The sequence below is a fragment of the Delphinus delphis genome, chromosome 3 (genome assembly GCF_949987515.2).
Source record: "Delphinus delphis chromosome 3, mDelDel1.2, whole genome shotgun sequence".
NCBI classification, from domain to species: Eukaryota; Metazoa; Chordata; class Mammalia; order Artiodactyla; family Delphinidae; genus Delphinus; species Delphinus delphis.
The window spans coordinates 599,741-743,919 of NC_082685.1; positions in this window are offsets into that span (position 1 = coordinate 599,741).

Consider the following 144,179-nt stretch of genomic DNA (forward strand, 5'->3'; position numbering starts at 1 on the left):
AGGTCACAAGAAAGCGAGTTGAAGAAAGGAGCTCAGGGGCACTGTAATTCACAAACCTGCAGAGTTATAAATGACAGCTATCGTCCAAAAATATACTGAAGTAAGGCTGCCAAGAGGACTTGAAAGCGGGGCAGAATTGCAGGAAACCGATTTCAGGAGGTAGACTGGAATTGCATTGAAAGCATAGGAAAAGAGGCAGAACGTCCACAATGATGCACTTGGCCAAAAAGGGCGTATGCGTTTTTTCCTGAATATATTCAGGAAAAAACGCATACGCCCTTTTTGGCCAACCAAGCAAGCTTGCAAAGGAAATCTGCACTACAATGAAGTCTCACTTCCCCCCGGTCAAAAGGGCCATCTGAAAAAAGTGTAAAATCCAGAAAGGCAGGACAGGCCATGGAGAACTGGGAGCCTTGTTATGCTGATGGGCGAGATGTAAATTGCCAACAACCACTCGGGAGAAGTGTATGGTGTTTCCTGAAACATCTAAAAAACAAAGCAACAGAACCTAGGGCACTTCCACTTATGGTCCTATAGCTTAGGGAAATTAAAATCAAAAAGACACAGCCACCCCAAAGTTTGGAACGGCTCTGTTTACAAGAACCTCATTTACAGTACAAGTTCAACATCGCAGAAAGTGAAAAATGGATAAAGAAGTTGTGGTATTTACTTACAAAGCAATATCACTCAGCAATGAAATCTGTGTCATCAGGCCCTTAGCAGCACAATGAGTGGATTCAGGTATGATGATTCTAACTGAAATAAGTCACACAGAAAAAGAAAAATCATAAGATATCAGTAATACACAGAATGTAAACTTGGCTACACAGGAACTGAATTACAGAACAGAACAGGGTCTCAAATTTAGAAAACCAACTTATGCTTGCTAAAGGGGAAAGGTGAGTTGGGGTGCTGCATAAAACCAGAGATTGAAATGAGCACAGATAAAGTTCCTTAAGCCAAATATGGAATAGACAAGAGCTACTTCTTGCTCAACGAAATGGACTCAACACCCCATATTAAACGCCTAAGAATGTACCTGACTAGTAAGTATCTTAAAACCTATGGATTGCTATGTCTCCGAAAGAGAATCAAGCATGTGTACAGGGGCATAAACGCAGCAGTGATAGGATTGGAGAGGTTCGGTGAGCAAATGAAGACCCTTTGAAGTCATATTGCATGGTACCCATTCCACGGGTTTCAACTACCCAGGTTTTAGGTATTCTTCCTTCAGCTAAAACATGCATGTGGAACCCAGAGTATGATCAACCATGTGATTGGGAGACGTGTTCAAATATGTCTCAGTTTTCCTCCCCTGGTACTCGGGTGCAACATTCCAGACGCTTTACTAACACTCTCCCGACTTGGAGAGTCAGTCCCTTTAACCTCCTGTTTGGCCCAGTTTGCAATTTCTGCGGAAGATGAACAGGAATAGCGAGAACCAATGAGAGACTAGCTGGAGGTGTCTGGACGGGCAAATTTAACTCTCATTTCCCACCAGGAAGAGGAATTAACCAAAGGCTCAGCGTGCCGTGCCGGAACCAGATTAGGGCCTGAAGCCATCCTGCGGTGTTGCGGCCAGCTCACAAGAAAGCGAGTTGTAGAAAGGAGCTCAGGGGCACTGTAATTCACAAACCTGCAGAGTTATAAATGACAGCTATCGTCCAAAAATAGACTGAAGTAAGGCTGCCAAGAGGACTTGAAAGCGGGGCAGAATTGCAGGAAACCGATTTCAGGAGGTAGACTGGAATTGCATTGAAAGCATAGGAAAAGAGGCAGAACGTCCACAATGATGCACTTGGCCAAAAAGGGCGTATGCGTTTTTTCCTGAATATATTCAGGAAAAAACGCATACGCCCTTTTTGGCCAACCAAGCAAGCTTGCAAAGGAAATCTGCACTACAATGAAGTCTCACTTCCCCCCGGTCAAAAGGGCCATCTGAAAAAAGTGTAAAATCCAGAAAGGCAGGACAGGCCATGGAGAACTGGGAGCCTTGTTATGCTGATGGGCGGGATGTAAATTGCCAACAACCACTCGGGAGAAGTGTATGGTGTCTCCTGAAACATCTAAAAAACAAAGCAACAGAACCTAGGACACTTCCACTTATGGTCCTAGAGCTTAGGGAAATTAAAATCAAAAAGACACAGCCACCCCAAAGTTTGGAACGGCTCTGTTTACAAGAACCTCGTTTACAGTACAAGTTCAACATCGCAGAAAGTGAAAAATGGATAAAGAAGTTGTGGTATTCACTTACAAAACAATATCACTCAGCAATGAAATCTATGTCATCAGGCCCTTAGCAGCACAATGAGTGGATTCAGGTATGATGATTCAAACTGAAGTAAGTCACACAGAAAAAGAAACATCATAAGATATCAGTAATACACGGAATGTAAACTTGGCTACAAAGGAAATGAATTACAGAACAGAACAGGGTCTCAAATTTAGAAAACCAACTTATGCTTGCTTAAGGGTAAAGGTGAGTTGGGGTGCTGCATAAAACCAGAGATTGAAATGAGCACAGATAAAGTTCCTTAAGTCAAATATGGAATAGACAAGAGCTACTCCTTGCTCAACGAAATGGACTCAACATCGCATATTAAACGCCTAAGAATGTACCTGACTAGTAAGTATCTTAAAACCTATGGATTGCTATGTCTCCGAAAGAGAATCAAGCATGTGTACAGGGGCATAAACGCAGCAGTGATAGGATTGGAGAGGTTCGGTGAGCAAATGAAGACCCTTTGAAGTCATATTGCATGGTACCCATTACACGGGTCTTAACTCTCCAGGGTTAAGGTATTCTTCCTTCAGCTAAAACATGCATGTGGAACCCAAGTATGATCAACCATGTGAACGGGAGACGTGTTCAAATATGTCTCAGTTTTCCTCCCCTGGTACTCGGGTGCAACATTCCAGACGCTTTACTAACACTCTCCCCACTTGGAGAGTCAGCGCCTTTAACCTCCTGTTTGGCCCAGTTTGCAATTTCTGCGGAAGATGAACAGGAATAGCGAGAACCAATGAGAGACTAGCTGGAGGTGTCTGGACGGGCAAATTTAACTCTCATTTCCCACCAGGAAGAGGAATTAACCAAAGGCTCAGCGTGCCGTGCCGGAACCAGATTAGGGCCTGAAGCCATCCTGCGGTGTTGCGGCCAGCTCACAAGAAAGCGAGTTGTAGAAAGGAGCTCAGGGGCACTGTAATTCACAAACCTGCAGAGTTATAAATGACAGCTATCGTCCAAAAATAGACTGAAGTAAGGCTGCCAAGAGGACTTGAAAGCGGGGCAGAATTGCAGGAAACCGATTTCAGGAGGTAGACTGGAATTGCATTGAAAGCATAGGAAAAGAGGCAGAACGTCCACAATGATGCACTTGGCCAAAAAGGGCGTATGCGTTTTTTCCTGAATATATTCAGGAAAAAACGCATACGCCCTTTTTGGCCAACCAAGCAAGCTTGCAAAGGAAATCTGCACTACAATGAAGTCTCACTTCCCCCCGGTCAAAAGGGCCATCTGAAAAAAGTGTAAAATCCAGAAAGGCAGGACAGGCCATGGAGAACTGGGAGCCTTGTTATGCTGATGGGCGGGATGTAAATTGCCAACAACCACTCGGGAGAAGTGTATGGTGTCTCCTGAAACATCTAAAAAACAAAGCAACAGAACCTAGGACACTTCCACTTATGGTCCTAGAGCTTAGGGAAATTAAAATCAAAAAGACACAGCCACCCCAAAGTTTGGAACGGCTCTGTTTACAAGAACCTCGTTTACAGTACAAGTTCAACATCGCAGAAAGTGAAAAATGGATAAAGAAGTTGTGGTATTCACTTACAAAACAATATCACTCAGCAATGAAATCTATGTCATCAGGCCCTTAGCAGCACAATGAGTGGATTCAGGTATGATGATTCAAACTGAAGTAAGTCACACAGAAAAAGAAACATCATAAGATATCAGTAATACACGGAATGTAAACTTGGCTACAAAGGAAATGAATTACAGAACAGAACAGGGTCTCAAATTTAGAAAACCAACTTATGCTTGCTTAAGGGTAAAGGTGAGTTGGGGTGCTGCATAAAACCAGAGATTGAAATGAGCACAGATAAAGTTCCTTAAGTCAAATATGGAATAGACAAGAGCTACTCCTTGCTCAACGAAATGGAGTCAACATCGCATATTAAACGCCTAAGAATGTACCTGACTAGTAAGTATCTTAAAACCTATGGATTGCTATGTCTCCGAAAGAGAATCAAGCATGTGTACAGGGGCATAAACGCAGCAGTGATAGGATTGGAGAGGTTCGGTGAGCAAATGAAGACCCTTTGAAGTCATATTGCATGGTACCCATTACACGGGTCTTAACTCTCCAGGGTTAAGGTATTCTTCCTTCAGCTAAAACATGCATGTGGAACCCAAGTATGATCAACCATGTGAACGGGAGACGTGTTCAAATATGTCTCAGTTTTCCTCCCCTGGTACTCGGGTGCAACATTCCAGACGCTTTACTAACACTCTCCCCACTTGGAGAGTCAGCGCCTTTAACCTCCTGTTTGGCCCAGTTTGCAATCTCTGCGGAAGATGAACAGGAATAGCGAGAATCAATGAGAGACTACCTGGAGGTGTCTGGATGGGCAAATTTAACTCTCATTTCCCACCAGGAAGAGGAATTAACCAAAGGCACAGCGTGCCGTGCCAGAACCAGATTAGGGCCTAAAGACATCCTGCGGTGTTGCGGCCAGCTCACAAGAAAGCGAGTTGAAGAAAGGAGCTCAGGGGCACTGTAATTCACAAACCTGCAGAGTTATAAATGACAGCTATCGTCCAAAAATAGACTGAAGTAAGGCTGCCAAGAGGACTTGAAAGCGGGGCAGAATTGCAGGAAACCGATTTCAGGAGGTAGACTGGAATTGCATTGAAAGCATAGGAAAAGAGGCAGAACGTCCACAATGATGCACTTGGCCAAAAAGGGCGTATGCGTTTTTTCCTGAATATATTCAGGAAAAAACGCATACGCCCTTTTTGGCCAACCAAGCAAGCTTGCAAAGGAAATCTGCACTACAATGAAGTCTCACTTCCCCCCGGTCAAAAGGGCCATCTGAAAAAAGTGTAAAATCCAGAAAGGCAGGACAGGCCATGGACAACTGGGAGCCTTGTTATGCTGATGGGCGGGATGTAAATTGCCAACAGACACTCCGGAGAAGTGTATGGTGTTTCCTGAAACATCTAAAAAACAAAGCAACAGAGCCTAGGGCACTTCCACTTATGGTCCTATAGCTTAGGGAAATTAAAATCAAAAAGACACAGCCACCCCAAAGTTTGGGACGCCTCCGTTTACAAGAACCTCGTTTACCGTACAAGTTCAATATCACAGAAAGTGAAAAATGGATAAAGAACTTGTGGTACTTACGTACAATGCAGTATCACTCAGCAATGAAATCTATGTCATCAGGCCCGTAGCAGCATAATGAGTGGATTCAGGGACGATGATTCTAACTGAAATAAGTCACACAGAAAAAGAAACATCATAAGATATCACTAATACACGGAATGTTAACTTGGCTACACAGGAACTGCATTCCAAAACAGAAAAGGGTCTCAAATTTAGAAAACCAACTTATGCTTGCTTAAGGGAAAAGGTGAGTTGGGGTGCTGCATAAAACCAGAGATTGAAATGAGCACAGATAAAGTTCCTTAAGCCAAATATGGAATAGACAAGAGCTACTCCTTGCTCAACGAAATGGACTCAACACCCCATATTAAACGCCAAAGAATGTACCTGACTAGTAAGTATCTTAAAACCTATGGATTGCTATGTCTCCGAAAGAGAATCAAGCATGTGTACAGGGGCATAAACGCAGCAGTGATAGGATTGGAGAGGTTCGGTGAGCAAATGAAGACCCTTTGAAGTCATATTGCATGGTACCCATTCCACGGGTTTCAACTACCCAGGTTTAAGGTATTCTTCCTTCAGCTAAAACATGCATGTGGAACCCAGAGTATGATCAACCATGTGATCGGGAGACGTGTTCAAATATGTCTCAGTTTTCGTACCCAGGTACTCGGGTGCAACATTCCAGACGCTTTACTAACACTCTCCCGACTTGGAGAGTCAGTCCCTTTAACCTCCTGTTTGGCCCAGTTTGCAATTTCTGCGGAAGATGAACAGGAATAGCGAGAACCAATGAGAGACTAGCTGGAGGTGTCTGGACGGGCAAATTTAACTCTCATTTCCCTCCAGGAAGAGGAATTAACCAAAGGCTCAGCGTGCCGTGCCAGAACCAGATTAGGGCCTGAAGCCATGCTGCGGTGTTGCGGCCAGGTCACAAGAAAGCGAGTTGAAGAAAGGAGCTCAGGGGCACTGTATTTCACAAACCTGCAGAGTTATAAATGACAGCTATCGTCCAAAAATAGACTGAAGTAAGGCTGCCAAGAGGACTTGAAAGCGGGGCAGAATTGCAGGAAACCGATTTCAGGAGGTAGACTGGAATTGCATTGAAAACATAGGAAAAGAGGCAGAACGTCCACAATGATGCACTTGGCCAAAAAGGGCGTATGCGTTTTTTCCTGAATATATTCAGGAAAAAACGCATACGCCCTTTTTGGCCAACCAAGCAAGCTTGCAAAGGAAATCTGCACTACAATGAAGTCTCACTTCCCCCCGGTCAAAAGGGCCATCTGAAAAAAGTGTAAAATCCAGAAAGACAGGACAGGCCATGGAGAACTGGGAGCCTTGTTATGCTGATGGGCGGGATGTAAATTGCCAACAACCACTCGGGAGAAGTGTATGGTGTTTCCTGAAACATCGAAAAAACAAAGCAACAGAGCCTAGGGCACTTCCAGTTATGGTCCTATAGCTTAGGGAATTTAAAATCAAAAAGACACAGCCACCCCAAAGTTTGGAACGGCTCTGTTTACAAGAACCTCGTTTACAGTACAAGTTCAACATCGCAGAAAGTGAAAAATGGATAAAGAAGTTGTGGTATTTACTTACAAAGCAATATCACTCAGCAATGAAATCTGTGTCATCAGGCCCTTAGCAGCACAATGAGTGGATTCAGGTATGATGATTCTAACTGAAATAAGTCACACAGAAAATGAAACATCATAAGATATCAGTAATACATGGAATGTAAACTTCGCTACACAGGAACTGAATTATAGAATAGAACAGGGTCTCAAATTTAGAAAACCAACTTATGCTTGCTTAAGGGGAAAGGTGAGTTGGGGTGCTGCATAAAACCAGAGATTGAAATGAGCACAGATAAAGTTCCTTAAGCCAAATATGGAATAGACAAGAGCTACTCCTTGCTCAACGAAATGGACTCAACACCCCATATTAAACGCCAAAGAATGTACCTGACTAGTAAGTATCTTAAAACCTATGGATTGCTATGTCTCCGAAAGAGAATCAAGCATGTGTACAGGGGCATAAACGCAGCAGTGATAGGATTGGAGAGGTTCGGTGAGCAAATGAAGACCCTTTGAAGTCATATTGCATGGTACCCATTCCACGGGTTTCAACTACCCAGGTTTAAGGTATTCTTCCTTCAGCTAAAACATGCATGTGGAACCCAGAGTATGATCAACCATGTGATCGGGAGACGTGTTCAAATATGCCTCAGTTTTCGTACCCAGGTACTCGGGTGCAACATTCCAGACGCTTTACTAACACTCTCCCGACTTGGAGAGTCAGTCCCTTTAACCTCCTGTTTGGCCCAGTTTGCAATTTCTGCGGAAGATGAACAGGAATAGCGAGAACCAATGAGAGACTAGCTGGAGGTGTCTGGACGGGCAAATTTAACTCTCATTTCCCACCAGGAAGAGGAATTAACCAAAGGCTCAGCGTGCCGTGCCAGAACCAGATTAGGGCCTGAAGCCATGCTGCGGTGTTGCGGCCAGGTCACAAGAAAGCGAGTTGAAGAAAGGAGCTCAGGGGCACTGTATTTCACAAACCTGCAGAGTTATAAATGACAGCTATCGTCCAAAAATAGACTGAAGTAAGGCTGCCAAGAGGACTTGAAAGCGGGGCAGCATTGCAGGAAACCGATTTCAGGAGGTAGACTGGAATTGCATTGAAAACATAGGAAAAGAGGCAGAACGTCCACAATGATGCACTTGGCCAAAAAGGGCGTATGCGTTTTTTCCTGAATATATTCAGGAAAAAACGCATACGCCCTTTTTGGCCAACCAAGCAAGCTTGCAAAGGAAATCTGCACTACAATGAAGTCTCACTTCCCCCCGGTCAAAAGGGCCATCTGAAAAAAGTGTAAAATCCAGAAAGACAGGACAGGCCATGGAGAACTGGGAGCCTTGTTATGCTGATGGGCGGGATGTAAATTGCCAACAACCACTTGGGAGAAGTGTATGGTGTTTCCTGAAACATCTAAAAAACAAAGCAACAGAACCTAGGGCACTTCCACTTATGGTCCTATAGCTTAGGGAAATTAAAATCAAAAAGACACAGCCACCCCAAAGTTTGGGACGCCTCTGTTTACAAGAACCTCGTTTACAGTACAAGTTCAACATCGCAGAAAGTGAAAAATGGATAAAGAACTTGTGGTATTTACTTACAAAGCAATATCACTCAGCAATGAAATCTGTGTCATCAGGCCCTTAGCAGCACAATGAGTGGATTCAGGTATGATGATTCTAACTGAAATAAGTCACACAGAAAAAGAAACATCATAAGATATCAGTAATACACGGAATGTAAACTTGGCTACACAGGAACTGAATTACAGAACAGAACAGGGTCTCAAATTTAGAAAACCAACTTATTCTTGCTTAAGAGTAAAGGTGAGTTGGGGTTCTGCATAAAACCAGAGATTGAAATGAGCACAGATAAAGTTCCTTAAGCCAAATATGGAATAGACAAGAGCTACTCCTTGCTCAACGAAATGGACTCAACACCGCATATTAAACGCCTAAGAATGTACCTGTCTACTAAGTATCTTAAAACCTATGGATTGCTATGTCTCCGAAAGAGAATCAAGCATGTGTACAGGGGCAGAAACGCAGCAGTGATAGGATTGGAGAGGTTCGTGAGCAAATGAAGACCCTTTGAAGTCATATTGCATGGTACCCATTCCACGGGTTTCATCTACCCAGGTTTTAGGTATTCTTCCTTCAGCTAAAACATGCATGTGGAACCCAGAGTATGATCAACCATGTGATCGGGAGACGTGTTCAAATATGTCTCAGTTTTCGTACCCTGGTACTCGGGTGCAACATTCCAGACGCTTTACTAACACTCTCCCGACTTGGAGAGTCAGTCCCTTTAACCTCCTGTTTGGCCCAGTTTGCAATTTCTGTGGAAGATGAACAGGAATAGCGAGAACCAATGAGAGGCTAGCTGGAGGTGTCTGGACGGGCAAATTTAACTCTCATTTCCCACCAGGAAGAGGAATTAACCAAAGGCTCAGCGTGCCGTGCCGGAACAAGATTAGGGCCTGAAGCCATCCTGCGGTGTTGCGGCCAGCTCACAAGAAATCGAGTTGTAGAAAGGAGCTCAGGGTCACTGTAATTCACAAACCTGCAGAGTTATAAATGACAGCTATCGTCCAAAAATAGACTGAAGTAAGGCTGCCAAGAGGACTTGAAAGCGGGGCAGAATTGCAGGAAACCGATTTCAGGAGGTAGACTGAAATTGCATTGAAAGCATAGGAAAAGAGGCAGAACGTCCACAATGATGCACTTGGCCAAAAAGGGCGTATGCGTTTTTTCCTGAATATATTCAGGAAAAAACGCATACGCCCTTTTTGGCCAACCAAGCAAGCTTGCAAAGGAAATCTGCACTACAATGAAGTCTCACTTCTCCCTGGTCAAAAGGGCCATCTGAAAAAAGTGTAAAATCCAGAAAGGCAGGACAGGCCATGGACAACTGGGAGCCTTGTTATGCTGATGGGCGGGATGTAAATTGCCAACAGACACTCGGGAGAAGTGTATGGTGTTTCCTGAAACATCTAAAAAACAAAGCAACAGAACCTAGGGCACTTCCACTTATGGTCCTATAGCTTAGGGAAATTAAAATCAAAAAGACACAGCCACCCCAAAGTTTGGAACGGCTCTGTTTACAAGAACCTCGTTTACAGTACAAGTTCAACATCGCAGAAAGTGAAAAATGGATAAAGAAGTTGTGGTATTTACTTACAAAGCAATATCACTCAGCAATGAAATCTGTGTCATCAGGCCCTTAGCAGCACAATGAGTGGATTCAGGTATGATGATTCTAACTGAAATAAGTCACACAGAAAAAGAAACATCATAAGATATCAGTAATACACGGAATGTAAACTTGGCTACACAGGAACTGAATTACAGAACAGAACAGGGTCTCAAATTTAGAAAACCAACTTATGCTTGCTTAAGGGGAAAGGTGAGTTGGGGTGCTGCATAAAACCAGAGATTGAAATGAGCACAGATAAAGTTCCTTAAGTCAAATATTGTATAGACAAGAGCTACTCCTTGCTCAACGAAATGGACTCAACACCGCATATTAAACGCCTAAGAATGTACCTGACAAGTAAGTATCTTAAAACCTATGGATTGCTATGTCTCCGAAAGAGAATCAAGCATGTGTACAGTGGCATAAAAGCAGCAGTGATAGGATTGGAGAGGTTCGGTGAGCAATTGAAGACACTTTGAAGTCATATTGCATGGTACCCATTACACGGGTCTTAACTCTCCAGGTTTAAGGTATTCTTCCTTCAGCTAAAACATGCATGTGGAACCCAAGTATGATCAACCATGTGAACGGCAGACGTGTTCAAATATGTCTCAGTTTTCCTCCCCTGGTACTCGGGTGCAACATTCCAGATACTTTAATAACACTCTCCCCACTTGGAGAGTCAGCGCCTTTAACCTCCTGTTTGGTCCAGTTTGCAATTTCTGCGGAAGATGAACAGGAATAGCGAGAACCAATGAGAGACTAGCTGGAGGTGTCTGGACGGGCAAATTTAACTCTCATTTCCCACAAGGAAGAGGAAATAACCAAAGGTTCAGCGTGCCGTGCCAGATCCAGATTAGGGCCTGAAGCCATCCTGCGGTGTTGCGGCCAGGTCACAAGAAAGCGAGTTGAAGAAAGGAGCTCAGGGGCACTGTAATTCACAAACCTGCAGAGTTATAAATGACAGCTATCGTCCAAAAATAGACTGAAGTAAGGCTGCCAAGAGGACTTGAAAGCGGGGCAGAATTGCAGGAAACCGATTTCAGGAGGTAGACTGGAATTGCATTGAAAGCATAGGAAAAGAGGCAGAACGTCCACAATGATGCACTTGGCCAAAAAGGGCGTATGCATTTTTTCCTGAATATATTCAGGAAAAAACGCATACGCCCTTTTTGGCCAACCAAGCAAGCTTGCAAAGGAAATCTGCACTACAATGAAGTCTCACTTCCCCCCGGTCAAAAGGGCCATCTGAAAAAAGTGTAAAATCCAGAAAGGCAGGTCAGGCCATGGAGAACTGGGAGCCTTGTTATGCTGATGGGCGGGATGTAAATTGCCAACAACCACTCGGGAGAAGTGTATGGTGTTTCCTGAAACATCTAAAAAACAAAGCAACAGAACCTAGGGCACTTCCACTTATGGTCCTATAGCTTAGAGAAATTAAAATCAAAAAGACACAGCCACCCCAAAGTTTGGAACGGCTCTGTTTACAAGTACCTCGTTTACAGTACAAGTTCAACATCGCAGAAAGTGAAAAGTGGATAAAGAAGTTGTGGTATTTACTTACAAAGCAATATCACTCAGCAATGAAATCTGTGTCATCAGGCCCTTAGCAGCACAATGAGTGGATTCAGGTATGATGATTCTAACTGAAATAAGTCACACAGAAAAAGAAACATCATAAGATATCAGTAATACACGGAATGGAAACTTGGCTACACAGGAACTGAATTACAGAACAGAACAGGGTCTCAAATTTAGAAAACCAACTTATGCTTGCTTAAGGGGAAAGGTGAGTTGGGGTGCTGCATAAAACCAGAGATTGAAATGAGCACAGATAAAGTTCCTTAAGCCAAATATGGAATAGACAAGAGCTACTCCTTGCTCAACGAAATGGACTCAACACCCCATATTAAACGCCTAAGAATGTACCTGACTAGTAAGTATCTTAAAACCTAGGGATTGCTATGTCTCCGAAAGAGAATCAAGCATGTGTACAGGGGCATAAACGCAGCAGTGATAGGATTGGAGAGGTTCGGTGAGCAAATGAAGACCCTTTGAAGTCATATTGCATGGTACCCATTACACGGGTCTCAACTCTCCAGGTTTAAGGTATTCTTCCTTCAGCTAAAACATACATGTGGAACCTAGAGTATGATCAACCATGTGATCGGGAGACGTGTTCAAATATGTCTCAGTTTTCGTACCCTGGTACTCGGGTGCAAGATTCCAGATACTTTACTAACAGTCTCCCCACTTGGAGAGTCAGCGCCTTTAACCTCCTGTTTGGCCCAGTTTGCAATTTCTGCGGAAGATGAACAGGAATAGCGAGAACCAATGAGAGACTAGCTGGAGGTGTCTGGACGGGCAAATTTAACTCTCATTTCCCACAAGGAAGAGGAAATAACCAAAGGTTCAGCGTGCCGTGCCAGATCCAGATTAGGGCCTGAAGCCATCCTGCGGTGTTGCGGCCAGGTCACAAGAAAGCGAGTTGAAGAAAGGAACTCAGGGGCACTGCAATTCACAAACCTGCAGAGTTATAAATGACAGCTATCGTCCAAAAATAGACTGAAGTAAGGTTGCCAAGAGGACTTGAAAGCGGGGCAGAATTGCAGGAAACCGATTTCAGGAGGTAGACTGGAATTGCATTGAAAGCATAGGAAAAGAGGCAGAACGTCCACAATGATGCACTTGGCCAAAAAGGGCGTATGCGTTTTTTCCTGAATATATTCAGGAAAAAACGCATACGCCCTTTTTGGCCAACCAAGCAAGCTTGCAAAGGAAATCTGCACTACAATGAAGTCTCACTTCCCCCCGGTCAAAAGGGCCATCTGAAAAAAGTGTAAAATCCAGAAAGACAGGACAGGCCATGGAGAACTGGGAGCCTTGTTATGCTGATGGGCGGGATGTAAATTGCCAACAACCACTTGGGAGAAGTGTATGGTGTTTCCTGAAACATCTAAAAAACAAAGCAACAGAACCTAGGGCACTTCCACTTATGGTCCTATAGCTTAGGGAAATTAAAATCAAAAAGACACAGCCACCCCAAAGTTTGGGACGCCTCTGTTTACAAGAACCTCGTTTACAGTACAAGTTCAACATCGCAGAAAGTGAAAAATGGATAAAAAAGTTGTGGTATTTACTTACAAAGCAATATCACTCAGCAATGAAATCTGTGTCATCAGGCACTTAGCAGCACAATGAGTGGATTCAGGTATGATGATTCTAACTGAAATAAGTCACACAGAAAAAGAAACATCATAAGATATCAGTAATACACGGAATGTAAACTTGGCTACACAGGAACTGAATTACAGAACAGAACAGGGTCTCAAATTTAGAAAACCAACTTATTCTTGCTTAAGAGTAAAGGTGAGTTGGGGTTCTGCATAAAACCAGAGATTGAAATGAGCACAGATAAAGTTCCTTAAGCCAAATATGGAATAGACAAGAGCTACTCCTTGCTCAACGAAATGGACTCAACACCGCATATTAAACGCCTAAGAATGTACCTGTCTAGTAAGTATCTTAAAACCTATGGATTGCTATGTCTCCGAAAGAGAATCAAGCATGTGTACAGGGGCAGAAACGCAGCAGTGATAGGATTGGAGAGGTTCGTGAGCAAATGAAGACCCTTTGAAGTCATATTGCATGGTACCCATTCCACGGGTTTCAACTACCCAGGTTTTAGGTATTCTTCCTTCAGCTAAAACATGCATGTGGAACCCAGAGTATGATCAACCATGTGATCGGGAGACGTGTTCAAATATGTCTCAGTTTTCGTACCCTGGTACTCGGGTGCAACATTCCAGACGCTTTACTAACACTCTCCCGACTTGGAGAGTCAGTCCCTTTAACCTCCTGTTTGGCCCAGTTTGCAATTTCTGTGGAAGATGAACAGGAATAGCGAGAACCAATGAGAGACTAGCTGGAGGTGTCTGAACGGGCAAATTTACTCTCATTTCCCACCAGGAAGAGGAATTAACCAAAGGCTCAGCGTGCCGTGCCGGAACCAGATTAGGGCCTGAAGCCATCCTGCGGTGTTGCGGCCAGCTCAAAAGAAAGCGAGTTGAAGAAAGGAGCTCAGGGGCACTGGAATTCACAAACCTGCAGAGTTATAAATGACAGCTATCGTCCAAAAATAGACTGAAGTAAGGCTGCCAAGAGGACTTGAAAGCGGGGCAGAATTGCAGGAAACCGATTTCAGGAGGTAGACTGGAATTGCATTGAAAGCATAGGAAAAGAGGCAGAACGTCCACAATGATGCACTTGGCCAAAAAGGGCGTATGCGTTTTTTCCTGAATATATTCAGGAAAAACCGCATACGCCCTTTTTGGCCAACCAAGCAAGCTTGCAAAGGAAATCTGCACTACAATGAAGTCTCACTTCCCCCCGGTCAAAAGGGCCATCTGAAAAAAGTGTAAAATCCAGAAAGGCAGGACAGGCCATGGAGAACTGGGAGCCTTGTTATGCTGATGGGCGGGATGTAAATTGCCAACAACCACTCGGGAGAAGTGTATGGTGTTTCCTGAAACATCGAAAAAACAAAGCAACAGAACCTAGGGCACTTCCACTTATGGTCCTATAGCTTAGGGAAATTAAAATCAAAAAGACACAGCCACCCCAAAGTTTGGAACGGCTCTGTTTACAAGAACCTCGTTTACAGTACAAGTTCAACATCGCAGAAAGTGAAAAATGGATAAAGAAGTTGTGGTATTTACTTACAAAGCAATATCACTCAGCAATGAAATCTGTGTCATAAGGCCCTTAGCAGCACAATGAGTGGATTCAGGTATGATGATTCTAACTGAAATAAGTCACACAGAAAAAGAAACATCATAAGATATCAGTAATACACGGAATGTAAACTCGGCTACACAGCAACTGAATTACAGAACAGAACAGGGTCTCAAATTTAGAAAACCAACTTATTCTTGCTTAAGGGTAAAGGTGAGTTGGGGTGCTGCATAAAACCAGAGATTGAAATGAGCACAGATAAAGTTCCTTAAGCCAAATATGGAATAGACAAGAGCTACTCCTTGCTCAATGAAATGGACACAACACCGCATATTAAACGCCTAAGAATGTACCTGACTAGTAAGTATCTTAAAACCTATGGATTGCTATGTCTCCGAAAGAGAATCAAGCATGTGTACAGGGGCATAAACGCAGCAGTGATAGGATTGGAGAGGTTCGGTGAGCAAATGAAGACCCTTTGAAGTCATATTGCATGGTACCCATTACACGGGTCTCAACTCTCCAGGTTTAAGGTATTCTTCCTTCAGCTAAAACATGCATGTGGAACCTAGAGTATGATCAACCATGTGATCGGGAGACGTGTTCAAATATGTCTCAGTTTTCCTCCCCTGGTACTCGGGTGCAACATTCCAGACGCTTTACTAACACTCTCCCGACTTGGAGAGTCAGTCCCTTTAACCTCCTGTTTGGCCCAGTTTGCAATTCCTGCGGAAGATGAACAGGAATAGCGAGAACCAATGAGGCTAGTTGGAGGTGTCTGGACGGGCAAATTTAACTCTCATTTCCCACCAGGAAGAGGAATTAACCAAAGGCTCAGCGTGCCGTGCCGGAACCAGATTAGGGCCTGAAGCCATCCTGCGGTGTTGCGGCCAGCTCAAAAGAAAGCGAGTTGAAGAAAGGAGCTCAGGGGCACTGGAATTCACAAACCTGCAGAGTTATAAATGACAGCTATCGTCCAAAAATAGACTGAAGTAAGGCTGCCAAGAGGACTTGAAAGCGGGGCAGAATTGCAGGAAACCGATTTCAGGAGGTAGACTGGAATTGCATTGAAAGCATAGGAAAAGAGGCAGAACGTCCACAATGATGCACTTGGCCAAAAAGGGCGTATGCATTTTTTCCTGAATATATTCAGGAAAAAACGCATACGCCCTTTTTGGCCAACCAAGCAAGCTTGCAAAGGAAATCTGCACTACAATGAAGTCTCACTTCCCCCCGGTCAAAAGGGCCATCTGAAAAAAGTGTAAAATCCAGAAAGGCAGGTCAGGCCATGGAGAACTGGGAGCCTTGTTATGCTGATGGGCGGGATGTAAATTGCCAACAACCACTCGGGAGAAGTGTATGGTGTTTCCTGAAACATCTAAAAAACAAAGCAACAGAACCTAGGGCACTTCCACTTATGGTCCTATAGCTTAGAGAAATTAAAATCAAAAAGACACAGCCACCCCAAAGTTTGGAACGGCTCTGTTTACAAGTACCTCGTTTACAGTACAAGTTCAACATCGCAGAAAGTGAAAAGTGGATAAAGAAGTTGTGGTATTTACTTACAAAGCAATATCACTCAGCAATGAAATCTGTGTCATCAGGCCCTTAGCAGCACAATGAGTGGATTCAGGTATGATGATTCAAACTGAAGTAAGTCACACAGAAAAAGAAACATCATAAGATATCAGTAATACACGGAATGTAAACTTGGCTACAAAGGAAATGAATTACAGAACAGAACAGGGTCTCAAATTTAGAAAACCAACTTATGCTTGCTTAAGGGTAAAGGTGAGTTGGGGTGCTGCATAAAACCAGAGATTGAAATGAGCACAGATAAAGTTCCTTAAGTCAAATATGGAATAGACAAGAGCTACTCCTTGCTCAACGAAATGGAGTCAACATCGCATATTAAACGCCTAAGAATGTACCTGACTAGTAAGTATCTTAAAACCTATGGATTGCTATGTCTCCGAAAGAGAATCAAGCATGTGTACAGGGGCATAAACGCAGCAGTGATAGGATTGGAGAGGTTCGGTGAGCAAATGAAGACCCTTTGAAGTCATATTGCATGGTACCCATTACACGGGTCTTAACTCTCCAGGGTTAAGGTATTCTTCCTTCAGCTAAAACATGCATGTGGAACCCAAGTATGATCAACCATGTGAACGGGAGACGTGTTCAAATATGTCTCAGTTTTCCTCCCCTGGTACTCGGGTGCAACATTCCAGACGCTTTACTAACACTCTCCCCACTTGGAGAGTCAGCGCCTTTAACCTCCTGTTTGGCCCAGTTTGCAATCTCTGCGGAAGATGAACAGGAATAGCGAGAATCAATGAGAGACTACCTGGAGGTGTCTGGATGGGCAAATTTAACTCTCATTTCCCACCAGGAAGAGGAATTAACCAAAGGCACAGCGTGCCGTGCCAGAACCAGATTAGGGCCTAAAGACATCCTGCGGTGTTGCGGCCAGCTCACAAGAAAGCGAGTTGAAGAAAGGAGCTCAGGGGCACTGTAATTCACAAACCTGCAGAGTTATAAATGACAGCTATCGTCCAAAAATAGACTGAAGTAAGGCTGCCAAGAGGACTTGAAAGCGGGGCAGAATTGCAGGAAACCGATTTCAGGAGGTAGACTGGAATTGCATTGAAAGCATAGGAAAAGAGGCAGAACGTCCACAATGATGCACTTGGCCAAAAAGGGCGTATGCGTTTTTTCCTGAATATATTCAGGAAAAAACGCATACGCCCTTTTTGGCCAACCAAGCAAGCTTGCAAAGGAAATCTGCACTACAATGAAGTCTCACTTCCCCCCGGTCAAAAGGGCCATCTGAAAAAAGTGTAAAATCCAGAAAGGCAGGACAGGCCATGGACAACTGGGAGCCTTGTTATGCTGATGGGCGGGATGTAAATTGCCAACAGACACTCCGGAGAAGTGTATGGTGTTTCCTGAAACATCTAAAAAACAAAGCAACAGAGCCTAGGGCACTTCCACTTATGGTCCTATAGCTTAGGGAAATTAAAATCAAAAAGACACAGCCACCCCAAAGTTTGGGACGCCTCCGTTTACAAGAACCTCGTTTACCGTACAAGTTCAATATCACAGAAAGTGAAAAATGGATAAAGAACTTGTGGTACTTACGTACAATGCAGTATCACTCAGCAATGAAATCTATGTCATCAGGCCCGTAGCAGCATAATGAGTGGATTCAGGGACGATGATTCTAACTGAAATAAGTCACACAGAAAAAGAAACATCATAAGATATCACTAATACACGGAATGTTAACTTGGCTACACAGGAACTGCATTCCAAAACAGAAAAGGGTCTCAAATTTAGAAAACCAACTTATGCTTGCTTAAGGGAAAAGGTGAGTTGGGGTGCTGCATAAAACCAGAGATTGAAATGAGCACAGATAAAGTTCCTTAAGCCAAATATGGAATAGACAAGAGCTACTCCTTGCTCAACGAAATGGACTCAACACCCCATATTAAACGCCAAAGAATGTACCTGACTAGTAAGTATCTTAAAACCTATGGATTGCTATGTCTCCGAAAGAGAATCAAGCATGTGTACAGGGGCATAAACGCAGCAGTGATAGGATTGGAGAGGTTCGGTGAGCAAATGAAGACCCTTTGAAGTCATATTGCATGGTACCCATTCCACGGGTTTCAACTACCCAGGTTTAAGGTATTCTTCCTTCAGCTAAAACATGCATGTGGAACCCAGAGTATGATCAACCATGTGATCGGGAGACGTGTTCAAATATGTCTCAGTTTTCGTACCCAGGTACTCGGGTGCAACATTCCAGACGCTTTACTAACACTCTCCCGACTTGGAGAGTCAGTCCCTTTAACCTCCTGTTTGGCCCAGTTTGCAATTTCTGCGGAAGATGAACAGGAATAGCGAGAACCAATGAGAGACTAGCTGGAGGTGTCTGGACGGGCAAATTTAACTCTCATTTCCCTCCAGGAAGAGGAATTAACCAAAGGCTCAGCGTGCCGTGCCAGAACCAGATTAGGGCCTGAAGCCATGCTGCGGTGTTGCGGCCAGGTCACAAGAAAGCGAGTTGAAGAAAGGAGCTCAGGGGCACTGTATTTCACAAACCTGCAGAGTTATAAATGACAGCTATCGTCCAAAAATAGACTGAAGTAAGGCTGCCAAGAGGACTTGAAAGCGGGGCAGAATTGCAGGAAACCGATTTCAGGAGGTAGACTGGAATTGCATTGAAAACATAGGAAAAGAGGCAGAACGTCCACAATGATGCACTTGGCCAAAAAGGGCGTATGCGTTTTTTCCTGAATATATTCAGGAAAAAACGCATACGCCCTTTTTGGCCAACCAAGCAAGCTTGCAAAGGAAATCTGCACTACAATGAAGTCTCACTTCCCCCCGGTCAAAAGGGCCATCTGAAAAAAGTGTAAAATCCAGAAAGACAGGACAGGCCATGGAGAACTGGGAGCCTTGTTATGCTGATGGGCGGGATGTAAATTGCCAACAACCACTCGGGAGAAGTGTATGGTGTTTCCTGAAACATCGAAAAAACAAAGCAACAGAGCCTAGGGCACTTCCAGTTATGGTCCTATAGCTTAGGGAATTTAAAATCAAAAAGACACAGCCACCCCAAAGTTTGGAACGGCTCTGTTTACAAGAACCTCGTTTACAGTACAAGTTCAACATCGCAGAAAGTGAAAAATGGATAAAGAAGTTGTGGTATTTACTTACAAAGCAATATCACTCAGCAATGAAATCTGTGTCATCAGGCCCTTAGCAGCACAATGAGTGGATTCAGGTATGATGATTCTAACTGAAATAAGTCACACAGAAAATGAAACATCATAAGATATCAGTAATACATGGAATGTAAACTTCGCTACACAGGAACTGAATTATAGAATAGAACAGGGTCTCAAATTTAGAAAACCAACTTATGCTTGCTTAAGGGGAAAGGTGAGTTGGGGTGCTGCATAAAACCAGAGATTGAAATGAGCACAGATAAAGTTCCTTAAGCCAAATATGGAATAGACAAGAGCTACTCCTTGCTCAACGAAATGGACTCAACACCCCATATTAAACGCCAAAGAATGTACCTGACTAGTAAGTATCTTAAAACCTATGGATTGCTATGTCTCCGAAAGAGAATCAAGCATGTGTACAGGGGCATAAACGCAGCAGTGATAGGATTGGAGAGGTTCGGTGAGCAAATGAAGACCCTTTGAAGTCATATTGCATGGTACCCATTCCACGGGTTTCAACTACCCAGGTTTAAGGTATTCTTCCTTCAGCTAAAACATGCATGTGGAACCCAGAGTATGATCAACCATGTGATCGGGAGACGTGTTCAAATATGCCTCAGTTTTCGTACCCAGGTACTCGGGTGCAACATTCCAGACGCTTTACTAACACTCTCCCGACTTGGAGAGTCAGTCCCTTTAACCTCCTGTTTGGCCCAGTTTGCAATTTCTGCGGAAGATGAACAGGAATAGCGAGAACCAATGAGAGACTAGCTGGAGGTGTCTGGACGGGCAAATTTAACTCTCATTTCCCACCAGGAAGAGGAATTAACCAAAGGCTCAGCGTGCCGTGCCAGAACCAGATTAGGGCCTGAAGCCATGCTGCGGTGTTGCGGCCAGGTCACAAGAAAGCGAGTTGAAGAAAGGAGCTCAGGGGCACTGTATTTCACAAACCTGCAGAGTTATAAATGACAGCTATCGTCCAAAAATAGACTGAAGTAAGGCTGCCAAGAGGACTTGAAAGCGGGGCAGCATTGCAGGAAACCGATTTCAGGAGGTAGACTGGAATTGCATTGAAAACATAGGAAAAGAGGCAGAACGTCCACAATGATGCACTTGGCCAAAAAGGGCGTATGCGTTTTTTCCTGAATATATTCAGGAAAAAACGCATACGCCCTTTTTGGCCAACCAAGCAAGCTTGCAAAGGAAATCTGCACTACAATGAAGTCTCACTTCCCCCCGGTCAAAAGGGCCATCTGAAAAAAGTGTAAAATCCAGAAAGACAGGACAGGCCATGGAGAACTGGGAGCCTTGTTATGCTGATGGGCGGGATGTAAATTGCCAACAACCACTTGGGAGAAGTGTATGGTGTTTCCTGAAACATCTAAAAAACAAAGCAACAGAACCTAGGGCACTTCCACTTATGGTCCTATAGCTTAGGGAAATTAAAATCAAAAAGACACAGCCACCCCAAAGTTTGGGACGCCTCTGTTTACAAGAACCTCGTTTACAGTACAAGTTCAACATCGCAGAAAGTGAAAAATGGATAAAGAACTTGTGGTATTTACTTACAAAGCAATATCACTCAGCAATGAAATCTGTGTCATCAGGCCCTTAGCAGCACAATGAGTGGATTCAGGTATGATGATTCTAACTGAAATAAGTCACACAGAAAAAGAAACATCATAAGATATCAGTAATACACGGAATGTAAACTTGGCTACACAGGAACTGAATTACAGAACAGAACAGGGTCTCAAATTTAGAAAACCAACTTATTCTTGCTTAAGAGTAAAGGTGAGTTGGGGTTCTGCATAAAACCAGAGATTGAAATGAGCACAGATAAAGTTCCTTAAGCCAAATATGGAATAGACAAGAGCTACTCCTTGCTCAACGAAATGGACTCAACACCGCATATTAAACGCCTAAGAATGTACCTGTCTACTAAGTATCTTAAAACCTATGGATTGCTATGTCTCCGAAAGAGAATCAAGCATGTGTACAGGGGCAGAAACGCAGCAGTGATAGGATTGGAGAGGTTCGTGAGCAAATGAAGACCCTTTGAAGTCATATTGCATGGTACCCATTCCACGGGTTTCATCTACCCAGGTTTTAGGTATTCTTCCTTCAGCTAAAACATGCATGTGGAACCCAGAGTATGATCAACCATGTGATCGGGAGACGTGTTCAAATATGTCTCAGTTTTCGTACCCTGGTACTCGGGTGCAACATTCCAGACGCTTTACTAACACTCTCCCGACTTGGAGAGTCAGTCCCTTTAACCTCCTGTTTGGCCCAGTTTGCAATTTCTGTGGAAGATGAACAGGAATAGCGAGAACCAATGAGAGGCTAGCTGGAGGTGTCTGGACGGGCAAATTTAACTCTCATTTCCCACCAGGAAGAGGAATTAACCAAAGGCTCAGCGTGCCGTGCCGGAACAAGATTAGGGCCTGAAGCCATCCTGCGGTGTTGCGGCCAGCTCACAAGAAATCGAGTTGTAGAAAGGAGCTCAGGGTCACTGTAATTCACAAACCTGCAGAGTTATAAATGACAGCTATCGTCCAAAAATAGACTGAAGTAAGGCTGCCAAGAGGACTTGAAAGCGGGGCAGAATTGCAGGAAACCGATTTCAGGAGGTAGACTGAAATTGCATTGAAAGCATAGGAAAAGAGGCAGAACGTCCACAATGATGCACTTGGCCAAAAAGGGCGTATGCGTTTTTTCCTGAATATATTCAGGAAAAAACGCATACGCCCTTTTTGGCCAACCAAGCAAGCTTGCAAAGGAAATCTGCACTACAATGAAGTCTCACTTCTCCCTGGTCAAAAGGGCCATCTGAAAAAAGTGTAAAATCCAGAAAGGCAGGACAGGCCATGGACAACTGGGAGCCTTGTTATGCTGATGGGCGGGATGTAAATTGCCAACAGACACTCGGGAGAAGTGTATGGTGTTTCCTGAAACATCTAAAAAACAAAGCAACAGAACCTAGGGCACTTCCACTTATGGTCCTATAGCTTAGGGAAATTAAAATCAAAAAGACACAGCCACCCCAAAGTTTGGAACGGCTCTGTTTACAAGAACCTCGTTTACAGTACAAGTTCAACATCGCAGAAAGTGAAAAATGGATAAAGAAGTTGTGGTATTTACTTACAAAGCAATATCACTCAGCAATGAAATCTGTGTCATCAGGCCCTTAGCAGCACAATGAGTGGATTCAGGTATGATGATTCTAACTGAAATAAGTCACACAGAAAAAGAAACATCATAAGATATCAGTAATACACGGAATGTAAACTTGGCTACACAGGAACTGAATTACAGAACAGAACAGGGTCTCAAATTTAGAAAACCAACTTATGCTTGCTTAAGGGGAAAGGTGAGTTGGGGTGCTGCATAAAACCAGAGATTGAAATGAGCACAGATAAAGTTCCTTAAGTCAAATATTGTATAGACAAGAGCTACTCCTTGCTCAACGAAATGGACTCAACACCGCATATTAAACGCCTAAGAATGTACCTGACAAGTAAGTATCTTAAAACCTATGGATTGCTATGTCTCCGAAAGAGAATCAAGCATGTGTACAGTGGCATAAAAGCAGCAGTGATAGGATTGGAGAGGTTCGGTGAGCAATTGAAGACACTTTGAAGTCATATTGCATGGTACCCATTACACGGGTCTTAACTCTCCAGGTTTAAGGTATTCTTCCTTCAGCTAAAACATGCATGTGGAACCCAAGTATGATCAACCATGTGAACGGCAGACGTGTTCAAATATGTCTCAGTTTTCCTCCCCTGGTACTCGGGTGCAACATTCCAGATACTTTAATAACACTCTCCCCACTTGGAGAGTCAGCGCCTTTAACCTCCTGTTTGGTCCAGTTTGCAATTTCTGCGGAAGATGAACAGGAATAGCGAGAACCAATGAGAGACTAGCTGGAGGTGTCTGGACGGGCAAATTTAACTCTCATTTCCCACAAGGAAGAGGAAATAACCAAAGGTTCAGCGTGCCGTGCCAGATCCAGATTAGGGCCTGAAGCCATCCTGCGGTGTTGCGGCCAGGTCACAAGAAAGCGAGTTGAAGAAAGGAGCTCAGGGGCACTGTAATTCACAAACCTGCAGAGTTATAAATGACAGCTATCGTCCAAAAATAGACTGAAGTAAGGCTGCCAAGAGGACTTGAAAGCGGGGCAGAATTGCAGGAAACCGATTTCAGGAGGTAGACTGGAATTGCATTGAAAGCATAGGAAAAGAGGCAGAACGTCCACAATGATGCACTTGGCCAAAAAGGGCGTATGCATTTTTTCCTGAATATATTCAGGAAAAAACGCATACGCCCTTTTTGGCCAACCAAGCAAGCTTGCAAAGGAAATCTGCACTACAATGAAGTCTCACTTCCCCCCGGTCAAAAGGGCCATCTGAAAAAAGTGTAAAATCCAGAAAGGCAGGTCAGGCCATGGAGAACTGGGAGCCTTGTTATGCTGATGGGCGGGATGTAAATTGCCAACAACCACTCGGGAGAAGTGTATGGTGTTTCCTGAAACATCTAAAAAACAAAGCAACAGAACCTAGGGCACTTCCACTTATGGTCCTATAGCTTAGAGAAATTAAAATCAAAAAGACACAGCCACCCCAAAGTTTGGAACGGCTCTGTTTACAAGTACCTCGTTTACAGTACAAGTTCAACATCGCAGAAAGTGAAAAGTGGATAAAGAAGTTGTGGTATTTACTTACAAAGCAATATCACTCAGCAATGAAATCTGTGTCATCAGGCCCTTAGCAGCACAATGAGTGGATTCAGGTATGATGATTCTAACTGAAATAAGTCACACAGAAAAAGAAACATCATAAGATATCAGTAATACACGGAATGGAAACTTGGCTACACAGGAACTGAATTACAGAACAGAACAGGGTCTCAAATTTAGAAAACCAACTTATGCTTGCTTAAGGGGAAAGGTGAGTTGGGGTGCTGCATAAAACCAGAGATTGAAATGAGCACAGATAAAGTTCCTTAAGCCAAATATGGAATAGACAAGAGCTACTCCTTGCTCAACGAAATGGACTCAACACCCCATATTAAACGCCTAAGAATGTACCTGACTAGTAAGTATCTTAAAACCTAGGGATTGCTATGTCTCCGAAAGAGAATCAAGCATGTGTACAGGGGCATAAACGCAGCAGTGATAGGATTGGAGAGGTTCGGTGAGCAAATGAAGACCCTTTGAAGTCATATTGCATGGTACCCATTACACGGGTCTCAACTCTCCAGGTTTAAGGTATTCTTCCTTCAGCTAAAACATACATGTGGAACCTAGAGTATGATCAACCATGTGATCGGGAGACGTGTTCAAATATGTCTCAGTTTTCGTACCCTGGTACTCGGGTGCAAGATTCCAGATACTTTACTAACAGTCTCCCCACTTGGAGAGTCAGCGCCTTTAACCTCCTGTTTGGCCCAGTTTGCAATTTCTGCGGAAGATGAACAGGAATAGCGAGAACCAATGAGAGACTAGCTGGAGGTGTCTGGACGGGCAAATTTAACTCTCATTTCCCACAAGGAAGAGGAAATAACCAAAGGTTCAGCGTGCCGTGCCAGATCCAGATTAGGGCCTGAAGCCATCCTGCGGTGTTGCGGCCAGGTCACAAGAAAGCGAGTTGAAGAAAGGAACTCAGGGGCACTGCAATTCACAAACCTGCAGAGTTATAAATGACAGCTATCGTCCAAAAATAGACTGAAGTAAGGTTGCCAAGAGGACTTGAAAGCGGGGCAGAATTGCAGGAAACCGATTTCAGGAGGTAGACTGGAATTGCATTGAAAGCATAGGAAAAGAGGCAGAACGTCCACAATGATGCACTTGGCCAAAAAGGGCGTATGCGTTTTTTCCTGAATATATTCAGGAAAAAACGCATACGCCCTTTTTGGCCAACCAAGCAAGCTTGCAAAGGAAATCTGCACTACAATGAAGTCTCACTTCCCCCCGGTCAAAAGGGCCATCTGAAAAAAGTGTAAAATCCAGAAAGACAGGACAGGCCATGGAGAACTGGGAGCCTTGTTATGCTGATGGGCGGGATGTAAATTGCCAACAACCACTTGGGAGAAGTGTATGGTGTTTCCTGAAACATCTAAAAAACAAAGCAACAGAACCTAGGGCACTTCCACTTATGGTCCTATAGCTTAGGGAAATTAAAATCAAAAAGACACAGCCACCCCAAAGTTTGGGACGCCTCTGTTTACAAGAACCTCGTTTACAGTACAAGTTCAACATCGCAGAAAGTGAAAAATGGATAAAAAAGTTGTGGTATTTACTTACAAAGCAATATCACTCAGCAATGAAATCTGTGTCATCAGGCACTTAGCAGCACAATGAGTGGATTCAGGTATGATGATTCTAACTGAAATAAGTCACACAGAAAAAGAAACATCATAAGATATCAGTAATACACGGAATGTAAACTTGGCTACACAGGAACTGAATTACAGAACAGAACAGGGTCTCAAATTTAGAAAACCAACTTATTCTTGCTTAAGAGTAAAGGTGAGTTGGGGTTCTGCATAAAACCAGAGATTGAAATGAGCACAGATAAAGTTCCTTAAGCCAAATATGGAATAGACAAGAGCTACTCCTTGCTCAACGAAATGGACTCAACACCGCATATTAAACGCCTAAGAATGTACCTGTCTAGTAAGTATCTTAAAACCTATGGATTGCTATGTCTCCGAAAGAGAATCAAGCATGTGTACAGGGGCAGAAACGCAGCAGTGATAGGATTGGAGAGGTTCGTGAGCAAATGAAGACCCTTTGAAGTCATATTGCATGGTACCCATTCCACGGGTTTCAACTACCCAGGTTTTAGGTATTCTTCCTTCAGCTAAAACATGCATGTGGAACCCAGAGTATGATCAACCATGTGATCGGGAGACGTGTTCAAATATGTCTCAGTTTTCGTACCCTGGTACTCGGGTGCAACATTCCAGACGCTTTACTAACACTCTCCCGACTTGGAGAGTCAGTCCCTTTAACCTCCTGTTTGGCCCAGTTTGCAATTTCTGTGGAAGATGAACAGGAATAGCGAGAACCAATGAGAGACTAGCTGGAGGTGTCTGAACGGGCAAATTTACTCTCATTTCCCACCAGGAAGAGGAATTAACCAAAGGCTCAGCGTGCCGTGCCGGAACCAGATTAGGGCCTGAAGCCATCCTGCGGTGTTGCGGCCAGCTCAAAAGAAAGCGAGTTGAAGAAAGGAGCTCAGGGGCACTGGAATTCACAAACCTGCAGAGTTATAAATGACAGCTATCGTCCAAAAATAGACTGAAGTAAGGCTGCCAAGAGGACTTGAAAGCGGGGCAGAATTGCAGGAAACCGATTTCAGGAGGTAGACTGGAATTGCATTGAAAGCATAGGAAAAGAGGCAGAACGTCCACAATGATGCACTTGGCCAAAAAGGGCGTATGCGTTTTTTCCTGAATATATTCAGGAAAAACCGCATACGCCCTTTTTGGCCAACCAAGCAAGCTTGCAAAGGAAATCTGCACTACAATGAAGTCTCACTTCCCCCCGGTCAAAAGGGCCATCTGAAAAAAGTGTAAAATCCAGAAAGGCAGGACAGGCCATGGAGAACTGGGAGCCTTGTTATGCTGATGGGCGGGATGTAAATTGCCAACAACCACTCGGGAGAAGTGTATGGTGTTTCCTGAAACATCTAAAAAACAAAGCAACAGAACCTAGGGCACTTCCACTTATGGTCCTATAGCTTAGGGAAATTAAAATCAAAAAGACACAGCCACCCCAAAGTTTGGAACGGCTCTGTTTACAAGAACCTCGTTTACAGTACAAGTTCAACATCGCAGAAAGTGAAAAATGGATAAAGAAGTTGTGGTATTTACTTACAAAGCAATATCACTCAGCAATGAAATCTGTGTCATAAGGCCCTTAGCAGCACAATGAGTGGATTCAGGTATGATGATTCTAACTGAAATAAGTCACACAGAAAAAGAAACATCATAAGATATCAGTAATACACGGAATGTAAACTCGGCTACACAGCAACTGAATTACAGAACAGAACAGGGTCTCAAATTTAGAAAACCAACTTATTCTTGCTTAAGGGTAAAGGTGAGTTGGGGTGCTGCATAAAACCAGAGATTGAAATGAGCACAGATAAAGTTCCTTAAGCCAAATATGGAATAGACAAGAGCTACTCCTTGCTCAATGAAATGGACACAACACCGCATATTAAACGCCTAAGAATGTACCTGACTAGTAAGTATCTTAAAACCTATGGATTGCTATGTCTCCGAAAGAGAATCAAGCATGTGTACAGGGGCATAAACGCAGCAGTGATAGGATTGGAGAGGTTCGGTGAGCAAATGAAGACCCTTTGAAGTCATATTGCATGGTACCCATTACACGGGTCTCAACTCTCCAGGTTTAAGGTATTCTTCCTTCAGCTAAAACATGCATGTGGAACCTAGAGTATGATCAACCATGTGATCGGGAGACGTGTTCAAATATGTCTCAGTTTTCCTCCCCTGGTACTCGGGTGCAACATTCCAGACGCTTTACTAACACTCTCCCGACTTGGAGAGTCAGTCCCTTTAACCTCCTGTTTGGCCCAGTTTGCAATTCCTGCGGAAGATGAACAGGAATAGCGAGAACCAATGAGGCTAGTTGGAGGTGTCTGGACGGGCAAATTTAACTCTCATTTCCCACCAGGAAGAGGAATTAACCAAAGGCTCAGCGTGCCGTGCCGGAACCAGATTAGGGCCTGAAGCCATCCTGCGGTGTTGCGGCCAGCTCAAAAGAAAGCGAGTTGAAGAAAGGAGCTCAGGGGCACTGGAATTCACAAACCTGCAGAGTTATAAATGACAGCTATCGTCCAAAAATAGACTGAAGTAAGGCTGCCAAGAGGACTTGAAAGCGGGGCAGAATTGCAGGAAACCGATTTCAGGAGGTAGACTGGAATTGCATTGAAAGCATAGGAAAAGAGGCAGAACGTCCACAATGATGCACTTGGCCAAAAAGGGCGTATGCATTTTTTCCTGAATATATTCAGGAAAAAACGCATACGCCCTTTTTGGCCAACCAAGCAAGCTTGCAAAGGAAATCTGCACTACAATGAAGTCTCACTTCCCCCCGGTCAAAAGGGCCATCTGAAAAAAGTGTAAAATCCAGAAAGGCAGGTCAGGCCATGGAGAACTGGGAGCCTTGTTATGCTGATGGGCGGGATGTAAATTGCCAACAACCACTCGGGAGAAGTGTATGGTGTTTCCTGAAACATCTAAAAAACAAAGCAACAGAACCTAGGGCACTTCCACTTATGGTCCTATAGCTTAGAGAAATTAAAATCAAAAAGACACAGCCACCCCAAAGTTTGGAACGGCTCTGTTTACAAGTACCTCGTTTACAGTACAAGTTCAACATCGCAGAAAGTGAAAAGTGGATAAAGAAGTTGTGGTATTTACTTACAAAGCAATATCACTCAGCAATGAAATCTGTGTCATCAGGCCCTTAGCAGCACAATGAGTGGATTCAGGTATGATGATTCTAACTGAAATAAGTCACACAGAAAAAGAAACATCATAAGATATCAGTAATACACGGAATGGAAACTTGGCTACACAGGAACTGAATTACAGAACAGAACAGGGTCTCAAATTTAGAAAACCAACTTATGCTTGCTTAAGGGGAAAGGTGAGTTGGGGTGCTGCATAAAACCAGAGATTGAAATGAGCACAGATAAAGTTCCTTAAGCCAAATATGGAATAGACAAGAGCTACTCCTTGCTCAACGAAATGGACTCAACACCCCATATTAAACGCCTAAGAATGTACCTGACTAGTAAGTATCTTAAAACCTAGGGATTGCTATGTCTCCGAAAGAGAATCAAGCATGTGTACAGGGGCATAAACGCAGCAGTGATAGGATTGGAGAGGTTCGGTGAGCAAATGAAGACCCTTTGAAGTCATATTGCATGGTACCCATTACACGGGTCTCAACTCTCCAGGTTTAAGGTATTCTTCCTTCAGCTAAAACATACATGTGGAACCTAGAGTATGATAAACCATGTGATCGGGAGACGTGTTCAAATATGTCTCAGTTTTCGTACCCTGGTACTCGGGTGCAAGATTCCAGATACTTTACTAACAGTCTCCCCACTTGGAGAGTCAGCGCCTTTAACCTCCTGTTTGGCCCAGTTTGCAATTTCTGCGGAAGATGAACAGGAATAGCGAGAACCAATGAGAGACTAGCTGGAGGTGTCTGGACGGGCAAATTTAACTCTCATTTCCCACAAGGAAGAGGAAATAACCAAAGGTTCAGCGTGCCGTGCCAGATCCAGATTAGGGCCTGAAGCCATCCTGCGGTGTTGCGGCCAGGTCACAAGAAAGCGAGTTGAAGAAAGGAACTCAGGGGCACTGCAATTCACAAACCTGCAGAGTTATAAATGACAGCTATCGTCCAAAAATAGACTGAAGTAAGGTTGCCAAGAGGACTTGAAAGCGGGGCAGAATTGCAGGAAACCGATTTCAGGAGGTAGACTGGAATTGCATTGAAAGCATAGGAAAAGAGGCAGAACGTCCACAATGATGCACTTGGCCAAAAAGGGCGTATGCGTTTTTTCCTGAATATATTCAGGAAAAAACGCATACGCCCTTTTTGGCCAACCAAGCAAGCTTGCAAAGGAAATCTGCACTACAATGAAGTCTCACTTCCCCCCGGTCAAAAGGGCCATCTGAAAAAAGTGTAAAATCCAGAAAGACAGGACAGGCCATGGAGAACTGGGAGCCTTGTTATGCTGATGGGCGGGATGTAAATTGCCAACAACCACTTGGGAGAAGTGTATGGTGTTTCCTGAAACATCTAAAAAACAAAGCAACAGAACCTAGGGCACTTCCACTTATGGTCCTATAGCTTAGGGAAATTAAAATCAAAAAGACACAGCCACCCCAAAGTTTGGGACGCCTCTGTTTACAAGAACCTCGTTTACAGTACAAGTTCAACATCGCAGAAAGTGAAAAATGGATAAAAAAGTTGTGGTATTTACTTACAAAGCAATATCACTCAGCAATGAAATCTGTGTCATCAGGCACTTAGCAGCACAATGAGTGGATTCAGGTATGATGATTCTAACTGAAATAAGTCACACAGAAAAAGAAACATCATAAGATATCAGTAATACACGGAATGTAAACTTGGCTACACAGGAACTGAATTACAGAACAGAACAGGGTCTCAAATTTAGAAAACCAACTTATTCTTGCTTAAGAGTAAAGGTGAGTTGGGGTTCTGCATAAAACCAGAGATTGAAATGAGCACAGATAAAGTTCCTTAAGCCAAATATGGAATAGACAAGAGCTACTCCTTGCTCAACGAAATGGACTCAACACCGCATATTAAACGCCTAAGAATGTACCTGTCTAGTAAGTATCTTAAAACCTATGGATTGCTATGTCTCCGAAAGAGAATCAAGCATGTGTACAGGGGCATAAACGCAGCAGTGATAGGATTGGAGAGGTTCGTGAGCAAATGAAGACCCTTTGAAGTCATATTGCATGGTACCCATTCCACGGGTTTCAACTACCCAGGTTTTAGGTATTCTTCCTTCAGCTAAAACATGCATGTGGAACCCAGAGTATGATCAACCATGTGATCGGGAGACGTGTTCAAATATGTCTCAGTTTTCGTACCCTGGTACTCGGGTGCAACATTCCAGACGCTTTACTAACACTCTCCCGACTTGGAGAGTCAGTCCCTTTAACCTCCTGTTTGGCCCAGTTTGCAATTTCTGTGGAAGATGAACAGGAATAGCGAGAACCAATGAGAGACTAGCTGGAGGTGTCTGAACGGGCAAATTTACTCTCATTTCCCACCAGGAAGAGGAATTAACCAAAGGCTCAGCGTGCCGTGCCGGAACCAGATTAGGGCCTGAAGCCATCCTGCGGTGTTGCGGCCAGCTCAAAAGAAAGCGAGTTGAAGAAAGGAGCTCAGGGGCACTGGAATTCACAAACCTGCAGAGTTATAAATGACAGCTATCGTCCAAAAATAGACTGAAGTAAGGCTGCCAAGAGGACTTGAAAGCGGGGCAGAATTGCAGGAAACCGATTTCAGGAGGTAGACTGGAATTGCATTGAAAGCATAGGAAAAGAGGCAGAACGTCCACAATGATGCACTTGGCCAAAAAGGGCGTATGCGTTTTTTCCTGAATATATTCAGGAAAAACCGCATACGCCCTTTTTGGCCAACCAAGCAAGCTTGCAAAGGAAATCTGCACTACAATGAAGTCTCACTTCCCCCCGGTCAAAAGGGCCATCTGAAAAAAGTGTAAAATCCAGAAAGGCAGGACAGGCCATGGAGAACTGGGAGCCTTGTTATGCTGATGGGCGGGATGTAAATTGCCAACAACCACTCGGGAGAAGTGTATGGTGTTTCCTGAAACATCGAAAAAACAAAGCAACAGAACCTAGGGCACTTCCACTTATGGTCCTATAGCTTAGGGAAATTAAAATCAAAAAGACACAGCCACCCCAAAGTTTGGAACGGCTCTGTTTACAAGAACCTCGTTTACAGTACAAGTTCAACATCGCAGAAAGTGAAAAATGGATAAAGAAGTTGTGGTATTTACTTACAAAGCAATATCACTCAGCAATGAAATCTGTGTCATAAGGCCCAAGCAGCACAATGAGTGGATTCAGGTATGATGATTCTAACTGAAATAAGTCACACAGAAAAAGAAACATCATAAGATATCAGTAATACACGGAATGTAAACTCGGCTACACAGCAACTGAATTACAGAACAGAACAGGGTCTCAAATTTAGAAAACCAACTTATTCTTGCTTAAGGGTAAAGGTGAGTTGGGGTGCTGCATAAAACCAGAGATTGAAATGAGCACAGATAAAGTTCCTTAAGCCAAATATGGAATAGACAAGAGCTACTCCTTGCTCAATGAAATGGACACAACACCGCATATTAAACGCCTAAGAATGTACCTGACTAGTAAGTATCTTAAAACCTATGGATTGCTATGTCTCCGAAAGAGAATCAAGCATGTGTACAGGGGCATAAACGCAGCAGTGATAGGATTGGAGAGGTTCGGTGAGCAAATGAAGACCCTTTGAAGTCATATTGCATGGTACCCATTACACGGGTCTCAACTCTCCAGGTTTAAGGTATTCTTCCTTCAGCTAAAACATGCATGTGGAACCTAGAGTATGATCAACCATGTGATCGGGAGACGTGTTCAAATATGTCTCAGTTTTCCTCCCCTGGTACTCGGGTGCAACATTCCAGACGCTTTACTAACACTCTCCCGACTTGGAGAGTCAGTCCCTTTAACCTCCTGTTTGGCCCAGTTTGCAATTCCTGCGGAAGATGAACAGGAATAGCGAGAACCAATGAGGCTAGTTGGAGGTGTCTGGACGGGCAAATTTAACTCTCATTTCCCACCAGGAAGAGGAATTAACCAAAGGCTCAGCGTGCCGTGCCGGAACCAGATTAGGGCCTGAAGCCATCCTGTGGTGTTGCGGCCAGCTCAAAAGAAAGCGAGTTGAAGAAAGGAGCTCAGGGGCACTGTAATTCACAAACCTGCAGAGTTATAAATGACAGCTATCGTCCAAAAATAGACTGAAGTAAGGCTGCCAAGAGGACTTGAAAGCGGGGCAGAATTGCAGGAAACCGATTTCAGGAGGTAGACTGGAATTGCATTGAAAGCATAGGAAAAGAGGCAGAACGTCCACAATGATGCACTTGGCCAAAAAGGGCGTATGCGTTTTTTCCTGAATATATTCAGGAAAAAACGCATACGCCCTTTTTGGCCAACCCAGCAAGCTTGCAAAGGAAATCTGCACTACAATGAAGTCTCACTTCCCCCCGGTCAAAAGGGCCATCTGAAAAAAGTGTAAAATCCAGAAAGACAGGACAGGCCATGGAGAACTGGGAGCCTTGTTATGCTGATGGGCGGGATGTAAATTACCAACAGCCACTCGGGAGAAGTGTATGGTGTTTCCTGAAACATCTAAAAAACAAAGCAACAGAGCCTAGGGCACTTCCACTTATGGTCCTATAGCTTAGGGAAATTAAAATCAAAAAGACACAGCCACCCCAAAGTTTGGAACAGCTCTGTTTACAAGAACCTCGTGTACAGTACAAGTTCAACATCGCAGAAAGTGAAAAATGGATAAAGAAGTTGTGGTATTTACTTACAAAGCAATATCACTCAGCAATGAAATCTGTGTCATCAGGCCCTTAGCAGCACAATGAGTGGATTCAGGTATGATGATTCTAACTGAAATAAGTCACACAGAAAAAGAAACATCATAAGATATCAGTAATACACGGAATGTAAACTTGGCTACACAGGAACTGAATTACAGAACAGAACAGGGTCTCAAATTTAGAAAACCAACTTATTCTTGCTTAAGGGTAAAGGTGAGTTGGGGTGTTGCATAAAACCACAGATTGAAATGAGCACAGATAAAGTTCCTTAAGCCAAATATGGAATAGACAAGAGCTACTCCTTTCTCAATGATATGGACTCAACACCCCATATTAAACGCCTAAGAATGTACCTGACTAGTAAGTATCTTAAAACCTATAGATTGCTATGTCTCCGAAAGAGAATCAAGCATGTGTACAGGGGCATAAACGCAGCAGTGATAGGATTGGAGAGGTTCGGTGAGCAAATGAAGACCCTTTGAAGTCATATTGCATGGTACCCATTCCACGGGTTTCAACTACCCAGGTTTAAGGTATTCTTCCTTCAGCTAAAACATGCATGTGGAACCTAGTGTATGATCAACCATGTGATCGGGAGACGTGTTCAAATATGTCTCAGTTTTCGTACCCTGGTACTCGGGTGCAACATTCCAGACGCTTTACTAACACTCTCCCGACTTGGAGAGTCAGTCCCTTTAACCTCCTGTTTGGCCCAGTTTGCAATTTCTGCGGAAGATGAACAGGAATAGCGAGAACCAATGAGAGGCTAGCTGGAGGTGTCTGGACGGGCAAATTTAACTCTCATTTCCCACCAGGAAGAGGAATTAACCAAAGGCTCAGCATGCCGGGCCAGAACCAGATTAGGGCCTGAAGCCATCCTGCGGTGTTGCAGCCAGGTCACAAGAAAGCGAGTTGAAGAAAGGAGCTCAGGGGCACTGTAATTCACAAAACTGCAGAGTTATAAATGACAGCTATCGTCCAAAAATAGACTGAAGTAAGGCTGCCAAGAGGACTTGAAAGCGGGGCAGAATTGCAGGAAACCGATTTCAGGAGGTAGACTGGAATTGCATTGAAAGCATAGGAAAAGAGGCAGAACGTCCACAATGATGCACTTGGCCAAAAAGGGCGTATGCGTTTTTTCCTGAATATATTCAGGAAAAAACGCATACGCCCTTTTTGGCCAACCAAGCAAGCTTGCAAAGGAAATCTGCACTACAATGAAGTCTCACTTCCCCCCGGTCAAAAGGGCCATCTGAAAAAAGTGTAAAATCCAGAAAGGCAGGACAGGCCATGGAGAACTGGGAGCCTTGTTATGCTGATGGGCGGGATGTAAATTGCCAACAACCACTTGGGAGAAGTATATGGTGTTTCCTGAAACATCTAAAAAACAAAGCAACAGAACCTAGGGCACTTCCACTTATGGTCCTATAGCTTAGGGAATTCAAAATCAAAAAGACACAGCCACCCCAAAGTTTGGAACGGCTCTGTTTACAAGAACCTCGTTTACAGTACAAGTTCAACATCGCAGAAAGTGAAAAATGGATAAAGAAGTTGTGGTATTTACTTACAAAGCAATATCACTCAGCAATGAAATCTATGTCATCAGGCCCTTAGCAGAACAATGAGTGGATTCAGGTATGATGATTCTAACTGAAATAAGTCACACAGAAAAAGAAACATCATAAGATATCAGTAATACACGGAATGTAAACTTGGCTACACAGGAACTGAATTACAGAACAGAACAGGGTCTCAAATTTAGAAAACCAACTTATGCTTGCTTAAGGGTAAAGGTGAGGTGGGGTGCTGCATAAAACCAGAGATTGAAATGAGCACAGATAAAGTTCCTTAAGTCAAATATGGAATAGACAAGAGCTACTCCTTGCTCAACGAAATGGACTCAACACCGCATATTAAACGCCTAAGAATGTACCTGACTAGTAAGTATCTTAAAACCTATGGATTGCTATGTCTCCGAAAGAGAATCAAGCATGTGTACAGGGGCATAAACGCAGCAGTGATAGGATTGGAGAGGTTCGGTGAGCAAATGAAGACCCTTTGAAGTCATATTGCATGGTACCCATTCCACGGGTTTCAACTACCCAGGTTTTAGGTATTCTTCCTTCAGCTAAAACATGCATGTGGAACCCAGAGTATGATCAACCATGTGATCGGGAGACGTGTTCAAATATGTCTCAGTTTTCCTCCCCTGGTACTCGGGTGCAACATTCCAGACGCTTTACTAACACTCTCCCCACTTGGAGAGTCAGCGCCTTTAACCTCCTGTTTGGCACAGTTTGCAATTTCTGCGGAAGATGAACAGGAATAGCGAGAACCAATGAGAGACTAGCTGGAGGTGTCTGGACGGGCAAATTTAACTCTCATTTCCCAACAGGAAGAGGAAATAACCAAAGGCTCAGCGTGCCGTACCGGAACCAGATTAGGGCCTGAAGCCATCCTGCGGTGTTGCGGCCAGGTCACAAGAAAGCGAGTTGAAGAAAGGAGCTCAGGGGCACTGTAATTCACAAACCTGCAGAGTTATAAATGACAGCTATCATCCAAAAATAGACTGACGTAAGGCTGCCAAGAGGACTTGAAAGCGGGGCAGAATTGCAGGAAACCGATTTCAGGAGGTAGACTGGAATTGCATTGAAAGCATAGGAAAAGAGGCAGAACGTCCACAATGATGCACTTGGCCAAAAAGGGCGTATGCATTTTTTCCTGAATATAATCAGGAAAAAACGCATACGCCCTTTTTGGCCAACCAAGCAAGCTTGCAAAGGAAATCTGCACTACAATGAAGTCTCACTTCCCCCCGGTCAAAAGGGCCATCTGAAAAAAGTGTAAAATCCAGAAAGGCAACAGGGCATTGAGAACTGGGAGCCTTGTTATGCTGATGGGCGGGATGTAAATTGCCAACAGACACTCGGGAGAAGTGTATGGTGTTTCCTGAAACATCTAAAAAACAAAGCAACAGAGCCTAGGGCACTTCCACTTATGGTCCTATAGCTTAGGGAAATTAAAATCAAAAAGACACAGCCACCCCAAAGTTTGGAATGGCTCTGTTTACAAGAACCTCGTTTACAGTACAAGTTCAACATCGCAGAAAGTGAAAAATGGATAAAGAAGTTGTGGTATTTACTTACAAAGCAATATCACTCAGCAATGAAATCTGTGTCATCAGGCCCTTAGCAGCACAATGAGTGGATTCAGGTATGATGATTCTAACTGAAATAAGTCACACAGAAAAAGAAACATCATAAGATATCAGTAATACACGGAATGTAAACTTGGCTACACAGGAACTGAATTACAGAACAGAACAGGGTCTCAAATTTAGAAAACCAACTTATTCTTGCTTAAGGGTAAAGGTGAGTTGGGGTGCTGCATAAAACCAGAGATTGAAATGAGCACAGATAAAGTTCCTTAAGCCAAATATGGAATAGACAAGAGCTACTCCTTGCTCAACGAAATGGACTCAACACCCCATATTAAACGCCTAAGAATGTACCTGACTAGTAACTATCTTAAAACCTATGGATTGCTATGTCTCCGAAAGAGAATCAAGCATGTGTACAGGGGCATAAACGCAGCAGTGATAGGATTGGAGAGGTTCGGTGAGCAAATGAAGACCCTTTGAAGTCATATTGCATGGTACCCATTCCACAGGTTTCAACTACCCAGGATTAAGGTATTCTTCCTTCAGCTATAACATGCATGTGGAACCTAGAGTATGATCAACCATGTGATTTGGAGACGTGTTCAAATATGTCTCAGTTTTCCTCCCCTGGTACTCGGGTGCAACATTCCAGACGCTTTACTAACACTCTCCCCACTTGGAGAGTCAGTCCCTTTAACCTCCTGTTTGGCCCAGTTTGCAATTTCTGTGGAAGATGAACAGGAATAGCGAGAACCAATGAGAGGCTAGCTGGAGGTGTCTGGACGGGCAAATTTAACTCTCATTTCCCACCAGGAAGAGGAATTAACCAAAGGCTCAGCGTGCCGTACCGGAACCAGATTAGGGCCTGAAGCCATCCTGCGGTGTTGCGGCCAGCTCCAAAGAAACCGAGTTGAAGAGAGGAGCGCAGGGGCACTGTAATTCACAAACCTGCAGAGTTATAAATGACAGCTATCGTCCAAAAATAGACTGAAGTAAGGCTGCCAAGAGGACTTGAAAGCGGGGCAGAATTGCAGGAAACCGATTTCAGGAGGTAGACTGGAATTGCATTGAAAGCATAGGAAAAGAGGCAGAACGTCCACAATGATGCACTTGGCCAAAAAGGGCGTATGCGTTTTTTCCTGAATATATTCAGGAAAAAACGCATACGCCCTTTTTGGCCAACCAAGCAAGCTTGCAAAGGAAATCTGCACTACAATGAAGTCTCACTTCCCCCCGGTCAAAAGGGCCATCTGAAAAAAGTGTAAAATCCAGAAAGGCAGGACAGGCCATGGAGAACTGGGAGCCTTGTTATGCTGATGGGCGGGATGTAAATTGCCAACAACCACTCGGGAGAAGTGTATGGTGTTTCCTGAAACATCTAAAAAACAAAGCAACAGAACCTAGGGCACTTCCACTTATGGTCCTATAGCTTAGGGAAATTAAAATCAAAAAGACACAGCCACACCAAAGTTTGGAACGGCTCTGTTTACAAGAACCTCGTTTACAGTACAAGTTCAACATCGCAGAAAGTGAAAAATGGATAAAGAAATTGTGGTATTTACTTACAAAGCAATATCACTCAGCAATGAAATCTGTGTCATCAGGCCCTTAGCAGCACAATGAGTGGATTCAGGTATGATGATTCTAACTGAAATAAGTCACACAGAAAAAGAAACATCATAAGATATCACTAATACACGGAATGTAAACTTGGCTACACAGGAACTGCATTCCAAAACAGAACAGGGTCTCAAATTTACAAAACCAACTTATGCTTGCTTAAGGGTAAAGGTGAGTTGGGGTGCTGCATAAAACCAGAGATTGAAATGAGCACAGATAAAGTTCCTTAAGTCAAATATGGAATAGACAAGAGCTACTCCTTGCTCAACAAAATGGACTCAACACCGCATATTAAACGCCTAAGAATGTACCTGTCTTGTAAGTATCGTAAAACCTATGGATTGCTATGTCTCCAAAAGAGAATCAAGAATGTGTACAGGGGCATAAACGCAGCAGTGATAGGATTGGAGAGGTTCGGTGAGCAAATGAAGACCCTTTGAAATCATATTGCATGGTACCCATTACACGGGTCTCAACTCTCCAGGTTTAAGGTATTCTTCCTTCAGCTAAAACATGCATGTGGAACCCAGAGTATGATCAACCATGTGAATGGGAGACGTGTTCAAATATGTCTCAGTTTTCCTCCCCTGGTACTCGGGTGCAACATTCCAGACGCTTTACTAACACTCTCCCCACTTGGAGAGTCAGCGCCTTTAACCTCCTGTTTGGCCCAGTTTGCAATTTCTGCGGAAGATGAACAGGAATAGCGAGAACCAATGAGAGGCTAGCTGGAGGTGTCTGGACGGGCAAATTTAACTCTCATTTCCCACCAGGAAGAGGAAATAACCAAAGGCTCAACGTGCCGTACCGGAGCCAGATTAGGGCCTGAAGCCATCCTGCGGTGTTGCGGCTAGCTCAAAAGAAAGCGAGTTGAAGAAAGGAGCTCAGGGGCACTGTAATTCACAAACCTGCAGAGTTATAAATGACAGCTATCGTCCAAAAATAGACTGAAGTAAGGCTGCCAAGAGGACTTGAAAGCGGGGCAGAATTGCAGGAAACCGATTTCAGGAGGTAGACTGGAATTGCATTGAAAGCATAGGAAAAGAGGCAGAACGTCCACAATGATGCACTTGGCCAAAAAGGGCGTATGCGTTTTTTCCTGAATATATTCAGGAAAAAACGCATACGCCCTTTTTGGCCAACCAAGCAAGCTTGCAAAGGAAATCTGCACTACAATGAAGTCTCACTTCCCCCCGGTCAAAAGGGGCATCTGAAAAAAGTGTAAAATCCAGAAAGGCAGGACAGTCCATGGAGAACTGGGAGCCTTCTTATGCTGATGGGCGGGATGTAAATTGCCAACAACCACTCGGGAGAAGTGTATGGTGTTTCCTGAAACATCTAAAAAACAAAGCAACAGAACCTAGGGCACTTCCACTTATGGTCCTATAGCTTAGGGAAATTAAAATCAAAAAGACACAGCCACCCCAAAGTTTGGCACGCCTCTGTTTACAACAACCTCGTTTCCAGTACAAGTTCAACATCACAGAAAGTGAAAAATGGATAAAGAAGTTGTGGTATTTACTTACAAAGCAATATCACTCAGCAATGAAATCTATGTCATCAGGCCCTTAGCATCACAATGAGTGGATTCAGGTATGATGATTCTAACTGAAATAAGTCACACAGAAAAAGAAACATCATAAGATATCAGTAATACACGGAATGTAAACTTGGCTACACAGGAACTGAATTACAGAACAGAACAGGGTCTCAAATTTAGAAAACCAACTTATGCTTGCTTAAGGGTAAAGGTGAGTTGGGGTGCTGCATAAAACCAGAGATTGAAATGAGCACAGATAAAGTTCCTTAAGTCAAATATGGAATAGACAAGAGCTACTCCTTGCTCAACGAAATGGACTCAACACCGCATATTAAACGCCTAAGAATGTACCTGACTAGTAAGTATCGTAAAACCTATGGATTGCTATGTCTCCGAAAGAGAATCAAGCATGTGTACAGGGGCATAAACGCAGCAGTGATAGGATTGGGGAGGTTTGGTGAGCAAATGAAGACCCTTTGAAGTCATATTGCATGGTACCCATTACACGGGTCTCAACTCTCCAGGTTTAAGGTATTCTTCCTTCAGCTAAAACATGCATGTGGAACCCAAGTATGATCAACCATGTGAACGGGAGACGTGTTCAAATATGTCTCAGTTTTCCTCCCCTGGTACTCTGGTGAAACATTCCAGACGCTTTACTAACACTCTCCCCACTTGGAGAGTCAGCGCCTTTAACCTCCTGTTTGGCACAGTTTGCAATTTCTGCGGAAGATGAACAGGAATAGCGAGAACCAATGAGAGGCTAGCTGGAGGTGTCTGGACGGGCAAATTTAACACTCATTTCCAACCAGGAAGAGGAAATAACCAAAGGCTCAGCGTGCCGTACCGGAACCAGATTAGGGCCTGAAGCCATCCTGCGGTGTTGCGGCCAGCTCAAAAGAAAGCGAGTTGAAGAAAGGAGCTCAGGGGCACTGTAATTCACAAACCTGCAGAGTTATAAATGACAGCTATCGTCCAAAAATAGACTGAAGTAAGGCTGCCAAGAGGACTTGAAAGCGGGGCAGAATTGCAGGAAACCGATTTCAGGAGGTAGACTGGAATTGCATTGAAAGCATAGGAAAAGAGGCAGAACGTCCACAATGATGCACTTGGCCAAAAAGGGCGTATGCGTTTTTTCCTGAATATATTCAGGAAAAAACGCATACGCCCTTTTTGGCCAACCAAGCAAGCTTGCAAAGGAAATCTGCACTACAATGAAGTCTCACTTCCCCCCGGTCAAAAGGGGCATCTGAAAAAAGTGTAAAATCCAGAAAGGCAGGACAGTCCATGGAGAACTGGGAGCCTTCTTATGCTGATGGGCGGGATGTAAATTGCCAACAACCACTCGGGAGAAGTGTATGGTGTTTCCTGAAACATCTAAAAAACAAAGCAACAGAACCTAGGGCACTTCCACTTATGGTCCTATAGCTTAGGGAAATTAAAATCAAAAAGACACAGCCACCCCAAAGTTTGGCACGCCTCTGTTTACAACAACCTCGTTTCCAGTACAAGTTCAACATCACAGAAAGTGAAAAATGGATAAAGAAGTTGTGGTATTTACTTACAAAGCAATATCACTCAGCAATGAAATCTATGTCATCAGGCCCTTAGCATCACAATGAGTGGATTCAGGTATGATGATTCTAACTGAAATAAGTCACACAGAAAAAGAAACATCATAAGATATCAGTAATACACGGAATGTAAACTTGGCTACACAGGAACTGAATTACAGAACAGAACAGGGTCTCAAATTTAGAAAACCAACTTATGCTTGCTTAAGGGTAAAGGTGAGTTGGGGTGCTGCATAAAACCAGAGATTGAAATGAGCACAGATAAAGTTCCTTAAGTCAAATATGGAATAGACAAGAGCTACTCCTTGCTCAACGAAATGGACTCAACACCGCATATTAAACGCCTAAGAATGTACCTGACTAGTAAGTATCGTAAAACCTATGGATTGCTATGTCTCCAAAAGAGAATCAAGCATGTGTACAGGGGCATAAACGCAGCAGTGATAGGATTGGAGAGGTTCGGTGAGCAAATGAAGACCCTTTGAAGTCATATTGCATGGTACCCATTACACGGGTCTCAACTCTCCAGGTTTAAGGTATTCTTCCTTCAGCTAAAACATGCATGTGGAACCCAAGTATGATCAACCATGTGAACGGGAGACGTGTTCAAATATGTCTCAGTTTTCCTCCCCTGGTACTCGGGTGCAACATTCCAGACGCTTTACTAACACTCTCCCCACTTGGAGAGTCAGCGCCTTTAACCTCCTGTTTGGCACAGTTTGCAATTTCTGCGGAAGATGAACAGGAATAGCGAGAACCAATGAGAGGCTAGCTGGAGGTGTCTGGACGGGCAAATTTAACACTCATTTCCAACCAGGAAGAGGAAATAACCAAAGGCTCAGCGTGCCGTACCGGAACCAGATTAGGGCCTGAAGCCATCCTGCGGTGTTGCGGCCAGGTCACAAGAAAGCGAGTTGAAGAAAGGAGCTCAGGGGCACTGTAATTCACAAACCTGCAGAGTTATAAATGACAGCTATCGTCCAAAAATAGACTGAAGTAAGGCTGCCAAGAGGACTTGAAAGCGGGGCAGAATTGCAGGAAACCGATTTCAGGAGGTAGACTGGAATTGCATTGAAAGCATAGGAAAAGAGGCAGAACGTCCACAATGATGCACTTGGCCAAAAAGGGCGTATGCGTTTTTTCCTGAATATATTCAGGAAAAAACGCATACGCCCTTTTTGGCCAACCAAGCAAGCTTGCAAAGGAAATCTGCACTACAATGAAGTCTCACTTCCCCCCGGTCAAAAGGGCCATCTGAAAAAAGTGTAAAATCCAGAAAGGCAGGACAGGCCATGGAGAACTGGGAGCCTTGTTATGCTGATGGGCGGGATGTAAATTGCCAACAGCCACTCGGGAGAAGTGTATGGTGTTTCCTGAAACATCTAAAAAACAAAGCAACAGAGCCTAGGGCACTTCCACTTATGGTCCTATAGCTTAGGGAAATTAAAATCAAAAAGACACAGCCACCCCAAAGTTTGGAACGCCTCTGTTTACAAGAACCTCGTTTACAGTACAAGTTCAACATCGCAGAAAGTGAAAAATGGATAAAGAACTTGTGGTACTTACGTACAATGCAGTATCACTCAGCAATGAAATCTATGTCATCAGGCCCGTAGCAGCATAATGAGTAGATTCAGGTACGATGATTCTAACTGAAATAAGTCACACAGAAAAAGAAACATCATAAGATATCACTAATACACGGAATGTAAACTTGACTACACAGGAACTGAATTCCAAAACAGAACAGGTTCTCAAATTTAGAAAACCAACTTATGCTTGCTTAAGGGGAAAGGTGAGTTGGGGTGCTGCATAAAACCAGAGATTGAAATGAGCACAGATAAAGTTCCTTAAGCCAAATATGGAATAGACAAGAGCTACTCCTTGCTCAACGAAATGCACTCAACACCGCATATTAAACGCCTAAGAATGTACCTGACAAGTAAGTATCTTAAAACCTATGGATTGCTATGTCTCCGAAAGAGAATCAAGCATGTGTACAGGGGCATAAACGCAGCAGTGATAGGATTGGAGAGGTTCGGTGAGCAAATGAAGACCCTTTGAAGTCATATTGCATGGTACCCATTCCACGGGTTTCAACTACCCAGGTTTTAGGTATTCTTCCTTCAGCTAAAACATGCATGTGGAACCCAGATTATGATCAACCATGTGATCGGGAGACGTGTTCAAATATGTCTCAGTTTTCCTCCCCTGGTACTCGGGTGCAACATTCCAGACGCTTTACTAACACTCTCCCCACTTGGAGAGTCAGCGCCTTTAACCTCCTGTTTGGCCCAGTTTGCAATTTCTGCGGAAGATGAACAGGAATAGCGAGAACCAATGAGAGGCTAGCTGGAGGTGTCTGGACGGGCAAATTTAACTCTCATTTCCCAACAGGAAGAGGAAATAACCAAAGGCTCAGCGTGCCGTACTGGAACCAGATTAGGGCCTGAAGTCATCCTGCGGTGTTGCGGCCAGGTCACAAGAAAGCGAGTTGAAGAAAGGAGCTCAGGGGCACTGTAATTCACAAACCTGCAGAGTTATAAATGACAGCTATCGTCCAAAAATAGACTGAAGTAAGGCTGCCAAGAGGACTTGAAATCGGGGCAGAATTTTAGGAAACTGATTTCAGGAGGTAGACTGGAATTGCATTGAAAGCATAGGAAAAGAGGCAGAACGTCCACAATTATGCACTTGGCCAAAAAGGGCGTATGCGTTTTTTCCTGAATATATTCAGGAAAAAACGCATACGCCCTTTTTGGCCAACCAAGCAAGCTTGCAAAGGAAATCTGCACTACAATGAAGTCTCACTTCCCCCCGGTCAAAAGGGCCATCTGAAAAAAGTGTAAAATCCAGAAAGGCAGGACAGGCCATGGAGAACTGGGAGCCTTGTTATGCTGATGGGCGGGATGTAAATTGCCAACAACCACTCGGGAGAAGTGTATGGTGTTTCCTGAAACATCTAAAAAACAAAGCAACAGAACCTAGGGCACTTCCACTTATGGTCCTATAGCTTAGGGAAATTAAAATCAAAAAGACACAGCCACCCCAAAGTTTGGAACGGCTCTGTTTACAAGAACCTCGTTTACAGTACAAGTTCAACATCGCAGAAAGTGAAAAATGGATAAAGAAGTTGTGGTATTTACTTACAAAGCAATATCACTCAGCAATGAAATCTGTGTCATCAGGCCCTTAGCAGCACAATGAGTGGATTCAGATATGATGATTCTAACTGAAATAAGTCACACAGAAAAAGAAACATCATAAGATATCAGTAATACACGGAATGGAAACTTGGCTACACAGGAACTGAATTACAGAACAGAACAGGGTCTCAAATTTAGAAAACCAACTTATTCTTGCTTAAGGGTAAAGGTGAGTTGGGGTGCTGCATAAAACCAGAGATTGAAATGAGCACAGATAAAGTTCCTTAAGCCAAATATGGAATAGACAAGAGCTACTCCTTGCTCAACGAAATGGACTCAACACCCCATATTAAACGCCTAAGAATGTACCTGACTAGTAAGTATCTTAAAATCTATGGATTGCTATGTCTCCGAAAGAGAATCAAGCATGTGTACAGGGGCATAAACGCAGCAGTGATAGGATTGGAGAGGTTTGGTGAGCAAATGAAGACCCTTTGAAGTCATATTGCATGGTACCCATTCCACGGGTTTCAACTACCCAGGTTTAAGGTATTCTTCCTTCAGCTAAAACATGCATGTGGAACCTAGAGTATGATCAACCATGTGATCGGGAGACGTGTTCAAATATGTCTCAGTTTTCCTACCCTGGTACTCGGGTGCAACATTCCAGACGATTTACTAACACTCTCCCCACTTGGAGAGTCAGTCCCTTTAACCTCTTGTTTGGCCCAGTTTGCAATTTCTGCGGAAGATGAACAGGAATAGCGAGAACCAATGAGAGGCTAGCTGGAGGTGTCTGGACGGGCAAATTTAACTCTCATTTCCCACCAGGAAGAGGAATTAACCAAAGGCTCACCATGCCGCGCCGGAACCATATTAGGGCCTGAAGCCATCCTGCGGTGTTGCGGCCAGGTCACAAGAAAGCGAGTTGAAGAAAGGAGCTCAGGGGCACTGTAATTCACAAACCTGCAGAGTTATAAATGACAGCTATCGTCCAAAAATAGACTGAAGTAAGGCTGCCAAGAGGACTTGAAAGCGGGGCAGAATTGCAGGAAACCGATTTCAGGAGGTAGACTGGAATTGCATTGAAAGCATAGGAAAAGAGGCAGAACGTCCACAATGATGCACTTGGCCAAAAAGGGCGTATGCGTTTTTTCCTGAATATATTCAGGAAAAAACGCATACGCCCTTTTTGGCCAACCAAGCAAGCTTGCAAAGGAAATCTGCACTACAATGAAGTCTCACTTCCCCCCGGTCAAAAGGGCCATCTGAAAAAAGTGTAAAATCCAGAAAGGCAGGACAGGCCATGGAGAACTGGGAGCCTTGTTATGCTGATGGGCGGGATGTAAATTGCCAACAACCACTCGGGAGAAGTGTATGGTGTTTCCTGAAACATCTAAAAAACAAAGCAACAGAGCCTAGGGCACTTCCACTTATGGTCCTATAGCTTAGGGAATTCAAAATCAAAAAGACACAGCCACCCCAAAGTTTGGAACGGCTCTGTTTACAAGAACCTCGTTTACAGTACAAGTTCAACATCGCAGAAAGTGAAAAATGGATAAAGAAGTTGTGGTATTTACTTACAAAGCAATATCACTCAGCAATGAAATCTGTGTCATCAGGCCCTTAGCAGCACAATGAGTGGATTCAGGTATGATGATTCTAACTGAAATAAGTCACACAGAAAAAGAAACATCATAAGATATCAGTAATACACGGAATGTAAACTTGGCTACACAGGAACTGAATTACAGAACAGAACAGGGTCTCAAATTTAGAAAACCAACTTATGCTTGCTTAAGGGGAAAGGTGAGTTGGGGTGCTGCATAAAACCAGAGATTGAAATGAGCACAGATAAAGTTTCTTAAGCCAAATATGGAATAGACAAGAGCTACTCCTTGCTCAACGAAATGGACTCAACACCGCATATTAAACGCCTAAGAATGTACCTGACTAGTAAGTATCTTAAAACCTATGGATTGCTATGTCTCCGAAAGAGAATCAAGCATGTGTACAGGGGCATAAACGCAGCAGTGATAGGATTGGAGAGGTTCGGTGAGCAAATGAAGACCCTTTGAATCATACTGCATGGTACCCATTCCACGGGTTTCAACTACCCAGGTTTTAGGTATTCTTCCTTCAGCTAAAACATGCATATGGAACCCAAGTATGATCAACCATGTGAACGGGAGACGTGTTCAAATATGTCTCAGTTTTCCACCCCTGGTACTCGGGTGCAACATTCCAGACGCTTTACTAACACTCTCCCCACTTGGAGAGTCAGTCCCTTTAACCTCCTGTTTGGCCCAGTTTGCAATTTCTGCGGAAGATGAACAGGAATAGCGAGAACCAATGAGAGGCTAGCTGGAGGTGTCTGGACGGGCAAATTTAACTCTCATTTCCCACAAGGAAGAGGAAATAACCAAAGGCTCAGTGTGCCGTGCCGGAACCAGATTAGGGCCTGAAGCCATCCTGCGGTGTTGCGGCCAGCTCACAAGAAAGCGAGTTGAAGAAAGGAGCTCAGGGGCACTGTAATTCACAAACCTGCAGAGTTATAAATGACAGCTATCGTCCAAAAATAGACTGAAGTTAGGCTGCCAAGAGGACTTGAAAGTGGGGCAGAATTGCAGGAAACCGATTTCAGGAGGTAGACTGGAATTGCATTGAAAGCATAGGAAAAGAGGCAGAACGTCCACAATGATGCACTTGGCCAAAAAGGGCGTATGCGTTTTTTCCTGAATATATTCAGGAAAAAACGCATACGCCCTTTTTGGCCAACCAAGCAAGCTTGCAAAGGAAATCTGCACTACAATGAAGTCTCACTTCCCCCCGGTCAAAAGGGCCATCTGAAAAAAGTGTAAAATCCAGAAAGGCAGGACAGGCCATGGAGAACTGGGAGCCTTGTTATGCTGATGGGCGGGATGTAAATTGCCAACAACCACTCGGGAGAAGTGTATGGTGTTTCCTGAAACATCTAAAAAACAAAGCAACAGAACCTAGGGCACTTCCACTTATGGTCCTATAGCTTAGGGAAATTAAAATCAAAAAGACACAGCCACCCCAAAGTTTGGAACGGCTCTGTTTACAAGAACCTCGTTTACAGTACAAGTTCAACATCGCAGAAAGTGAAAAATGGATAAAGAAGTTGTGGTATTTACTTACAAAGCAATATCACTCAGCAATGAAATCTGTGTCATCAGGCCCTTAGCAGCACAATGAGTGGATTCAGGTACGATGATTCTAACTGAAATAAGTCACACAGAAAAAGAAACATCATAAGATATCACTAATACACGGAATGTAAACTTGGCTACACAGGAACTGAATTCCAAAACAGAACAGGGTCGTAAATTTAGAAAACCAACTTATGCTTGCTTAAGGGTAAAGGTGAGTTGGGGTGCTGCATAAAACCAGAGATTGAAATGAGCACAGATAAAGTTCCTTAAGCCAAATATGGAATAGACAAGAGCTACTCCTTGCTCAACGAAATGGACTCAACACCCCATATTAAACGCCTAAGAATGTACCTGACTAGTAAGTATCTTAAAACCTATGGATTGCTATGTCTCCAAAAGAGAATCAAGCGTGTGTACAGGGGCATAAACGCAGCAGTGATAGGATTGGAGATGTTCGGTGAGCAAATGAAGACCCTTTGAAGTCATATTGCATGGTACCCATTCCACGGGTCTCAACTCTCGAGGTTTAAGGTATTCTTCCTTCAGCTAAAACATGCATGTGGAACCCAGAGTATGATCAACCGAGGGAACGGGAGACGTGTTCAAATATGTCTCAGTTTTCCTCCCCTGGTACTCGGGTGCAACATTCCAGACGCTTTACTAACACTCTCCCCAATTGGAGAGTCAGCGCCTTTAACCTCCTGTTTGGCCCAGTTTGCAATTTCTGCGGAAGATGAACAGGAATAGCGAGAACCAATGAGAGACTAGCTGGAGGTGTCTGGACGGGCAAATTTAACTCTCATTTCCCACCAGGAAGAGGAAATAACCAAAGGCTCAGTGTGCCGTGCCGGAACCAGATTAGGGCCTGAAGCCATCCTGCGGTGTTGCGGCCAGCTCACAGGAAAGCGAGTTGAAGAAAGGAGCTCAGGGACACTGTAATTCACAAACCTGCAGAGTTATAAATGACAGCTATCGTCCAAAAATAGACTGAAGTAAGGCTGCCAAGAGGACTTGAAAGCAGGGCAGAATTGCAGGAAACCGATTTCAGGAGGTAGACTGGAATTGCATTGAAAGCATAGGAAAAGAGGCAGAACGTCCACAATGATGCACTTGGCCAAAAAGGGCGTATGCGTTTTTTCCTGAATATATTCAGGAAAAAACGCATACGCCCTTTTTGGCCAACCAAGCAAGCTTGCAAAGGAAATCTGCACTACAATGAAGTCTCACTTCCCCCCGGTCAAAAGGGCCATCTGAAAAAAGTGTAAAATCCAGAAAGGCAGGACAGGCCATGGAGAACTGGGAGCCTTGTTATGCTGATGGGCGGGATGTAAATTGCCAACAACCACTCTGGAGAAGTGTATGGTGTTTCCTGAAACATCTAAAAAACAAAGCAACAGAGCCTAGGGCACTGCCACTTATGGTCCTAAGGCTTAGGGAATTTAAAATCAAAAAGACACAGCCACCCCAAAGTTTCGAACGGCTCTGTTTACAAGAACCTCGTTTACAGTACAAGTTCAACATCGCAGAAAGTGAAAAATGGATAAAGAAGTTGTGGTATTTACTTACAAAGCAATATCACTCAGCAATGAAATCTATGTCATCAGGCCCTTAGCAGCACAATGAGTGGATTCAGGTATGATGATTCTAACTGAAATAAGTCACACAGAAAAAGAAACATCATAAGATATCAGTAATACACGGAATGTAAACCTGGCTACACAGGAACTGAATTACAGAACAGAACAGGGTCTCAAATTTAGAAAACCAACTTATGCTTGCTTAAGGGTAAAGGTGAATTGGGATGCTGCATAACCAGAGATCGAAATGAGCACAGATAAAGTTCCTTAAGCCAAATATGGAATAGACAAGAGCTACTCCTTGCTCAACGAAATGGACTCAACACCGCATATTAAACGCCTAAGAATGTACCTGACTAGTAAGTATCTTAAAACCTATGGATTGCTATGTCTCCAAAAGAGAATCAAGCGTGTGTACAGGGGCATAAACGCAGCAGTGATAGGATTGGAGAGGTTCGGTGAGCAAATGAAGACCCTTTGAAGTCATATTGCATGGTACCCATTCCACGGGTCTCAACTCTCCAGGTTTAAGGTATTCTTCCTTCAGCTAAAACATGCATGTGGAACCCAGAGTATGATCAACCGTGTGAACGGGAGACGTGTTCAAATATGTCTCAGTTTTCCTCCCCTGGTACTCGGGTGCAACATTCCAGATGCTTTACTAACACTCTCCCCACTTGGAGAGTCAGTCCCTTTAACCTCCTGTTTGGCCCAGTTTGCAATTTCTGCGGAAGATGAACAGGAATAGCGAGAACCAATGAGAGACAAGCTGGAGGTGTCTGGACGGGCAAATTTAACTCTCATTTCCCACCAGGAAGAGGAATTAACCAAAGGCTCAGCATGCCGTGCCGGAACCAGATTAGGGCCTGAAGCCATCCTGCGGTGTTGCGGCCAGGTCACAAGAAAGCGAGTTGAAGAAAGGAGCTCAGGGGCACTGTAATTCACAAACCTGCAGAGTTATAAATGACAGCTATCGTCCAAAAATAGACTGAAGTAAGGCTGCCAAGAGGACTTGAAAGCGGGGCAGAATTGCAGGAAACCGATTTCAGGAGGTAGACTGGAATTGCATTGAAAGCATAGGAAAAGAGGCAGAACGTCCACAATGATGCACTTGGCCAAAAAGGGCGTATGCGTTTTTTCCTGAATATATTCAGGAAAAAACGCATACGCCCTTTTTGGCCAACCAAGCAAGCTTGCAAAGGAAATCTGCACTACAATGAAGTCTCACTTCCCCCCGGTCAAAAGGGCCATCTGAAAAAAGTGTAAAATCCAGAAAGGCAGGACAGGCCATGGAGAACTGGGAGCCTTGTTATGCTGATGGGCGGGATGTAAATTGCCAACAACCACTCGGAAGAAGTGTATGGTGTTTCCTGAAACATCTAAAAAACAAAGCAACAGAGCCTAGGGCACTGCCACTTATGGTCCTATAGCTTAGGGAAATCAAAATCAAAAAGACACAGCCACCCCAAAGTTTGGAACGGCTCTGTTTACAAGAACCTCGTTTACAGTAGAAGTTCAACATCGCAGAAAGTGAAAAATGGATAAAGAAGTTGTGGTATTTACTTACAAAACAATATCACTCAGCAATGAAATCTGTGTCATCAGGCCCTTAGCAGCACAATGAGTGGATTCAGGTATGATGATTCTAACTGAAGTAAGTCACACAGAAAAAGAAACATCATAAGATATCAGTAATACACGGAATGTAAACTTGGCTACACAGGAACTGAATTACAGAACAGAACAGGGTCTCAAATTTAGAAAACCAACTTATGCTTGCTTAAGGGTAAAGGTGAATTGGGGTGCTGCATAAAACCAGAGATTGAAATGAGCACAGATAAAGTTCCTTAAGTCAAATATGGAATGGACAAGAGCTACTCCTTGCTCAACGAAATGCACTCAACACCGCATATTAAACGCCTAAGAATGTACCTGACTAGTAAGTATCTTAAAACCTATGGATTGCTATGTCTCCGAAAGAGAATCAAGCATGTGTACAGGGGCATAAACGCAGCAGTGATAGGATTGGAGAGGTTCGGTGAGCAAATGAAGACCCTTTGAAGTCATATTGCATGGTACCCATTCCACGGGTTTCAACTACCCAGGTTGTAGGTATTCTTCCTTCAGCTAAAACATGCATGTGGAACCTAGAGTATGATCAACCATGTGATCGGGAGACGTGTTCAAATATGCCTCAGTTTTCGTACCCTGGTACTCGGGTGCAACATTCCAGACGCTTTACTAACACTCTCCCGACTTGGAGAGTCAGTCCCTTTAACCTCCTGTTTGGCCCAGTTTGCAATTTCTGCGGAAGATGAACAGGAATAGCGAGAACCAATGAGAGGCTAGCTGGAGGTGTCTGGACGGGCAAATTTAACTCTCATTTCCCACCAGGAAGAGGAATTAACCAAAGGCTCAGCGTGCCGTGCCGGAACCAGATTAGGGCCTGAAGCCATCCTGCGGTGTTGTGGCCAGCTCAAAAGAAAGCGAGTTGAAGAAAGGAGCTCAGGGGCACTGTAATTCACAAACCTGCAGAGTTATAAATGACAGCTATCGTCCAAAAATAGACTGAAGTAAGGCTGCCAAGAGGACTTGAAAGCGGGGCAGAATTGCAGGAAACCGATTTCAGGAGGTAGACTGGAATTGCATTGAAAGCATAGGAAAAGAGGCAGAACGTCCACAATGATGCACTTGGCCAAAAAGGGCGTATGCGTTTTTTCCTGAATATATTCAGGAAAAAACGCATACGCCCTTTTTGGCCAACCAAGCAAGCTTGCAAAGGAAATCTGCACTACAATGAAGTCTCACTTCCCCCCGGTCAAAAGGGCCATCTGAAAAAAGTGTAAAATCCAGAAAGGCAGGACAGGCCATGGAGAACTGGGAGCCTTGTTATGCTGATGGGCGGGATGTAAATTACCAACAGACACTCGGGAGAAGTGTATGGTGTTTCCTGAAACATCTAAAAAACAAAGCAACAGAGCCTAGGGCACTTCCACTTATGGTCCTATAGCTTAGGGAAATTAAAATCAAAAAGACACAGCCACCCCAAAGTTTGGAACGCCTCTGTTTACAAGAACCTCGTTTACAGTACAAGTTCAATATCACAGAAAGTGAAAAATGGATAAAGAACTTGTGGTACTTACGTACAATGCAGTATCACTCAGCAATGAAATCTATGTCATCAGGCCCGTAGCAGCATAATGAGTGGATTCAGGTACGATGATTCTAACTGAAATAAGTCACACAGAAAAAGAAACATCATAAGATATCAGTAATACACGGAATGTAAACTTGGCTACACAGGAACTGAATTACAGAACAGAACAGGGTCTCAAATATAGAAAACCAACTTATGCTTGCTTAAGGGTAAAGGTGAGTTGGGGTGCTGCATAAAACCAGAGATTGAAATGAGCACAGATAAAGATCCTTAAGCCAAATATGGAATAGACAAGAGCTACTCCTTGCTCAAAGAAATGGACTCAACACCGCATATTAAATGCCTAAGAATGTACCTGACTAGTAAGTATCTTAAAACCTATGGATTGCTATGTCTCCGAAAGAGAATCAAGCATGTGTACAGGGTCATAAACGCAGCAGTGATAGGATTGGAGAGGTTCGGTGAGCAAATGAAGACCCTTTGAAGTCATATTGCATGGTACCCATTCCACGGGTTTCAACTACCCAGGTTTTAGGTATTCTTCCTTCAGCTAAAACATGCATGTGGAACCCAGAGTATGATCAACCATGTTATCGGGAGACGTGTTTAAATATGTCTCAGTTTTCGTACCCTGGTACTCGGGTGCAACATTCCAGACGCTTTACTAACACTCTCCCCACTTGGAGAGTCAGCGCCTTTAACCTCCTGTTTGGCCCAGTTTGCAATTTCTGCGGAAGATGAACAGGAATAGCGAGAACCAATGAGAGGCTAGCTGGAGGTGTCTGGACGGGCAAATTTAACTCTCATTTCCCACCAGGAAGAGGAAATAACCAAAGGCTCAGCGTGCCGTACCGGAACCAGATTAGGGCCTGAAGCCATCCTGCGGTGTTGCGGCCAGCTCAAAAGAAAGCGAGTTGAAGAAAGGAGCTCAGGGGCACTGTAATTCACAAACCTGCAGAGTTATAAATGACAGCTATCGTCCAAAAATAGACTGAATTAAGGCTGCCAAGAGGACTTGAAAGCGGGGCAGAATTGCAGGAAACCGATTTCAGGAGGTAGACTGGAATTGCATTGAAAGCATAGGAAAAGAGGCAGAACGTCCACAATGATGCACTTGGCCAAAAAGGGCGTATGCGTTTTTTCCTGAATATATTCAGGAAAAAACGCATACGCCCTTTTTGGCCAACCAAGCAAGCTTGCAAAGGAAATCTGCACTACAATGAAGTCTCACTTCCCCCCGGTCAAAAGGGCCATCTGAAAAAAGTGTAAAATCCAGAAAGGCAGGACAGGCCATGGAGAACTGGGAGCCTTGTTATGCTGATGGGCGGGATGTAAATTACCAACAGACACTCAGGAGAAGTGTATGGTGTTTCCTGAAACATCTAAAAAACAAAGCAACAGAGCCTAGGGCACTGCCACTTATGGTCCTATAGCTTAGGGAAATTAAAATCAAAAAGACACAGCCACCCCAAAGTTTGGGACGCCTCTGTTTACAAGAACCTCGTTTACAGTACAAGTTCAACATCGCAGAAAGTGAAAAATGGATAAAGAAGTTGTGGTATTTACTTACAAAGCAATATCACTCAGCAATGAAATCTATGTCATCAGGCCCTTAGCAGCACAATGAGTGGATTCAGGTATGATGATTCTAACTGAAATAAGTCACACAGAAAAAGAAACATCATAAGATATCAGTAATACACGGAATGTAAACTTGGCTACACAGGAACTGAATTACAGAACAGAACAGGGTCTCAAATTTAGAAAACCAACTTATTCTTGCTTAAGGGGAAAGGTGAGTTGGGGTGCTGCATAAAACCAGAGATTGAAATGAGCACAGATAAAGTTCCTTAAGCCAAATATGGAATAGACAAGAGCTACTCCTTGCTCAACGAAATGGACTCAACACCGCATATTAAACGCCTAAGAATGTACCTGACTAGTAAGTATCTTAAAACCTATGGATTGCTATGTCTCCGAAAGAGAATCAAGCATGTGTACAGGGCCATAAATGCAGCAGTGATAGGATTGGAGAGGTTCGTGAGCAAATGAAGACCCTTTGAAGTCATATTGCATGGTACCCATTCCACGGGTTTCAACTACCCAGGTTTAAGGTATTCTTCCTTCAGCTAAAACATGCATGTGGAACCTAGAGTATGATCAACCATGTGATCGGGAGACGTGTTCAAATATGTCTCAGTTTTCGTACCCTGGTACTCGGGTGCAACATTCCAGACGCTTTACTAGCACTCTCCCCACTTGGAGAGTCAGTCCCTTTAACCTCCTGTTTGGCCCAGTTTGCAGTTTCTGTGGAAGATGAACAGGAATAGCGAGAACCAATGAGAGACTAGCTGGAGGTGTCTGGATGGGCAAATTTAACTCTCATTTCCCACCAGGAAGAGGAATTAACCAAAGGCTCAGCGTGCCGTGCCAGAACCAGATTAGGGCCTGAAGACATCCTGCGGTGTTGCGGCCAGGTCACAAGAAAGCGAGTTGAAGAAAGGAGCTCAGGGGCACTGTAATTCACAAACCTGCAGAGTTATAAATGACAGCTATCGTCCAAAAATAGACTGAAGTAAGGCTGCCAAGAGGACTTGAAAGCGGGGCAGAATTGCAGGAAACCAATTTCAGGAGGTAGACTGGAATTGCATTGAAAGCATAGGAAAAGAGGCAGAACGTCCACAATGATGCACTTGGCCAAAAAGGGCGTATGCGTTTTTTCCTGAATATATTCAGGAAAAAACGCATACGCCCTTTTTGGCCAACCAAGCAAGCTTGCAAAGGAAATCTGCACTACAATGAAGTCTCACTTCCCCCCGGTCAAAAGGGCCATCTGAAAAAAGTGTAAAGTCCAGAAAGGCAGGACAGGCCATGGAGAACTGGGAGCCTTGTTATGCTGATGGGCGGGATGTAAATTGCCAACAGACACTTGCGAGAAGTGTATGGTGTTTCCTGAAACATCTAAAAAACAAAGCAACAGAGCCTAGGGCACTGCCACTTATGGTCCTATAGCTTAGGGAAATTAAAATCAAAAAGACACAGCCACCCCAAAGTTTGGTACGCCTCTGTTTACAAGAACCTCGTTTACAGTACAAGTTCAACATCGCAGAAAGTGAAAAATGGATAAAGAAGTTGTGGTATTTACTTACAAAGCAATATCACTCAGCAATGAAATTTATGTCATCAGGCCCTTAGCAGCACAATGAGTGGATTCAGGTATGATGATTCTAACTGAAATAAGTCACACAGAAAAAGAAACATCATAAGATATCAGTAATACAAGGAATGGAAACTTGGCTACACAGGAACTGAATTACAGAACAGAACAGGGTCTCAAATTTAGAAAACCAACTTATTCTTGCTTAAGGGGAAAGGTGAGTTGGGGTGCTGCATAAAACCAGAGATTGAAATGAGCACAGATAAAGTTCCTTAAGCCAAATATGGAATAGACAAGAGCTACTCCTTGCTCAACGAAATGGACTCAACACCGCATATTAAACGCCTAAGAATGTACCTGACTAGTAAGTATCTTAAAACCTATGGATTGCTATGTCTCCGAAAGAGAATCAAGCATGTGTACAGGGCCATAAACGCAGCAGTGATAGGATTGGAGAGGTTCGTGAGCAAATGAAGACCCTTTGAAGTCATATTGCATGGTACCCATTCCACGGGTTTCAACTACCCAGGTTTAAGGTATTCTTCCTTCAGCTAAAACATGCATGTGGAACCTAGAGTATGATCAACCATGTGATCGGGAGACGTGTTCAAATATGTCTCAGTTTTCCTCCCCTGGTACTCGGGTGCAACATTCCAGACGCTTTACTAGCACTCTCCCCACTTGGAGAGTCAGTCCCTTTAACCTCCTGTTTGGCCCAGTTTGCAGTTTCTGTGGAAGATGAACAGGAATAGCGAGAACCAATGAGAGACTAGCTGGAGGTGTCTGGATGGGCAAATTTAACTCTCATTTCCCACCAGGAAGAGGAATTAACCAAAGGCTCAGCGTGCCGTGCCAGAACCAGATTAGGGCCTGAAGACATCCTGCGGTGTTGCGGCCAGGTCACAAGAAAGCGAGTTGAAGAAAGGAGCTCAGGGGCACTGTAATTCACAAACCTGCAGAGTTATAAATGACAGCTATCGTCCAAAAATAGACTGAAGTAAGGCTGCCAAGAGGACTTGAAAGCGGGGCAGAATTGCAGGAAACCGATTTCAGGAGGTAGACTGGAATTGCATTGAAAGCATAGGAAAAGAGGCAGAACGTCCACAATAATGCACTTGGCCAAAAAGGGCGTATGCGTTTTTTCCTGAATATATTCAGGAAAAAACGCATACGCCCTTTTTGGCCAACCAAGCAAGCTTGCAAAGGAAATCTGCACTACAATGAAGTCTCACTTCCCCCCGGTCAAAAGGGCCATCTGAAAAAAGGGTAAAATCCAGAAAGGCAGGACAGGCCATGGAGAACTGGGAGCCTTGTTATGCTGATGGGCGGGATGTAAATTGCCAACAGACACTCGGGAGAAGTGTATGGTGTTTCCTGAAACATCTAAAAAACAAAGCAACAGAGCCTAGGGCACTGCCACTTATGGTCCTATACTTAGGGAAATTAAAATCAAAAAGACACAGCCACCCCAAAGTTTGGGACGCCTCTGTTTACAAGAACCTCGTTTACTGTACAAGTTCAATATCACAGAAAGTGAAAAATGGATAAAGAACTTGTGGTACTTACGTACAATGCAGTATCACTCAGCAATGAAATCTATGTCATCAGGCCCATAGCAGCATAATGAGTGGATTCAGGTACGATGATTCTAACTGAAATAAGTCACACAGAAAAAGAAACATCATAAGATATCAGTAATACACGGAATGTAAACTTGGCTACACAGGAACTGAATTACAGAACAGAACAGGGTCTCAAATTTAGAAAACCAACTTATGCTTGCTTAAGGGGAAAGGTGAGTTGGGGTGCTGCATAAAACCAGAGATTGAAATGAGCACAGATAAAGTTCCTTAAGCCAAATATGGAATAGACAAGAGCTACTCCTTGCTCAACGAAATGAACTCAACACCCCATATTAAACGCCTAAGAATGTACCTGACTAGTAAGTATCTTAAAACCTATGGATTGCTATGTCTCCGAAAGAGAATCAAGCATGTGTACAGGGGCATAAACGCAGCAGTGATAGGATTGGAGAGGTTCGTGAGCAAATGAAGACCCTTTGAAGTCATATTGCATGGTACCCATTCCACGGGTTTCAACTACCCAGGTTTTAGGTATTCTTCCTTCAGCTAAAACATGCATGTGGAACCTAGAGTATGATCAACCATGTGATCGGGAGACGTGTTCAAATATGTCTCAGTTTTCGTACCCTGGTACTCGGGTGCAACATTCCAGACGCTTTACTAACACTCTCCCGACTTGGAGAGTCAGCGCCTTTAACCTCCTGTTTGGCCCAGTTTGCAATTTCTGCGAAAGATGAACAGGAATAGCGAGAACCAATGAGAGGCTAGCTGGAGGTGGCTGGACGGGCAAATTTAACTCTCATTTCCCACCAGGAAGAGGAATTAACCAAAGGCTCAGCGTGCCGTGCCGGAACCAGATTAGGGCCTGAAGACATCCTGCGGTGCTGCGGCCAGCTCAAAAGAAAGCGAGTTGAAGAAAGGAGCTCAGGGGCACTGTAATTCACAAACCTGCAGAGTTATAAATGACAGCTATCGTCCAAAAATAGACTGAAGTAAGGCTGCCAAGTTGACTTGAAAGCGGGGCAGAATTGCAGGAAACCGATTTCAGGAGGTAGACTGGAATTGCATTGAAAGCATAGGAAAAGAGGCAGAACGTCCACAATGATGCACTTGGCCAAAAAGGGCGTATGCGTTTTTTCCTGAATATATTCAGGAAAAAACGCATACGCCCTTTTTGGCCAACCAAGCAAGCTTGCAAAGGAAATCTGCACTACAATGGAGTCTCACTTCCCCCCGGTCAAAAGGGCCATCTGAAAAAAGTGTAAAATCCAGAAAGGCAGGACAGGCCATGAAGAACTGGGAGCCTTGTTATGCTGATGGGTGGGATGTAAATTACCAACAGACACTCAGGAGAAGTGTATGGTGTTTCCTGAAACATCTAAAAAACAAAGCAACAGAGCCTAGGGCACTGCCACTTATGGTCCTATAGCTTAGGGAAATTAAAATCAAAAAGACACAGCCACCCCAAAGTTTGGTACGCCTCTGTTTACAAGAACCTCGTTTACAGTACAAGTTCAACATCGCAGAAAGTGAAAAATGGATAAAGAAGTTGTGGTATTTACTTACAAAGCAATATCACTCAGCAATGAAATCTATGTCATCAGGCCCTTAGCAGCACAATGAGTGGATTCAGGTATGATGATTCTAACTGAAATAAGTCACACAGAAAAAGAAACATCATAAGATATCAGTAATACAAGGAATGGAAACTTGGCTACACAGGAACTGAATTACAGAACAGAACAGGGTCTCAAATTTAGAAAACCAACTTATGCTTGCTTAAGGGTAAAGGTGAGTTGGGGTGCTGCATAAAACCAGAGATTGAAATGAGCACAGATAAAGTTCCTTAAGCCAAATATGGAATAGACAAGAGCTACTCCTTGCTCAACGAAATGGACTCAACACCGCATATTAAACGCCTAAGAATGTACCTGACTAGTAAGTATCTTAAAACCTATGGATTGCTATGTCTCCGAAAGAGAATCAAGCATGTGTACAGGGGCATAAACGCAGCAGTGATAGGATTGGAGAGGTTCGTGAGCAAATGAAGAACCTTTGAAGTCATATTGCATGGTACCCATTCCACGGGTTTCAACTACCCAGGTTTAAGGTATTCTTCCTTCAGCTAAAACATGCATGTGGAACCTAGAGTATGATCAACCATGTGATCGGGAGACGTGTTCAAATATGTCTCAGTTTTCATACCCTGGTACTCGGGTGCAACATTCCAGATGCTTTACTAACACTCTCCCCACTTGGAGAGTCAGTCCCTTTAACCTCCTGTTTGGCCCAGTTTGCAATTTCTGCGGAAGATGAACAGGAATAGCGAGAACCAATGAGAGACTAGCTGGAGGTGTCTGGATGGGCAAATTTAACTCTCATTTCCCACCAGGAAGAGGAATTAACCAAAGGCTCAGCGTGCCGTGCCAGAACCAGATTAGGGCCTGAAGACATCCTGCGGTGTTGCGGCCAGGTCACAAGAAAGCGAGTTGAAGAAAGGAGCTCAGGGGCACTGTAATTCACAAACCTGCAGAGTTATAAATGACAGCTATCGTCCAAAAATAGACTGAAGTAAGGCTGCCAAGAGGACTTGAAAGCGGGGCAGAATTGCAGGAAACCGATTTCAGGAGGTAGACTGGAATTGCATTGAAAGCATAGGAAAAGAGGCAGAACGTCCACAATGATGCACTTGGCCAAAAAGGGCGTATGCGTTTTTTCCTGAATATATTCAGGAAAAAACGCATACGCCCTTTTTGGCCAACCAAGCAAGCTTGCAAAGGAAATCTGCACTACAATGAAGTCTCACTTCCCCCCGGTCAAAAGGGCCATCTGAAAAAAGTGTAAAATCCAGAAAGGCAGGACAGGCCATGGAGAACAGGGAGCCTTGTTATGCTGAAGGGCGGGATGTAAATTGCCAACAAACACTCGGGAGAAGTGTATGGTGTTTCCTGAAACATCTAAAAAACAAAGCAACAGAGCCTAGGGCACTTCCACTTATGGTCCTATAGCTTAGGGAATTTAAAATCAAAAAGACACAGCCACCCCAAAGTTTGGAACGGCTCTGTTTACAAGAACCTCGTTTACAGTACAAGTTCAACATCGCAGAAAGTGAAAAATGGATAAAAAAGTTGTGGTATTTACTTACAAAGCAATATCACTCAGCAATGAAATCTGTGTCATCAGGCCCTTAGCAGCACAATGAGTGGATTCAGGTATGATGATTCTAACTGAAATAAGTCACACAGAAAAAGAAACATCATAAGATATCAGTAATACACGGAATGTAAACTTGGCTACACAGGAACTGAATTACAGAACAGAACAGGGTCTCAAATTTAGAAAACCAACTTATGCTTGCTTAAGGGTAAAGGTGAGTTGGGGTGCTCCATAAAACCAGAGATTGAAATGAGCACAGATAAAGTTCCTTAAGCCAAATATGGAATAGACAAGAGCTACTCCTTGCTCAAAGAAATGGACTCAACACCGCATATTAAACGCCTAAGAATGTACCTGACTAGTAAGTATCTTAAAACCTAGGGATTGCTATGTCTCCGAAAGAGAATCAAGCATGTGTACAGGGGCATAAACGCAGCAGTGATAGGATTGGAGAGGTTCGGTGAGCAAATGAAGACCCTTTGAAGTCATATTGCATGGTACCCATTCCACGGGTTTCAACTACCCAGGTTTTAGGTATTCTTCCTTCAGCTAAAACATGCATGTGGAACCTAGTGTATGATCAACCATGTGATCGGGAGACGTGTTCAAATATGTCTCAGTTTTCCTCCCCTGGTACTCGGGTGCAACATTCCAGACGCTTTACTAACACTCTCCCCACTTGGAGAGTCAGCGCCTTTAACCTCCTGTTTGGCCCAGTTTGCAATTTCTGCGGAAGATGAACAGGAATAGCGAGAACCAATGAGAGACTAGCTGGAGGTGTCTGGACGGGCAAATTTAACTCTCATTTCCCACCAGGAAGAGGAAATAACCAGAGGCTCAGCGTGCCGTGCCGGAACCAGATTAGGGCCTGAAGCCATCCTGCGGTGTTGCGGCCAGGTCACAAGAAAGCGAGTTGAAGAAAGGAGCTCAGGGGCACTGTAATTCACAAACCTGCAGAGTTATAAATGACAGCTATCGTCCAAAAATAGACTGAAGTAAGGCTGCCAAGAGGACTTGAAAGCGGGGCAGAATTGCAGGAAACCGATTTCAGGAGGTAGACTGGAATTGCATTGAAAGCATAGGAAAAGAGGCAGAACGTCCACAATGATGCACTTGGCCAAAAAGGGCGTATGCGTTTTTTCCTGAATATATTCAGGAAAAAACGCATACGCCCTTTTTGGCCAACCAAGCAAGCTTGCAAAGGAAATCTGCACTACAATGAAGTCTCACTTCCCCCCGGTCAAAAGGGCCATCTGAAAAAAGTGTAAAATCCAGAAAGGCAGGACAGGCCATGGAGAACTGGGAGCCTTGTTATGCTGATGGGGGGGATGTAAATTACCAACAGACACTCGGGAGAAGTGTATGGTGCTTCCTGAAACATCTAAAAAACAAAGCAACAGAGCCTAGGGCACTGCCACTTATGGTCCTATAGCTTAGGGAAATTAAAATCAAAAAGACACAGCCACCCCAAAGTTTGGGACGCCTCTGTTTACAAGAACCTCGTTTACAGTACAAGTTCAACATCGCAGAAAGTGAAAAATGGATAAAGAAGTTGTGGTATTTACTTACAAAGCTATATCACTCAGCAATGAAATCTATGTCATCAGGCCTTTAGCAGCACAATGAGTGGATTCAGGTATGATGATTCTAACTGAAATAAGTCACACAGAAAAAGAAACATCATAAGATATCAGTAATACACGGAATGTAAACTTGGCTACACAGGAACTGAATTACAGAACAGAACAGGGTCTCAAATTTAGAAAACCAACTTATGCTTGCTTAAGGGGAAAGGTGAGTTGGGGTGCTGCATAAAACCAGAGATTGAAATGAGCACAGATAAAGTTCCTTAAGCCAAATATGGAATAGACAAGAGCTACTCCTTGCTCAACGAAATGGACTCAACACCGCATATTAAACGCCTAAGAATGTACCTGACTAGTAAGTATCTTAAAACCTATAGATTGCTATGTCTCCGAAAGAGAATCAAGCATGTGTACAGGGGCATAAACGCAGCAGTGATAGGATTGGAGAGGTTCGGTGAGCAAATGAAGACCCTTTGAAGTCATATTGCATGGTACCCATTCCACGGGTTTCAACTACCCAGGTTTTAGGTATTCTTCCTTCAGCTAAAACATGCATGTGGAACCCAGAGTATGATCAACCATGTGATCGGGAGACGTGTTCAAATATGTCTCAGTTTTCCTCCCCTGGTACTCGGGTGCAACATTCCAGACGCTTTACTAACACTCTCCCCACTTGGAGAGTCAGCGCCTTTAACGTCCTGTTTGGCCCAGTTTGCAATTTCTGCGGAAGATGAACAGGAATAGCGAGAACCAATGAGAGGCTAGCTGCAGGTGTCTGGACGGGCAAATTTAACTCTCATTTCCCACCAGGAAGAGGAATTAACCAAAGGCTCAGCATGCCGGGCCGGAACCAGATTAGGGCCTGAAGCCATCCTGCGGTGTTGCGGCCAGCTCAAAAGAAAGCGAGTTGAAGAAAGGAGCTCATGGGCACTGTAATTCACAAACCTGCAGAGTTATAAATGACAGCTATCGTCCAAAAATAGACTGAAGTAAGGCTGCCAAGAGGACTTGAAAGCGGGGCAGAATTACAGGGAACCCATTTCAGGAGGTAGACTGGAATTGCATTGAAAGCATAGGAAAAGAGGCAGAACGTCCACAATGATGCACTTGGCCAAAAAGGGCGTATGCGTTTTTTCCTGAATATATTCAGGAAAAAACGCATACGCCCTTTTTGGCCAACCAAGCAAGCTTGCAAAGGAAATCTGCACTACAATGAAGTCTCACTTCCCCCTGGTCAAAAGGGCCATCTGAAAAAAGTGTAAAATCCAGAAAGGCAGGACAGGCCATGGAGAACAGGGAGCCTTGTTATGCTGAAGGGCGGGATGTAAATTGCCAACAACCACTCGGGAGAAGTGTATGGTGTTTCCTGAAACATCTAAAAAACAAAGCAACAGAGCCTAGGGCACTTCCACTTATGGTCCTATAGCTTAGGGAATTTAAAATCAAAAAGACACAGCCACCCCAAAGTTTGGAACGGCTCTGTTTACAAGAACCTCGTTTACAGTACAAGTTCAACATCGCAGAAAGTGAAAAATGGATAAAAAAGTTGTGGTATTTACTTACAAAGCAATATCACTCAGCAATGAAATCTGTGTCATCAGGCCCTTAGCAGCACAATGAGTGGATTCAGGTATGATGATTCTAACTGAAATAAGTGACACAGAAAAAGAAACATCATAAGATATCAGTAATACACGGAATGTAAACTTGGCTACACAGGAACTGAATTACAGAACAGAACAGGGTCTCAAATTTAGAAAACCAACTTATGCTTGCTTAAGGGTAAAGGTGAGTTGGGGTGCTCCATAAAACCAGAGATTGAAATGAGCACAGATAAAGTTCCTTAAGCCAAATATGGAATAGACAAGAGCTACTCCTTGCTCAAAGAAATGGACTCAACACCGCATATTAAACGCCTAAGAATGTACCTGACTAGTAAGTATCTTAAAACCTAGGGATTGCTATGTCTCCGAAAGAGAATCAAGCATGTGTACAGGGGCATAAACGCAGCAGTGATAGGATTGGAGAGGTTCGGTGAGCAAATGAAGACCCTTTGAAGTCATATTGCATGGTACCCATTCCACGGGTTTCAACTACCCAGGTTTTAGGTATTCTTCCTTCAGCTAAAACATGCATGTGGAACCCAGAGTATGATCAACCATGTGATCGGGAGACGTGTTCAAATATGTCTCAGTTTTCCTCTCCTGGTACTCGGGTGCAACATTCCAGACGCTTTACTAACACTCTCCCCACTTGAAGAGTCAGCGCCTTTAACCTCCTGTTTGGCCCAGTTTGCAATTTCTGCGGAAGATGAACAGGAATAGCGAGAACCAATGAGAGACTAGCTGGAGGTGTCTGGACGGGCAAATTTAACTCTCATTTCCCACCAGGAAGAGGAAATAACCAGAGGCTCAGCGTGCCGTGCCGGAACCAGATTAGGGCCTGAAGCCATCCTGCGGTGTTGCGGCCAGGTCACAAGAAAGCGAGTTGAAGAAAGGAGCTCAGGGGCACTGTAATTCACAAACCTGCAGAGTTATAAATGACAGCTATCGTCCAAAAATAGACTGAAGTAAGGCTGCCAAGAGGACTTGAAAGCGGGGCAGAATTGCAGGAAACCGATTTCAGGAGGTAGACTGGAATTGCATTGAAAGCATAGGAAAAGAGGCAGAACGTCCACAATGATGCACTTGGCCAAAAAGGGCGTATGCGTTTTTTCCTGAATATATTCAGGAAAAAACGCATACGCCCTTTTTGGCCAACCAAGCAAGCTTGCAAAGGAAATCTGCACTACAATGAAGTCTCACTTCCCCCTGGTCAAAAGGGCCATCTGAAAAAAGTGTAAAATCCAGAAAGGCAGGACAGGCCATGGAGAACTGGGAGCCTTGTTATGCTGATGGGGGGGATGTAAATTACCAACAGACACTCGGGAGAAGTGTATGGTGCTTCCTGAAACATCTAAAAAACAAAGCAACAGAGCCTAGGGCACTGCCACTTATGGTCCTATAGCTTAGGGAAATTAAAATCAAAAAGACACAGCCACCCCAAAGTTTGGGACGCCTCTGTTTACAAGAACCTCGTTTACAGTACAAGTTCAACATCGCAGAAAGTGAAAAATGGATAAAGAAGTTGTGGTATTTACTTACAAAGCTATATCACTCAGCAATGAAATCTATGTCATCAGGCCTTTAGCAGCACAATGAGTGGATTCAGGTATGATGATTCTAACTGAAATAAGTCACACAGAAAAAGAAACATCATAAGATATCAGTAATACACGGAATGTAAACTTGGCTACACAGGAACTGAATTACAGAACAGAACAGGGTCTCAAATTTAGAAAACCAACTTATGCTTGCTTAAGGGGAAAGGTGAGTTGGGGTGCTGCATCAAACCAGAGATTGAAATGAGCACAGATAAAGTTCCTTAAGCCAAATATGGAATAGACAAGAGCTACTCCTTGCTCAACGAAATGGACTCAACACCGCATATTAAACGCCTAAGAATGTACCTGACTAGTAAGTATCTTAAAACCTATAGATTGCTATGTCTCCGAAAGAGAATCAAGCATGTGTACAGGGGCATAAACGCAGCAGTGATAGGATTGGAGAGGTTCGGTGAGCAAATGAAGACCCTTTGAAGTCATATTGCATGGTACCCATTCCACGGGTTTCAACTACCCAGGTTTTAGGTATTCTTCCTTCAGCTAAAACATGCATGTGGAACCCAGAGTATGATCAACCATGTGATCGGGAGACGTGTTCAAATATGTCTCAGTTTTCCTCCCCTGGTACTCGGGTGCAACATTCCAGACGCTTTACTAACACTCTCCCCACTTGGAGAGTCAGCGCCTTTAACGTCCTGTTTGGCCCAGTTTGCAATTTCTGCGGAAGATGAACAGGAATAGCGAGAACCAATGAGAGGCTAGCTGCAGGTGTCTGGACGGGCAAATTTAACTCTCATTTCCCACCAGGAAGAGGAATTAACCAAAGGCTCAGCATGCCGGGCCGGAACCAGATTAGGGCCTGAAGCCATCCTGCGGTGTTGCGGCCAGCTCAAAAGAAAGCGAGTTGAAGAAAGGAGCTCATGGGCACTGTAATTCACAAACCTGCAGAGTTATAAATGACAGCTATCGTCCAAAAATAGACTGAAGTAAGGCTGCCAAGAGGACTTGAAAGCGGGGCAGAATTACAGGGAACCCATTTCAGGAGGTAGACTGGAATTGCATTGAAAGCATAGGAAAAGAGGCAGAACGTCCACAATGATGCACTTGGCCAAAAAGGGCGTATGCGTTTTTTCCTGAATATATTCAGGAAAAAACGCATACGCCCTTTTTGGCCAACCAAGCAAGCTTGCAAAGGAAATCTGCACTACAATGAAGTCTCACTTCCCCCCGGTCAAAAGGGCCATCTGAAAAAAGTGTAAAATCCAGAAAGGCAGGACAGGCCATGGAGAACAGGGAGCCTTGTTATGCTGAAGGGCGGGATGTAAATTGCCAACAAACACTCGGGAGAAGTGTATGGTGTTTCCTGAAACATCTAAAAAACAAAGCAACAGAGCCTAGGGCACTTCCACTTATGGTCCTATAGCTTAGGGAAATTAAAATCAAAAAGACACAGCCACCCCAAAGTTTGGAACGGCTCTGTTTACAAGAACCTCGTTTACAGTACAAGTTCAACATCGCAGATAGTGAAAAATGGATAAAAAAGTTGTGGTATTTACTTACAAAGCAATATCACTCAGCAATGAAATCTGTGTCATCAGGCCCTTAGCAGCACAATGAGTGGATTCAGGTATGATGATTCTAACTGAAATAAGTGACACAGAAAAAGAAACATCATAAGATATCAGTAATACACGGAATGTAAACTTGGCTACACAGGAACTGAATTACAGAACAGAACAGGGTCTCAAATTTAGAAAACCAACTTATGCTTGCTTAAGGGGAAAGGTGAGTTGGGGTGCTGCATAAAACCAGAGATTGAAATGAGCACAGATAAAGATCCTTAAGCCAAATATGGAATAGACAAGAGCTACTCCTTGCTCAACGAAATGGACTCAACACCGCATATTAAACGCCTAAGAATGTACCTGACTAGTAAGTATCTTAAAACCTATAGATTGCTATGTCTCCGAAAGAGAATCAAGCATGTGTACAGGGGCATAAACGCAGCAGTGATAGGATTGGAGAGGTTCGGTGAGCAAATGAAGACCCTTTGAAGTCATATTGCATGGTACCCATTCCACGGGTTTCAACTACCCAGGTTTTAGGTATTCTTCCTTCAGCTAAAACATGCATGTGGAACCCAGAATATGATCAACCATGTGATCGGGAGACGTGTTCAAATATGTCTCAGTTTTCCTCCCCTGGTACTCGGGTGCAACATTCCAGACGCTTTACTAACACTCTCCCCACTTGGAGAGTCAGCGCCTTTAACGTCCTGTTTGGCCCAGTTTGCAATTTCTGAGGAAGATGAACAGGAATAGCGAGAACCAATGAGAGGCTAGCTGCAGGTGTCTGGACGGGCAAATTTAACTCTCATTTCCCACCAGGAAGAGGAATTAACCAAAGGCTCAGCATGCCGGGCCGAAACCAGATTAGGGCCTGAAGCCATCCTGCGGTGTTGCGGCCAGGTCACAAGAAAGCGAGTTGAAGAAAGGAGCTCAGGGGCACTGTAATTCACAAACCTGCAGAGTTATAAATGACAGCTATCGTCCAAAAATAGACTGAAGTAAGGCTGCCAAGAGGACTTGAAAGCGGTGCAGAATTGCAGGAAACCCATTTCAGGAGGTAGACTGGAATTGCATTGAAAGCATAGGAAAAGAGGCAGAACGTCCACAATGATGCACTTGGCCAAAAAGGGCGTATGCGTTTTTTCCTGAATATATTCAGGAAAAAACGCATACGCCCTTTTTGGCCAACCAAGCAAGCTTGCAAAGGAAATCTGCACTACAATGAAGTCTCACTTCCCCCCGGTCAAAAGGGCCATCTGAAAAAAGTGTAAAATCCAGAAAGGCAGGACAGGCCATGGAGAACAGGGAACCTTGTTATGCTGAAGGGCGGGATGTAAATTGCCAACAACCACTCGGGAGAAGTGTATGGTGTTTCCTGAAACATCTAAAAAACAAAGCAACAGAGCCTAGGGCACTTCCACTTATGGTCCCATAGATTAGGGAATTTAAAATCAAAAAGACACAGCCACCCCAAAGTTTGGGACGCCTCTGTTTACAAGAACCTCGTTTACAGTACAAGTTCAACATCGCAGAAAGTGAAAAATGGAGAAAGAAGTTGTGGTATTTACTTACAAAGCAATATCACTCAGCAATGAAATCTGTGTCATCAGGCCCTTAGCAGCACAATGAGTGGATTCAGGTATGATGATTCTAACTGAAATAAGTGACACAGAAAAAGAAACATCATAAGATATCAGTAATACACGGAATGTAAACTTGGCTACACAGGAACTGAATTACAGAACAGAACAGGGTCTCAAATTTAGAAAACCAACTTATGCTTGCTTAAGGGTAAAGGTGAGTTGGGGTGCTGCATAAAACCAGAGATTGAAATGAGCACAGAAAAAGTTCCTTAAGCCAAATATGGAATAGACTAGAGCTACTCCTTGCTCAAAGAAATGGACTCAACACCGCATATTAAACGCCTAAGAATGTACCTGACTAGTAAGTATCTTAAAACCTAGGGATTGCTATGTCTCCGAAAGAGAATCAAGCATGTGTACAGGGGCATAAACGCAGCAGTGATAGGATTGGAGAGGTTCGGTGAGCAAATGAAGACCCTTTGAAGTCATATTGCATGGTACCCATTCCACGGGTTTCAACTACCCAGGTTTTAGGTATTCTTCCTTCAGCTAAAACATGCATGTGGAACCCAGAGTATGATCAACCATGTGATCGGGAGACGTGTTCAAATATGTCTCAGTTTTCCTCCCCTGGTACTCGGGTGCAACATTCCAGACGCTTTACTAACACTCTCCCCACTTGGAGAGTCAGCGCCTTTAACCTCCTGTTTGGCCCAGTTTGCAATTTCTGCGGAAGATGAACAGGAATAGCGAGAACCAATGAGAGACTAGCTGGAGGTGTCTGGACGGGCAAATTTAACTCTCATTTCCCACCAGGAAGAGGAAATAACCAGAGGCTCAGCGTGCCGTGCCGGAACCAGATTAGGGCCTGAAGCCATCCTGCGGTGTTGCGGCCAGGTCACAAGAAAGCGAGTTGAAGAAAGGAGCTCAGGGGCACTGTAATTCACAAACCTGCAGAGTTATAAATGACAGCTATCGTCCAAAAATAGACTGAAGTAAGGCTGCCAAGAGGACTTGAAAGCGGGGCAGAATTGCAGGAAACCGATTTCAGGAGGTAGACTGGAATTGCATTGAAAGCATAGGAAAAGAGGCAGAACGTCCACAATGATGCACTTGGCCAAAAAGGGCGTATGCGTTTTTTCCTGAATATATTCAGGAAAAAACGCATACGCCCTTTTTGGCCAACCAAGCAAGCTTGCAAAGGAAATCTGCACTACAATGAAGTCTCACTTCCCCCCGGTCAAAAGGGCCATCTGAAAAAAGGGTAAAATCCAGAAAGGCAGGACAGGCCATGGAGAACTGGGAGCCTTGTTATGCTGATGGGCGGGATGTAAATTGCCAACAACCACTCGGGAGAAGTGTATGGTGTTTCCTGAAACATCTAAAAAACAAAGCAACAGAACCTAGGGCACTTCCACTTATGGTCCTATAGCTTAGGGAAATTAAAATCAAAAAGACACAGCCACCCCAAAGTTTGGAACGGCTCTGTTTACAAGAACCTCGTTTACAGTACAAGTTCAACATCGCAGAAAGTGAAAAATGGATAAAGAAGTTGTGGTATTTACTTACAAAGCAATATCACTCAGCAATGAAATCTGTGTCATCAGGCCCTTAGCAGCACAATGAGTGGATTCAGGTATGATGATTCTAACTGAGATAAGTCACACAGAAAAAGAAACATCATAAGATATCAGTAATACACGGAATGTAAACTTGGCTACACAGGAACTGAATTACAGAACAGAACAGGGTCTCAAATTTAGAAAACCAACTTATGCTTGCTTAAGGGTAAAGGTGAGTTGGGGTGCTGCATAAAACCAGAGATTGAAATGAGCACAGATAAAGTTCCTTAAGCCAAATATGGAATACACAAGAGCTACTCCTTGCTCAACGAAATGGACTCAACACCCCATATTAAACGCCTAAGAATGTACCTGACTAGTAAGTATCTTAAAACCTATGGATTGCTATGTCTCCGAAAGAGAATCAAGCGTGTGTACAGGGGCATAAACGCAGCAGTGATAGGATTGGAGAGGTTCGGTGAGCAAATGAAGACCCTTTGAAGTCATATTGCATGGTACCCATTACACGGGTCTTAACTCTCCAGTTTTAAGGTATTCTTCCTTCACCTAAAACATGCATGTGGAACCCAAGTATGATCAACCATGTGAACGGGAGACGTGTTCAAATATGTCTCAGTTTTCCTCCCCTGGTACTCGGGTGCAACATTCCAGACGCTTTACTAACACTCTCCCGACTTGGAGAGTCAGTTCCTTTAACCTCCTGTTTGGCCCAGTTTGCAATTTCTGCGGAAGATGAACAGGAATAGTGAGAACCAATGAGAGGCTAGCTGGAGGTGTCTGGACGGGCAAATTTAACTCTCATTTCCCACCAGGAAGAGGAATTAACCAAAGGCTCAGCATGCCGGGCCGGAACCAGATTAGGGCCTGAAGCCATCCTGCGGTGTTGCGGCCAGCTCAAAAGAAAGCGAGTTGAAGAAAGGAGCTCAGGGGCACTGTAATTCACAAACCTGCAGAGTTATAAATGACAGCTATCGTCCAAAAATAGACTGAAGTAAGGCTGCCAAGAGGACTTGAAAGCGGGGCAGAATTGCAGGAAACCGATTTCAGGAGGTAGACTGGAATTGCATTGAAAGCATAGGAAAAGAGGCAGAACGTCCACAATGATGCACTTGGCCAAAAAGGGCGTATGCGTTTTTTCCTGAATATATTCAGGAAAAAACGCATACGCCCTTTTTGGCCAACCAAGCAAGCTTGCAAAGGAAATCTGCACTACAATGAAGTCTCACTTCCCCCCGGTCAAAAGGGCCATCAGAAAAAAGTGTAAAATCCAGAAAGGCAGGACAGGCCATGGAGAACTGGGAGCCTTGTTATGCTGATGGGCGGGATGTAAATTGCCAACAGACACTCGGGAGAAGTGTATGGTGTTTCCTGAAACATCTAAAAAACAAAACAACAGAGCCTAGGGCACTTCCACTTATGGTCCTGTAGCTTAGGGAAATTAAAATCAAAAAGACACAGCCACCCCAAAGTTTGGGACGCCTCTGTTTACAAGAACCTCGTTTACCATACAAGTTCAATATCACAGAAAGTGAAAAATGGATAAAGAACTTGTGGTACTTACGTACAATGCAGTATCACTCAGCAATGAAATCTATGTCATCAGGCCCGTAGCAGCATCATGAGTGGATTCAGGTACGATGATTCTAACTGAAATAAGTCACACAGAAAAAGAAACATCATAAGATATCAGTAATACACGGAATGTAAACTTGGCTACACAGGAACTGAATTACAGAACAGAACAGGGTCTCAAATTTAGAAAACCAACTTATGCTTGCTTAAGGGGAAAGGTGAGTTGGGGTGCTGCATAAAACCAGAGATTGAAATGAGCACAGATAAAGTTCCTTAAGCCAAATATGGAATAGACAAGAGCTACTCCTTGCTCAATGAAATGGACTCAACACCGCATATTAAATGCCTAAGAATGTACCTGACTAGTAAGTATCTTAAAACCTATGGATTGCTATGTCTCCGAAAGAGAATCAAGCATGTGTACAGGGGCATAAACGCAGCAGTGATAGGATTGGAGATGTTCAGTGAGCAAATGAAGACCCTTTGAAGTCATATTGCATGGTACCCATTCCACGGGTTTCAACTACCCAGGTTTTAGGTATTCTTCCTTCAGCTAAAACATGCATGTGGAACCCAGAGTATGATCAACCATGTGATCGGGAGACATGTTCAAATATGTCTCAGTTTTCGTACCCTGGTACTCGGGTGCAACATTCCAGACGCTTTACTAACACTCTCCCCACTTGGAGAGTCAGCGCCTTTAACCTCCTGTTTGGCCCAGTTTGCAATTTCTGCGGAAGATGAACAGGAATAGCGAGAACCAATGAGAGGCTAGCTGGAGGTGTCTGGACGGGCAAATTTAACTCTCATTTCCCACCAGGAAGAGGAAATAACCAAAGGCTCAGCGTGCCGTACCGGAACCAGATTAGGGCCTGAAGCCATCCTGCGGTGTTGCGGCCAGCTCAAAAGAAAGCGAGTTGAAGAAAGGAGCTCAGAGGCACTGTAATTCACAAACCTGCAGAGTTATAAATGACAGCTATCGTCCAAAAATAGACTGAAGTAAGGCTGCCAAGAGGACTTGAAAGCGGGGCAGAATTGCAGGAAACCGATTTCAGGAGGTAGACTGGAATTGCATTGAAAGCATAGGAAAAGAGGCAGAACGTCCACAATGATGCACTTGGCCAAAAAGGGCGTATGCGTTTTTTCCTGAATATATTCAGGAAAAAACGCATACGCCCTTTTTGGCCAACCAAGCAAGCTTGCAAAGGAAATCTGCACTACAATGAAGTCTCACTTCCCCCCAGTCAAAAGGGCCATCTGAAAAAAGTATAAAATCCAGAAAGGCAGGACAGGCCATGGAGAACTGGGAGCCTTGTTATGCTGATGGGCGGGATGTAAATTGCCAAGAGACACTCGGGAGAAGTGTATGGTGTTTCCTGAAACATCTAAAAAACAAAGCAACAGAGCCTAGGGCACTGCCACTTATGGTCCTATAGCTTAGGGAAATTAAAATCAAAAAGACACAGCCACCCCAAAGTTTGGGATGCCTCTGTTTACAAGAACCTCGTTTACAGTACAAGTTCAACATCGCAGAAAGTAAAAAATGGATAAAGAAGTTGTGGTATTTACTTACATAGCAATATCACGCAGCAATGAAATCTATGTCATCAGGCCCTTAGCAGCACAATGAGTGGATTCAGGTATGATGATTCTAACTGAAATAAGTCACACAGAAAAAGAAACATCATAAGATATCAGTAATACACGGAATGGAAACTTCGCTACACAGGAACTGAATTACAGAACAGAACAGGGTCTCAAATTTAGAAAACGAACTTATGCTTGCTTAAGGGGAAAGGTGAGTTGGGGTGCTGCATAAAACCAGAGATTGAAATGAGCACAGATAAAGTTCCTTAAGCCAAATATGGAATAGACAAGAGCTACTCCTTGCTCAACGAAATGGACTCAACACCGCATATTAAACGCCTAAGAATGTACCTGACTAGTAAGTATCTTAAAACCTATGGATTGCTATGTCTCCGAAAGAGAATCAAGCATGTGTACAGGGGCATAAACGCAGCAGTGATAGGATTGGAGAGGTTCGGTGAGCATATGAAGACCCTTTGAAGTCATATTGCATGGTACCCATTCCACGGGTCTCAACTCTCCAGGTTTAAGGTATTCTTCCTTCAGCTAAAACATGCACGTGGAACCCAGAGTATGATCAACCATGTGAACGGGAGACGTGTTCAAATATGTCTCAGTTTTCCTCCCCTGGTACTCGGGTGCAACATTCCACACGCTTTACTAACACTCCCCCGACTTGGAGAGTCAGTCCCTTTAACCTCCTGTTTGGCCCAGTTTGCAATTTCTGCGGAAGATGAACAGGAATAGCGAGAACCAATGAGAGGCTAGCTGGAGGTGTCTGGACGGGCAAATTTAACTCTCATTTCCCACCACGAAGAGGAATTAACCAAAGGCTCAGCATGCCGGGCCCGAACCAGATTAGGGCCTGAAGCCATCCTGCGGTGTTGTGGCCAGGTCACAAGAAAGCGAGTTGAAGAAAGGAGCTCAGGGGCACTGTAATTCACAAACCTGCAGAGTTATAAATGACAGCTATCGTCCAAAAATAGACTGAAGTAAGGCTGCCAAGAGGACTTGAAAGCGGGGCAGAATTGCAGGAAACCGATTTCAGGAGGTAGACTGGAATTGCATTGAAAGCATAGGAAAAGAGGCAGAACGTCCACAATGATGCACTTGGCCAAAAAGGGCATATGCGTTTTTTCCTGAATATATTCAGGAAAAAACGCATACGCCCTTTTTGGCCAACCAAGCAAGCTTGCAAAGGAAATCTGCACTACAATGAAGTCTCACTTCCCCCCGGTCAAAAGGGCCATCTGAAAAAAGTGTAAAATCCAGAAAGGCAACAGGCCATTGAGAACTGGGAGCCTTGTTATGCTGATGGGCGGGATGTAAACTGCCAACAGACACTCAGGAGAAGTGTATGGTGTTTCCTGAAACATCTAAAAAACAAAGCAACAGAGCCTAGGGCACTTCCACTTATGGTCCTATAGCTTAGGGAAATTAAAATCAAAAAGACACAGCCACCCCAAAGTTTGGGACGCCTCCGTTTACAAGAACCTCGTTTACCGTACAAGTTCAATATCACAGAAAGTGAAAAATGGATAAAGAACTTGTGGTACTTACGTACAATGCAGTATCACTCAGCAATGAAATCTATGTCATCAGGCCCGTAGCAGCATAATTAGTGGATTCAGGTACGATGATTCTAACTGAAATAAGTCACACAGAAAAAGAAACATCATAAGATATCACTAATACACGGAATGTAAACTTGGCTACACAGGAACTGCATTCCAAAACAGAACAGGGTCTCAAATTTAGAAAACCAACTTATGCTTGCTTAAGGGTAAAGGTGAGTTGGGGTGCTGCATAAAACCAGAGATTGAAATGAGCACAAATAAAGTTCCTTAAGCCAAATATGGAATAGACAAGAGCTACTCCTTGCTCAATGAAATGGACTCAACACCCCATATTAAACGCCTAAGAATGTACCTGACTAGTAAGTATCTTAAAACCTATGGATTGCTATGTCTTCAAAAGAGAATCAAGCGTGTGTACAGGGGCATAAACGCAGGAGTGATAGGGTTGGAGAGGTTCGGTGAGCAAATGAAGACCCTTTGAAGTCATATTGCATGGTACCTATTCCACGGGTTTCAACTACCCAGGTTTTAGGTATTCTTCCTTCAGCTAAAACATGCATGTGGAACCCAGAGTATGATCAACCATGTGAACGGGAGACGTGTTCAAATATGTCTCAGTTTTCCTCACCTGGTACTTCGGTGCAACATTCCAGACGCTTTACTAACACTCTCCCGACTTGGAGAGTCAGTCCCTTTAACCTCCTGTTTGGCCCAGTTTGCAATTTCTGCGGAAGATGAACAGGAATAGCGAGAACCAATGAGAGACTAGCTGGAGGTGTCTGGACGGGCAAATTTAACTCTCATTTCCCACCAGGAAGAGGAATTAACCAAAGGCTCAGCGTGCCGTGCCGGAACCAGATTAGGGCCTGAAGCCATCCTGCGGTGTTGCGGCCAGCTCACAAGAAAGCGAGTTGAAGAAAGGAGCTCAGGGGCACTGTAATTCACAAACCTGCAGAGTTATAAATGACAGCTATTGTCCAAAAATAGACAGAAGTAAGGCTGCCAAGAGGACTTGAAAGCAGGGCAGAATTGCAGGAAACCGATTTCAGGAGGTAGACTGGAATTGCATTGAAAGCATAGGAAAAGAGGCCTAAGGTCCACAATGATGCACTTGGCCAAAAAGGGCGTATGCGTTTTTTCCTGAATATATTCAGGAAAAAACGCATACGCCCTTTTTGGCCAACCAAGCAAGCTTGCAAAGGAAATCTGCACTACAATGAAGTCTCACTTCCCCCTGGTCAAAAGGGCCATCTGAAAAAAGTGTAAAATCCAGAAAGGCAGGACAGGCCATGGAGAACTGGGAGCCTTGTTATCCTGATGGGCGGGATGTAAATTGCCAACAACCACTCGGGAGAAGTGTATGGTGTTTCCTGAAACATCTAAAAAACAAAGCAACAGAACCTAGGGCACTTCCACTTATGGTCCTATAGATTAAGGAAATTAAAATCAAAAAGACACAGCCACCCCAAAGTTTGGAACGGCTCTGTTTACAAGAACATCGTTTACAGTACAAGTTCAACATCGCAGAAAGTGAAAAATGGATAAAGAAGTTGTGGTATTCACTTACAAAGCAATATCACTCAGCAATGAAATCTATGTCATCAGGCCCGTAGCAGCATAATGAGTGGATTCAGGTACGATGATTCTAACTGAAATAAGTCACACAGAAAAAGAAACATCATAAGATATCAGTAATACACGGAATGTAACCTTGGCTACACAGGAACTGCATTCCAAAACAGAACAGGGTCTCAAATTTAGAAAACCAACTTATGCTTGCTTAAGGGTAAAGGTGAGTTTGGGTGCTGCATAAAACCAGAGATTGAAATGAGCACAGATAAAGTTCCTTAAGCCAAATATGGAATAGACAAGAGCTACTCCTTGCTCAATGAAATGGACTCAACACCCCATATTAAACGCCTAAGAATGTACCTGACTAGTAAGTATCTTAAAACCTATGGATTACTATGTCTCCAAAAGAGAATCAAGTGTGTGTACAGGGGCATAAACGCAGCAGTGATAGGGTTGGAGAGGTTCGGTGAGCAAATGAAGACCCTTTGAAGTCATATTGCATGGTACCCATTCCACGGGTTTCAACTACCCAGGTTTTAGGTATTCTTCCTTCAGCTAAAACATGCATGTGGAACCCAGAGTATGATCAACCATGTGAACGGGAGACGTGTTCAAATATGTCTCAGTTTTCCTCACCTGGTACTCGGGTGCAACATTCCAGACGCTTTACTAACACTCTCCCGACTTGGAGAGTCAGTCCCTTTAACCTCCTGTTCGGTCCAGTTTGCAATTTCTGCGGAAGATGAACAGGAATAGCGAGAACCAATGAGAGACTAGCTGGAGGTCTCTGAACGGGCAAATTTAACTGTCATTTCCCACCAGGAAGAGGAAATAACCAAAGGCTCAGCATGCCGTGCCGGAACCAGATTAGGGCCTGAAGCCATCCTGCGGTGTTGCGGCCAGGTCACAAGAAAGCGAGTTGAAGAAAGGAGCTCAGGGGCACTGTAATTCACAAACCTGCAGAGTTATAAATGACAGCTATCGTCCAAAAATAGACTGAAGTAAGGCTGCCAAGAGGACTTGAAAGCGGGGCAGAATTGCAGGAAACCGATTTCAGGAGGTAGACTGGAATTGCTTTGAAAGCATAGGAAAAGAGGCCGAACGTCCACAATGATGCACTTGGCCAAAAAGGGCGTATGCGTTTTTTCCTGAATATATTCAGGAAAAAACGCATACGCCCTTTTTGGCCAACCAAGCAAGCTAGCAAAGGAAATCTGCACTACAATGAAGTCTCACTTCCCCCCGGTCAAAAGGCCCATTTGAAAAAAGTGTAAAATCCAGAAAGGCAGGACAGGCCATGGAGAACTGGGAGCCTTGTTATGCTGATGGGCGGGATGTAAATTGCCAACAACCACTCGGGAGAAGTGTATGGTGTTTCCTGAAACATCTAAAAAACAAAGAAACAGAGCCTAGGGCACTTCCACTTATGGTCCTATAGCTTAGGGAAATTAAAATCAAAAAGACACAGCCACCCCAAAGTTTGGAACGGCTCTGTTTACAAGAACCTCGTTTACAGTACAAGTTCAACATCGCAGAAAGTGAAAAATGGATAAAGAAGTTGTGCTATTTACTTACAAAGCAATATCACTCAGCAATGAAATCTGTGTCATCAGGCCCTTAGCAGCACAATGAGTGGATTCAGGTATGATGATTCTAACTGAAATAAGTCACACAGAAAAAGAAACATCATAAGATATCAGTAATACACGGAATGTAAACTTGGCTACACAGGAACTGAATTACAGAACAGAACAGGGTCTCAAATTTAGAAAACCAACTTATGCTTGCTTAAGGGGAAAGGTGAGTTGGGGTGCTGCATAAAACCAGAGATTGAAATGAGCACAGATAAAGTTCCTTAGGCCAAATATGGAATAGACAAGAGCTACTCCTTGCTCAACGAAATGGACTCAACACCCCATATTAAACGCCTAAGAATGTACCTGACTAGTAAGTATCTTAAAACCTATGGATTGCTATGTCTCCGAAAGAGAATCAAGCATGTGTACAGGGGCATAAACGCAGCAGTGATAGGATTGGAGAGGTTCGGTGAGCAAATGAAGACCCTTTGAAGTCATATTGCATGGTACCCATTCCACGGGTTTCAACTACCCAGGTTTTAGGTATTCTTCCTTCAGCTAAAACATGCATGTGGAACCCAAGTATGATCAACCATGTGATCGGGAGACGTGTTCAAATATGTCTCAGTTTTCCTCCCCTGGTACTCGGGTGCAACATTCCAGACGCTTTACTAACACTCTCCCCACTTGGAGAGTCAGCGCCTTTAACCTCCTGTTTGGCACAGTTTGCAATTTCTGAGGAAGATGAACAGGAATAGCGAGAACCAATGAGAGGCTAGCTGCAGGTGTCTGGACGGGCAAATTTAACTCTCATTTCCCACCAGGAAGAGGAATTAACCAAAGGCTCAGCATGCCGGGCCGAAACCAGATTAGGGCCTGAAGCCATCCTGCGGTGTTGCGGCCAGGTCACAAGAAAGCGAGTTGAAGAAAGGAGCTCAGGGGCACTGTAATTCACAAACCTGCAGAGTTATAAATGACAGCTATCGTCCAAAAATAGACTGAAGTAAGGCTGCCAAGAGGACTTGAAAGCGGTGCAGAATTGCAGGAAACCCATTTCAGGAGGTAGACTGGAATTGCATTGAAAGCATAGGAAAAGAGGCAGAACGTCCACAATGATGCACTTGGCCAAAAAGGGCGTATGCGTTTTTTCCTGAATATATTCAGGAAAAAACGCATACGCCCTTTTTGGCCAACCAAGCAAGCTTGCAAAGGAAATCTGCACTACAATGAAGTCTCACTTCCCCCCGGTCAAAAGGGCCATCTGAAAAAAGTGTAAAATCCAGAAAGGCAGGACAGGCCATGGAGAACAGGGAACCTTGTTATGCTGAAGGGCGGGATGTAAATTGCCAACAACCACTCGGGAGAAGTGTATGGTGTTTCCTGAAACATCTAAAAAACAAAGCAACAGAGCCTAGGGCACTTCCACTTATGGTCCCATAGATTAGGGAATTTAAAATCAAAAAGACACAGCCACCCCAAAGTTTGGGACGCCTCTGTTTACAAGAACCTCATTTACAGTACAAGTTCAACATCGCAGAAAGTGAAAAATGGAGAAAGAAGTTGTGGTATTTACTTACAAAGCAATATCACTCAGCAATGAAATCTGTGTCATCAGGCCCTTAGCAGCACAATGAGTGGATTCAGGTATGATGATTCTAACTGAAATAAGTGACACAGAAAAAGAAACATCATAAGATATCAGTAATACACGGAATGTAAACTTGGCTACACAGGAACTGAATTACAGAACAGAACAGGGTCTCAAATTTAGAAAACCAACTTATGCTTGCTTAAGGGTAAAGGTGAGTTGGGGTGCTGCATAAAACCAGAGATTGAAATGAGCACAGATAAAGTTCCTTAAGTCAAATATGGAATAGACTAGAGCTACTCCTTGCTCAAAGAAATGGACTCAACACCGCATATTAAACGCCTAAGAATGTACCTGACTAGTAAGTATCTTAAAACCTAGGGATTGCTATGTCTCCGAAAGAGAATCAAGCATGTGTACAGGGGCATAAACGCAGCAGTGATAGGATTGGAGAGGTTCGGTGAGCAAATGAAGACCCTTTGAAGTCATATTGCATGGTACCCATTCCACGGGTTTCAACTACCCAGGTTTTAGGTATTCTTCCTTCAGCTAAAACATGCATGTGGAACCCAGAGTATGATCAACCATGTGATCGGGAGACGTGTTCAAATATGTCTCAGTTTTCCTCCCCTGGTACTCGGGTGCAACATTCCAGACGCTTTACTAACACTCTCCCCACTTGGAGAGTCAGCGCCTTTAACCTCCTGTTTGGCCCAGTTTGCAATTTCTGCGGAAGATGAACAGGAATAGCGAGAACCAATGAGAGACTAGCTGGAGGTGTCTGGACGGGCAAATTTAACTCTCATTTCCCACCAGGAAGAGGAAATAACCAGAGGCTCAGCGTGCCGTGCCGGAACCAGATTAGGGCCTGAAGCCATCCTGCGGTGTTGCGGCCAGGTCACAAGAAAGCGAGTTGAAGAAAGGAGCTCAGGGGCACTGTAATTCACAAACCTGCAGAGTTATAAATGACAGCTATCGTCCAAAAATAGACTGAAGTAAGGCTGCCAAGAGGACTTGAAAGCGGGGCAGAATTGCAGGAAACCGATTTCAGGAGGTAGACTGGAATTGCATTGAAAGCATAGGAAAAGAGGCAGAACGTCCACAATGATGCACTTGGCCAAAAAGGGCGTATGCGTTTTTTCCTGAATATATTCAGGAAAAAACGCATACGCCCTTTTTGGCCAACCAAGCAAGCTTGCAAAGGAAATCTGCACTACAATGAAGTCTCACTTCCCCCCGGTCAAAAGGGCCATCTGAAAAAAGGGTAAAATCCAGAAAGGCAGGACAGGCCATGGAGAACTGGGAGCCTTGTTATGCTGATGGGCGGGATGTAAATTGCCAACAGACACTCGGGAGAAGTGTATGGTGTTTCCTGAAACATCTAAAAAACAAAACAACAGAGCCTAGGGCACTTCCACTTATGGTCCTGTAGCTTAGGGAAATTAAAATCAAAAAGACACAGCCACCCCAAAGTTTGGGACGCCTCTGTTTACAAGAACCTCGTTTACCATACAAGTTCAATATCACAGAAAGTGAAAAATGGATAAAGAACTTGTGGTACTTACGTACAATGCAGTATCACTCAGCAATGAAATCTATGTCATCAGGCCCGTAGCAGCATCATGAGTGGATTCAGGTACGATGATTCTAACTGAAATAAGTCACACAGAAAAAGAAACATCATAAGATATCAGTAATACACGGAATGTAAACTTGGCTACACAGGAACTGAATTACAGAACAGAACAGGGTCTCAAATTTAGAAAACCAACTTATGCTTGCTTAAGGGGAAAGGTGAGTTGGGGTGCTGCATAAAACCAGAGATTGAAATGAGCACAGATAAAGTTCCTTAAGCCAAATATGGAATAGACAAGAGCTACTCCTTGCTCAACGAAATGGACTCAACACCGCATATTAAATGCCTAAGAATGTACCTGACTAGTAAGTATCTTAAAACCTATGGATTGCTATGTCTCCGAGAGAGAATCAAGCATGTGTACAGGGGCATAAACGCAGCAGTGATAGGATTGGAGATGTTCAGTGAGCAAATGAAGACCCTTTGAAGTCATATTGCATGGTACCCATTCCACGGGTTTCAACTACCCAGGTTTTAGGTATTCTTCCTTCAGCTAAAACATGCATGTGGAACCCAGAGTATGATCAACCATGTGATCGGGAGACATGTTCAAATATGTCTCAGTTTTCGTACCCTGGTACTCGGGTGCAACATTCCAGACGCTTTACTAACACTCTCCCCACTTGGAGAGTCAGCGCCTTTAACCTCCTGTTTGGCCCAGTTTGCAATTTCTGCGGAAGATGAACAGGAATAGCGAGAACCAATGAGAGGCTAGCTGGAGGTGTCTGGACGGGCAAATTTAACTCTCATTTCCCACCAGGAAGAGGAAATAACCAAAGGCTCAGCGTGCCGTACCGGAACCAGATTAGGGCCTGAAGCCATCCTGCGGTGTTGCGGCCAGCTCAAAAGAAAGCGAGTTGAAGAAAGGAGCTCAGGGGCACTGTAATTCACAAACCTGCAGAGTTATAAATGACAGCTATCGTCCAAAAATAGACTGAAGTAAGGCTGCCAAGAGGACTTGAAAGCGGGGCAGAATTGCAGGAAACCGATTTCAGGAGGTAGACTGGAATTGCATTGAAAGCATAGGAAAAGAGGCAGAACGTCCACAATGATGCACTTGGCCAAAAAGGGCGTATGCGTTTTTTCCTGAATATATTCAGGAAAAAACGCATACGCCCTTTTTGGCCAACCAAGCAAGCTTGCAAAGGAAATCTGCACTACAATGAAGTCTCACTTCCCCCCGGTCAAAAGGGCCATCTGAAAAAAGTATAAAATCCAGAAAGGCAGGACAGGCCATGGAGAACTGGGAGCCTTGTTATGCTGATGGGCGGGATGTAAATTGCCAACAGACACTCGGGAGAAGTGTATGGTGTTTCCTGAAACATCTAAAAAACAAAGCAACAGAGCCTAGGGCACTGCCACTTATGGTCCTATAGCTTAGGGAAATTAAAATCAAAAAGACACAGCCACCCCAAAGTTTGGGATGCCTCTGTTTACAAGAACCTCGTTTACAGTACAAGTTCAACATCGCAGAAAGTAAAAAATGGATAAAGAAGTTGTGGTATTTACTTACATAGCAATATCACGCAGCAATGAAATCTATGTCATCAGGCCCTTAGCAGCACAATGAGTGGATTCAGGTATGATGATTCTAACTGAGATAAGTCACACAGAAAAAGAAACATCATAAGATATCAGTAATACACGGAATGGAAACTTCGCTACACAGGAACTGAATTACAGAACAGAACAGGGTCTCAAATTTAGAAAACGAACTTATGCTTGCTTAAGGGGAAAGGTGAGTTGGGGTGCTGCATAAAACCAGAGATTGAAATGAGCACAGATAAAGTTCCTTAAGCCAAATATGGAATAGACAAGAGCTACTCCTTGCTCAACGAAATGGACTCAACACCGCATATTAAACGCCTAAGAATGTACCTGACTAGTAAGTATCTTAAAACCTATGGATTGCTATGTCTCCGAAAGAGAATCAAGCATGTGTACAGGGGCATAAACGCAGCAGTGATAGGATTGGAGAGGTTCGGTGAGCATATGAAGACCCTTTGAAGTCATATTGCATGGTACCCATTCCACGGGTCTCAACTCTCCAGGTTTAAGGTATTCTTCCTTCAGCTAAAACATGCACATGGAACCCAGAGTATGATCAACCATGTGAACGGGAGACGTGTTCAAATATGTCTCAGTTTTCCTCCCCTGGTACTCGGGTGCAACATTCCACACGCTTTACTAACACTCCCCCGACTTGGAGAGTCAGTCCCTTTAACCTCCTGTTTGGCCCAGTTTGCAATTTCTGCGGAAGATGAACAGGAATAGCGAGAACCAATGAGAGGCTAGCTGGAGGTGTCTGGACGGGCAAATTTAACTCTCATTTCCCACCAGGAAGAGGAATTAACCAAAGGCTCAGCATGCCGGGCCCGAACCAGATTAGGGCCTGAAGCCATCCTGCGGTGTTGTGGCCAGGTCACAAGAAAGCGAGTTGAAGAAACGAGCTCAGGGGCACTGTAATTCACAAACCTGCAGAGTTATAAATGACAGCTATCGTCCAAAAATAGACTGAAGTAAGGCTGCCAAGAGGACTTGAAAGCGGGGCAGAATTGCAGGAAACCGATTTCAGGAGGTAGACTGGAATTGCATTGAAAGCATAGGAAAAGAGGCAGAACGTCCACAATGATGCACTTGGCCAAAAAGGGCATATGCGTTTTTTCCTGAATATATTCAGGAAAAAACGCATACGCCCTTTTTGGCCAACCAAGCAAGCTTGCAAAGGAAATCTGCACTACAATGAAGTCTCACTTCCCCCCGGTCAAAAGGGCCATCTGAAAAAAGTGTAAAATCCAGAAAGGCAACAGGCCATTGAGAACTGGGAGCCTTGTTATGCTGATGGGCGGGATGTAAACTGCCAACAGACACTCAGGAGAAGTGTATGGTGTTTCCTGAAACATCTAAAAAACAAAGCAACAGAGCCTAGGGCACTTCCACTTATGGTCCTATAGCTTAGGGAAATTAAAATCAAAAAGACACAGCCACCCCAAAGTTTGGGACGCCTCCGTTTACAAGAACCTCGTTTACTGTACAAGTTCAATATCACAGAAAGTGAAAAATGGATAAAGAACTTGTGGTACTTACGTACAATGCAGTATCACTCAGCAATGAAATCTATGTCATCAGGCCCGTAGCAGCATAATTAGTGGATTCAGGTACGATGATTCTAACTGAAATAAGTCACACAGAAAAAGAAACATCATAAGATATCACTAATACACGGAATGGAAACTTGGCTACACAGGAACTGCATTCCAAAACAGAACAGGGTCTCAAATTTAGAAAACCAACTTATGCTTGCTTAAGGGGAAAGGTGAGTTGGGGTGCTGCATAAAACCAGAGATTGAAATGAGCACAAATAAAGTTCCTTAAGCCAAATATGGAATAGACAAGAGCTACTCCTTGCTCAATGAAATGGACTCAACACCCCATATTAAACGCCTAAGAATGTACCTGACTAGTAAGTATCTTAAAACCTATGGATTGCTATGTCTTCAAAAGAGAATCAAGCGTGTGTACAGGGGCATAAACGCAGGAGTGATAGGGTTGGAGAGGTTCGGTGAGCAAATGAAGACCCTTTGAAGTCATATTGCATGGTACCTATTCCACGGGTTTCAACTACCCAGGTTTTAGGTATTCTTCCTTCAGCTAAAACATGCATGTGGAACCCAGAGTATGATCAACCATGTGAACGGGAGACGTGTTCAAATATGTCTCAGTTTTCCTCACCTGGTACTTCGGTGCAACATTCCAGACGCTTTACTAACACTCTCCCGACTTGGAGAGTCAGTCCCTTTAACCTCCTGTTTGGCCCAGTTTGCAATTTCTGCGGAAGATGAACAGGAATAGCGAGAACCAATGAGAGACTAGCTGGAGGTGTCTGGACGGGCAAATTTAACTCTCATTTCCCACCAGGAAGAGGAATTAACCAAATGCTCAGCGTGCCGTGCCGGAACCAGATTAGGGCCTGAAGCCATCCTGCGGTGTTGCGGCCAGCTCACAAGAAAGCGAGTTGAAGAAAGGAGCTCAGGGGCACTGTAATTCACAAACCTGCAGAGTTATAAATGACAGCTATTGTCCAAAAATAGACAGAAGTAAGGCTGCCAAGAGGACTTGAAAGCAGGGCAGAATTGCAGGAAACCGATTTCAGGAGGTAGACTGGAATTGCATTGAAAGCATAGGAAAAGAGGCCTAAGGTCCACAATGATGCACTTGGCCAAAAAGGGCGTATGCGTTTTTTCCTGAATATATTCAGGAAAAACGCATACGCCCTTTTTGGCCAACCAAGCAAGCTTGCAAAGGAAATCTGCACTACAATGAAGTCTCACTTCCCCCTGGTCAAAAGGGCCATCTGAAAAAAGTGTAAAATCCAGAAAGGCAGGACAGGCCATGGAGAACTGGGAGCCTTGTTATCCTGATGGGCGGGATGTAAATTGCCAACAACCACTCGGGAGAAGTGTATGGTGTTTCCTGAAACATCTAAAAAACAAAGCAACAGAACCTAGGGCACTTCCACTTATGGTCCTATAGATTAAGGAAATTAAAATCAAAAAGACACAGCCACCCCAAAGTTTGGAACGGCTCTGTTTACAAGAACATCGTTTACAGTACAAGTTCAACATCGCAGAAAGTGAAAAATGGATAAAGAAGTTGTGGTATTCACTTACAAAGCAATATCACTCAGCAATGAAATCTATGTCATCAGGCCCGTAGCAGCATAATGAGTGGATTCAGGTACGATGATTCTAACTGAAATAAGTCACTCAGAAAAAGAAACATCATAAGATATCAGTAATACACGGAATGTAACCTTGGCTACACAGGAACTGCATTCCAAAACAGAACAGGGTCTCAAATTTAGAAAACCAACTTATGCTTGCTTAAGGGTAAAGGTGAGTTTGGGTGCTGCATAAAACCAGAGATTGAAATGAGCACAGATAAAGTTCCTTAAGCCAAATATGGAATAGACAAGAGCTACTCCTTGCTCAATGAAATGGACTCAACACCCCATATTAAACGCCTAAGAATGTACCTGACTAGTAAGTATCTTAAAACCTATGGATTACTATGTCTCCAAAAGAGAATCAAGTGTGTGTACAGGGGCATAAACGCAGCAGTGATAGGGTTGGAGAGGTTCGGTGAGCAAATGAAGACCCTTTGAAGTCATATTGCATGGTACCCATTCCACGGGTTTCAACTACCCAGGTTTTAGGTATTCTTCCTTCAGCTAAAACATGCATGTGGAACCCAGAGTATGATCAACCATGTGAACGGGAGACGTGTTCAAATATGTCTCAGTTTTCCTCACCTGGTACTCGGGTGCAACATTCCAGACGCTTTACTAACACTCTCCCGACTTGGAGAGTCAGTCCCTTTAACCTCCTTTTCGGTCCAGTTTGCAATTTCTGCGGAAGATGAACAGGAATAGCGAGAACCAATGAGAGACTAGCTGGAGGTCTCTGAACGGGCAAATTTAACTGTCATTTCCCACCAGGAAGAGGAAATAACCAAAGGCTCAGCATGCCGTGCCGGAACCAGATTAGGGCCTGAAGCCATCCTGCGGTGTTGCGGCCAGGTCACAAGAAAGCGAGTTGAAGAAAGGAGCTCAGGGGCACTGTAATTCACAAACCTGCAGAGTTATAAATGACAGCTATCGTCCAAAAATAGACTGAAGTAAGGCTGCCAAGAGGACTTGAAAGCGGGGCAGAATTGCAGGAAACCGATTTCAGGAGGTAGACTGGAATTGCTTTGAAAGCATAGGAAAAGAGGCCGAACGTCCACAATGATGCACTTGGCCAAAAAGGGCGTATGCGTTTTTTCCTGAATATATTCAGGAAAAAACGCATACGCCCTTTTTGGCCAACCAAGCAAGCTTGCAAAGGAAATCTGCACTACAATGAAGTCTCACTTCCCCCCGGTCAAAAGGCCCATTTGAAAAAAGTGTAAAATCCAGAAAGGCAGGACAGGCCATGGAGAACTGGGAGCCTTGTTATGCTGATGGGCGGGATGTAAATTGCCAACAACCACTCGGGAGAAGTGTATGGTGTTTCCTGAAACATCTAAAAAACAAAGAAACAGAGCCTAGGGCACTTCCACTTATGGTCCTATAGCTTAGGGAAATTAAAATCAAAAAGACACAGCCACCCCAAAGTTTGGAACGGCTCTGTTTACAAGAACCTCGTTTACAGTACAAGTTCAACATCGCAGAAAGTGAAAAATGGATAAAGAAGTTATGCTATTTACTTACAAAGCAATATCACTCAGCAATGAAATCTGTGTCATCAGGCCCTTAGCAGCACAATGAGTGGATTCAGGTATGATGATTCTAACTGAAATAAGTCACACAGAAAAAGAAACATCATAAGATATCAGTAATACACGGAATGTAAACTTGGCTACACAGGAACTGAATTACAGAACAGAACAGGGTCTCAAATTTAGAAAACCAACTTATGCTTGCTTAAGGGGAAAGGTGAGTTGGGGTGCTGCATAAAACCAGAGATTGAAATGAGCACAGATAAAGTTCCTTAGGCCAAATATGGAATAGACAAGAGCTACTCCTTGCTCAACGAAATGGACTCAACACCCCATATTAAACGCCTAAGAATGTACCTGACTAGTAAGTATCTTAAAACCTATGGATTGCTATGTCTCCGAAAGAGAATCAAGCATGTGTACAGGGGCATAAACGCAGCAGTGATAGGATTGGAGAGGTTCGGTGAGCAAATGAAGACCCTTTGAAGTCATATTGCATGGTACCCATTCCACGGGTTTCAACTACCCAGGTTTTAGGTATTCTTCCTTCAGCTAAAACATGCATGTGGAACCCAAGTATGATCAACCATGTGATCGGGAGACGTGTTCAAATATGTCTCAGTTTTCCTCCCCTGGTACTCGGGTGCAACATTCCAGACGCTTTACTAACACTCTCCCCACTTGGAGAGTCAGCGCCTTTAACCTCCTGTTTGGCACAGTTTGCAATTTCTGCGGAAGATGAACAGGAATAGCGAGAACCAATGAGAGGCTAGCTGGAGGTGTCTTGACGGGCAAATTTAACTCTCATTTCCCACCAGGAAGAGGAAATAACCAAAGGCTCAGCGTGCCGTGCCGGAACCTGATTAGGGCCTGAAGCCATCCTGCGGTGTTGCGGCCAGGTCACAAGAAAGCGAGTTGAAGAAACGAGCTCAGGGGCACTGTAATTCACAAACCTGCAGAGTTATAAATGACAGCAATCGTCCAAAAATAGACTGAAGTAAGGCTGCCAAGAGGACTTGAAAGCGGGGCAGAATTGCAGGAAACCGATTTCAGGAGGTAGACTGGAATTGCATTGAAAGCATAGGAAAAGAGGCAGAACGTCCACAATGATGCACTTGGCCAAAAAGGGCGTATGCGTTTTTTCCTGAATATATTCAGGAAAAAACGCATACGCCCTTTTTGGCCAACCAAGCAAGCTTGCAAAGGAAATCTGCATTACAATGAAGTCTCACTTCCCCCCGGTCAAAAGGGCCATCTGAAAAAAGTGTAAAATCCAGAAAGGCAGGACAGGCCATGGAGAACTGGGAGCCTTGTTATGCTGATGGGCGGGATGTAAATTGCCAACAACCACTCGGGAGAAGTGTATGGTGTTTCCTGAAACATCTAAAAAACAAAGCAACAGAGCCTAGGGCACTTCCACTTATGGTCCTATAGCTTAGGGAAATTAAAATCAAAAAGACACAGCCACCCCAAAGTTTGGAACGCCTCTGTTTACAAGAACCTTGTTTACAGTACAAGTTCAACATCGCAGAAAGTGAAAAATGGATAAAGAACTTGTGGTACTTACGTACAATGCAGTATCACTCAGCAATGAAATCTATCTCATCAGGCCCGTAGCAGCATAATGAGTGGATTAAGGTACGATGATTCTAACTGAAATAAGTCACACAGAAAAAGAAACATCATAAGATATCACTAATACACGGAATGTAAACTTGGCTACACAGGAACTGCATTCCAAAACAGAACAGGGTCTCAAATTTAGAAAACCAACTTATGCTTGCTTAAGGGGAAAGGTGAGTTGGGGTGCTGCATAAAACCAGAGATTGAAATGAGCACAGATAAAGTTCCTTAAGCCAAATATGGAATAGACAAGAGCTACTCCTTGCTCAACGAAATGGACTCAACACCCCATATTAAACGCCTAAGAATGTACCTGACTAGTAAGTATCTTAAAACCTATGGATTGCTATGTCTCCAAAAGACAATCAAGCGTGTGTACAGGGGCATAAACGCAGCACTGATAGGATTGGAGAGGTTTGGTGAGCAAATGAAGACCCTTTGAAGTCATATTGCATGGTACCCATTCCACGGGTTTCAACTACCCAGGTTTTAGGTATTCTTCCTTCATCTAAAACATGCATGTGGAACCTAGAGTATGATCAACCATGTGATCGGGAGACGTGTTCAAATATGTCTCAGTTTTTGTACCCTGATACTCGGGTGCAACATTCCAGACGCTTTACTAACACTCTCCCCACTTGGAGAGTCAGTCCCTTTAACCTCCTGTTTGGCCCAGTTTGCAATTTCTGTGGAAGATGAACAGGAATAGCGAGAACCAATGAGAGACTAGCTGGAGGTGTCTGGATGGGCAAATTTAACTCTCATTTCCCACCAGGAAGAGGAATTAACCAAAGGCTCAGCGTGCCGTGCCAGAACCAGATTAGGGCCTGAAGCCATCCTGCGGCGTTGCGGCCAGGTCACAAGAAAGCGAGTTGAAGAAAGGAGCTCAGGGGCACTGTAATTCACAAACCTGCAGAGTTATAAATGACAGCTATCGTCCAAAAATAGACTGAAGTAAGGCTGCCAAGAGGACTTGAAAGCGGGGCAGAATTGCAGGAAACCGATTTCAGGAGGTAGACTGGAATTGCACTGAAAGCATAGGAAAAGAGGCAGAACGTCCACAATGATGCACTTGGCCAAAAAGGGCGTATGCGTTTTTTCCTGAATATATTCAGGAAAAAACGCATACGCCCTTTTTGGCCAACCAAGCAAGCTTGCAAAGGAAATCTGCACTACAATGAAGTCTCACTTCCCCCCGGTCAAAAGGGCCATCTGAAAAAAGTGTAAAATCCAGAAAGACAGGACAGGCCATGGAGAACTGGGAGCCTTGTTATGCTGATGGGCGGGATGTAAATTGCCAACAGACACTCAGGAGAAGTGTATGGTGTTTCCTGAAACATCTAAAAAACAAAGCAACAGAGCCTAGGGCACTTCCACTTATGGTCCTATAGCTTAGGGAAATTAAAATCAAAAAGACACAGCCACCCCAAAGTTTGGGACGCCTCCATTTACAAGAACCTCATTTACTGTACAAGTTCAATATCACAGAAAGTGAAAAATGGATAAAGAACTTTTGGTACTTACGTACAATGCAGTATCACTCAGCAATGAAATCTGTGTCATCAGGCCCTTAGCAGCACAATGAGTGGATTCAGGTACGATGATTCTAACTGAAATAAGTCACACAGAAAAAGAAACATCATAAGATATCACTAATACACGGAATGTAAACTTGGCTACACAGGAACTGAATTACAGAACAGAACAGGGTCTCAAATTTAGAAAACCAACTTATGCTTGCTTAAGGGGAAAGGTGAGTTGGGGTGCTGCATAAAACCAGAGATTGAAATGAGCACAGATAAAGTTCCTTAAGCCAAATATGGAATAGACAAGAGCTACTCCTTGCTCAATGAAATGGACTCAACACCCCATATTAAATGCCTAAGAATGTACCTGACTAGTAAGTATCTTAAAACCTATGGATTGCTATGTCTCCGAAAGAGAATCAAGCATGTGTACAGGGGCATAAACGCAGCAGTGATAGGATTGGAGAGGTTCGGTGAGCATATGAAGACCCTTTGAAGTCATATTGCATGGTACCCATTACACGGGTCTCAACTCTCCAGGTTTAAGGTATTCTTCCTTCAGCTAAAACATGCATGTGGAACCCAGAGTATGATCAACCATGTGAACGGTAGACGTATTCAAATATGTCTCAGTTTTCCTCCCCTGGTACTCGGGTGCAACATTCCAGACGCTTTACTAACACTCTCCCGACTTGGAGAGTCAGTCCCTTTAACCTCCTGTTTGGCCCAGTTTGCAATTTCTGCGGAAGATGAACAGGAATAGCGAGAACCAATGAGAGGCTAGCTGGAGGTGTCTGGACGGGCAAATTTAACTCTCATTTCCCACCAGGAAGAGGAAATAACCAAAGGCTCAGCATGCCGTGCCGGAACCAGATTAGGGCCTGAAGCCATCCTGCGGTGTTGCGGCCAGGTCACAAGAAAGCGAGTTGAAGAAAGGAGCTCAGGGGCACTGTAATTCACAAACCTGCAGAGTTATAAATGACAGCTATCGTCCAAAAATAGACTGAAGTAAGGCTGCCAAGAGGACTTGAAAGCGGGGCAGAATTGCAGGAAACCGATTTCAGGAGGTAGACTGGAATTGCATTGAAAGCATAGGAAAAGAGGCAGAACGTCCACAATGATGCACTTGGCCAAAAAGGGCGTATGCGTTTTTTCCTGAATATATTCAGGAAAAAACGCATACGCCCTTTTTGGCCAACCAAGCAGGCTTGCAAAGGAAATCTGCACTACAATGAAGTCTCACTTCCCCCCGGTCAAAAGGGCCATCTGAAAAAAGTGTAAAATCCAGAAAGGCAACAGGCCATAGAGAACTGGGAGCCTTGTTATGCTGATGGGCGGGATGTAAATTGCCAACAGACACTCAGGAAAAGTGTATGGTGTTTCCTGAAACATCTAAAAAACAAAGCAACAGAGCCTAGGGCACTTCCACTTATGGTCCTATAGCTTAGGGAAATTAAAATCAAAAAGACACAGCCACCCCAAAGTTTGGGACGCCTCCGTTTACAAGAACCTCGTTTACCGTACAAGTTCAATATCACAGAAAGTGAAAAATGGATAAAGAACTTGTGGTACTTACGTACAATGCAGTATCACTCAGCAATGAAATCTATGTCATCAGGCCCGTAGCAGCATAATGAGTGGATTCAGGTACGATGATTCTAACTGAAATAAGTCACACAGAAAAAGAAACATCGTAAGATATCACTAATACACGGAATGTAACCTTGGCTACAGAGGAATTGCATTCCAAAACAGAACAGGGTCTCAAATTTAGAAAACCAACTTATGCTTGCTTAAGGGGAAAGGTGAGTTGGGGTGCTGCATAAAACCAGAGATTGAAATGAGCACAGATAAAGTTCCTTAAGCCAAATATGGAATAGACAAGAGCTACTCCTTGCTCAACGAAATGGACTCAAAACCCCATATTAAACGCCTAAGAATGTACCTGACTAGTAAGTATCTTAAAACCTATGGATTGCTATGCCTCCAAAAGAGAATCAAGCATGTGTACAGGGGCATAAACGCAGCAGTGATAGGATTGGAGAGGTTCGGTGAGCAAATGAAGACCCTTTAAAGTCATATTGCATGATACCCATTCCACGGGTCTCAACTCTCCAGGTTTAAGGTATTCTTCCTTCAGCTAAAACATGCATGTGGAACCCATAGTATGATCAACCATGTGAATGGGAGACGTGTTCAAATATGTCTCAGTTTTCCTCCCCTGGTACTCGGGTGCAACATTCCAGACGCTTTACTAACACTCTGTCGACTTGGAGAGTCAGTCCCTTTAACCTCCTGTTTGGCCCAGTTTGCAATTTCTGCGGAAGATGAACAGGAATAGCGAGAACCAATGAGAGGCTAGCTGGAGGTGTCTGGACGGGCAAATTTAACTCTCATTTCCCACCAGGAAGAGGAATTAACCAAAGGCTCAGCATGCCGGGCCGGAACAAGATTAGGGCCTGAAGCCATCCTGCGGTGTTGCGGCCAGGTCACAAGAAAGCGAGTTGAAGAAAGGAGCTCAGGGGCACTGCAATTCACAAACCTGCAGAGTTATAAATGACAGCTATCGTCCAAAAATAGACTGAAGTAAGGCTGCCAAGAGGACTTGAAAGCGGGGCAGAATTGCAGGAAACCGATTTCAGGAGGTAGACTGGAATTGCATTGAAAGCATAGGAAAAGAGGCAGAACGTCCACAATGATGCACTTGGCCAAAAAGGGCGTATGCGTTTTTTCCTGAATATATTCAGGAAAAAACGCATACGCCCTTTTTGGCCAACCAAGCAAGCTTGCAAAGGAAATCTGCACTACAATGAAGTCTCACTTCCCCCCGGTCAAAAGGGCCATCTGAAAAAAGTGTAAAATCCAGAAAGGCAGGACAGGCCATGGAGAACTGGGAGCCTTGTTATGCTGATGGGCGGGATGTAAATTGCCAACAGACAGTCAGGAGAAGTGTATGGTGTTTCCTGAAACATCTAAAAAACAAAGCAACAGAGCCTAGGGCACTGCCACTTATGGTCCTATAGCTTAGGGAAATTAAAATCAAAAAGACACAGCCACCCCAAAGTTTGGGACGCCTCTGTTTACAAGAACCTCGTTTACAGTACAAGTTCAACATCGCAGAAATTGAAAAATGGATAAAGAAGTTGTGGTATTTACTTACAAAGCAATATCACTCAGCAATGAAATCTGTGTCATCAGGTCCTTAGCAGCACAATGAGTGGATTCAGGTATGATGATTCTAACTGAAATAAGTCACACAGAAAAAGAAACATCATAAGATATCAGTAATACACGGAATGTAAACTTGGCTACACAGGAACTGAATTACAGAACAGAACAGGGTCTCAAATTTAGAAAACCAACTTATGCTTGCTTAAGGGGAAAGGTGAGTTGGGGTGCTGCATAAAACCAGAGATTGAAATGAGCACAGATAAAGTTCCTTAAGCCAAATATGGAATAGACAAGAGCTACTCCTTGCTCAACGAAATGGACTCAACACCCCATATTAAACGCCTAAGAATGTACCTGACTAGTAAGTATCTTAAAACCTATGGATTGCTATGTCTCCGAAAGAGAATCAAGCATGTGTACAGGGGCATAAATGCAGCAGTGATAGGACTGGAGAGGTTCAGTGAGCAAATGAAGACCCTTTGAAGTCATATTGCATGGTACCCATTCCACGGGTTTCAACTACCCAGGTTTTAGGTATTCTTCCTTCAGCTAAAACATGCATGTGGAACCCAAGTATGATCAACAATGTGAATGGGAGACGTGTTCAAATATGTCTCAGTTTTCCTCCCCTGGTACTCGGGTGAAACATTCCAGACGCTTTACTAACACTCTCCCCACTTGGAATGTCAGCGCCTTTAACATCCTGTTTGGCCCAGTTTGCAATTTCTGCGGAAGATGAACAGGAATAGCGAGAACCAATGAGAGGCTAGCTGGAGGTGTCTGGACGGGCAAATTTAACTCTCATTTCCCACCAGGAAGAGGAATTAACCAAAGGCTCAGCATGCCGGGCCGGAACAAGATTAGGGCCTGAAGCCATCCTGCGGTGTTGCGGCCAGGTCACAAGAAAGCGAGTTGAAGAAAGGAGCTCAGGGGCACTGCAATTCACAAACCTGCAGAGTTATAAATGACAGCTATCGTCCAAAAATAGACTGAAGTAAGGCTGCCAAGAGGACTTGAAAGCGGGGCAGAATTGCAGGAAACCGATTTCAGGAGGTAGACTGGAATTGCATTGAAAGCATAGGAAAAGAGGCAGAACGTCCACAATGATGCACTTGGCCAAAAAGGGCGTATGCGTTTTTTCCTGAATATATTCAGGAAAAAACGCATACGCCCTTTTTGGCCAACCAAGCAAGCTTGCAAAGGAAATCTGCACTACAATGAAGTCTCACTTCCCCCCGGTCAAAAGGGCCATCTGAAAAAAGTGTAAAATCCAGAAAGGCAGGACAGGCCATGGAGAACTGGGAGCCTTGTTATGCTGATGGGCGGGATGTAAATTACCAACAGACAGTCAGGAGAAGTGTATGGTGTTTCCTGAAACATCTAAAAAACAAAGCAACAGAGCCTAGGGCACTGCCACTTATGGTCCTATAGCTTAGGGAAATTAAAATCAAAAAGACACAGCCACCCCAAAGTTTGGGACGCCTCTGTTTACAAGAACCTCGTTTACAGTACAAGTTCAACATCGCAGAAATTGAAAAATGGATAAAGAAGTTGTGGTATTTACTTACAAAGCAATATCACTCAGCAATGAAATCCGTGTCATCAGGTCCTTAGCAGCACAATGAGTGGATTCAGGTATGATGATTCTAACTGAAATAAGTCACACAGAAAAAGAAACATCATAAGATATCAGTAATACACGGAATGTAAACTTGGCTACACAGGAACTGAATTACAGAACAGAACAGGGTCTCAAATTTAGAAAACCAACTTATGCTTGCTTAAGGGGAAAGGTGAGTTGGGGTGCTGCATAAAACCAGAGATTGAAATGAGCACAGATAAAGTTCCTTAAGCCAAATATGGAATAGACAAGAGCTACTCCTTGCTCAACGAAATGGACTCAACACCCCATATTAAACGCCTAAGAATGTACCTGACTAGTAAGTATCTTAAAACCTATGGATTGCTATGTCTCCGAAAGAGAATCAAGCATGTGTACAGGGGCATAAGTGCAGCAGTGATAGGACTGGAGAGGTTCAGTGAGCAAATGAAGACCCTTTGAAGTCATATTGCATGGTACCCATTCCACGGGTTTCAACTACCCAGGTTTTAGGTATTCTTCCTTCAGCTAAAACATGCATGTGGAACCCAAGTATGATCAACAATGTGAATGGGAGACGTGTTCAAATATGTCTCAGTTTTCCTCCCCTGGTACTCGGGTGCAACATTCCAGACGCTTTACTAACACTCTCCCCACTTGGAATGTCAGCGCCTTTAACATCCTGTTTGGCCCAGTTTGCAATTTCTGCGGAAGATGAACAGGAATAGCGAGAACCAATGAGAGGCTAGCTGGAGGTGTCTGGACGGGCAAATTTAACTCTCATTTCCCACCAGGAAGAGGAAATAACCAAAGGCTCAGTGTGCCGTGCCGGAACCAGATTAGGGCCTGAAGCCATCCTGCAGTGTTGCGGCCAGCTCAAAAGAAAGCGAGTTGAAGAAAGGAACTCAGGGGCACTGCAATTCACAAACCTGCAGAGTTATAAATGACAGCTATCGTCCAAAAATAGACTGAAGTAAGGTTGCCAAGAGGACTTGAAAGCGGGGCAGAATTGCAGGAAACCGATTTCAGGAGGTAGACTGGAATTGCATTGAAAGCATAGGAAAAGAGGCAGAACGTCCACAATGATGCACTTGGCCAAAAAGGGCGTATGCGTTTTTTCCTGAATATATTCAGGAAAAAACGCATACGCCCTTTTTGGCCAACCAAGCAAGCTTGCAAAGGAAATCTGCACTACAATGAAGTCTCACTTCCCCCCGGTCAAAAGGGCCATCTGAAAAAAGTGTAAAATCCAGAAAGGCAGGACAGGCCATTGAGAACTGGGAGCCTTGTTATGCTGAAGGGCGGGATGTAAATTGCCAACAAACACTCGGGAGAAGTGTATGGTGTTTCCTGAAACATCTAAAAAACAAAGCAACAGAGCCTAGGGCACTTCCACTTATGGTCCTATAGCTTAGGGAATTTAAAATCAAAAAGACACAGCCACCCCAAAGTTTCGAACGGCTCTGTTTACAAGAACCTCGTTTACCGTACAAGTTCAACATCGCAGAAAGTGAAAAATGGATAAAAAAGTTGTGGTATTTACTTACAAAGCAATATCACTCAGCAATGAAATCTATGTCATCAGGCCCTTAGCAGCACAATGAGTGGATTCAGCTACGATGATTCTAACTGAAATAAGTCACACAGAAAAAGAAACATCATAAGATATCACTAATACACGGAATGTAAACTTGGCTACACAGGAACTGAATTACAGAACAGAACAGGGTCTCAAATTTAGAAAACCAACTTATGCTTGCTTAAGGGGAAAGGTGAGTTGGGGTGCTGCATAAAACCAGAGATTGAAATGAGCACAGATAAAGTTCCTTAAGTCAAATATGGAATAGACAAGAGCTACTCCTTGCTCAACGAAATGGACTCAAAACCCCATATTAAATGCCTAAGAATGTACCTGACTAGTAAGTATCTTAAAACCTATGGATTGCTATGCCTCCAAAAGAGAATAAAGCATGTGTACAGGGGCATAAACGCAGCAGTGATAGGATTGGAGAGGTTCGGTGAGCAAATGAAGACCCTTTGAAGTCATATTGCATGGTACCCATTACACGGGTCTCAACTCTCCAGGTTTAAGGTATTCTTCCTTCAGCTAAAACATGCATGTGGAACCCAGAGTATGATCAACCATGTGAACGGGAGACGTGTTCAAATATGTCTCAGTTTTCCTCCCCTGGTACTCGGGTGCAACATTCCAGACGCTTTACTAACACTCTCCCCACTTGGAGAGTCAGCGCCTTTAACCTCCTGTTTGGCATAGTTTGCAATTTCTGCGGAAGATGAGCAGGAATAGCGAGAACCAATGAGAGGCTAGCTGGAGGTGTCTGGACGGGCAAATTTAACTCTCATTTCCCACCAGGAAGAGGAAATAACCAAAGGCTCAGCGTGCCGTACTGGAACCAGATTAGGGCCTGAAGCCATCCTGCGGTGTTGCGGCCAGCTCAAAAGAAAGCGAGTTGAAGAAAGGAGCTCAGGGGCACTGTAATTCACAAACCTGCAGAGTTATAAGTGACAGCTATCGTCCAAAATATACTGAAGTAAGGCTGCCAAGAGAACTTGAAAGCGGGGCAGAATTGCAGGAAACCGATTTCAGGAGGTAGACTGGAATTGCATTGAAAGCATAGGAAAAGAGGCAGAACGTCCACAATGATGCACTTGGCCAAAAAGGGCGTATGCGTTTTTTCGTGAATATATTCAGGAAAAAACGCATACGCCCTTTTTGGCCAACCAAGCAAGCTTGCAAAGGAAATCTGCACTACAATGAAGTCTCACTTCCCCCCGGTCAAAAGGGCCATCTGAAAAAAGTGTAAAATCCAAAAAGGCAGGACAGGCCATGGAGAACTGGGAGCCTTGTTATGCTGAAGGGCGGGATGTAAATTGCCAACAACCACTCGGGAGAAGTGTATGGTGTTTCCTGAAACATCTAAAAAACAAAGCAATAGAGCCTAGGTCACTTCCACTTATGGTCCTATAGCTTAGGGAATTTAAAATCAAAAAGACACAGCCACCCCAAGTTTCGAATGGCTCTGTTTACAAGAACCTCGTTTACAGTACAAGTTCAACATTGCAGAAAGTGAAAAATGGATAAAAAAGTTGTGGTATTTACTTACAAAGCAATATCACTCAGCAATGAAATCTGTGTCTTCAGGCCCTTACCAGCACAATGAGTGGATTCAGGTATGATGATTCTAACTGAAATAAGTCACACAGAAAAAGGAACATCATAAGATATCAGTAATACACGGAATGTAAACTTGGCTACACAGGAACTGAATTACAGAACAGAACAGGGTCTCAAATTTAGAAAACCAACTTATGCTTGCTTAAGGGGAAAGGTGAGTTGGGGTGCTGCATAAAACCAGAGATTGAAATGAGCACAGATAAAGTTCCTTAAGCCAAATATGGAATAGACAAGAGCTACTCCTTGCTCAACGAAATGGACTCAAAACCCCATATTAAATGCCTAAGAATGTACCTGACTAGTAAGTATCGTAAAACCTATGGATTGCTATGCCTCCAAAAGAGAATAAAGCATGTGTACAGGGGCATAAACACAGCAGTGATAGGATTGGAGAGTTTCGTGAGCAAATGAAGACCCTTTGAAGTCATATTGCATGGTACCCATTCCACAGGTTTCAACTACCCAGGTTTAAGGTATTCTTCCTTCATCTAAAACATGCATGTGGAACCTAGAGTATGATCAACCATGTGATCGGGGGACGTGTTCAAATATGTCTCAGTTTTCGAACCCTGGTACTCGGGTGCAACATTCCAGACGCTTTACTAACACTCTCCCCATTTGGAGAGTCAGTCCCTTTAACCACCTGTTTGGCCCAGTTTGCAATTTCTGTGGAAGATGAACAGGAATAGCGAGAACCAATGAAAGACTAGCTGGAGGTGTCTGGATGGGCAAATTTAACTCTCATTTCCCACCAGGAAGAGGAATTAACCAAAGGCTCAGCGTGCCATGCCGGAACCACATTAGGGAATGAAGACATCCTGCGGTGTTGCGGCCAGCTCACAAGAAAGCGAGTTGAAGAAAGGAGCTCAGGGGCACTGTAACTCACAAACCTACAGAGTTATAAATGACAGCTATCGTCCAAAAATAGACTGAAGTAAGGCTGCCAAGAGGACTTGAAAGCGGGGCTGAATTGCAGGAAACCGATTTCAGGAGGTAGACAGGAATTGCATTTCAAGCATAGGTAAAGAGGCAGAACGTCCACAGTGATGCACTTGGCCAAAAAGGGCGTATGCGTTTTTTCCTGAATATATTCAGGAAAAAACGCATACGCCCTTTTTGGCCAACCAAGCAAGCTTGCAAAGGAAATCTGCACTACAATGAAGTCTCACTTCCCCCCGGTCAAAAGGGCCATCTGAAAAAAGTGTAAAATCCAGAAAGACAGGACAGGCTATGGAGAACTGGGAGCCTTGTTATGCTGATGGGCGGGATGTAAATTGCCAACAGCCACTCCGGAGAAGTGTATGGTGTTTCCTGAAACATCTAAAAAACAAAGCAACAGAGCCTAGTGCACTTCCACTTATGGTCCTATAGATTAGGGAAATTAAAATCAAAAAGACACAGCCACCCCAAAGTTTGGGAAGCCTCTGTATACAAGAACCTCGTTTACCGTACAAGTTCAATATCACAGAAAGTGAAAAATGGATAAAGTAGTTGTGGTACTCATGTACAAAGCAATATCACTCAGCAATGAAATCTATGTCACCAGGCCCGTAGCAGCATAATGAGTGGATTCGGGTATGGTGATTCTAACTGAAATAAGTCTAACAGAAAAAGAAACATCAAAAAATATCACTAATACATGGAATTTAAACTTGGCTACAGAGGAACTGAATTACAAAACAGAACAGGGTCTCAAATTTAGAAAACCAACTTATGCTTGCTTAAGTGGAAAGGTGAGTTGGGGTGCTGCATAAAACCAGAGACTGAAATGAGCACAGATAAAGTTCCTTAAGCCAAATATGGAATAGACAAGAGCTACTCCTTGCTCAACGAAATGGACTCCACACCCCATATTAAACGCCTAAGAATATACCTGACTAGTAAGTATCTTAAAACCTATGGATTGCTATGTCTCCAAAAGAGAATCAAGCGTGTGTACAAGGGTCATAAACGCAGCAGTGATAGGATTGGAGAGGTTCGGTGAGCAAATGAAGACCCTTTGAAGTCATATTGCATGGTACCCTTTCCACGGGTCTCAACTCTCCAGGTTTAAGGTATTCTTTCTTCAGCTAAAACATGCATGTGGAACCCAGAGTATGATCAACCGTGTGATCGGGAGACATGTTCAAATATGTCTCAGTTTTCATCCCCTGGTACTTCGGTGCAACATTCCAGACGCTTTACTAACACTCTCCCCACTTGGAGAGTCAGTGTCTTTAACCTCCTGTTTGGCCCAGTTTGCAATTTCTGCGGAAGATGTACAGGAATAGGGAGAACCAATTAGAGACAAGCGGGAGGTGTCTGGATTGGCAAATTTAACTCTAATTTCCCACCAGGGTGAGAAATTAACCAAAGGCTCAGCGTGCCGTGCCGGAACCAGATTAGGGCCTGAAGCCATCCTGCGGTGTTGCGGCCAGGTCACAAGAAAGCGAGTTGAAGAAAGGAGCTCAGGGGCACTGTAATTCACAAACCTGCAGACTTATAAATGAGAGCTATCGTCCAAAAATAGACTGAAGTAAGGCTGCCAAGAGGACTTGAAAGCAGGGCAGAATTGCAGGAAACCGATTTCAGGAGGTAGACTGGAATTGCATTGAAAGCATAGGAAAAGAGGCAGAAAGTCCACAATGATGCACTTGGCCAAAAAGGGCGTATGCGTTTTTTCCTGAATATATTCAGGAAAAAACGCATACGCCCTTTTTGGCCAACCAAGCAAGCTTGCAAAGGAAATCTGCACTACAATGAAGTCTCACTTCCCCCCGGTCAAAAGGGCCATCTGAAAAAAGTGTAAAATCCAGAAAGGCAGGACAGGCCATGGAGAACTGGGAGCCTTGTTATGCTGATGGGCGGGATGTAAATTGCCAACAGACACTCGGGAGAAGTGTATGGTGTTTCCTGAAACATCTAAAAAACAAAGCAACAGAGCCTAGGGCACTTCCACTTATGGTCCTATAGCTTAGGGAAATTAAAATCAAAAAGACACAGCCACCCCAAAGTTTGGGATGCCTCTGTTTACAAGAACCTCGTTTACAGTACAAGTTCAACATCGCAGAAAGTGAAAAATGGATAAAGAACTTGTGGTACTTATGTACAATGCAATATCACTCAGCAATGAAATCTATGTCATCAGGCCCGTAGCAGCATAATGAGTGGATTCAGGTACGATGATTCTAACTGAAATAAGTCACACAGAAAAAGAAACATCATAAGATATCACTAATACACGGAATGTAAACTTGGCTACACAGGAACTGCATTCCAAAACAGAACAGGGTCTCAAATTTAAAAAACCAACTTCTGCTTGCTTAAGGGGAAAGGTGAGTTGGGGTGCTGCATAAAACCAGAGATTGAAATGAGCACAGATAAAGTTCCTTAAGCCAAATATGGAATAGACAAGAGCTACTCCTTGCTCAACGAAATGGACTCAACACCCCATATTAAACGCCTAGGAATGTACCTGACTAGTAAGTATCTTAAAACCTAGGGATTGCTATGTCTCCGAAAGAGAATCAAGCGTGCGTACTGGGGCATAAATGCAGCAGTGATAGGATTGGAGAGGTTCGGTGAGCAAATGAAGACCCTTTGAAGTCATATTGCATTGTACCCATTCCACGGGTCTCAACTCTTCAGGTTTAAGGTATTCTTCCTTCAGCTAAAACATGCATGTGGAACCCAGAGTATGATCAACCGTGTGATCGGGAGACGTGTTCAAATATGTCTCAGTTTTCCTCCCCTGGTACTCGGGTGCAACATTCCAGACGCTTTACTAACACTCTCCCGACTTGGACAGTCAGTGCCTTTAACCTCCTGTTTGGCCCAGTTTGCAATTTCTGCGGAAGATGAACAGGAATAGCGAGAACCAATGAGAGGCTAGCTGGAGGTGTCTGGACGGGCAAATTTAACTCTCATTTCCCACCAGGAAGAGGAAATAACCAAAGGCTCAGCGTGCCGTGCCGGAACCAGATTAGGGCCTGAAGCCATCCTGCGGTGTTGCGGCCAGCTCACAAGAAAGCGAGTTGAAGAAAGGAGCTCAGGGGCACTGTAATTCACAAACCTACAGAGTTATAAATGACAGCTATCGTCCAAAAATAGACTGAAGTAAGGCTGCCAAGAGGACTTGAAAGCGGGGCAGAATTGCAGGAAACCGATTTCAGGAGGTAGACTGGAATTGCATTGAAAGCGTAGGAAACGAGGCAGAACGTCCACAATGATGCACTTTGCCAAAAGGGCATATGCGTTTTTTCCTGAATATATTCAGGAAAAAACGCATACGCCCTTTTTGGCCAACCAAGCAAGCTTGCAAAGGAAATCTGCACTACAATGAAGTCTCACTTCCCCCCGGTCAAAAGGGCCATCTGAAAAAAGTGTAAAATCCAGAAAGGCAGGACAGGCCATGGAGAACTGGGAGCCTTGTTATGCTGATGGGCGGGATGTAAATTGCCAACAGACACTCGGGAGAAGTGTATGGTGTTTCCTGAAACATCTAAAAAACAAAGCAACAGAGCCTAGGGCACTTCCACTTATGGTCCTATAGCTTAGGGAAATTAATATCAAAAAGACACAGCAACCCCAAAATTTGGGACGGCTCTTTTTACAGGAATCTTTTCTACGGCACAAGTTAAATATCCCAGAGAGCAAATAATGGATAAAGAAGTTGCGGTACTTCTGTACAACAGAATACCACTCAGCAATGAAATCTATGTCACCAGGCCCGTACCAGCATAATGAGTGGATTGAGGCACGATGATTCTAAGTGAAATAAGTCACACAGAAAAAGAAACATCATAAGGTATCACTAATACACGGAATGTGAACTTGGCTACACATGAACTGAATTACAAAACAGAACAGGGTCTCAAGTTTAGAAAACCAACTTATGCCTGCTTAAGGGGGAAGGTGAGTTGGGGTGCTGCATAAAAGCAGAGTTTGAAATTAGCACAGATACCGTTCCATAAGCCAAATATGTAATAGACAAGAGCTACTCCTTGCTCAACGAAATGGATTCAACAATGAGGTATCACCTCACACCTGGTAGAATAGGCATCATTGAAAATCTACAAACAAAAAATGCTGGAAAGGGTGTGGAGAAAAGGAACCCTCTTCCACTATTGTTGGGAATATAAATTGATACAGTCATTATGGAGAACAATATGGAATTTCTTAAGAAACTAACAATAGAATTACCATATGATACAGCAATCCCAGTACTGGACATATACCCAGACAAAACCATAAATCAAAAAGAGTCATTCACCGCAATGTTCATTGCATCACTATTTACAATATCGAGGTAATGGAAGCAACCTAAATGCCCACAGACAGACGAATGCATAAAGCTGTGGTACATATATAAAATGGAATATTACTAAGCCATGAAAAGGAATGAAATTGGGTCATTTGTAGAGACGTCGATGGATCTAGAGACTGTCATACAGAGTGAAGTAAGTCAGAAAGAGAAAAACAAATCTTGTATATTCATGCATATATGTGGAACCTAGAAAAACTGTACAGATTAACCATTTTGCAAGGCATAAATAGAGCAACAGATGTAGACAACAAACGTATGGACAACAAGGGGGGAAAGCTGTTGGGGGGTGGTGGTGGGAGGAGTTGAGAGACTGGGATTGGCATGTATACATTTATATGTATAAAATAGATAACCAATAAGAACCTGCTGTATAAAAATATAAAATAAAATTCAAAATTAAAAAGAAATAAAATTTAAAAAATAAAACAGAAAAAACAATTTTTCCCTGCACATACATGTATTTATATGAATAAATTATTTCCATGCTTATATCTGTAAATACAAAAAAGAGGAATAAAATCTACCTTGAACCAAAAACGAAAAAGAGAAAAAAACACAGAACCCACCAGTTACACAGAGGAAAACCGTATCAGGGCACTTGCTCCAGTTGTAAACAATTCTGAAGTTGGTCAGTGGTGGGGAATCATCTCCCATTCAGCCAGCAGCCCCCACGCAACAAGCGTCCTCATTGCAAAGCTGGGGCACCGTGCCGAGGCATCTGTGAGTAAACGTGAGCTGAGCCCCAGGCCAGTTGCTGCTGAACTATTCCCACCCGTCCCAGGTAAAACACCTGAATATATACAAGGACTTGAAAGCCTAGAGGAAGGGCCATAGAGCCACAAGAGTGACAGCATGCCGGCCGACTTGGTGCCTGCAGGCCAGCCAGGATGGTCCTGGCCCTGGGTGCTCTTCTGGAAGATTTCCATTTTCCTGCCTGAGATACCCGTCCTGTCCCTGCCCCCACTGCTTTTTTCCTTCCTCACCTCTGCCCAGGGAGAAATTCCAGCAGCAGGTATGGGTGACACATCCTCTTCTTTAGCAGGTGGCAGCCTGGCAACTGCTGCAGAAAGTCCAGCAGAGCCCCACTCACACTGGGCCACCCACAAAGCCGTGGCCTCTCACTCCCTCCCACCAGCCCAGCCCCGAGACTGCTGACAGGGCAGAGAAAATGGCGTCAGGCACGGCTGCAGGGGCTCTTGCTGCCTGGAGTGGTATTTATATTGATCTCAACCCAGGCACACCTGGGGAGGGCTGGCCGGCACGGTAAGGCTGCCCAGGTCAGCCAATCATCACCCCTCAGGGGCTCACAGTTGCAGAAAATGGAACTTGCTGAACCGGCCAGGTCCAAGGAACAGGTGTGGGCTCCTGAGAGTCAGGATAGACAAGGGGCTGCAGCTTTGGCTTGTTTTCTAATCATTTTATCTGGCCCATGAGTGGGAGACAACTTCAAGAAAACCCTCTCCTAATGAGAGGAACCCAGGAGTCAGGCAGAGGAGGGGTGGGTGGTGGTTGGAGACAGAGGCCTGGTGCCCCGGGTGCAGTGGAAGTCTCTGGAAGACCAGGTGGAGGGAGGCCTCACGGAGTGATGCCCAGGGTCACAGACCTGTCGCAGCTGCTGTTTGTTAGTTCAAGTCCTGCTCTGAGGTGCTCTGTGTCAGCTCTGAGCGACAGGTGAGCTGGGGGTGCTCTGCAATGAGGGCTATGTGCACGGTTCCTGTGTGCCCAGCCCTGCCACGGTACCTGCAAGGGTAGCTCTGTATCCTGGGAGGGGCCTGACCACGAGAGCCCCGTGGGCTGGGGTGGGGGTGGGGTACCTGCCCAGGTGAGCTCCATATTCTGGGATTGGTCTGACCACGAGAGCCCCATGGGCTGCTGGGGACCTGGTAAAGGATGTCAGGACAGTCAGTGAAGCCACCGAGGATATACCTCCAGTTGCTCCTAATTCCTACACCCTGCTGGTCATTCTACCAACCACCAGGACATGGTATTCTGTATTAGTCTTCAATGATGCCTTCTTTTGTATTCCATTAGTCCCAGAGTCACAAGAAATTTTGGCTTGTGAGTGGCAGGACTCCACATACAACTAAAACAATACTTCCGGGCCGTCTGGCCCCAAGGGTGCAAAAATTCCCACACCATCTTTGGGGAAAGCTTAGCTAAAGACCTAAAAGTTCTACCTCTGGAAAAGGAAACCCTCCTTCAATATGCAGACGACATTCTGATCACCAGCCCTACTAAGGAGGCCTCTGAACTACCAAGCCAATAAAGGATAGAAGTTGTCCAAGAAAAAGCTCAAATATCACAGACTGCGGTGACCTGCCTGGGCTTCATTCTCACAGAAGGTCAGAGAAGCCCATCCCAGGAAAGGGAAGAAACCATTTTCAGCCTTACCCCTTTCTAAAACTAGAAGACAGCTTAGGGGTTCCTGGGGAGGCCAGGGTTTGCTGCTTCTGGATCCCTAACTACAGTCTACTAGCTGGGCCTCTATATGAAACACTGAAAGGAAAAGATGATGATCCTTTTGAATAGAATCCAGAAGTGGCCTTTCAAGAATGGAAAGAGCAGTCAATTCAGACCCTTGCCCTGGAACTCCCTAATTTAGCTAAACCCTTTGACCTTTACATTCCCGGTGAAAGGTGAATCGCCATTGGAGAATTAGTGCAAAAACTGGGACCACTTGAAATGGAACAATGCAAGAATGCCATCCAGGTAGGATAAACTACGGTCACTAAGGGGCTTGGCCCACTGCCACATCTGGCCAAGATACTGGCGGTATCTAAAAACCTGGAAATCAGCAGCCCAAAAGGCCACCTCCCTCCTAAGGGAAAAGGACCCCACGTGGTGATCCTAACCACCAACCATGCCCTGAAGTTGCAGGGTTCGCTCCGTGGGCACACCGACCTCGAGTGAGGAGGCCCTCCAACTCCAACATCCAGAGAGATAACCGGGGGCAACAGGGCACCATGACGACTCGTGTGAACATCACTTGACCTGGAGTTTCTCTCATAAAACAACAAGAGTGTGTCCCAAAAGAGTAGACTACTGCTTGCAGGACTTACTGCACCCAGAGGGGAGCTAATAATCTTGGCGGGGGAACAGTATACCACACTGTCACCATAGAAAAGCCGACAGACACCGTGATGATGGTGGCCAATAAGACCGGCTGGACTCCTGTTTACTTCAAAAGGCTGTTGACTCAGTAGCCATCATGGTCCTTGGTCACCACTGACCCTGGACTGTCTGGGAGTTGAGCGGGCAGGGCTCTGACACCTGGTGCTGTTTGTACGTTAATTCAGGGGCCTAATTGAAGAAAGCGCAGACTACTGGTCAGAGCATCTAGGCTGGCAGAGACGGTCAGCCTAAGGTGGCCGAACAAATGTGGGGCGGGGTGAAACCGGCCCCCACAGCGTCTCTGCACATCTCTTTCCTGGACCCTTAAAGGTCATTAGAATCTATAACACTTCCAATGCTGGTGCTCAGGTGGACGAGCAGGGAGGCAGGGGTCCTGGGGACAATCAACGTCACCGGGAGGCTGCTGGGGAGAAGCTCTGACCCTCGCCCCAGGGTATGAGGGCTCCCAACTCAGCACTCAGCAGTTACAGAAGAAGGGTCTGCACCCTCAGCACTCCAAGAATGAGGAACGGGACAAAAGGCAGAGGAGGGGTTTGTCCCCAGCAAAGCCCATTAAAAATCCCTGGGAGATAAAAATAGAATCTGGGCAATAAAGTCAAGTCTAACCTTTTTTATCCTTTGTGCTTTGTCTAATTTCACGTGCTCCTAGGGTCCCGCATGCAGAGGTTCCACACCCGGCACTTCAGACCAGATTTCCTAGTGCAGAATGGCTGGGTCGACACCTCAGCTCCTGGGGCCCAGTGCAGACTCCACGATATAGAGCCTGAGCTACAGCCAACCCGGCCCTCGAGAGCTCCGCCGCCTCCCTCCCTCCCACTGACTCTGACAGGATCTCTACACAGCAGCCCAGCCCACAGCCCACGGGGTAGTGCATGCTCTCACCTCTCCATTCTCTGATCAAAATATAAAGTTTCCTTTGCTTGTGAACCAAACTCAGTCTCGATCTGTTGGCCCCAATGACACTGGACAGGGGGACACTTGTTGGGGTCCACTCTGGAGGATCAGTAACAGAAATTGAGACTATTGTAACCTCAATGAACAGATGTGTGAGCCAAACTGTAGTTAACATAGAACAGTGTATAAGGCTCGGGTAAAATAAGATGTTTTTAACACTTCCATTTGATATTTCCATCACTTTTTATAAGCAAGTTCAGTGAAAAGGTTTGTCTTATTTGTCAGGTCAATATTAGAGAAACGAAGTGATTTCTTTCCAAGGATGTACAGCTAATAATCTTGGTTAAACCTTCAATCTTGTTTTAAATGCTTTTCCATTGAAAATGATACCTCTCTTTCGGCTCCCCCATTTTTGAGAAGTATAAAATCTTATAATTTATTATTACCAAAGGGGAAAGGTGGGAGGAGGGATAAATTAACAGTTTGGAATTAACACATACACACTGTTATGTATAAAATAGATCATCAACAAGGAACTACTGTATAGCACAGGGAACTACACTCAACATTTTGCAATAACCTATAAGGGGAAATAATCTGAAAAAGAATAGATATTTTTATTGACATCATCTATCAATGACAGTTAAAGTGTAGCCTAAGGGAAGCTGGTGGTGAGTGCTTCTGACCCTGAAGACTTCAATCATCTAAAGTTTGGACTCTGCCTACTTCCCAAGGCCCTTAATGAACATATGTGTAGCTGTAGCTTAAAAACTTCCCCAGTTTGGGTTTCGGGGAGACACTGATTTTGAAAAAGCCCTGGTGTTCTCCTTACATGAATGGGACTCTTCCTACTGCTAAAACATGTCTGTCACACCCAGAGGATGGTATACCGTCTGATCGGGAAGAGTTTGGAAAAGGCATCTCATCTCCTCATCTCCTGGTGCTCGGGTTCACCCCTCCAGCGTCTTTACTAACAGTCTCCCCACTTGGAGATGTCAGCACTGTCAACATCCTGTTGCGTACAGTTTGGAATTTGTCCAGAGGATGAAGCGGAAGGATGAGGAACAATGAGAGACAAGTCCTAGGTGTTCAGACAGGCACATGTCACTCTAATTTCCAATCAGGAAGACGAATTGACCAAAGGCTAGGGTTGCCCATGGAAACAGTATAGGGCTTGAGGAAATCCCGCTGCTTTGTGGCCAGTTCCCATAAACACGAGTTGAACAATGGAACTCAGGGGCAGTAAAATTCACAAAACTGCAGAGTTGAAAATATCCATCACTGAAAAATGTCTTGAGGAAAGTCAGAGAAAAGGACTTGTAAGCAAGGGAGAATGGCAGGAAAGGGATTTGAGGAGGTAGAAAGGACTCGCCATTAAGCACAAGAAAAGGAGCTGAACATTGCCAACATTGCAGTTGGCCAAAAAGGGTGTATGCGTTCTTTTCTGTATATATTCAAGAAAAGGGCATACACTTTTTTAGCCAACCAAACAGGTGGGCACTGGAAGTCAATACTACAAAAGATATCACTTCGCATCAGTCAGAAGAGCCATCCTCATAAAGCGTAAACAACAGAAATGCAGGACAGGGCAACGAGAAGAGGGAGCCCTGTGAGACTTATAGTGGAAATGTATATTGCCAACGGCCATTCTGGAGAAGTGTATTGTGTTTACTAAAGCATCTAAAAAATGAGCTACAGAGCATAGGGCACTTGCACTCATGGGCGTATATCTTGGGAAAAACAAAAATCGAGAGGACACAGGCACCCCAATGTTTACCCCCTCTCTGTTTAAAAGATCCTCGACTAGGATATAACTTAAATGTCTCTGGAGGGAAAAAATGGATAGAGATGTGGTACTTAGGTAGAGTGGAATATTATTCAGCCTGGAAATCAATGAAATATGGCCAGTTGTAACAACTCCGGAGGAGTTACGTATGATCATTCTAAGTGACAGAATTCAAAAAGAAAAAGACACATATCATAAGATATCACTTAAAGGTGGAATCCAAAATGGCTACACATGAAATAAATTACAAAACAAAAACATAGTCAAATATGTAGAAAACACGCATAAGGCTGCTAAACGGGAAAGGTGGGGAGGGGTGAGGCATCATCCAGGAGGTTGAAATTAGCAAAGATACCATTCCAAATACCAAACTGATAATCAACAAGGCCTACACGGTAGCTAAAAGAACTGCACTCAGCACACTCAAGTCACCGGAAAAGAATATATACGACTGGTAAGAATCTGAAAAAGAATTTATTGATGTCTCTCTGTACGTGAATCAAGTGGATGTACAGCAGCAAGAAACAGAGCTTTGAAAATCAGCTGTAACCAATATAGTAATAAATTGAAAAAAATAAACGACAGAGAGACAGAGAAAACCTCTTACAACTTTTCCTCAGGGACGGTGATGCAACATGGATTGAACACATCTAGACCCACAGCAGGATGAGACATAAGGCTGGAAACTGTTTGCGCTAAGAGAAATGTGAGGTTGGGTGAGGAAATGCACACCCTTTAAAGTAATACTACCTGGTACCCATTCAATGGGTCCCAAATCTGCAGGTTCAAGGGATCTTCCTACAGCTAAAACATGCATGGAAAACCCAGAGGACTGTACACCATGTGATCGGGAGATGTGTCTAAAATGCACCTCATTTATCCTCTCCTGGTGCTCCTGTTCACCATTCCAGCCACGCTACTTAGAATCTCCCCACTTGGAGAATCAGCACATTTAAACTTCTGTTTCACACATTTTGCAAATTGTGAGGAGGATGAACGGGAAGAGGGGGAACCAATGAGAGAAGAGTTGTAGGGGTTTGGACGGGCACATATCACTCTAATTTCCCATTAAGAATAAGAATTAAAGAAAGGCTCAGCCTGCCTCGCCGGAGCCAAAATAGGGCCTGAAGCAATCCTGCGGGTTTGAGGCCAGCTCACAAAAGAGCAACTTAAAAAATGGAGCTCAGGGTCACTGCAATTCACAAACCTGCAGAGTTATAAATGAAAACTAACGTCCAAAAATATGTTGAGGTAAGGCAAAGAAGAGGATCTGAATGCAAGACAGAATTGCAAGAAACAGATTTCAAGAGATAGATTAGACTCGTCTTTAACGCACATGAAAAGCGGCAGAATTTCGACAATGATGCAGTTGGCCCAAAAGGGCGTATGCGTTTTTTCCTGATTATATCCAGGAAAAAACGCATACGCACTTTATGGGCAACGAAGCAAGCAAGCAATGCAAATGTGCACAACAAAGAAGTCTCACTTCCCACCGGTCAAAAGGGCCATCCTAAAAAATTGTAAAAACCAGAAATGCAGGACAGGCCATGGAGAACAGGGAGCCTTTATACGCTGATGGGCAGTGTGTGAACTGCCGAGAGCCACTCTGGAGAAGTGTATGGTGGTTCCTAAATCATCTAAAAAACAGAGCTACAGAGCATAGGACACTTCCAATCATGGGAGTATATCTAGGGAAGTCTAAAAATCAACAAGACACAAGCACACCACAGTTTAGGGCTACTCTGTTTACAAGAACCTCAACTTCAGTACACCTTAAATATCCCAGGAAAGAGAACAATGGATAAAGAAGATGTGGTACTTATGTACAATGGAATATCTCTTCACCATGAAATCAATGTAATAAGGCTAGTAGAAGGATAAAGAGTGGATTTAGGTCCGATAATACTACTTGAAATAAGTCAAACAGAAAAAGAAACATATCATAAGATATCACTTATAGAGGGAGGGTAAATATGGCTGCACAAGAAATGAATTACAGAACAGAACAGTGTCTCACATTTAGAAAACACACTTATGTCAGCTTAAGGGGAAAGGAGAGTTGGGGTGATGCATAAAACCAGAGTTTGAAATTAGCACAGATACCGTTCAATAAACCAAATAGGTATTAGACAAGATCTACACCTTGCTCAATGAACAGGCCTCAACACACCCTATACACCGCAGAGAAATATATCTGAGGAATAAGAATCTTAAAACCCATGTATTGATATATCTCCATAAGGGAATCAAGTGTGTGCAGAGCGGCACAAACACAGCAGTGAAAAGGAGCTAAACCCCATTATAGAAATAAATTTTAAAAACAAAACGCTGAAACAATGAAAGAGAGAAAAATTCTTACAAAATTCGCTCAGGGGCTGTGATGCAACCTGGATTGACCACATATAAACCCACAGCTGGATAAGACATAAGGCTGGACACTTGGGGCTGACAGGATTGGTGAGCTTTGGTGAGCAACTGCCGAAAGTTTAATGCAATACTTCATGCTACTCAGTCCAAGGGTCCCAACACTCCAGGTTGAAGGGAATCTTCCTACAGCTAAACCATGCTTGGGAAACCCAGCGACTGGTATACCATATGATCGGGAAAGGTTTCTAAAACGCACCTCATTTTTCCTCTCCTGGGGCTCCGGATCGACATTCCAGCCGCTTTACTAACAACATCCCCACATGGAGTCAATGCCTTTAAGTTCTGGTATCGCACAGTCTGCAGTTAGTGCAGAGGATGAATGGGAATAGGGGGAACCAGTGAGAAACTAGCTGTAGCGGTTTCAATGGGCACATGTCACTCTAATATCACATCAGTAAGAAGAATTAACCAAAGGCACAGCAAGGTGCCCCAGAACAAAAATAGGGCTTCAAGGAATCCTGTGGTTATGGGGCAAGACCACAAAAATAAGAGCTAAAAAATGGAGCTAAGGGCCACTGCAATTCAAAAACCTGCAGAGTTATAAAGGCCAACTACTTTTAAAAAATATATTGAGGTAAGGCTATGAAGAGGCATTGAAAGCAAGGCAGAATTGCAGGAAACCGATTTCAGGAGGTAGACAGGAATTGCATTGAAAGCATATGAAGAGAGTCAGAAACTCGACAATGATGCACTTGGCCAAAAAGGGCGTATGCGTTTTTTCCTGAATATATTCAGGAAAAAACGCATACACGCTTTTTGGCCAACCAAGCAAGCTTGCAAAGGAAATCTGCACTACAATGAAGTCTCACTTCCCCCCGGTCAAAAGGGCCATCTGAAAAAAGTGTAAAATCCATAAAGGAACGACAGGCCATGGAGAACTGGGAGGCTTCTTATGCTGATGGGCGGGATGTAAATTGCCAACAGCCACTCGGGAGAAGTGTATGGTGTTTCCTGAAACATCTAAAAAACAAAGCAACAGAGCCTAGGGCACTGCCACTTATGGTCCTATAGCTTAGGGAAATTAATATCAAAAAGACACAGCCACCCCACAGTTTGGGACACCTCTGTTTACAAGAACCTCGTTTACAGTACAAGTTCAACATCGTAGAAAGTGAAAAATGGATAAAGAAGTTGTGGTATTTACTTACAAAGCAATATCACTCAGCAATGAAATCTATGTCATCAGTCCCTTAGCAGCACAATGAGTGGATTCAGGTATGATGATTCTAACTGAAATAAGTCACACAGAAAAAGAAACATCATAAGATATCAGTAATACACGGAATGTAAACTTGGCTACACAGGAACTGAATTACAGAACAGAACAGGGTCTCAAATTTAGAAAACCAACTTATGCTTGCTTAAGGGTAAAGGTGAGTTGGGGTGCTGCATAAAACCAGAGATTGAAATGAGCACAGATAAAGTTCCTTAAGCCAAATATGGAATAGACAAGAGCTACTCCTTGCTCAACGAAATGGACTCAACACCGCATATTAAACGCCTAAGAATGTACCTGACTAGTAAGTAACTTAAAACCTATGGATTGCTATGTCTCCGAAAGAGAATCAAGCATGTGTACAGGGGCATAAACGCAGCAGTGATAGGATTGGAGAGGTTCGTGAGCAAATGAAGACCCTTTGAAGTCATATTGCATGGTACCCATTCCACGGGTTTCAACTACCCAGGTTTTAAGGTATTCTTCCTTCATCTAAAACATGCATGTGGAACCTAGAGTATGATCAACCATGTGATCGGGAGACGTGTTCAAATATGTCTCAGTTTTCGTACCCTGGTACTCGGGTGCAACATTCCAGACGCTTTACTAACACTCTCCCCACTTGGAGAGTCAGTCCCTTTAACCTCCTGTTTGGCCCAGTTTGCAATTTCTGCGGAAGATGAACAGGAATAGCGAGAATCAATGAGAGACTAGCTGGAGGTGTCTGGATGGGCAAATTTAACTCTCATTTCCCACCGGGAAGAGGAATTAACCAAAGACTCAGCGTGCCGTGCCAGAACCAGATTAGAGCCTGAAGACATCCTGCGGTGTTGCGGCCAGGTCACAAGAAAGCGAGTTGAAGAAAGGAGCTCAGGGGCACTGTAATTCACAAACCTGCAGAGTTATAAATGACAGCTATCGTCCAAAAATATACTAAAGTAAGGCTGCCAAGAGGACTTGAAAGCGGGGCAGAATTGCAGGAAACCGATTTCAGGAGGTAGACTGGAATTGCATTGAAAGCATAGGAAAAGAGGCAGAACGTCCACAATGATGCACTTGGCCAAAAAGGGCGTATGCGTTTTTTCCTGAATATATTCAGGAAACAACGCATACGCCCTTTTTGGCCAACCAAGCAAGCTTGCAAAGGAAATCTGCACTACAATGAAGTCTCACTTCCCCCCGGTCAAAAGGGCCATCTGAAAAAAGTGTAAAATCCAGAAAGGCAGGACAGGCCATGGAGAACTGGGAGCCTTGTTATGCTGATGGGCGGGATGTAAATTGCCAACAGACACTCAGGAGAAGTGTATGGTGTTTCCTGAAACATCTAAAAAACAAAGCAACAGAGCCTAGGGCACTTCCACTTATGGTCCTATAGCTTAGGGAAATTAAAATCAAAAAGACACAGCCACCCCAAAGTTTGGGACGCCTCTGTTTACAAGAACCTCGTTTACCGTACAAGTTCAATATCACAGAAAGTGAAAAATGGATAAACAACTTGTGGTACTTACGTACAATGCAGTATCACTCAGCAATGAAATCTATGTCATCAGGCCCTTAGCAGCACAATGAGTGGATTCAGGTATGATGATTCTAACTGAAATAAGTCACACAGAAAAAGAAACATCATAAGATATCAGTAATACACGGAATGGAAACTTGGCTACACAGGAACTGAATTACAGAACAGAACAGGGTCTCAAATTTAGAAAACCATCTTCAGCTTGCTTAAGGGGAAAGGTGAGTTGGGGTGCTGCATAAAACCAGAGATTGAAATGAGCACAGATAAAGTTCCTTAAGCCAAATATGGAATAGACAAGAGCTACTCCTTGCTCAACGAAATGGACTCAACACCACATATTAAACGCCTAAGAATGTACCTGACTAGTAAGTATCTTAAAACCTATGGATTGCTATGTCTCCGAAAGAGAATCAAGCATGTGTACAGGGGCATAAACGCAGCAGTGATAGGATTGGAGAGGTTCGGTGAGCAAATGAAGACCCTTTGAAGTCATATTGCATGATACCCATTACACGGGTCTCAACTCTCCAGGTTTAAGGTATTCTTCCTTCAGCTAAAACATGCATGTGGAACCCAAGTATGATCAACCATGTGAACGGGAGACGTGTTCAAATATGTCTCAGTTTTCCTCCCCTGGTACTCGGGTGCAACATTCCAGATGCTTTACTAACACTCTCCCCACTTGGAGAGTCAGCGCCTTTAACCTCCTGTTTGGCCCAGTTTGCAATTTCTGCGGAAGATGAACAGGAATAGCGAGAACCAATGAGAGGCTAGCTGGAGGTGTCTGGACGGGCAAATTTAACTCTCATTTCCCACCAGGAAGAGGAATTAACCAAAGGCTCAGCGTGCCGTGCCGGAACCAGATTAGGGCCTGAAGCCATCCTGCGGTGTTGCGGCCAGCTCAAAAGAAAGCGAGTTGAAGAAAGGAGCTCAGGGGCACTGTAATTCACAAACCTGCAGAGTTATAAATGACAGCTATCGTCCAAAAATAGACTGAAGTAAGGCTGTCAAGAGGACTTGAAAGCGGGGCAGAATTGCAGGAAACCGATTTCAGGAGGTAGACTGGAATTGCATTGAAAGCATAGGAAAAGAGGCAGAACGTCCACAATGATGCACTTGGCCAAAAAGGGCGTATGCGTTTTTTCCTGAATATATTCAGGAAAAAACGCATACGCCCTTTTTGGCCAACCAAGCAAGCTTGCAAAGGAAATCTGCACTACAATGAAGTCTCACTTCCCCCCGGTCAAAAGGGCCATCTGAAAAAAGTGTAAAATCCAGAAAGGCAGGACAGGCCATGGAGAACTGGGAGCCTTGTTATGCTGATGGGCGGGATGTAAATTGCCAACAACCACTGGGGAGAAGTGTATGGTGTTTCCTGAAACATCTAAAAAACAAAGCAACAGAGCCTAGGGCACTTCCACTTATGGTCCTATAGCTTAGGGAATTTAAAATCAAAAAGACACAGCCACCCCAAAGTTTGGAACGGCTCTGTTTACAAGAACCTCGTTTACAGTACAAGTTCAACATCGCAGAAAGTGAAAAATGGATAAAAAAGTTGTGGTATTTACTTACAAAGCAATATCACTCAGCAATGAAATCTGTGTCATCAGGCCCTTAGTAGCACAATGAGTGGATTCAGGTATGATGATTCCAACTGAAATAAGTCACACAGAAAAAGAAACATCATAAGATATCACTAATACACGGAATGTAAACTTGGCTACACAGGAACTGAATTACAGAACAGAACAGGGTCTCAAATTTAGAAAACCAACTTATGCGTGCTTAAAGGGAAAGGTGAGTTGGGGTGCTGCATAAAACCAGAGATTGAAATGAGCACAGATAAAGTTCCTTAAGCCAAATATGGAATAGACAAGAGCTACTCCTTGCTCAAAGAAATGGACTCAACACCGCATATTAAACGCCTAAGAATGTACCTGACTAGTAAGTATCTTAAAATCTAGGGATTGCTATGTCTCCGAAAGAGAATCAAGCATGTGTTTAGGGGCATAAACGCAGCAGTGATAGGATTGGAGAGGTTCGGTGAGCAAATGAAGACCCTTTGAAGTCATATTGCATGGTACCCATTCCACGGGTTTCAACTACCCAGGTTTTAGGTATTCTTCCTTCAGCTAAAACATGCATGTGGAACCCAGAGTATGATCAACCATGTGATCGGGAGACGTGTTCAAATATGTCTCAGTTTTCCTCCCCTGGTACTCGGGTGCAACATTCCAGACGCTTTACTAACACTCTCCCCACTTGGAGAGTCAGCGCCTTTAACCTCCTGTTTGGCCCAGTTTGCAATTTCTGCGGAAGATGAACAGGAATAGCGAGAACCAATGAGAGACTAGCTGGAGGTGTCTGGACGGGCAAATTTAACTCTCATTTCCCACCAGGAAGAGGAAATAACCAGAGGCTCAGCGTGCCGTGCCGGAACCAGATTAGGGCCTGAAGCCATCCTGCGGTGTTGCGGCCAGGTCACAAGAAAGCAAGTTGAAGAAAGGAGCTCAGGGGCACTGTAATTCACAAACCTGCAGAGTTATAAATGACAGCTATCGTCCAATAATAGACTGAAGTAAGGCTGCCAAGAGGACTTGAAAGCGGGGCAGAATTGCAGGAAACCGATTTCAGGAGGTAGACTGGAATTGCATTGAAAGCATAGGAAAAGAGGCAGAACGTCCACAATGATGCACTTGGCCAAAAAGGGCGTATGCGTTTTTTCCTGAATATATTCAGGAAAAAACGCATACGCCCTTTTTGGCCAACCAAGCAAGCTTGCAAAGGAAATCTGCACTACAATGAAGTCTCACTTCTCCCCGGTCAAAAGGGCCACCTGAAAAAAGTGTAAAATCCAGAAAGGCAGGACAGGCCATGGAGAACTGGGAGCCTTGTTATGCTGATGGGCGGGATGTAAATTGCCAACAACCACTCGGGAGAAGTGTATGGTGTTTCCTGAAACATCTAAAAAACAAAGCAACAGAACCTAGGACACTTTCACTTATGGTCCTATAGCTTAGGGAAATTAAAATCAAAAAGACACAGCCACCCCAAAGTTTGGAACGGCTCTGTTTACAAGAACCTCGTTTACAGTACAAGTTCAACATCGCAGAAAGTGAAAAATGGATAAAGAAGTTGTGGTATTTACTTACAAAGCAATATCACTCAGCAATGAAATCTGTGTCATCAGGCCCTTAGCAGCACAATGAGTGGATTCAGGTATGATGATTCCAACTGAAATAAGTCACACAGAAAAAGAAACATCATAAGATATCACTAATACACGGAATGTAAACTTGGCTACACAGGAACTGAATTACAGAACAGAACAGGGTCTCAAATTTAGAAAACCAACTTATGCTTGCTTAAGGGTAAAGGTGAGTTGGGGTGCTGCATAAAACCAGAGATTGAAATGAGCACAGATAAAATTCCTTAAGCCAAATATGGAATAGACAAGAGCTACTCCTTGCTCAAAGAAATGGACTCAACACCGCATATTAAACGCCTAAGAATGTACCTGACTAGTAAGTATCTTAAAATCTAGGGATTGCTATGTCTCCGAAAGAGAATCAAGCATGTGTACAGGGGCATAAACGCAGCAGTGATAGGATTGGAGAGGTTCGGTGAGCAAATGAAGACCCTTTGAAGTCATATTGCATGGTACCCATTCCACGGGTTTCAACTACGCAGGTTTTAGGTATTCTTCCTTCAGCTAAGACATGCATGTGGAACCCAGAGTATGATCAACCATGTGATCGGGAGACGTGTTCAAATATGTCTCAGTTTTCCTCCCCTGGTACTCGGGTGCAACATTCCAGACGCTTTACTAACACTCTCCCCACTTGGAGAGTCAGCGCCTTTAACCTCCTGTTTGGCCCAGTTTGCAATTTCTGCGGAAGATGAACAGGAATAGCGAGAACCAATGAGAGACTAGCTGGAGGTGTCTGGACGGGCAAATTTAACTCTCATTTCCCACCAGGAAGAGGAAATAACCAGAGGCTCAGCGTGCCGTGCCGGAACCAGATTAGGGCCTGAAGCCATCCTGCGGTGTTGCGGCCAGGTCACAAGAAACCAAGTTGAAGAAAGGAGCTCAGGGGCACTGTAATTCACAAACCTGCAGAGTTATAAATGACAGCTATCATCCAATAATAGACTGAAGTAAGGCTGCCAAGAGGACTTGAAAGCGGGGCAGAATTGCAGGAAACCGATTTCAGGAGGTAGACTGGAATTGCATTGAAAGCATAGGAAAAGAGGCAGAACGTCCACAATGATGCACTTGGCCAAAAAGGGCGTATGCGTTTTTTCCTGAATATATTCAGGAAAAAACGCATACGCCCTTTTTGGCCAACCAAGCAAGCTTGCAAAGGAAATCTGCACTACAATGAAATCTCACTTCCCCCCGGTCAAAAGGGCCATCTGAAAAAAGTGTAAAATCCAGAAAGGCAGGACAGGCCATGGAGAACTGGGAGCCTTGTTATGCTGATGGGCGGGATGTAAATTGCCAACAACCACTCGGGAGAAGTGTATGGTGTTTCCTGAAACATCTAAAAAACAAAGCAACAGAACCTAGGGCACTTCCACTTATGGTCCTATAGCTTAGGGAAATTAAAATCAAAAAGACACAGCCACCCCAAAGTTTGGAACGGCTCTGTTTACAAGAACCTCATTTACAGTACAAGTTCAACATCGCAGAAAGTGAAAAATGGATAAAGAAGTTGTGGTATTTACTTACAAAGCAATATCACTCAGCAATGAAATCTGTGTCATCAGGCCCTTAGCAGCACAATGAGTGGATTCAGGTATGATGATTCCAACTGAAATAAGTCACACAGAAAAAGAAACATCATAAGATATCACTAATACACGGAATGTAAACTTGGCTACACAGGAACTGAATTACAGAACAGAACAGGGTCTCAAATTTAGAAAACCAACTTATGCTTGCTTAAGGGTAAAGGTGAGTTGGGGTGCTGCATAAAACCAGAGATTGAAATGAGCACAGATAAAGTTCCTTAAGCCAAATATGGAATAGACAAGAGCTACTCCTTGCTCAAAGAAATGGACTCAACACCGCATATTAAACGCCTAAGAATGTACCTGACTAGTAAGTATCTTAAAATCTAGGGATTGCTATGTCTCCGAAAGAGAATCAAGCATGTGTACAGGGGCATAAACGCAGCAGTGATAGGATTGGAGAGGTTCGGTGAGCAAATGAAGACCCTTTGAAGTCATATTGCATGGTACCCATTCCACGGGTTTCAACTACCCAGGTTTTAGGTATTCTTCCTTCAGCTAAAACATGCATGTGGAACCCAGAGTATGATCAACCATGTGATCGGGAGACGTGTTCAAATATGTCTCAGTTTTCCTCCCCTGGTACTCGGGTGCAACATTCCAGACGCTTTACTAACACTCTCCCCACTTGGAGAGTCAGCGCCTTTAACCTCCTGTTTGGCCCAGTTTGCAATTTCTGTGGAAGATGAACAGGAATAGCGAGAACCAATGAGAGACTAGCTGGAGGTGTCTGGATGGGCAAATTTAACTCTCATTTCCCACCAGGAAGAGGAAATAACCAGAGGCTCAGCGTGCCGTGCCGGAACCAGATTAGGGCCTGAAGAAATCCTGCGGTGTTGCGACCAGGTCACAAGAAAGCAAGTTGAAGAAAGGAGCTCAGGGGCACTGTAATTCACAAACCTGCAGAGTTATAAATGACAGCTATCATCCAATAATAGACTGAAGTAAGGCTGCCAAGAGGACTTGAAAGTGGGGCAGAATTGCAGGAAACCGATTTCAGGAGGTAGACTGGAATTGCATTGAAAGCATAGGAAAAGAGGCAGAACGTCCACAATGATGCACTTGGCCAAAAAGGGCGTATGCGTTTTTTCCTGAATATATTCAGGAAAAAACGCATACGCCCTTTTTGGCCAACCCAGCAAGCTTGCAAAGGAAATCTGCACTACAATGAAATCTCACTTCCTCCCGGTCAAAAGGGCCATCTGAAAAAAGTGTAAAATCCAGAAAGGCAGGACAGGCCATGGAGAACTGGGAGCCTTGTTATGCTGATGGGCGGGATGTAAATTGCCAACAACCACTCGGGAAAAGTGTATGGTGTTTCCTGAAACATCTAAAAAACAAAGCAACAGAACCTAGGGCACTTCCACTTATGGTCCTATAGCTTAGGGAAATTAAAATCAAAAAGACACAGCCACCCCAAAGTTTGCAACGGCTCTGTTTACAAGAACCTCGTTTACAGTACAAGTTCAACATCGCAGAAAGTGAAAAATGGATAAAGAAGTTGTGGTATTTACTTACAAAGCAATATCACTCAGCAATGAAATCTGTGTCATCAGGCCCTTAGCAGCACAATGAGTGGATTCAGGTATGATGATTCCAACTGAAATAAGTCACACAGAAAAAGAAACATCATAAGATATCAGTAATACACGGAATGGAAACTTGGCTACACAGGAACTGAATTACAGAACAGAACAGGGTCTCAAATTTAGAAAACCAACTTATGCTTGCTTAAGGTTAAAGGTGAGTTGGGGTGCTGCATAAAACCAGAGATTGAAATGAGCACAGATAAAGTTCCTTAAGCCAAATATGGAATAGACAAGAGCTACTCCTTGCTCAACGAAATGGACTCAACACCCCATATTAAACGCCTAAGAATGTACCTGACTAGTAAGTATCTTAAAACCTATGGATTGCTATGTCTCCGAAAGAGAATCAAGCATGTGTACAGGGGCATAAACGCAGCAGTGATAGGATTGGAGAGGTTCGGTGAGCAAATGAAGACCCTTTGAAGTCATATTGCATGGTACCCATTACACGGGTCTTAACTCTCCAGGTTTAAGGTATTCTTCCTTCAGCTAAAACATGCATGTGGAACCCAAGTATGATCAACTATGTGAACGGGAGACGTGTTCAAATATGTCTCAGTTTTCCTCCCCTGGTACTCGGGTGCAACATTCCAGACGCTTTACTAACACTCTCCCCACTTGGAGAGTCAGCGCCTTTAACCTCCTGTTTGGCCCAGTTTGCAATTTCTGCGGAAGATGAACAGGAATAGCGAGAACCAATGAGAGACTAGCTGGAGGTGTCTGGACGGGCAAATTTAACTCTCATTTCCCACCAGGAATTGGAAATAACCAAAGGCTCAGCATGCCGTGCCGGAACCAGATTAGGGCCTGAAGCCATCCTGCGGTGTTGCAGCCAGCTCACAAGAAAGCGAGTTGAAGAAAGGAGCTCAGGGGCACTGTAATTCACAAACCTGCAGAGTTATAAATGACAGCTATCGTCCAAAAATAGACTGAAGTAAGGCTGCCAAGAGGACTTGAAAGCGGGGCAGAATTGCAGGAAACCGATTTCAGGAGGTAGACTGGAATTGCATTGAAAGCATAGGAAAAGAGGCAGAACGTCCACAATGATGCACTTGGCCAAAAAGGGCGTATGCGTTTTTTCCTGAATATATTCAGGAAAAAACGCATACGCCCTTTTTGGCCAACCAAGCAAGCTTGCAAAGGAAATCTGCACTACAATGAAGTCTCACTTCCCCCCGGTCAAAAGGGCCATCTGAAAAAAGTGTAAAATCCAGAAAGGCAGGACAGGCCATGGAGAACTGGGAGCCTTGTTATGCTGAAGGGTGGGATGTAAATTGCCAACAACCACTCGGGAGAAGTGTATGGTGTTTCCTGAAGCATCTAAAAAACAAAGCAACAGAGCCTAGGGCACTTCCACTTATGGTCCTATAGCTTAGGGAATTTAAAATCAAAAAGACACAGCCACCCCAATGTTTGGAACGGCTCTGTTTACAAGAACCTCGTTTACAGTACAAGTTCAACATCGCAGAAAGTGAAAAATGGATAAAAAATTTGTGGTATTTACTTACAAAGCAATATCACTCAGCAATGAAATCTGTGTCATCAGGCCCTTAGTAGCACAATGAGTGGATTCAGGTATGATGATTCCAACTGAAATAAGTCACACAGAAAAAGAAACATCATAAGATATCACTAATACACGGAATGTAAACTTGGCTACACAGGAACTGAATTACAGAACAGAACAGGGTCTCAAATTTAGAAAACCAACTTATGCTTGCTTAAGGGTAAAGGTGAGTTGGGGTGCTGCATAAAACCAGAGATTGAAATGAGCACAGATAAAATTCCTTAAGCCAAATATGGAATAGACAAGAGCTACTCCTTGCTCAAAGAAATGGACTCAACACCGCATATTAAACGCCTAAGAATGTACCTGACTAGTAAGTATCTTAAAATCTAGGGATTGCTATGTCTCCGAAAGAGAATCAAGCATGTGTACAGGGGCATAAACGCAGCAGTGATAGGATTGGAGAGGTTCGGTGAGCAAATGAAGACCCTTTGAAGTCATATTGCATGGTACCCATTCCACGGGTTTCAACTACGCAGGTTTTAGGTATTCTTCCTTCAGCTAAGACATGCATGTGGAACCCAGAGTATGATCAACCATGTGATCGGGAGACGTGTTCAAATATGTCTCAGTTTTCCTCCCCTGGTACTCGGGTGCAACATTCCAGACGCTTTACTAACACTCTCCCCACTTGGAGAGTCAGCGCCTTTAACCTCCTGTTTGGCCCAGTTTGCAATTTCTGCGGAAGATGAACAGGAATAGCGAGAACCAATGAGAGACTAGCTGGAGGTGTCTGGACGGGCAAATTTAACTCTCATTTCCCACCAGGAAGAGGAAATAACCAGAGGCTCAGCGTGCCGTGCCGGAACCAGATTAGGGCCTGAAGCCATCCTGCGGTGTTGCGGCCAGGTCACAAGAAACCAAGTTGAAGAAAGGAGCTCAGGGGCACTGTAATTCACAAACCTGCAGAGTTATAAATGACAGCTATCGTCCAATAATAGACTGAAGTAAGGCTGCCAAGAGGACTTGAAAGCGGGGCAGAATTGCAGGAAACCGATTTCAGGAGGTAGACTGGAATTGCATTGAAAGCATAGGAAAAGAGGCAGAACGTCCACAATGATGCACTTGGCCAAAAAGGGCGTATGCGTTTTTTCCTGAATATATACAGGAAAAAACGCATACGCCCTTTTTGGCCAACCAAGCAAGCTTGCAAAGGAAATCTGCACTACAATGAAGTCTCACTTCCCCCCGGTCAAAAGGGCCATCTGAAAAAAGTGTAAAATCCAGAAAGGCAGGACAGGCCATGGAGAACTGGGAGCCTTGTTATGCTGATGGGCGGGATGTAAATTGCCAACAACCACTCGGGAGAAGTGTATGGTGTTTCCTGAAACATCTAAAAAACAAAGCAACAGAACCTAGGGCACTTCCACTTATGGTCCTATAGCTTAGGGAAATTAAAATCAAAAAGACACAGCCACCCCAAAGTTTGGAACGGCTCTGTTTACAAGAACCTCATTTACAGTACAAGTTCAACATCGCAGAAAGTGAAAAATGGATAAAGAAGTTGTGGTATTTACTTACAAAGCAATATCACTCAGCAATGAAATCTGTGTCATCAGGCCCTTAGCAGCACAATGAGTGGATTCAGGTATGATGATTCCAACTGAAATAAGTCACACAGAAAAAGAAACATCATAAGATATCACTAATACACGGAATGTAAACTTGGCTACACAGGAACTGAATTACAGAACAGAACAGGGTCTCAAATTTAGAAAACCAACTTATGCTTGCTTAAGGGTAAAGGTGAGTTGGGGTGCTGCATAAAACCAGAGATTGAAATGAGCACAGATAAAGTTCCTTAAGCCAAATATGGAATAGACAAGAGCTACTCCTTGCTCAAAGAAATGGACTCAACACCGCATATTAAACGCCTAAGAATGTACCTGACTAGTAAGTATCTTAAAATCTAGGGATTGCTATGTCTCCGAAAGAGAATCAAGCATGTGTACAGGGGCATAAACGCAGCAGTGATAGGATTGGAGAGGTTCGGTGAGCAAATGAAGACCCTTTGAAGTCATATTGAATGGTACCCATTCCACGGGTTTCAACTACCCAGGTTTTAGGTATTCTTCCTTCAGCTAAAACATGCATGTGGAACCCAGAGTATGATCAACCATGTGATCGGGAGACGTGTTCAAATATGTCTCAGTTTTCCTCCCCTGGTACTCGGGTGCAACATTCCAGACGCTTTACTAACACTCTCCCCACTTGGAGAGTCAGCGCCTTTAACCTCCTGTTTGGCCCAGTTTGCAATTTCTGCGGAAGATGAACAGGAATAGCGAGAACCAATGAGAGACTAGCTGGAGGTGTCTGGACGGGCAAATTTAACTCTCATTTCCCACCAGGAAGAGGAAATAACCAGAGGCTCAGCGTGCCGTGCCGGAACCAGATTAGGGCCTGAAGCCATCCTGCGGTGTTGCGGCCAGGTCACAAGAAAGCAAGTTGAAGAAAGGAGCTCAGGGGCACTGTAATTCACAAACCTGCAGAGTTATAAATGACAGCTATCGTCCAATAATAGACTGAAGTAAGGCTGCCAAGAGGACTTGAAAGCGGGGCAGAATTGCAGGAAACCGATTTCAGGAGGTAGACTGGAATTGCATTGAAAGCATAGGAAAAGAGGCAGAACGTCCACAATGATGCACTTGGCCAAAAAGGGCGTTTGTGTTTTTTCCTGAATATATTCAGGAAAAAACGCATACGCCCTTTTTAGCCAACCAAGCAAGCTTGCAAAGGAAATCTGCACTACAATGAAGTCTCACTTCCCCCCGGTCAAAAGGGCCATCTGAAAAAAGTGTAAAATCCAGAAAGGCAGGACAGGCCATGGAGAACTGGGAGCCTTGTTATGCTGAAGGGCGGGATGTAAATTGCCAACAACCACTCGGGAGAAGTGTATGGTGTTTCCTGAAACATCTAAAAAACAAAGCAACAGAGCCTAGGGCACTTCCACTTATGGTCCTATAGCTTAGGGAATTTAAAATCAAAAAGACACAGCCACCCCAAAGTTTGGAACGGCTCTGTTTACAAGAACCTCGTTTACAGTACAAGTTCAACATCGCAGAAAGTGAAAAATGGATAAAAAAGTTGTGGTATTTACTTACAAAGCAATATCACTCAGCAATGAAATCTGTGTCATCAGGCCCTTAGTAGCACAATGAGTGGATTCAGGTATGATGATTCTAACTGAAATAAGTCACACAGAAAAAGAAACATCATAAGATATCAGTAATACACGGAATGTAAACTTGGCTACACAGGAACTGAATTACAGAACAGAACAGGGTCTCAAATTTAGAAAACCAACTTATGCGTGCTTAAGGGGAAAGGTGAGTTGGGGTGCTGCATAAAACCAGAGATTGAAATGAGCACAGATAAAGTTCCTTAAGCCAAATATGGAATACACAAGAGCTACTCCTTGCTCAAAGAAATGGACTCAACACCGCATATTAAACGCCTAAGAATGTACCTGACTAGTAAGTATCTTAAAATCTAGGGATTGCTACGTCTCCGAAAGAGAATCAAGCATGTGTACAGGGGCATAAATGCAGCAGTGATAGGATTGGAGAGGTTCGGTGAGCAAATGAAGACCCTTTGAAGTCATATTGCATGGTACCCATTACAATGGTCTTAACTCTCCAGGTTTAAGGTATTCTTCCTTCAGCTAAAACATGCATGTGGAACCCAAGTATGATCAACCATGTGAACGGGAGACGTGTTCAAATATGTCTCAGTTTTCCTCCCCTGGTACTCGGGTGCAACATTCCAGACGCTTTACTAACACTCTCCCCACTTGGAGAGTCAGCGCCTTTAACCTCCTGTTTGGCGAAGTTTGCAATTTCTGCGGAAGATGAACAGGAATAGCGAGAACCAATGAGAGACTAGCTGGAGGTGTCTGGACGGGCAAATTTAACTCTCATTTCCCACCAAGAAGAGGAAATAACCAAAGGCTCAGCGTGCCGTGCCGGAACCAGATTAGGGCCTGAAGCCATCCTGCGGTGTTGCCGCCAGGTCACAAGAAAGCGAGTTGAAGAAAGGAGCTCAGGGGCACTGTAATTCACAAACCTGCAGAGTTATAAATGACAGCTATCGTCCAAAAATAGACTGAAGTAAGGCTGCCAAGAGGACTTGAAAGCGGGGCAGAATTGCAGGAAACCGATTTCAGGAGGTAGACTGGAATTGCATTGAAAGCATAGGAAAAGAGGCCGAACGTCCACAATGATGCACTTGGCCAAAAAGGGCGTATGAGTTTTTTCCTGAATATATTTAGGAAAAAACGCATATGCCCTTTTTGGCCAACCAAGCAAGCTTGCAAAGGAAATCTGCACTACAATGAAGTCTCACTTCCCCCCGGTCAAAAGGGCCATCTGAAAAAAGTGTAAAATCCAGAAAGGCAGGACAGGCCATGGAGAACTGGGAGCCTTGTTATGCTGATGGGCGGGATATAAATTGCCAACAGACACTCAGGAGAAGTGTATGGTGTTTCCTGAAACATCTAAAAAACAAAGCAACAGAGCCTAGGGCACTTCCACTTATGGTCCTATAGCTTAGGGAAATTAAAATCAAAAAGACACAGCCACCCCAAAGTTTGGGACGCCTCCGTTTAAAAGAACCTCGTTTACCGTACAAGTTCAATATCACAGAAAGTGAAAAATGGATAAAGAACTTGTGGTACTTACGTACAATGCAGTATCACTCAACAATGAAATCTATGTCATCAGGCCCGTAGCAGCATAATGAGTGGATTCAGGTACGATGATTCTAACTGAAATAAGTCACACAGAAAAAGAAACATCATAAGATATCACTAATACACGGAATGTAAACTTGGCTACACAGGAACTGAATTACAGAACAGAACAGGGTCTCAAATTTAGAAAACCAACTTATGCTTGCTTAAGGGGAAAGGTGAGTTCGGGTGCTGCATAAAACCAGAGATTGAAATGAGCACAGATAAAGTTCCTTAAGCCAAATATGGAATAGACAAGAGCTACTCCTTGCTCAAAGAAATGGACTCAAAACCCCATATTAAATGCCTAAGAATGTACCTGACTAGTAAGTATCTTAAAACCTATGGATTGCTATGTCTCCAAAAGAGAATCAAGCGTGTGTACAGGGGCATAAATGCAGCAGTGATAGGATTGGAGAGGTTCGGTGAGCAAATGAAGACCCTTTGAAGTCATATTGCACGGTACCAATTCCACGGGTCTCAACTCTCCAGGTTTAAGGTATTCTTCCTTCAGCTAAAACATGCATGTGGAACCCAGAGTATGATCAACCATGTGAACGGGAGACGTGTTCAAATATGTCTCAGTTTTCCTATCCTGGTACTCGGGTGCAACACTCCAGACGCTTTACTAACACTCTCCCGACTTGGAGAGTCAGTCCCTTTAACCTCCTGTTTGGCCCAGTTTGCAATTTCTGCGGAAGCTGAACAGGAATAGCGAGAACCAATGAGAGGCTAGCTGGAGGTGTCTGGACGGGCAAATTTAACTCTCATTTCCCACCAGGAAGAGGAATTAACCAAAGGCTCAGCATGCCGGGCCGGAACCAGATTAGGGCCTGAAGACATCCTGCGGTGTTGCGGCCAGCTCAAAAGAAAGCGAGTTGAAGAAAGGAGCTCAAGGGCACTGTAATTCACAAACCTGCAGAGTTATAAATGAGAGCTATCGTCCAAAAATAGACTGAAGTAAGGCTGCCAAGAGGACTTGAAAGCGGGGCAGAATTGCAGGAAACCGATTTCAGGAGGTAGACTGGAATTGCATTGAAAGCATAGGAAAAGAGGCAGAACGTCCACAATGATGCACTTGGCCAAAAAGTTCGTATGCGTTTTTTCCTGAATATATTCAGGAAAAAACGCATACGCACTTTTTGGCCAACCAAGCAAGCTTGCAAAGGAAATCTGCACTACAATGAAGTCTCACTTCCCCCCGGGCAAAAGGGCCATCTGAAAAAAGTGTAAAATCCAGAAAGGCAGGACAGGCCATGGAGAACTGGGAGCCTTGTTATGCTGATGGGCAGGATGTAAATTGCCAACAGCCACTTGGGAGAAGTGTATGGTGTTTCCTGAAACATCTAAAAAACAAAGCAACAGAGCCTAGGGCACTGCCACTTATGGTCTTATAGCTTAGGGAAATTAAAATCAAAAAGACACAGCCACCCCAAAGTTTGGGACGCCTCTGTTTACAAGAACCTCGTTTACAGTACAAGTTCAACATCGCAGAAAGTGAAAAATGGATAAAGAAGTTGTGGTATTTACTTACAAAGCAATATCACTCAGCAATGAAATCTATGTCATCAGGCCCTTAGCAGCACAATGAGTGGATTCAGGTATGATGATTCTAACTGAAATAAGTCACACAGAAAAAGAAACATCATAAGATATCAGTAATACACGGAATGTAAACTTGGCTACACAGGAACTGAATTACAGAACAGAACAGGGTCTCAAATTTAGAAAACCAACTTATGCTTGCTTAAGGGTAAAGGTGAGTTGGGGTGCTGCATAAAACCAGAGATTGAAATGAGCACAGATAAAGTTTCTTAAGCCAAATATGGAATAGACAAGAGCTACTCCTTGCTCAACGAAATGGACTCAACACCGCATATTAAACGCCTAAGATTGTACCTGACTAGTAAGTATCTTAAAACCTATGGATTGCTATGTCTCTGAAAGAGAATCAAGCGTGTGTACAGGGGCATAAACGCAGCAGTGATAGGATTGGAGAGGTTCGGTGAGCAAATGAAGACCCTTTGAAGTCATATTGCATGGTACCCATTACACGGGTCTCAACTCTCCAGGTTTAAGGTATTCTTCCTTCAGCTAAAACATGCATGTGGAACCCAAGTATGATCAACCATGTGAACGGGAGACGTGTTCAAATATGTCTCAGTTTTCCTCCCCTGGTACTCGGGTGCAACATTCCAGATGCTTTACTAACACTCTCCCCACTTGGAGAGTCAGCGCCTTTAACCTCCTGTTTGGCCCAGTTTGCAATTTCTGCGGAAGATGAACAGGAATAGCGAGAACCAATGAGAGGCTAGCTGGAGGTGTCTGGACGGGCAAATTTAACTCTCATTTCCCACCAGGAAGAGGAAATAACCAAAGGCTCAGCATGCCGTGCCGGAACCAGATTAGGGCCTGAAGCCATCCTGCGGTGTTGCGGCCAGCTCAAAAGAAAGCGAGTTGAAGAAAGGAGCTCAGGGGCACTGTAATTCACAAACCTGCAGAGTTATAAATGACAGCTATCGTCCAAAAATAGACTGAAGTAAGGCTGCCAAGAGGACTTGAAAGCGGGGCAGAATTGCAGGAAACCGATTTCAGGAGGTAGACTGGAATTGCATTGAAAGCATAGGAAAAGAGGCAGAACGTCCACAATGATGCACTTGGCCAAAAAGGGCGTATGCGTTTTTTCCTGAATATATTCAGGAAAAAACGCATACGCCCTTTTTGGCCAACCAAGCAAGCTTGCAAAGGAAATCTGCACTACAATGAAGTCTCACTTCCCCCCGGTCAAAAGGGCCATCTGAAAAAAGTGTAAAATCCAGAAAGGCAGGACAGGCCATGGAGAACTGGGAGCCTTGTTATGCTGATGGGCGGGATGTAAATTGCCAACAGACACTCGGGAGAAGTGTATGGTGTTTCCTGAAACATCTAAAAAACAAAGCAACAGAGCCTAGGGCACTGCCACTTATGGTCCTATAGCTTAGGGAATTTAAAATCAAAAAGACACAGCCACCCCAAAGTTTGGAACGGCTCTGTTTACAAGAACCTCGTTTACAGTACAAGTTCAACATCGCAGAAAGTGAAAAATGGATAAAAAAGTTGTGGTATTTACTTACAAAGCAATATCACTCAGCAATGAAATCTGTGTCATCAGGCCCTTAGTAGCACAATGAGTGGATTCAGGTATGATGATTCTAACTGAAATAAGTCACACAGAAAAAGAAACATCATAAGATATCAGTAATACACGGAATGTAAACTTGGCTACACAGGAACTGAATTACAGAACAGAACAGGGTCTCAAATTTAGAAAACCAACCTATGCTTGCTTAAGGGTAAAGGTGAGTTGGGGTGCTGCATAAAACCAGAGATTGAAATGAGCACAGATAAAGTTCCTTAAGCCAAATATGGAATAGACAAGAGCTACTCCTTGCTCAAAGAAATGGACTCAACACCGCATATTAAACGCCTAAAAATGTACCTGACTAGTAAGTATCTTAAAATCTAGGGATTGCTATGTCTCCGAAAGAGAATCAAGCATGTGTACAGGGGCATAAACGCAGCAGTGATAGGATTGGAGAGGTTCGGTGAGCAAATGAAGACCCTTTGAAGTCATATTGCATGGTACCCATTCCACGGGTCTTACCTCTCCAGGTTTAAGGTATTTTTCCTTCAGCTAAAACATGCATGTGGAAACCAAGTATGATCAACCATGTGAACGGGAGACGTGTTCAAATATGTCTCAGCTTTCCTCCACTGGTACTCGCGTGCAACATTCCAGATGCTTTACTAACACTCTCCCCACTTGGAGAGTCAGCGCCTTTAACCTCCTGTTTGGCACAGTTTGCAATTTCTGCGGAAGATGAACAGGAATAGCGAGAACCAATGAGAGACTAGCTGGAGGTGTCTGGACGGGCAAATTTAACTCTCATTTCCCACCAGGAAGAGGAAATAACCAAAGGCTCAGCGTGCCGTGCCGGAACCAGATTAGGGCCTGAAGCCATCCTGTGGTGTTGCGGCCAGGTCACAAGAAAGCGAGTTGAAGAAAGGAGCTCAGGGGCACTGTAATTCACAAACCTGCAGAGTTATAAATGACAGCTATCGTCCAAAAATAGACTGAAGTAAGGCTGCCAAGAGGACTTGAAAGCGGGGCAGAATTGCAGGAAACCGATTTCAGGAGGTAGACTGAAATTGCATTGAAAGCATAGGAAAAGAGGCAGAACGTCCACAATGATGCACTTGGCCAAAAAGGGCGTATGCGTTTTTTCCTGAATATATTCAGGAAAAAACGCATACGCCCTTTTTGGCCAACCAAGCAAGCTTGCAAAGGAAATCTGCACTACAATGAAGTCTCACTTCCCCCCGGTCAAAAGGGCCATCTGAAAAAAGTGTAAAATCCAGAAAGGCAGGACAGGCCATGGAGAACTGGGAGCCTTGTTATGCTGAAGGGCGGGATGTAAATTGCCAACAAACACTCGGGAGAAGTGTATGGTGTTTCCTGAAACATCTAAAAAACAAAGCAACAGAGCCTAGGGCACTGCCACTTATGGTCCTATAGCTTAGGGAAATTAAAATCAAAAAGACACAGCCACCCCAAAGTTTGGAACGGCTCTGTTTACAAGAACCTCGTTTACAGTACAAGTTCAATATCGCAGAAAGTGAAAAATGGATAAAAAAGTTGTGGTATTTACTTACAAAGCAATATCACTCAGCAGTGAAATCTGTGTCATCAGGCCCTTAGCAGCACAATGAGTGGATTCAGGTATGATGATTCTAACTGAAATAAGTCACACAGAAAAAGAAACATCATAAGATATCAGTAATACATGGAATGTAAACTTGGCTAAAAAGGAACTGAATTACAGAACAGAACAGGGTCTGAAATTTAGAAAACCAACTTATGCTTGCTTAAGGGTAAAGGTGAGTTGGGATGCTGCATAAAACCAGAGATTGAAATGAGCACAGATAAAGTTCCTTAAGTCAAATATGGAATAGACAAGAGCTACTCCTTGCTCAACGAAATGGACTCAACACCGCATATTAAACGCCTAAGAATGTACCTGACTAGTAAGTATCTTAAAACCTATGGATTGCTATGTCTCCGAAAGAGAATCAAGCATGTGTACAGGGGCATAAACGCAGCAGTGATAGGATTGGAGAGGTTCGGTGAGCAAATGAAGACCCTTTGAAGTCATATTGCATGGTACCCATTCCACGGGTCTTACCTCTCCAGGTTTAAGGTATTCTTCCTTCAGCTAAAACATGCATGTGGAAACCAAGTATGATCAACCATGTGAACGGGAGACGTGTTCAAATATGTCTCAGCTTTCCTCCACTGGTACTCGCGTGCAACATTCCAGATGCTTTACTAACACTCTCCCCACTTGGAGAGTCAGCGCCTTTAACCTCCTGTTTGGCACAGTTTGCAATTTCTGCGGAAGATGAACAGGAATAGCGAGAACCAATGAGAGACTAGCTGGAGGTGTCTGGACGGGCAAATTTAACTCTCATTTCCCACCAGGAAGAGGAAATAACCAAAGGCTCAGCGTGCCAAGCCAGAACCAGATTAGGGCCTGAAGCCATCCTGTGGTGTTGCGGCCAGGTCACAAGAAAGCGAGTTGAAGATAGGAGCTCAGGGGCACTGTAATTCACAAACCTGCAGAGTTATAAATGACAGCTATCGTCCAAAAATACACTGAAGTAAGGCTGCCAAGAGGACTTGAAAGCGGGGCAGAATTGCAGGAAACCGATTTCAGGAGGTAGACTGAAATTGCATTGAAAGCATAGGAAAAGAGGCAGAACGTCCACAATGATGCACTTGGCCAAAAAGGGCGTATGCGTTTTTTCCTGAATATATTCAGGAAAAAACGCATACGCCCTTTTTGGCCAACCAAGCAAGCTTGCAAAGGAAATCTGCACTACAATGAAGTCTCACTTCCCCCCGGTCAAAAGGGCCATCTGAAAAAAGTGTAAAATCCAGAAAGGCAGGACAGGCCATGGAGAACTGGGAGCCTTGTTATGCTGAAGGGCGGGATGTAAATTGCCAACAAACACTCGGGAGAAGTGTATGGTGTTTCCTGAAACATCTAAAAAACAAAGCAACAGAGCCTAGGGCACTGCCACTTATGGTACTATAGCTTAGGGAAATTAAAATCAAAAAGACACAGCCACCCCAATGTTTGGGACGCCTCTGTTTACAAGAACCTCATTTACCGTACAAGTTCAATATCACAGAAAGTGAAAAATGGATAAAGAACTTGTGGTACTTACGTACAATGCAGTATCACTCAGCAATGAAATCTGTGTCATCAGGCCCGTAGCAGCATAATGAGTGGATTCAGGTACGATGATTCTAACTGAAATAAGTCACACAGAAAAAGAAACATCATAAGATATCACTAATACACGGAATGTAAACTTGGCTACACAGGAACTGAATTACAGAACAGAACAGGTCTCAAATTTAGAAAACCAACTTATGCTTGCTTAAGGGGAAAGGTGAGTTGGGGTGCTGCATAAAACCAGAGATTGAAATGAGCACAGATAAAGTTCCTTAAGCCAAATATGGAATAGACAAGAGCTACTCCTTGCTCAACGAAATGGACTCAACACCGCATATTAAATGCCTAAATATGTACCTGACTAGTAAGTATCTTAAAACCTATAGATTGCTATGTCTCCGAAAGAGAATCAAGCATGTGTACAGGGGCATAAACGCAGCAGTGATAGGATTGGAGAGGTTCGGTGAGCAAATGAAGACCCTTTGAAGTCATATTGCATGGTACCCATTCCACGGGTTTCAACTACCCAGGTTTTAGGTATTCTTCCTTCAGCTAAAACATGCATGTGGAACCCAGAGTATGATCAACCATGTGATCGGGAGACGTGTTCAAATATGTCTCAGTTTTCCTCCCCTGGTACTCGGGTGCAACATTCCAGACGCTTTACTAACACTCTCCCCACTTGGAGAGTCAGCGCCTTTAACCTCCTGTTTGGCCCAGTTTGCAATTTCTGCGGAAGATGAACAGGAATAGCGAGAACCAATGAGAGGCTAGCTGGAGGTGTCTGGACGGGCAAATTTAACTCTCATTTCCCACCAGGAAGAGGAATTAACCAAAGGCTCAGCGTGCCGTGCCGGAACCAGATTAGGGCCTGAAGCCATCCTGCGGTGTTGCAGCCAGTCCACAAGAAAGCGAGTTGAAGAAAGGAGCTCAGGGGCACTGTAATTCACAAACCTGCAGAGTTATAAATGACAGCTATCGTCCAAAAATAGACTGAAGTAAGGCTGCCAAGAGGACTTGAAAGCGGGGCAGAATTGCAGGAAACCGATTTCAGGAGGTAGACTGGAATTGCATTGAAAGCATAGGAAAAGAGGCAGAACGTCCACAATGATGCACTTGGCCAAAAAGGGCGTATGCGTTTTTTCCTGAATATATTCAGGAAAAAACGCATACGCCCTTTTTGGCCAACCAAGCAAGCTTGCAAAGGAAATCTGCACTACAATGAAGTCTCACTTCCCCCCGGTCAAAAGGGCCATCTGAAAAAAGTGTAAAATCCAGAAAGGCAGGACAGGCCATGGAGAACTGGGAGCCTTGTTATGCTGAAGGGCGGGATGTAAATTGCCAACAACCACTCGGGAGAAGTGTATGGTGTTTCCTGAAACATCTAAAAAACAAAGCAACAGAGCCTAGGGCACTTCCACTTATGGTCCTATAGCTTAGGGAATTTAAAATCAAAAAGACACAGCCACCCCAAAGTTTGGAACGGCTCTGTTTACAAGAACCTCGTTTACAGTACAAGTTCAACATCGCAGAAAGTGAAAAATGGATAAAAAAGTTGTGGTATTTACTTACAAAGCAATATCACTCAGCAATGAAATCTGTGTCATCAGGCCCTTAGTAGCACAATGAGTGGATTCAGGTATGATGATTCCAACTGAAATAAGTCACACAGAAAAAGAAACATCATAAGATATCAGTAATACACGGAATGTAAACTTGGCTACACAGGAACTGAATTACAGAACAGAACAGGGTCTCAAATTTAGAAAACCAACTTATGCGTGCTTAAGGGGAAAGGTGAGTTGGGGTGCTGCATAAAACCAGAGATTGAAATGAGCACAGATAAAGTTCCTTAAGCCAAATATGGAATAGACAAGAGCTACTCCTTGCTCAACGAAATGGACTCAACACCGCATATTAAACGCCTAAGAATGTACCTGACTAGTAAGTATCTTAAAACCTATGGATTGCTATGTCTCCGAAAGAGAATCAAGCATGTGTACAGGGGCATAAACGCAGCAGTGATAGGATTGGAGAGGTTCGGTGAGCAAATGAAGACCCTTTGAAGTCATATTGCATGGTACCCATTCCACGGGTTTCAACTACCCAGGTTTTAGGTATTCTTCCTTCAGCTAAAACATGCATGTGGAACCTAGAGTATGATCAACCATGTGATTGGGAGACGTGTTCAAATATGTCTCAGTTTTCCTCCCCTGGTACTCGGGTGCAACATTCCAGACGCTTTACTAACACTCTCCCCACTTGGAGAGTCAGCGCCTTTAACCTCCTGTTTGGCCCAGTTTGCAATTTCTGCGGAAGATGAACAGGAATAGCGAGAACCAATGAGAGACTAGCTGGAGGTGTCTGGACGGGCAAATTTAACTCTCATTTCCCACCAGGAAGAGGAAATAACCAGAGGCTCAGCGTGCCGTGCCAGAACCAGATTAGGGCCTGAAGCCATCCTGCGGTGTTGCGGCCAGGTCACAAGAAAGCAAGTTGAAGAAAGGAGCTCAGGGGCACTGTAATTCACAAACCTGCAGAGTTATAAATGACAGCTATCGTCCAAAAATAGACTGAAGTAAGGCTGCCAAGAGGACTTGAAAGCGGGGCAGAATTGCAGGAAACCGATTTCAGGAGGTAGACTGGAATTGCATTGAAAGCATAGGAAAAGAGGCAGAACGTCCACAATGATGCACTTGGCCAAAAAGGGCGTATGCGTTTTTTCCTGAATATATTCAGGAAAAAACGCATACGCCCTTTTTGGCCAACCAAGCAAGCTTGCAAAGGAAATCTGCACTACAATGAAGTCTCACTTCCTCCCGGTCAAAAGGGCCATCTGAAAAAAGTGTAAAATCCAGAAAGGCAGGACAGGCCATGGAGAACTGGGAGCCTTGTTATGCTGATGGGAGGGATGTAAATTGCCAACAGACACTCTGGAGAAGTGTATGGTGTTTCCTGAAACATCTAAAAAACAAAGCAACAGAGCCTAGGGCACTTCCACTTATGGTCCTATAGCTTAGGGAAATTAAAATCAAAAAGACACAGCCACCCCAAATTTTGGGACGCCTCTGTTTACAAGAACCTCGTTTACCGTACAAGTTCAATATCACAGAAAGTGAAAAATGGATAAAGAACTTGTGGTACTTACGTACAATGCAGTATCACTCAGCAATGAAATCTGTGTCATCAGGCCCGTAGCAGCATAATGAGTGGATTCAAGTACGATGATTCTAACTGAAATAAGTCACACAGAAAAAGAAACATCATAAGTTATCAGTAATACACGGAATGTAAACTTGGCTACACAGGAACTGAATTACAGAACAGAACAGGGTCTCAAATTTAGAAAACCAACTTATGCTTGCTTAAGGGGAAAGGTGAGTTGGGGTGCTGCATAAAACCAGAGATTGAAATGAGCACAGATAAAGTTCCTTAAGCCAAATATGGAATAGACAAGAGCTACTCCTTGCTCAACGAAATGGACTCAACACCGCATATTAAACGCCTAAATATGTACCTGACTAGTAAGTATCTTAAAACCTATAGATTGCTATGTCTCCGAAAGAGAATCAAGCATGTGTACAGGGGCATAAACGCAGCAGTGATAGGATTGGAGAGGTTCGGTGAGCAAATGAAGACCCTTTGAAGTCATATTGCATGGTACCCATTCCACGGTTTTCAACTACTCAGGTTTTAGGTATTCTTCCTTCAGCTAAAACATGCATGTGGAACCCAGAGTATGATCAACCATGTGATCGGGAGACGTGTTCAAATATGTCTCAGTTTTCGTACCCTGGTACTCGGGTGCAACATTCCAGACGCTTTACTAACACTCTCCCCACTTGGAGAGTCAGCGCCTTTAACCTCCTGTTTGGCCCAGTTTGCAATTTCTGCAGAAGATGAACAGGAATAGCGAGAACCAATGAGAGGCTAGCTGGAGGTGTCTGGACGGGCAAATTTAACTCTCATTTCCCACCAGGAAGAGGAAATAACCAAAGCCTCAGCGTGCCGTGCCGGAACCAGATTAGGGCCTGAAGCCATCCTGCGGTGTTGCGGCCAGCTCAAAAGAAAGCGAGTTGAAGAAAGGAGCTCAGGGGCACTGTAATTCACAAACCTGCAGAGTTATAAATGACAGCTATCGTCCAAAAATAGACTGAAGTAAGGCTGCCAAGAGGACTTGAAAGCGGGGCAGAATTGCAGGAAACCGATTTCAGGAGGTAGACTGGAATTGCATTGAAAGCATAGGAAAAGAGGCAGAACGTCCACAATGATGCACTTGGCCAAAAAGGGTGTATGCGTTTTTTCCTGAATATATTCAGGAAAAAACGCATACGCCCTTTTTGGCCAACCAAGCAAGCTTGCAAAGGAAATCTGCACTACAATGAAGTCTCACTTCCCCCCGGTCAAAAGGGCCATCTGAAAAAAGTGTAAAATCCAGAAAGGCAGGACAGGCCATGGAGAACTGGGAGCCTTGTTATGCTGAAGGGCGGGATGTAAATTGCCAACAACCACTCAGGAGAAGTGTATGGTGTTTCCTGAAACATCTAAAAAACAAAGCAACAGAGCCTAGGGCACTTCCACTTATGGTCCTATAGCTTAGGGAATTTAAAATCAAAAAGACACAGCCACCCCAAAGTTTGGAACGGCTCTGTTTACAAGAACCTCGTTTACAGTACAAGTTCAACATCGCAGAAAGTGAAAAATGGATAAAGAAGTTGTGGTATTTACTTACAAAGCAATATCACTCAGCAATGAAATCTATGTCATCAGGCCCTTAGCATCACAATGAGTGGATTCAGGTATGATGATTCTAACTGAAATAAGTCACACAGAAAAAGAAACATCATAAGATATCAGTAATACACGGAATGTAAACTTGGCTACACAGGAACTGAATTACAGAACAGAACAGGGTCTCAAATTTAGAAAACCAACTTATGCTTGCTTAAGGGTAAAGGTGAGTTGGGGTGCTGCATAAAACCAGAGATTGAAATGAGCACAGATAAAGTTCCTTAAGTCAAATATGGAATAGACAAGAGCTACTCCTTGCTCAACGAAATGGACTCAACACCGCATATTAAACGCCTAAGAATGTACCTGACTAGTAAGTATCTTAAAACCTATGGATTGCTATGTCTCCGAAAGAGAATCAAGCATGTGTACAGGGGCATAAACGCAGCAGTGATAGGATTGGAGAGGTTCGGTGAGCAAATGAAGCCCCTTTGAAGTCAAATTGCATGGTACCCATTCCACGGGTCTTAACTCTCCAGGTTTAAGGTATTCTTCCTTCAGCTAAAACATGCATGTGGAACCCAAGTATGATCAACCATGTGAACGGGAGACGTGTTCAAATATGTCTCAGCTTTCCTCCAGTGGTACTCGCGTGCAACATTCCAGACGCTTTACTAACACTCTCCCCACTTGGAGAGTCAGCGCCTTTAACCTCCTGTTTTTCACAGTTTGCAATTTCTGCGGAAGATGAACAGGAATAGCGAGAACCAATGAGAGGCTAGCTGCAGGTGTCTGGACGGGCAAATTTAACTCTCATTTCCCACCAGGAAGAGGAATTAACCAAAGGCTCAGCATGCCGGGCCGGAACCAGATTAGGGCCTGAAGCCATCCTGCGGTGTTGCGGCCAGCTCAAAAGAAAGCGAGTTGAAGAAAGGAGCTCAGGGGCACTGTAATTCACAAACCTGCAGAGTTATAAATGACAGCTATCGTCCAAAAATAGACTGAAGTAAGGCTGCCAAGAGGACTTGAAAGCGGGGCAGAATTGCAGGAAACCGATTTCAGGAGGTAGACTGGAATTGCATTGAAAGCATAGGAAAAGAGGCAGAACGTCCACAATGATGCACTTGGCCAAAAAGGGCGTATGCGTTTTTTCCTGAACATATTCAGGAAAAAACGCATACGCCCTTTTTGGCCAACCAAGCAAGCTTGCAAAGGAAATCTGCACTACAATGAAGTCTCACTTCCCCCGGTCAAAAGGGCCATCTGAAAAAAGTGTAAAATCCAGAAAGGCAGGACAGGCCATGGAGAACTGGGAGCCTTGTTATGCTGAAGGGCGGGATGTAAATTGCCAACAAACACTCCGGAGAAGTGTATGGTGTTTCCTGAAACATCTAAAAAACAAAGCAACAGAGCCTAGGGCACTTCCACTTATGGTCCTATAGCTTAGGGAATTTAAAATCAAAAAGACACAGCCACCCCAATGTTTCGAACGGCTCTGTTTACAAGAACCTCATTTACAGTACAAGTTCAACATCGAAGAAAGTGAAAAATGGATAAAAAAGTTGTGGTGTTTACTTACAAAGCAATATCACTCAGCAATGAAATCTGTGTCATCAGGCCCTTAGCAGCACAATGAGTGGATTCAGGTATGATGATTCTAACTGAAATAAGTCACACAGAAAAAGAAACATCATAAGATATCAGTAATACACGGAATGTAAACTTGGCTACACAGGAACTGAATTACAGAACAGAACAGGGTCTCAAATTTAGAAAACCAACTTATGCTTGCTTAAGGGTAAAGGTGAGTTGGGGTGCTGCATAAAACCAGAGATTGAAATGAGCACAGATAAAGTTCCTTAAGCCAAATATGGAATACACAAGAGCTACTCCTTGCTCAACGAAATGGACTCAACACCCCATATTAAACGCCTAAGAATGTACCTGACTAGTAAGTATCTTAAAACCTAGGGATTGCTATGTCTCCGAAAGAGAATCAAGCATGTGTACAGGGGCATAAACGCAGCAGTGATAGGATTGGAGAGGTTCGGTGAGCAAATGAAGACCCTTTGAAGTCATATTGCATGGTACCCATTCCACGGGTTTCAACTACCCAGGTTTAAGGTATTCTTCCTTCAGCTAAAACATTCATTTGGAACCTAGAGTATGATCAACCATGTGATCGGGAGACGTGTTCAAATATGTCCCAGTTTTCGTACCCTGGTACTCGGGTGCAACATTCCAGACGCTTTACTAACACTCTCCCGACTTGGAGAGTCAGTCCCTTTAACCTCCTGTTTGGCCCAGTTTGCAATTTCTGCGGAAGATGAACAGGAATAGCGAGAACCAATGAGAGGCTAGCTGGAGGTGTCTGGACGGGCAAATTTAACTCTCATTTCCCACCAGGAAGAGGAATTAACCAAAGGCTCAGCGTGCCGTGCCGGAACCAGATTAGGGCCAGAAGCCATCCTGCGGTGTTGCGGCCAGCTCAAAAGAAAGCGAGTTGAAGAAAGGAGCTCAGGGGCACTGTAATTCACAAACCTGCAGAGTTATAAATGACAGCTATCGTCCAAAAATACACTGAAGTAAGGCTGCCAAGAGGACTTGAAAGCGGGGCAGAATTGCAGGAAACCGATTTCAGGAGGTAGAGTGGAATTGCATTGAAAGCATAGGAAAAGAGGCAGAACGTCCACAATGATGCACTTGGCCAAAAAGGGCGTATGCGTTTTTTCCTGAATATATTCAGGAAAAAACGCATACGCCCTTTTTGGCCAACCAAGCAAACTTGCAAAGGAAATCTGCACTACAATGAAGTCTCACTTCCCCCCAGTCAAAAGGGCCATCTGAAAAAAGTGTAAAATCCAGAAAGGCAGGACAGGCCATGGAGAACTGGGAGCCTTGTTATGCTGATGGGCGGGATGTAAATTGCCAACAACCACTAGGGAGAAGTGTATGGTGTTTCCTGAAACATCTAAAAAACAAAGCAAGAGAGCCTAGGGCACTTCCACTTATGGTCCTATAGCTTAGGGAAATTAAAATCAAAAAGACACAGCCACCCCAAAGTTTGGGACGCCTCTGTTTACAAGAACCTCGTTTACCATACAAGTTCAATATCACAGAAAGTGAAAAATGGATAAAGAACTTGTGGTACTTACGTACAATGCAGTATCACTCAGCAATGAAATCTATGTCATCAGGCCCGTAGCAGCATAATGAGTGGATTCAGGTACGATGATTCTAACTGAAATAAGTCACACACAAAAAGAAACATCATAAGATATCACTAATACACGGATTGTAAACTTGGCTACACAGGAACTGAATTACAGAACAGAACAGGGTCTCAAATTTAGAAAACCAACTTATGCTTGCTTAAGGGGAAAGGTGAGTTGGGGTGCTGCATAAAACCAGAGATTGAAATGAGCACAGATAAAGTTCCTTAAGCCAAATATGGAATAGACAAGAGCTACTCCTTGCTCAACGAAATGGACTCAACACCGCATATTAAACGCCTAAGAATGTACCTGACTAGTAAGTATCTTAAAACCTATGGATTGCTATGTCTCCGAAAGAGAATCAAGCATGTGTACAGGGGCATAAACGCAGCAGTGATAGGATTGGAGAGGTTCGGTGAGCAAATGAAGACCCTTTGAAGTCATATTGCATGGTACCCATTACACGGGTTTCACCTACCCAGGTTTAAGGTATTCTTCCTTCAGCTAAAACATGCATGTGGAACCTAGAGTATGATCAACCATGTGATCGGGAGACGTGTTCAAATATGTCTCAGTTTTCGTACCCTGGTACTCGGGTGCAACATTCCAGACGCTTTACTAACACTCTCCCCACTTGGAGAGTCAGTCCCTTTAACCTCCTGTTTGGCCCAGTTTGCAATTTCTGCGGAAGATGAACAGGAATAGCGAGAACCAATGAGAGACTACCTGGAGGTGTCTGAACGGGCAAATTTAACTCTCATTTCCCACCAGGAAGAGGAATTAACCAAAGGCTCAGAGTGCCGTGCCAGATGCAGATTAGGGCCTGAAGCCATCCTGCGGTGTTGCGGCCAGCTCAGAAGAAAGCGAGTTGAAGAAAGGAGCTCAGGGGCACTGTAATTCACAAACCTGCAGAGTTATAAATGACAGCTATCGTCCAAAAATAGACTGAAGTAAGGCTGCCAAGAGGACTTGAAAGCGGGGCAGAATTGCAGGAAACCGATTTCAGGAGGTAGACTGGAATTGCATTGAAAGCATAGGAAAAGAGGCAGAACGTCCACAATGATGCACTTGGCCAAAAAGGGCGTATGCGTTTTTTCCTGAATATATTCAGGAAAAAACGCATACGCCCTTTTTGGCCAACCAAGCAAGCTTGCAAAGGAAATCTGCACTACAATGAAGTCTCACTTCCCCCCGGTCAAAAGGGCCATCTGAAAAAAGTGTAAAATCCAGAAAGGCAGGACAGGCCATGGAGAACTGGGAGCCTTGTTATGCTGATGGGCGGGATGTAAATTGCCAACAGACACTCGGGAGAAGTGTATGGTGTTTCCTGAAACATCTAAAAAACAAAGCAACAGAGCCTAGGGCACTGCCACTTATGGTCCTATAGCTTAGGGAAATTAAAATCAAAAAGACACAGCCACCCCAAAGTTTGGGACGCCTCTGTTTACAAGAACCTCGTTTACCGTACAAGTTCAATATCACAGAAAGTGAAAAATGGATAAAGAACTTGTGGTACTTACGTACAATGCAGTATCACTCAGCAATGAAATCTATGTCATCAGGCCCGTAGCAGCATCATGAGTGGATTCAGGTACGATGATTCTAACTGAAATAAGTCACACAGAAAAAGAAACATCATAAGATATCACTAATACACGGAATGTAAACTTGGCTACACAGGAACTGAATTCCAAAACAGAATAGGTTCTCAAATTTAGAAAACCAACTTATGCTTGCTTAAGGGGAAAGGTGAGTTGGATTGCTGCATAAAACCAGAGATTGAAATGAGCACAGATAAAGTTCCTTAAGCCAAATATGGAATAGACAAGAGCTACTCCTTGCTCAACGAAATGGACTCAACACCGCATATTAAACGCCTAAGAATGTACCTGACTAGTAAGTATCTTAAAACCTATGGATTGCTATGTCTCCGAAAGAGAATCAAGCATGTGTACAGGGGCATAAACGCAGCAGTGATAGGATTGGAGAGGTTCGGTGAGCAAATGAAGACCCTTTGAAGTCATATTGCATGGTACCCATTCCACGGGTTTCAAATACCCAGGTTTAAGGTATTCTTCCTTCAGCTAAAACATGCATGTGGAACCTAGAGTATGATCAACCATGTGATCGGGAGACGTGTTCAAATATGTCTCAGTTTTCGTACCCTGGTACTTGGGTGCAACATTCCAGACGCTTTACTAACACTCTCCCGACTTGGAGAGTCAGTCCCTTTAACCTCCTGTTTGGCGCAGTTTGCAATTTCTGCGGAACATGAACAGGAATAGCGAGAACCAATGAGAGACTAGCTGGAGGTGTCTGGACGGGCAAATTTAACTCTCATT